General features: G+C 45.8%; 3 protein-coding genes across 3 annotated transcripts; 1 reads left to right on the top strand and 2 right to left on the bottom strand.

The window, feature by feature from the left end:
- Positions 1-18,099: 18,099 nt before the first annotated feature.
- stx (ubiquitin-like domain-containing protein stuxnet) lies at positions 18,100-50,457 on the bottom strand. The gene is made up of 5 exons (XM_037432444.2): positions 50,066-50,457; positions 26,194-26,281; positions 24,587-24,643; positions 22,597-22,767; positions 18,100-19,068 (listed from the first exon to the last, which is right to left on the bottom strand). The coding sequence occupies exons 1-5, from the start codon at positions 50,239-50,241 to the stop codon at positions 18,535-18,537; spliced, it is 1,026 nt and encodes a 341-aa protein (XP_037288341.2). The 5' UTR covers positions 50,242-50,457; the 3' UTR covers positions 18,100-18,534.
- A 22,149-nt stretch (positions 50,458-72,606) lies between these two features.
- Positions 72,607-109,385, bottom strand: Spt-I (serine palmitoyltransferase subunit I). Its single transcript, XM_037432408.2, has 12 exons — positions 109,139-109,385; positions 108,497-108,607; positions 99,424-99,518; positions 96,011-96,177; positions 93,870-94,002; positions 90,227-90,367; positions 88,835-89,021; positions 82,657-82,752; positions 77,198-77,294; positions 76,233-76,287; positions 75,075-75,189; positions 72,607-73,019 (listed from the first exon to the last, which is right to left on the bottom strand). Exons 1-12 carry the CDS (start codon positions 109,193-109,195, stop codon positions 72,852-72,854), a joined length of 1,422 nt encoding a protein of 473 aa, XP_037288305.2. The 5' UTR covers positions 109,196-109,385; the 3' UTR covers positions 72,607-72,851.
- Positions 109,386-110,758: 1,373 nt separating this feature from the next.
- On the top strand, positions 110,759-136,939 carry LOC119180675 (NSFL1 cofactor p47-like). Its single transcript, XM_037431797.2, has 9 exons — positions 110,759-110,915; positions 112,166-112,293; positions 116,380-116,466; positions 119,747-119,824; positions 123,283-123,555; positions 130,867-131,007; positions 133,754-133,891; positions 134,494-134,553; positions 136,572-136,939. Exons 1-9 carry the CDS (start codon positions 110,805-110,807, stop codon positions 136,702-136,704), a joined length of 1,149 nt encoding a protein of 382 aa, XP_037287694.2. The 5' UTR covers positions 110,759-110,804; the 3' UTR covers positions 136,705-136,939.
- Positions 136,940-144,179: the final 7,240 nt, after the last annotated feature.

Here is a 144,179-nt window from a genome sequence, read left to right as displayed (position 1 = left end):
TCGGTCCATCCGTCCGCTCCACCCCACTCGTCGTCGTTCACCTCGTGGTGATTTTTTTCTGTGACCGAGAATACAACCCTTGCTAGCTTTTTGTACACCTGTGCTTTTGAAATCATGAGCTCTCAACAACATTTCGACTTAACTAAATAAAGCAATAAAGTGCAAGCACTGCCAGACTGATAGTTGTATATACTTGCGTATTGCAGCAATGTGGACACGGTGATCGTCGAGTCGTTCATAGCGCCGACTGGTTCGGTGGGTTGCCGCGTGTTCCCGACCAGCGTCTACTCGAGCTTGACATACCAAGAGACCAACTTGCCCTCACTGGTGAGTCGCGGAATGCATCGCACGTATGGTCACGAGTGCGCCCCTCATCATGTTCCATCGGTGTTGAAGAAATCTTTACACCTTGGTATTCTTTTAAAATGTGCGGCAGGTTATTTATTTTATTTTCACATACTACCGTCCGGTTAAAGGGCTATCGCAGGAGTGGATACAGGACAATAAATAATATAAGAAAGAAACTAAGAATAAGTGAGATAAAACACAAACATTGAGAGGTCAAATAATTACAAAAAAGTACCATAAAGATAATTAGATGGGCATCGCAAAGATAGAAGTAAGGATTAGTGTATAGCGTCTCTTGATGTCTTAAGAAATTCATATTTTTTTAATGAACAAACGTGACCTGGTATGGTACTCCTCATTTAAATACATCGGGAGAAAAAGTAAATTCGAAGAAGTCTGTGCGATGAAGAAACACGGATACGTTGAGTGCATGACTGTTTCTGGTGAGTGTTGTTTTGACGGGCGTTATGGTTGCTGTGCGATGAATACCGAGGCGAATCGAAAAAGGAGTGTAAAAGTTTCAAAGACTCAATGTCGCACTTCTTTCAGAGAGTGGAGTTAAACCAAGGTTAGTTCGGTGGGATGACGGGGAAAAATTGCAGTCATAGTATCCGTATATGAAACGAATGACTTTTTTCTAATCGATTGATTGATTGATTGATTGATTGATTGATTGATTGATTGATTGATTGATATGTGGTGTGTAACATCTTAAAAGCAACATATGATTATGACAGACGCCGTAGTGGAGGGCTCCGGAAATTTCGACCACCTGGAGTTCTTTAACGTGCACCCAAATCTGAGCACACGGGCCTACAGCATTTGTTTTAATGGATTCAATGCGCTTTATATCACTGATTTTTATGGGTACTATATGGTGGCGCAATACTCAAATACTGGTCTCACGAGGGTTTTATATGCCAACAATTTTGTTTCATTTGGGGCTAAACGTAATGAACGGTTAATATACCCGAGCTTTTTTTAGAGCTTTCTCGCAAGTTATGTCGATATGATGAGGCCATGGTGCGGCGATGGCGTAGTGGTTAGAGCATCCGCCTCGCATGCAAGAGGTCCATAGTTCAAATCCCGGTGCTGCGCAGTTCCCAACCGGATTTTAAAAAAATTCGCGTGTTGATGGAACTGCATCAAGAGGCCTGGGGTGCGGCCTCACCGGTAACCACCGCCGGGAACGCACTCCCTCATCAGAGAAGGATTGGCCACCCTGGTGCAGTATCTGGCCACTACCTCCCACATGCATAGGTCAAATACCGGGTTAACTAGCGGAACATGGGAGAGGCCTTTGTCCTGCAGTGGACGTAGTCAGGCTGATGATGATGAGGCCATGGTACGTTTGTAGTGTATAGGAGGCCAAGGTTTCTATATTGTGGGACCCGCTGTACGTAGTTGTTGAACGAATAACTAAACGTTGATGGAGTTTTGTGGCCCCGCCGCGGTGGTCTAGTGGCTAAGGTACTCGGCTGCTGACCCGCATGTCGCGGGTTCGAATCCCGGCTGCGGCGGCTGCATTTCCGATGGAGGCGGAAATGTTGTAGGCCCGTGTACTCAGATTTGGGTGCACGTTAAAGAACCCCAGGTGGTCGAAATTTCCGGAGCCCTCCACTACGGCGTCTCTCATAATCAAATGGCGGTTTTGGGACGTTAAACCCCACAAATCAATCAATCAATGGAGTTTTGTGTCTGCTAAAACACACGGCAGCAGTCTTTTGAACATCAATGTCCATCTGCCAATTCTGATAACACTTGCAAAAGTTTAAGAATGAAGCGTTGAGTGTATGATGACTGTCAGGTGAATTGATTGCATGATACAGAACACAATCGTCAGCGTAAAGACGTATTTTAGTGGAAGCTATGCCAAGTAGGTCGTAAATATGCAGTAAGAAAAGTAAGGGCCTTAGCACGGATCCCTGAGGAACTCCTTAGCATACATGCGTTTCAGACAAATGTAAAGTTTTAAATGAAACGTATTGACGACGATTTTGAAGAAAACTACCAATTCAGTCAACTAGCAAGGAGTTGTTTAGCAAAAGATTGAGCTTATTTAGTAGTCCTGAGTGTATCTTAGAAGCAGCCTAAATTCAGAGGCTGGGGGACAAATGTGTATGCAGACCCTTCAATTCCCTCTCAAATAAGGAAATACGCTACCTACGGTGCATGCCTTTTCAATAGTTTCATTCCCTGCTTTACAGTGTTCTTATATTTCATTTTAGTTTTTAATGTTTTAGATTTTTTTTTATCTTTCGCATGTGTTTGCCTAGGCTTCTCTGGCTTTAACTTGTTTGCCCCGGTTGGTTTTAGGATTAAGTATATAATTTTTTTTTCACTTCTTTCACATCGGGAGCGTTCATTGGGGCGTAAGAATTTTAAGACGGCGTGGTTACCTTTGGTTGTTTGTCCTTTTGGCAAGCATTTGTCATGTGGTCCTTATCGCTCCTGTTTCCTCGGCATGTTTTTTTTTTTTCTGTTGCTTCAGCACGGGCCTACAAAAGGCCCTGCGTTCGAAATAATAAATCAGTTAATTGTGAGTTCAGCGCTGTGTGTATGTGTTTTCTTCCTGAATGTTCTGTCTTATAAACATGGTATTCTTTCTTGGACGCAAACATTTTGGCCTGCTTTCTGTCTGTCTGTTTGTTCGCCGTAGCGATACCCCAAACGGCCAACCCCATCCACAGAGTCCACTATTATTGATGAACTTTCGCATTCATACTTGTGCGATTGTCAATTAAAAAGCAATTATTGCGCATATCTGAGGCACCACAACAACATGTCAATAATAAATATACGTGTCCTTACACTAGAGAACGCATACATATTTCTAAGGACCGTAGCGTTTATCACGCTGCGCTGACAATGCAACGCTATGCCCAAAAAGGCAAGTGTTTCCAACGCTTTCGTAAGACGGCACGGTGGTGGCACCTGCCCGTCGCTATGCGTTCTGCACCTTATCGCCTCCGAGACAGGCGTGCACGCCTTCCTTCGTTTTCGAAGATAACTGCCAGATGGCGCTCGTGTCTAACGTGCCTCCATGCGCTCGTTCGCCTTCACTGCACGATAGAGGCACTCCACAGGCATTCTTACGCAGCGCCGCCAGAATACAGTTCACCCGTTTTCTCGCGCAGAACATCAAATATACGTTTTGTTCACTCTCTCCAAACGCAAGACTGTCGCCTTTCGACGACATTTACAGCAAAACATGTGAATACGGGGCTTTTTTTTTTGCGCAGGTAATTATACGTTAATCATAAACCAACCCGCCCGAGCAGCAGTTTTAGCCTGGGGGAGTAACTTCCGAATCATAAATGTCAGCGTGAAGCCAAGTTTTTGTGACACCAATAATGTGAGACCGATAAGTTGCAAGCAAATGTATAAAATCAGGAGGTTTATTATTGAGACTTCTGGCATTAATATTCAGTAGCAGATGTGATCTTGAGCATCATGATGTGATCATTTCGTACGATTAGATCGAAGAGTACAGCGCTTAATATACCGTTTCGAAGACTACTGTGTATACAGAGAATCGGAAATACAATCCCCGTCATACCGTTTGCTATCAACATATACATGATCATTCCTTATGTGTACAATGGAACCGTTATTCCTAAAGGGTGAAGTGGCGTCCCATCATTTTTGATGAATAATTATATACATGTTCAGAGAGGTCCTCAGTTATCCGCAGTTTGGAACCCTGTCGCTTCAAGCTATATTCTTCAACACCTTGGTCTTATCGCGGAAGTCAAGAAGCGTAAGAATGACGGGCGGGGTTTACTACCATGGTATGTCCCGATTCTGTGGAACCGTTCGATCTGCGGAAATTCATCCTTGGGAAGGTCCGAAATAAACTTGCTCACGCGGGCTTGTAAAGAATCGTTTTCATTTTCAGATTCCTCCAGACTGTGTATTATGTTCCTGCGCGATCTATTTTATAAATTATCATTTCTAAAGGAAAGCTTCTTGAATGTAGAAGTCGGGTTTTCAATTAGGCAGCGCAGGTTGTCGTCAGGTGTCGCGTTATGCAAAGACAGTGTTTGCTCGAGAACAGCCAAGCGCGATCCGTTAGCCTCGAACCAGGAGTTGACAGAGTTACGAAATTAAGCGACACATTGTTATATTTTCTTTAGACCAGATATGATTTGCGCAAATACTCTGAAACAGAGCATTGATTATCCGGATCGGTGCCATACGTATGAGTATACCTTCCGTTCGATTGGAATCTGGAGAAACTGTGCTCGACAAAAGGCTTGAGTTAGTCGTAATAGTGCGAGTGAACGTCACCTTTTATTATGCCCCAGGTTTAACTCCACATCACCGCTTAATCAGAGACTACACAAGCAATGAACAATGTCAGCATACGGAACAGTTAACACAAATGAGCATGAGTGGGGGCAAGGAACCAGCCGCAAACATCTATATTGTCTGAGCAGAAGCAGTAATTGTTATTGAGATAGCATACCTGCACGCGGAACAGACAGTGATTAAGCATGGCGCTTGTGCTCCTGCGACGTTCCTCACTGAAGCATAGAGAAACACGCCACGTGGTTAGAAATACAAGCAGGATGACTCGCCTCCATTCGTTCATCCCTCTACGATCAATCTCTTCATCCACAGCAGTTCTACATTGCCGTTTGAAGAAAAACAAGAACGGGAGCGCGCATGACTGAATCGATGAAGTTTCGGCGACGCTCTTATATCCTCGTCCGTTACGTCACATTGGTAGAAGTATTGAAAAGACCACCGTCATAGGTGATGTCACCGATAAAGCTTGTTTGCAGAATGGCCGGCATGCTGACGGACGAACCATGGCTATCCTCCGGATGAAGGACAGGGCAGACGGTGTGCACGCAAGCCGTAGGTTGCACCTGTAGATCAGCAGTCAGTGAGACACCAAGATCCATCGGGGATGCGGCTACCAAGAGAGCAGCCACACCAGCGCAAAACTGCACAAGGAACACACAGTGATTAAGCATGGTGCTAGTGCTGCTGCAACATTCCATATGCTCTGATTGTAGGTTATAATGTATTGCAAAGCCATGGAACATTCACGGATCGTTATTTCTGATATTATCAGAAATGACTGTTGGTGTCAAGCGTGCAATTGGCTCAAGAAAGTTTTTGAAGGCAGTATTTGAAAAATAACACGAATTAAGCAGAGAAAGAGTGTAGAAATCATTCATGTACGTTTTAGAAAAGCTGGCCATGTTGCCACCCATGTGGCTCTTATGCCGAGCCACCCTCTTTGGCAAAGAAAAGATTTTCGTAATATCCGTACTTCCAGTAGTCGCCCGCACTCGACTACATGAACTGAATTAAAAGGAAGGCAAAGCATAATAAATGTTTAAAGAGGTACTGGCAACGTTGCAACCTTTGGCCCCGCGTTTTTCTGCTGTAATGCGTTGCTGGGGACCTGTTAGTCGTGAGTCATGACACATCACATCGTTTGCTGTAACACGCGACAGATAATTAATTACAGACCAAAGTATAGTGTACCACAGTAGCCACAGTAGCCAAAGGCTACTGTGATACACCATTTTATGCAGACGCTTTCAGCGTGTTCATTCCAAGTAAAGTGTGAACAAAAAGGGGCGACTAATATACTTACCTCAACAATTTCATCAGTAAACCATCTGCTATTTCATCTTCTAAGATTATTGTACTAGCCATCGCCTCCCCTTAACCGACTCCAGAAAGCTTCCAGCAACCAACGTTGCAATGGAGCCCTTGCAAGCTCCCAGCACCTTAGCTGGTTTTGCATAGCCTCTGTTATCGACCCAGCTTTGACCGAGCGACGATGTCATGTTATGACGCCTTCATTTAGCATGACCTTATGTGGAGTCGTGATGACGTGTTAAGTTTTGGCTGCTTGTGACGGCATTTTCACGTGTTATAGTGAAGTCGTGTCTTTTTAGCGTTTCTCCGGTCGTCACCGACGGTTACATTTAGCGTATGGTGATCTATCTAAGGCTTTCGCCTTACAACACAGTTTGTATAGTGGGCGAGTCAAACATGCGAAAGCGTTGCGCTTCGCGCTCGCTCCTGTCTCGCTAGTCCAACACACTCGTAACAGCGCCAAACCGACGCAATGCCACAGCAATAAGTCGTCGTAGTACCTCGTTGCACCTCTTGAAGACGGCGCCACTGTCCCTGCCAAAGGGGAAAGCATATTCAACGCATTCACGGCAAGAAGCACGCTTGCGTTTGTGGTCTGATGGTCGGCCCTCAGGCTTCTATGCCCGTCGAGACAGACGTTTGGTTCACCGGTCGAGTAGTATGAAAGCAAGAACCTTAGTTGCTTCATCATCACTATCGATGAAATCATCCTCACGAGATGACGTCATCCTATGATGTCATTGAGACTATCGCTTCAAGACTTCAAGTGACGCAAAGACTAGGTGCATGAGGTGCGTAAAACTTGAAATTTCTCCAATCGTGCAGGCAGTGCAAAAGCACGTTAGATGCAGAAAGTTTTCGGAGAGGGGTGGGGCAGAACCGATACATTAAATGAAAGAAAAGATTATATGTAAGGTTTTTGCCTTCGAGTTCTCTTAGGCGAATACATGAAGGACCCAGTGAGTTTTGCGAATTTTGATTTGACGTACGACAGTTCCGTGACGGAAATGACGCAAGTCACGTCTCGAAGATTCCGGTAAGACACAAGAGCTAACTTTCAAGAGGTATTGTGTATAATTTGTTCAAAGCACCCATGGGGGTTTATCCTCTGTGTTGTCATCCGATTAAGTTATTTGCATCGTCACTAGGGAACTCGATGTTTATACAGCACGGTTGTATAGAACAAAGATGCGTACATAGGCGTGCTCAGTGCAAGCGTAGCCACCACTCCCGAAGGAGAATATACACGAGTACAGCGGCTCTCTCCACCTATTTCCTTTTTCACAGGAGGTCGCTGCGCACGCGGTGAACAGAAGCCGCGACGAAGGCGACGTCTACCGAATAGTGTTCGCCTCCACGTTGGCCACGGTAGTCTACATCAAGGGACCCCGGCAACGGAATTCCACAAACTTTGGAGACGAGTGCGGCACCAGCTTCCTCACGGACGCCGGAGCGGACTGCGACGTATTATCACGTATAAAGAGCGTACCTAAGAATAAAGGGGATATTTCAACGCATTATTCCGTAGACTACGGGAGACGGATGTACGTCTTCGAGACGGTCCTTAACCTTTTTACCAAGGTACGAATGCAAACTTATTTCACGAAGCCTTAATGGCGCACAGATTTTCGCTTCGTACACGAATATTTTCAGGCTGGCGTCAAGGAAGGAAATGATGGTGCGGGAGCATTTCGCAATGCGGTAGAAATGAAGCCACTGTTCATTGTTGCCTGGATATGTACGCACGACCGTCACTGTTGCCTGTCGCAATTGAAGCGTTGCGCTGCCAAGGACGTGAATGAAGGTTTCATTTCCGGCATGCATAGAATTGTTGAGAGGAACCATGCGCCATGCGTTAGAAAGAAAGCCACTTTTCATTGTTGCTTGAATATGAACGCATGACCGTCGTTCTTGCCCGTAGCAACTGACGTCTACACGCGTACCATAAACACACATGCACACAAGGTACAAGGGTGCCCACCACTGGGCTGAATAACACAAATGGGAAAAAAAAGTGCAGCAGATCACACGAACCTTGGGAATCGACGTTATGCGAAGCATGCGGAGAAAAGGTGGAGCTTGTGGCGATTTTTATTGAGCGACACGTCATGAAATGACGCTAAATATATGTACAATTGTCACACGCACAAACATATGATAAAGAGGTTCAGATGTTTATATAACCAGTTGTTTGCACTTGCGCAACGATGCCAACAGGGACATGCGTATTAGCAACACCAGAAGCCGTTATGAAGCGCTGACGCTCGCGGGGATGCTGGTCCTGGGCACTGGTATACATATATCAACTTCATCGCATGGCACCTGACCACGATTGACGTTAACTCGACGTGACGGCTGTATCAAAAGAGCACATATTTAATATTCATAAAATTGAATAGGCAGCACTGAAGCCACTATTGACGTTTCACGAAAATTAGCGTCTATTTTAAAAGTAGTTCCGAGACCTGGCGCTTAGCTTTGTGGTAGAATGCTTCGTTGCGACGCAGAATGCTTGGGTTCGATTGAGGCTGAGGCCGTGACATTTATTCTTTGCATTCGTCGGGTCGACGCTACCGATGTCTGGTATTTCTTAACGCTCACGCCTTAAAATTTCCCATGTGTGTCGTCGTTCCTCGGTAGATACTAAGTGTCAATCACCTGTGCACTACATACACGCATATCAGTGGCACATACTCGCTCGGGGGTATGTGCCACTGTCTGGCGGGAAGTTTTAGACGACGTATACGCGACGGGAATGTAACATTATCCATGTTTAGACCAGCGCGTCCTATTCGTCAAACCATCTTACCCTCCCGTGCTAATTTTGGTTCACGCCAAGTTTAGGTGGTGATCACGAGGGCACCCAAACGTAAGCGGATAGATAGATAGATAGATAGATAGATAGATAGATAGATAGATAGATAGATAGATAGATAGATAGATAGATAGATAGATAGATAGATAGATACGCTCAAAGTCACCGAAGATCGCTAAGAAATGCTTCGCATTTAATAATATCATGTATTGAACGTCTGGGTAACACGTTTATCTGCTGTACAAAATACTGAGTTTTTTTTTCTTTTTTCTTTGCTATCTCCGAGAAGGAGCCATGGCAGAGCTCCAATATCGTTTAGGAGCAACAACTCGTGTCCATCTTTCTAACATCGCGTTTTTTTTTTTCGTTGCCAGAATATAAACGCATGACCATCGCTGTTGCCTGTAGCAACCGAAGTCTTGCGCTACTGAGCATGTGTGCGATCTTCCCGCGAGGACAAGGGTGCACGTGGCGTGTCATTGTCAAAAAGGCGGATTGGTCGATATTGGGGTCCGAAGGTCGGTCCCTGCCGGTGGTTAGGTTGTCTTTTCAGGCTTTATTTTCATGTTTGAAAGTTCATTGTCCTCGTAGTCGTGACTGAGTCGCGCCTTCTGGTGGGCGAAACTAAACTACTCGCAAGATGGCGGCAGTGGGAAACCCACCCTAAACTCACGTTAAAACAAAGCGTTAACTTTCCTGCTTGATACGTGTTTGGTGAAGTTATCCTTGTATACCATCCCTCTCTTGCGCACGTACTTGACTCGCTTCGTTTTCCATGGTTGTTCTTTTCTAATAAACTTTCTGATTTGCGAGTCAGCACTCGTATTGTGAGTTCGCGCATTCTTTGTCGCGCGTGTCTTCAACGATAATGCCATTATGCTAGCTAGCCCACATTTCAATTCTATGACAGAGGGATAAACGATGACCACGTACGTTTGTTCCTCTTGCTTTGCTTCTGCAGTACAAGAAGTACATGCCGAAGTACTCGGACGGGTGGGCACTCTACGACGTGGACATGGACAAGCTAGATGAATGCGGCACCACGTTGAAGCCCTACTATCGGATCGAGAGGACCCGAGTCGTTGTCGCGGACCGGAGTAACGCTGACGTGCCCGTCAATCCTTAACTCTGCAATAAAGGAGAAAATGTTCATATATTGGCAAGCACTGCATGCCGCGCAGCAGTGATTCTGTCTGGCCCTCGGTGACTCTGGCGTTCGCCGGATAGCAAGCGCTGTCGTTCCAAACGTGCAGCTTTCTCGAGGAAAGATGCGTTTGTAATACAGCGACGCCATCTACACTTCTGCTTTCATCCCTCCTTACCCTTACTTACCTATTCCACTATGCACGGCTATTCTATTTTGTACACTCCCCCTCCTCTTTTAATTCCTCCTCACCCACATTATTCTTTTTCTCACGTCCGGAATATGCTGTACTACACTTGTGGTCATGCCCACGTAACGCCAATCGACATGAGGTGGCAGGAAACGATGACTACATATAACAGCCCGAGCCACCCTTAAAGTGCTCCACAGATAAAAAGAAAGAAGTCTTTCGCACGCGCTAGCGATTCAAGCCACCTAACTTTAGCTGCCGAGTTTTAAAGGTCGAAGTAAATAAAACGCTGGAATGGAATGAAAGAAAAAAACCTTATTTTAGTCCTGCAGGACGCGCTTAGCGGGTGTCTCCCACGTAGGGACCGACGGGGAGTACCTGGCGGCCGCTTCGTGGGCCTGCTGGACGGCCCATTGCTGGTCGGCGAGAAGTGAGCTCCTGAGGGACCTCTCCCATTTGCTTGAGTTAGATCTTCGCGAAAAAATCTCCGCGCCTAGTTATCCAGGCGTGGCACGAGCCAAGTGCGAGCGATGAAAGGACCGCGCTTCCACCGGGGCTGCCACAGCCAGGTTTGCACGTTAGTGCTTATTTACATTGCATAGCGTTTCTTGTATGATGCCGAAATGAATGCAACCAATTCAGCAGCAATTCAGCAGCCCTATCGGTAAAAATGGATGCAAGTAAAGCTTGGCGGGTACGTACCAGCTGGACGTACTGTTTTGTTCCTTAATCAAATCGTGGTTTTGCGACGTGAAACCCTACATTACTATTATTGCTTCTTTCCATCACATTGCATATTGCTCCCTTCCATTTGCTTCCCCAGGCCGGGAATATGGGACCATCACAGACGCGTTTAGCAGTGCGAAACTACAGTTGCTACAGGCAACAGCGAGCACCCCTAGCGGCCCTCTTGTACACGCGCGGATTCAACGTGAAAGCCACCCGACAGAAGTTTCATCAGATGCTGGATCTGGAGAACATGAGGTCCTTGGTTACAAAGCCCAGACCCGCTGGAGTCCCCGCAAACAGGTCTCTGAACCAAGCTATATATACACCAGACAGCTGGGAACGTGCACCGCCCATGCACGGCATCACAACGAGACTTCACGGTACCACTATTTTCACAAAGATCGACCTAGTCCGGGCATACCATCAGTTGAAACCCGTAGCCAGGAATTTTTTTTTCAGGAGGAGAAGGGAGGGGGGCGCTTGTTGAAGCTCGCAGAAATAACCCATTTTTACTTGTCCTCGGTAAAACTTCATCCGAATTTCGGGGAAGGCCCGGATCCCGACACCCCCCCCCCCTTTTTTTTTTCGCTTGGCTACAGGCCTGCATCAGATTCCCGTTGCCCCGGAGGATGTCCTAAGACCGCTAACGCGACTCCTTTCAAACTTTTCGAATTTCATCGAATGCCGTTCGGCCTCCGAAACGCGGGTTAGACGTTCCAGTCGTTCATGCATGTACTTCTGCCACGAATATCTTGATAACTTGCTAGTCACAAGCAGCACTTCAGAAGAGCACACGAATTATTTGCGCAGTCTTTTCAAGCGCTTAGTGGTGTGCGGGATGGTCGTGAACAAAGCGAAGTAAGTTTGAGGTATGGTAATCGTTCCTGGGGAACGTCATATCCGTCTCGGAAGTTAGCGGCGCATATGTATATATCAGAGTTCGTGATAGACATGCGCCACATGAAAGGCAGTGAGAACGAGATAGCGGACGCCTTCTCCCATATTTATATCAACGCCATCATGCCTACGCAGTAAGCTCACTTTTCCATTGTGGCAGTAGCTCAACGCGAACACGGCGGGAAAATATCTGTTGACCGCGACCACTTTTCTGAATATGAAGTAGTTTACCACCGCGTATCCGAGGACAAAATTTGCCGAGTTACAAGAAAACTGACGATGATGACGATGACAATGATGGTGATATGTGGCTGTACGATTTGAAACGGGTGGCCACAGATATTTGCTCTAAATTTGACCCAACATACAGCGCCTCACCTCGACAGTTCTGGAAACACTCCCAACGCCGGATTTCGGCGTTCTCGCTATGATCATGTCCACCTGGACGTCGTTGGCCCACTGCCACCCTGCCACGGACAAACTTGTCTGCTGACCTCCGAGGAAATGCGTCACCCGCTGGGTGAAGGTAATTTCTACCGTGGACATCACCACCGAACCGTTAACTAATGCGTTCTGTACCAATGGGTAGCCCACTTCGGAGTGCCCTCCACGATAACAACGAACCTTGGCCGACAGTTCCAATCCACCGTCTTCACTGCTATCTAGCTCATGGGAACCTCGCGCATACGTACGACGACGTGCCACACTATGAGAATTGGCACGGTGTAGAGTTTTCACCGTCAGCTAAAGGTCACGCTTACAGCAGACGAGGAACATAACTGAGTAGAAGCCCCCCCCCCCCCCCCAGTTCTTTTTGAACATAGGGTCCACTTCGAAAGAAGACATTAGCTGAAGCGCCTCAGAGTTGGTCTACGGCACGACACACAGGCTGCCGGGAGAGTTCTCTAAGCACGACTCAGAGAAGTCGTCCACAGTTACAGTAACTACGCGCTCCACTTACGCAGTATACCTCCAGGGTCCCGTGGTGAACGTCCACCCGCAGCTCGCATCATGCACACACGTGTTCGTATACGACACGATGCGGTTCGGCGACTTCTTCGGCCACCCTACGAAGTTGTGTCTCTGGACCACAGCAAACCAGAACACACAGACGGCGAGGACGTAGTGATGACTTCGCAAAGGGAATCTTCGCCAAGACCGCCAGCTTCGACGCCAGCTCAAGCTAACGAGTTGCCCGTTTGGCCTAAACACAGCTGATGGCAGCACCCCCTCGCCTGGACGTGTTTAACTACGTTAGCAGGAGGTGTTGCGGTGCCCGCGAAGAAGCGACAGTCCTCTCCTAACCGGTTTACCCTCGCCTGCTCAACTTCTTCAGCACGCGGAGAAGGGCGAAAAAAAATTGAAGAGAAACGACAGAAGACGTCAGTTACGACAATAGTTATAGCGTGAGAACAGAATGACGACAAAGGGACAAGAGACGAGCGCTCGTCTCCTTCTTGTCCCTTTGTCGTCGTTCTGTTCTCGCGCTATTATCGTCATGTCTTACCAACTAGCGTAAACCGCCACACTTCTAAGTTACGAGTCGGTATCCACGCCGTCCGGCTGTCATTTTTTAAAGGCCTCGCCACACCAAAGAAGTTTAAAAAAAAAACCTCCTTGGGCCACACATACACGTTGCAGCGTGTAAGCGCGTGGCTTTCTGACTCGGCTAGCTAGGCGGAGCTGCACGCCCTCTTCCTCCATGTGGAGAAAGCGCGCAGCCACGCGCCCAGAAGCAAGCAAAAAGCCACGCGCTGCGACAAATAGGTGTGCTCAGGCCTTCAGCGCGAACACGCTTCCCAACATTGGCGTCGTCTGCTGCAGTTAACAGCAAGATGAGAACCTTCCACGGGAATGCACTTTAGTTTGCGTCGTGCTGCGCAGTTAGGTTTAAAACATTTCAACCGCTTTTCGTTCATGTTCGGGCGAGATGACAAAAAAATATGACGGCTTTGCGATGCTTTTCACGGACCCTTGGCGAGATATTTGCTTCGGAACTCGCATGATCAGTTTGTGGTATTGCTGACACACGATAACTCGACGAGCACTTGCTCCGATTTGGCACTCTCAGAACTCCTGGTTAAGGCTACGTGTGCACACAATCAAATTTAGTTCCGTGGTTCTTAATACTATTGTACAGTCTTGCAGTTTTTTTATCAATATCACGCGAGCACTCATTGTGAGATGGGGTGATGTGCTCAGCACTCTTTAAAGGTAACGAGATCTGCAAATGCACGAGTGCACATTCCATTGAACCGAGCGCCATGTGGTACACTGTTACCGCGCCGTGCAATGGCAATCATCCACGAGAAGCATTTAAAAGTTAGGAAAATTTTAAGTAAAGGTTGGTTAACGCTACGAAAAATGAATCTATTTTGCACAGCCGAGGCCACTTGCACTTTACAGCACAATGCTTGCATGCGCATTACTCTTGACCATTTCTACAATGTGCTCCATTGTAGGGCGCTGTTTATGTTAAGATAAAGTAAACAATAGCAGACAGTGCGTACAGCTGTGTGCTTAGTGCGCTTGTGCATCGTCGGCAGATTTCATTACACTACCATATCCAGCGCTCGTGTGATACTGTTTAGAAATGCAAGAGACCTTTACACTCCACAAGTACGTGTGCGCGAACAAGATGCGGCGAGAGCACAAAGGAATGCAAGACTGCAGGCACCCAACGGCTAGGGGCGATGACACAAACCCTCCATTGTCCACCCTGCAGGAAAAAAGAAGGAGGAGGCCAGTACCTGCAATTGTCTAAGCAAGTGATCTTGTAAGCATTGGTCAACAAGTGTTTCCCGACATGCACTTCTGATAGAAAAGCGTGCTTCAGTGCGATCTTGGGCTGTGTCGTTGCAACTGCAACAAGCATAGTAACTTCTTTAATGTGCGTCTCCAACGTCACATGTGTGACTAGCTGGAAGGGCGACGGAATGTCATCTCTCGATGAAACCAAGTGACACCAAACAACTCATGTTGTTGACCAGGCGTACGTTCATTTATTTGCTATTGAATAACTCCCAAAATATGACAGGAAATCTGTGGAAGTGACGCTCATGTGCCGGCAGTTTTCAATCAGGGGTCAAAAACGAGAGAACACAAAACACAATACTGGTTGACAAGCAAGAATAACACAGGCTGTACATTCGTGGGCCACTGTGGCAAGGTTTTCTTTTTGCATGTGATCGTTGTTGATATTGCCAACTGTGCGGCAACAGTCCAGTGTGTTATCAGCATCCTAACATGCGCTCAGGTGCCACGCACAAGCTGCCGCATGAGGAAAAAAAGGCCAGCCACTTGACTACACATTGTGGCTTTCACACATCGCTCGCAAAGGCCATTTACGGAGCAAGCTGAACACTTCACAAAAATTCAGAAATTGTCTTTGAAAAACTAGGGCAAGGCAACACTGTTTGTTGGCCTAGTTGGTACTTGCTTAATGACTTACTTTAGCCATGAAATAACAAGCGAACTTAGTTGGAAGTGTCGCTTGTCCTTGTGTGTTTCTTTACTCTGTGTGTGTTATTTGGCGGCTAAAGTGTGTCATTAGGGTGGGCCAGCAGGTATGCGTGGCCATCTCCTCAAAGGGCAGCAAGGCGAGTTAACCCCCCGAAAAAAAATACTGAAACAGAAATCTCACTTTATTCTTGTCTCCTTCCCCCAGTGCAGGGTAGCAAACCAAGCATGCACCTGATTAACTTTCTTGCCATTTCTCTCATCTCCCCCACCCCCCTTGAAAAATGGCAGCAGCAACGTAATGCATGTACCGACAGGCTAAAACTTTAAATATAGCAAGGCAAATCACCAATATTGCCATATAAGTAACCACTTATATCAAAAACTGTATGCACCAGCATTGAATTTTCGCAAATCGCGCACAAGCTGCGTTTATGTAATAACCTCGTGGTGTTAGTATGCCCCCTTCTTACTTAAATACAGCACGAGTGTTACTCGCTGCTATGGACGCAAGTGTTATTTTCAGTCTCTTCCTCTTCCCTTTCTCACTTCTCCAGTAGGGTAGCAAGCCAGGTGCAATCTGCTTAATCTCCCTGCCTTTGCTTTTCTCTCTCTTCAGTCGTAATGATTACTCGGCGATTTCGACTAGTGGATGCAGAGTTGTTAGGGCTGTTCCAAGTACAACACAATGCGGCATGCGACAAGCGCATTATTGCATAATCTAGATCCAGGCTCCTTCATTGCCAACATGGCGGCCATGTGCGTGGCACCGTGGCTAAGCTCCTAAAACCAAAATACTGAGGTAGCAAAGATGACAAATGAATGCATTCATGGCCTTTCCCGACAAAAAATGTACACACGCACAGTCGTGGAAAGCTACCAACAGTGGCCAGAAATGGGATATGAGTGCGCAAAATACAGCATTTTTTATCAAGTTTATAATACTCAAGAAAGCAGTGTAGTCAAATATGTGGCGAAAAAGATAAAATACTATGCTTTATTTGAACCCCGTCATAACTGGCATCGTTGTACACATCATATCCGAAGTGCTGGCATGGTTTGCATGCAACACTGCTGGAAATAACGCTTGGTACCTCGCACTCATAATCATTCAGCATGACTCGGAGAGCAGGAAATATCCTGCAGTAAAAGAAGTTCTGCAATGATTGCACATTTTTACTTGTTACTTAAATACTGTATGTGAACATCTCGGTGGAAACATCACAAACTGTGGCATTCAACATAAACTGAAATTTGCAGACAAAAGCATAGAAACGACCAAGTTTGCTCAAATATTCTTGTTAACTGCACAAGCTTACTATAAATTGCCAAGAAAAACCTCGATATGCAGTGCACGAGGATAAAAAAAATTATTGAATATCACAAACTAAATCTAAAACTCACTACTCTTTATGTGGATGTCAGTGCATATGCTCAAATCTAATACAGAGGTATTGCTTGAATTGTTAGCAAAATACTGCCCAGGACATTGGCCAACTTTCTTCAAATGGTGCTGTGTAAGGTGCAAGCCCAATACAAAATAAGGAGAAATGAAATTTTAAAATTTAGGCACGTTGAAAGCCCTGGTGGTAGTCTTTGTAGTTGGCCATGACTTTGCTTCACTGCCCATGCCAACAGGCAAATATTAAATGTGTGCCGTCACTTCCCCTGCACTTCGTAATGACACCGCTTGCATGAACATACACAGCCATGTGAAGGGCGCGTCCCAAAACCCACAGCCCACTAGCGACGGCACAAGTGCCAAGCTATGACGGAGTTCACATTTAAAGTGATAGTGAACTTGGTAAAGTACCATGCATACTAATACTCTACAAGATTCCTTAGAGAATCTCGTCTTCCATCAACGCTAACCACAGCTGGACACATTCTGACTGGACTTGTGGATAGGTACGGTGCAGTTCTTGTAAGAAGTGAAGGCAAAAAAAAAAGAACAATCAAGCCGTAACGTTATACTCAAGTGTACATTTCAAGAAAACAAAAATAAATGTGTGTAAAGGGAGACAAGATTCTAATACTGAGACAAAAATAGAGCTCTCGAAGGGCCGTGACGCTTGCAAGCAGATATCGACAGAGTCGCCTGATCCCTTGGAGCAGTGTAGTTTGTTCGTGCGACACCACAGCCCTGCAAACTTTGGTTCAACGTGCTTGCATATCGAACATGCCGTCTGTTGTGCAACCAAAACAGGAGGCCGCTTGCAGTATTCCAAGGCACTGCCCAATAAGTGCCCTCACGAGGCAGTTCACGAATAGCCTGCTAAAACATTCTCTAAGTGGCACTAGTCCATTAGAGCTGTACCTAATACTGTGCATGTAACCGAACAGCTAAAACTTACATCTGCTAAAGATAGAATAAAACCAACAAGTTTCCGTGTTTGCTTTGTATATTTTTTTCTATATTCAAGCCATCAAAGCCAGCAGGTAACAAAACAATACTCTAAGAGCACATCCCGCTCATAAAACTAGTGGGAGTGCCCTGCAGATTAGGAGAAGTGGTTGCAGTGATCAACATCTGCACCAAGCTTAAAATACTTGGACTGAACAAAAAGGTTGCAGTTTCCTACAAGCTCAGAAAGGGTCAGTGCAAGCATGTTTTCCTGCAAGCCACCTATTGTTCAATCTGTAGTCACCATATAGTGCACATTCTCCGCCAAACGTACTGATCAACCAACTTGAATGATTCAACACATATTTTTTTAGACAACCAGTGACCTTCAGGAAGAAAGTGCTTAAATGTTGGCCCGCTTCAGCAGCACAACAGACCGCGCAAGCGACAGTGTACAGAGCATCGCTGGCTGTATTCTACCACCCGCTCCCCGAACTGCATTTCTTGCTTGCCCTTGTCATCAAAACATGGTAGCAGCCCTGCCCGATTGCCTCTACCATTGCTGGTGGACTGCTTAAGACTTTAGCTCGAGTGGTTTTTAAAGAAATTCCACCCAAAATGCCGCAATGCAAGATGAACATGCCAATGTGCAGCAGGAAGCCTGATCATAAACTCAAGCGCATTTGACATGTCCTTGAGGCAACGACACATTTTCCAGGCGGGCACGCCACAATGAATCGTAACAGCTGCAAGCAATCGTGCATTACAACGATGAACAGTGAATGGGGCTCTATTCCTGCTGACGGGACATCTCTGGAACGGCAAGCAGCGCTCCCCTCATCGTCACCGCATCTATATCACTCGCTCCAAAATGCCCACATCATCACAATCCACCGTTTGAGGAGAGGGGCAGGGAAGAGCTCGTCAGGCCGGGCCCCTGCGGCAAAGAAGTTTCCTGAAATCCTCACTGCAGGAAGGACACATCCTCACACCAGGACTGGTTCGTCTGACGATGCCGCCGGTGTCGAGGCGGTGGACGTCGTTGGATACGGCGATGCCCTCCGCCTGGCCCTTCGCCTCTCGCGGAGTGTCGCCCTGATTTGGTCCAGCTTTCCCCGCAGCACCCGGTGCTCTTCCTGGTGCAGACTTGTCGCGTCGCGGAGACACGGCGACGTCGGCGGAGTTGCGTCCCCACCCATCACTTCACTGCCCGAAGCTGAAGAGGACGAAGGGTGTTGGGCGCCGGCGGCCACACCTCCTAGCGTGCCCCCGTTATCACTGGCAGGTGCGGAAGGAGCCGTGGGTGACCGTGCCGACGCACTCGTTGGAGTGAGAGGACCGCGCCAGCCCTGGCTGGCACCAAGAAGGTCCCGGAGAATGTGCAGGATGGTGGCAACGTGGCGACGAGGTCGACCCTCGCCATCCTGCAGTTCAGGTCCCAGGGTGCCCGAGAAACTGCCAGAGTAGACGCCCTGACCCAAGTGGCGCAGTTGATCAATGACTGCTCCGCTACTGGGTGCCTGTTCATACAAAGTACAGAAGCACCGGGTTACGACTAGTCCGAAGCAGCCGCCAGGCGCGTATACCGCAAATAACATTCGGTTAGGTCGAGTCAAGAACACAAATACCTCGGTTTATTACTTAGATTGTACTCCCACGTTATCTTAGATTGTACTTAGAATCTTAGATTGTACTCCCACGTTAACAATCATTACATCAACCGCCTTTAAAAAGCTCTTCTTCCTCAGAAGACACCTCCGTATTGCGCCACCCGACATCAAGCCTTTAGCATAGAAAGCTTTTATCCGATCAGTTCTTGAGTATGCTAGCATTGCATGGTTCCCATACACTAAACATACATTGATGAACTCGAACGGATCCGAAGAAAAGCCATCAGATTTGTATTTAAGAAATATAAAACTTCAGGCTCGCCGACTGAATTACTGAAAAATGCAGGCCTTCTTAGCCTTGAAAATAGATCCAAACTAACTAGACTAAAATTCATGCATCACAACCAGGTAAACATTGACACCACTACATATATTTCAGTAACCTCATGTAGACCGACACGCAACACACACTCCATGACACTAACTGAATATACACACCATTCTAAGTGCTTTAAATACTCTTACTTCCCAAGAGCCTTAAGAGACTGGATTGAACTAGACCCATCAATTTCTAACACTCATTCACAAGAGAGCTTTACTAGGGCCATCGAGGTAGCTTTACCAACACTGAATGGGTTGAGTTAAGTTATTACTTCAATTATTAGGAACATAACTATCTTTACGTACAGTTTTCTTTTTTGTTACTCCTATGTTTTAGAGGAATGATGTTTATATTGTACAGCTTGTAGTTAACTTATGTCTGCATTTATGTATTTTAGTGCATTGTTGTACAACTTAGTGTAATTTGTTATGTATTCTGCTGTAACCACCCCCCTTTCCTGCCTTGATCTTGTTTGAGATTGGCAGTATTTCTAAATGAATGAATGATGAATGAAATGGCACTGTCTAGAGATCAATTCAACAGAAGTGCACCAGGATTACATCAGGGGGATGAGATACTGGCGATGTTGAGGAACACTAGAAACCATGAGCAAGCCATGAGTGATCTGCAGCACTACCAACCCTGGTGGATGCCTCACACTTAAACAGAGCATGCATGGGATGAGAAAAACATCAGCCCATCAGCACTGTAGGAAATGCACCAAGCATCTTAACACTTGCCGACAAGACATTCGTACAGGTGTTCTGTCCCACCTTATGAGGCATGCACCTGTGGCATAATGGCTAGAGCGCATGAGCTATAGTAATGGTATTGCGAAGCTTAGATCAACCCATGTGCGTTTGGTTATCTTAGCACTAACACCACCTCACCGTCACTACAGTCGAACCCCGCTACAACGAAACTGACGGGGTGCGGGAAAAATTTCGTTGAAGCGAAAATTTCGTTGTAGTGAAATAAAAAAAATTATAGCTGATCCGAGCTAGCCAAACAAACTAACTGTTCCCAAAACTCCGAAAGTGTTGGACGTTTCCTATTCTTTCCCAGGAGCGTCACAATGCGATTCTCACCCTTGAGCTACGACACCATGGTGGAAAGCACGCTGAAACAATGGCCACAATGGCTTTCATGAATGAACCTAACAGTTGCATTAACATGTTAACACCAGCAGCTGTCCGCCATCAAAGTGTATCCGACAACACTGAGATGGAGGCGGGGTTCGTGCAGCGGTGACTTTTGCCTTGATTTATGTTATTCTTATCATCGATCACTCGCGGCTGGCTGATTTTGCTGATAATGTGACCAAACAGCCACTCCAATTAGTTACCGCACTGGCCAAATGCAAACAGAACGACAAGCATCGGCATCGTTTCGTGATTGCACCCAGCAGCTGCGTGACGAAAACCATGAACTGGGAAACTAAGCTTCAGCTTCAGACTGCCTGCAGCTCAAAAGCAAGCCAGTGGCAAAAGCAGGGCAGTCTCATTGCCATCGCTATCAAGCAATGGTGGCACCCATGCTTGGTAAAAAGTGGTGGTTTCCGGTGGTGCCAACTATGTCGATATATTTTCATGTTCTGAAAATGCATCAAAATGTTAAGGATTGTGTTTACTGCACAGCATTAAATATCTGAGCCCGGAATTGCACCCTCAAATTTCATTGAAGCGGGATGGCAGAAGAAAAAGTGCTCGTTATGGCGAGAATATCTATGAATTCACTCTAATGGACTGCTGACGGAGAATCGAGAATTTTTCGTTGAAGCGGCGTTCATAGCAGCGGGGTTCGACTATACTACTTCCCCTTTTACTGCCCTTTTCGTCCAGCAACCACTTGCAGCTACGCATGAACCGCTGCCTTCAGATCATGCCAATCAACAACCTTTTCACGGTAACAATCATTTTTCTGACCCTCAACTCCACACTGGGTACTGATAATAGCATATAGGGAAGAAAAGGCAGTCATTGGCTTCTGACCTCGTTAGCTAATATGAGAGAAAGACCATTGTCTTACTGTCAGCCAGTTATATCTCTTTATAAGAAAGATGCACTGGGAACCAGCTCTCGTTCCCAATATAAGGCATCTCTAATAAGCAGGGTACCACGTTCTCACGTTCTGACAAACCCCTACTTCGATGTAGGCACACCGGTGTCTATTACACCCGACTGCCTGTTATATCAGTAACTCCTGTAAAGGGATTCCACCGTTGTATACAGGCGAAAGTTCAGCAAGTTCTTGTAGAAAGTCTGTATATGTTAGAAGTTCTTCAAAACGAGATTGGCTTCCGTAAGATGGCTGCAAGACTCTAGCTCTCCTTGCCCTGCTGTCAGTGTCCACTGTTGCTCTCAATCCCTTGACTGCTTCTCTCACTGGTTGAAGCAAACAGCGTAGCGTCAAATGAGGCTTGCTAGCAATTGTCAGAGACAAAGGTTTGTTATAGCAGGCACGAAACTGCTCCTGGTGGCCCTACTTAATGTGCTAAGTAGATGCTGAATGCATGTATCCTCGACATGTCTGATGGGATAAGCAACAGCTCAGTCGCAGACAGTTTGTCGCCTGCTGCGTACAGACTGGTGCCTTTCCAGCTAAGATTACCTTGTCGAGCAGCTACCAGAACTACAGTATCTCTTCATGAGTTTTCAACTAGACAATGTTTCCAAATAGCTTGTGGGTCAACGTCATTTTTTTAATTGAGAACTTGCTTCTTTGAATTGCTTCCCTTCAATACTGTTACCATACCCAGTTCGCACTGCAGTAAGCATGAAGAGCATAATAGTGCTGAAGCAGCACGAACTTGTGCACTTCTTGAGAAGAAAAAAAAAATATACACACCTGCGCACTGTGTAGTTGCAACTTGTACAGAACAAGACTTAATACATGTAGAACAAAGATGCCATGTCACTACTATCAGAAATCCTACAGTTCACTGTGCGAGCAGAGAATGCTATGATGAAACAGTAACTCGGCACATAAATATTCTTCAGTGGAGTTCACTGACCACCATCTCTCACGGTTAAAAAAAACAGGGAAGCAGCACGCACCGCCTCGGGAGGAGGTGCCACGGCGGCAGGGGGGGCGGGACAGTTGGGCGAAGTGGGCGTGGCCGGCGGTGTCTCAACTGGCGGGCACAGCTGCAGCTGAACAAACATGACGTGGTCGCCCAGTCGCATGGTCAGATGCAGCGGCGCACGGCCACACAGGAAGTTCTCCACCTGCACAAGGCAAATAAGGAGAGCTAATGCACAACTGATAACAAATGCGATTTTCACTTGAATAAACATTTTCCGACTGGTTTTTCGGCCACCATAAACCATGCTATTAGGACTTTCAAACAAATTCCCAGTACTAGTGTCTGTATCAGGGGCAGACATATTGCTGCTCTCTAAGTGCGCTGGAGTTCAGACGACAATAAGGTCACGCGGCTCATGATGATGTACAGATGAGAAAGCTGTACTATGGAAGATGACAATGTGATTCAGTCCGTTACATACAGATTAATAATGTAGCAGGACATATAAAACCACCAGAGTGCAGCTCAAATAAAAGTGCTCATTATCTGAACCAAAACGCTGTCACCTCCTTTATATCGTTGTTGACCTACACCCTCGTCTGCTGCGCCATCACTGTTGCAGCTTGGTGCAATACTCACGAAGAAAAATATGACCGTCTTTTTTTATAGATAATGAAAGGCACGAGCTCTTGCTCATGGTAAATAGCAATGTCAAGACACCACAAGCCTGGCAAACTAAAGGCAATGTCGACTCTGAAGTAAGTGTTGGAGGAAAAATGATGCCGATGTGACACTAACTGTACTTTAGCCCTAAATTGTTGTATTTAAATTTGTGAATCAGCAAGTTGCAAAAAGAATCCATTGCAGTGCCATCTGTACGTGCATACAGGTAGCAGCCAACACCTACAATTGTGCATGAGCAATCCCATTGAGTGCTGTTTGAAATGCATACCACCTGAATCCCTCAAAATGTTCACATCAAAATGAAACGTCTGTCTCACTTCTTTTCACTTGTACGCGCATGTGCTTGCACATTCTTCTTCATTTGTTTTCATCCACAATGGCGGCTTAGCCCGGAGTTGCTAGAGTAGTTTTTCTCTATTTACAGCATTGCTGGTATTTATGCAACTCGTCTAAACTGTGCACACATGCTGCGATATGGTTGCAGATTAAAAATTAAGTATTCCCACTTCGTTCTCACGGTAGTTACTTGACAAAAAACTCAACAGTACATCATCAAAAGTAGCAAATTGAGACCATATATAGAAACCATAAAGACAGTAATGAAGGGCGAATGGGACTGCTTTGTTGGACTTCGGAGTCTTACGTTTAGAAGCGCCATGAAGTACTTCATGTACCCAAAGGTAAGCACTTCACATACCCATAAGTACATGAAGTGCTTACGGTGTATACTCTCACAATACCAACACTGCCTGAATTAGCTAAATGTTGGCTGTCCGCTCTTACAGTGTGATAAGGATGTCTCGAGCTCTTTCCCTTGCACGTTTTGCGACAGACACCAACAGGTCGATGCCTATCAACCCACTCTGCTTTCTATCCTAATGAGGTTCCCACAAACTCCCACACTTTTAAAGAAATCATGCTACAGTGTGTAGTTTGCCTAGTTTATATAGCATGCGATACAGTCTGTGCTGAATTTTAGATCACTAGCTATTTTTGCTCAAATGAAAGCTGGGAGAACATTCCTTCCTGCAGTGGCCTGGAAACACCTGAAAGCCCAGTTACTCACAGAAGCTTTCTGCATTAAAATGAAGCGCGACACTGAACTTACTCTGTATGCGGAGTTTCAACACAGCGAGTCGGTGGCTGCTCACACCCCCTAAAAATTTCCCACGATCTTGCTTAAAATTCAAGACCCTAAAAGTGCCACACGCAAAAGCGCACCACACTACCAATACTCAGTTGCAAATGAATAGTCAAGCAATTCAACGCACTGAAAACTGTTTCCAAGCAATGAGGCAATTATATGTGAAGAATGCACATAACTGAACACAACTCACCTGAGCATCGGTCAATGATTCCAGTGCTTGCATGACACTCTGTTCGGGCTTAATGGCCTGTCGAAAAGAGAGATGATCAGTGCCGAAATAAGGGCATTTAGAAGACAGTGTTACAGCATTACTAAAGAACACTGAAAATATTCTTTACTTGCAGACAATGTTCTGTGCATAGGTCGCTGGATTAAACGATCAAACAGATGTGAAAGCATTTGCTGTTACTATTTCCTAAACAAGATAGTGAATCAATGTAGCTCTTTATTAGGGAGCTTAAACGAGCACTGATACAAAGTTGCAAAAGTGAGATAACTTGCAAAAAAGAAGAGTGTACTTTATACACATCAGCACACGCCCACTCAACAGAATGTCAGTGGTAATATAGCCTAAAGCATATTTACCTTAAGATTTATGTCAACATCCCTATTTCAGCTTGAACCTTGCTGCAGAAATTTAACATACGCTTTACAGTGTGTGGCGCACAACTGAGCACCTCATAAAATAAACATCAATTTGCTTTTATTGTAAACAACCACCTATCGCGAGTTTCTGTTGGCTACCATGCTCCTCAGATGTGCTACGCATTTGTCGACGTAATGTGCGCATGATGCTGCATGCACTATGTGTGCCGCTATTCTGTGTGCTTATACAATGAGATACTCAGGTTTGCAAGTTAACCACTGTAGTTCTGCTTTTGGTGGTCGCTCCACACATTATATATGATGATTAGGCAGCCATTAACTGCTTACCCCAACAGGAAAAATGAAATACAAAATTTTTGTGTCAGTACTCCTTTAAGGTGTTGCATCTCCTGGTTAGGCAGATGCTGCATCAATATACCAAGTTGTAGCGATGGCATTAAACTGAACACTGCCAATACTATGAATTATAAACAAGTCTTTATCAATAAATATTTGTTCTGCACTTAAGTGCCAGAAAGACTAGATAACAGTTGGGTTGGTTCGGTTTCTGGGGTTTGTTTCCCCAAAGCGACTCGGACTGAGAGATACCGTGGTAAAGGGGTCCAAGATAGCTTTGACCACCTGTGTTTCTATGATGTGCCTTGAAGTCACACAGAACACGGGCATCCACCATTTCATCTCCATGAAAATGTGACCACTTAGGCTGGGATTGAATCGGCGACACTTAAGTCAACAGCTAAGCACCATAACCAGTGGATTGCTGCAGCAGATTAGTCAAGTTAACTACAGCAATGACCATAGTCACTAGTCTTTAAACTCCATCAATGACCATACTCACTAGTCTTTGAACTCCATGATGATATTCGTGCACTTATGTAGATAAGTAATCAGCAAATAAGTAGTGCTAATGTATATTTGAGACTAACACAATTAGCTTTACATGTGGAATTCAATGCACTTGGCTTTTTCATTATTTTTCGTATTAAACAGAAGTTAACAATACTGAAGAGTTTTCAGATACAGCAAGCATCTCTGGCACGAAACTACAACTTGAGCACAATGACAGACCTGACGAGAAATGTACAGCTGTAACAAATTTACAAAATGACGTGAAAGAAAGAGTACGATGATACAGCAATGGACATCTAATGCAGCGCACAGCACATTAGTGCCTGGTTGCAATTAACTCACCTGTAGACCAGTTTCCACGCTAGGCAGCAGTGTAAGGCGTTCTCCATCGCGCACATTATTGGAGTCCAGGGTGCCCTCTTTTAGTTGCCTGCATAGCAGACGAGACAAAAAAACAAAACATTAAATAACCTCGCTGAAGTGGCGACAATCAGCGGAAAAAATACTCCCAAGTTCGAAATGCAACTGTTTCACATTTGGAGAGAATAATTTGAAAATAATCAGAGTACGGCAGTATATAAACAAATAAGTCCATCTGTCGTAGTAACAGAAATGCCAGATGCAAAAGCGGTTGCATACCACACTTTCAAGCATTCATCAGAATTCACCTGTCAGCCTTGATTGCAGCACCACTGTAAGAATAAATGCTACCATTACCTTTTATTAATTAGTGTGCCGAATGTCACATCGCAACACAGAGATGAGGCGATGTATTGTCCGGAAGTCTAGACGAATACCTGATGCCAGTACATGAGCATTCTGGCAATCTATGAACACAGTTAAAACTAGTGATCTCGCACTGTACAGGCCAATACTATCATTTGCAGTTGAATGTGGACAAAAAATATCAGTACAACAGTATTTAAGCACTGCCCTCTCTCTTATAGCCACCATGCTAGTGTTTTGGAATATAGTTGCCACAGCTGGGACATTCGGTAGCAAAGTGTGGCAGCCACTTTACCGCAACAGAGTAATTATGGTTTAAATTAAAATGCCGGAAACTGCTTAATGTAAAGCAGCGATGTACAGTGGCTACAATGTGCCAACTTGCTGGCTGTTGTACCCCATCATGGCTAGCAGCACACAATTGCCAATATGCCCAGATGAACCCACTAGATGACACAATAGATGTCCACCTAGTCATAACACAATACAGAAGAAAATTGAGCAGTCTGCAATTTTTTTTGTGTGTGTGTTAACAGTTTACTGAGCAAAAGAACATATATCGTATCCATCCACTGCCCTGCTGTATGCCTTGTAAGGGGGGCCCGAATCTCCGTCAAGTGAACGATGTTGCACATTTAGTTTGGGCCTCCTCCATTTCTTTTGGGGTTTATGGCAAGAAAAATGAAACAAACAATGAATTTAATTTAATTGAAAAAGTAAGCAGTGACACAGGCACAATATTGTTTGTTTGTCCCTGGATTCTTTTGGGGGTCAAAATGAATTGCTGTAGATTATCGACACATTCTTGTAAAATGAAAGTTTGCTTTCACGTTTACAATATATGAAGTGTTCTTTATTGCCGGGGTTAGAGTTTGAAAGAGACTGCAAGTTACATACATTCGGTGGTCAAATGGCACCTACAGATCGCTGGGGACGGGGAGGGATGCAGTGACGCTAACTATAGGGTCCAGCTTTAACTCTAAAAGTAGAGGTCCTTGCACTCATCCTCCCACATGTGCATTTTTGCGGAAGCTCGCGGATGGCCCGCGTCCTGTCTGGGGCGGTGGTAGATGCCAGTGTTTGCTTTAGCCAGGACGCGCTTGTTTCCGCCAACCAGAGTTCATTCCTCGCACCCCCGCCTTCCCTTCAACGCCCACCACTCCCTTGATCATCAAGCAGTTCCTGCGCCCAAAAGTGAGCCGGGGTTAGATAGACGGCGCCCCAAACTTCCCCTCCTACCCACTCCCCACAAAGACGTCAAGTGGAGTGCTCGAGCGCCCTCTGACATATCTTGATAGACGTCCGCGGGGAAGGGAAAAAAAGAGCAATAAAAGTTTCCTAACACCCACATCACGGCCGCTCAGGTGAACTATACGTGAGAAGTAAAGAAGGGAGGGTAACACCTAGAAATGCAATGCACGAGGACGCAGCTCGCAGGGGGAGAGGGAAACGCGATCGCCAGCGGCTGCCGGGTAGAGCGAACTGGCACGAGGAACCCGGGCACGAACCTTGGCCATCGATCCGCCCCGGCGTGACGTCAACGGTGACGTCAATGGTCGCAGCGGCGCGCCGCGGCCGAAGAGGGCAGACGGGTCAGGGCTGCTGGCGCGATGCAGGCGCAAATAGGCGCGCGCTCTTTCTTTTCTACCACTCGTCGGCACTGCACGCAACCGCCACAGCAGAGAAGATAAAAAAAAGAAGAGTGGGATGGAAACGAAGGCGGATTTGTCGCCGAACTCAGCGGCGCGTGGTAAGGTCAGGTGGCCGCAGTGCCGACAAGTTAAAGAAGCACTGGCGATCGACTGCGTCGCTTGACGTCATTCGGGGAAGAGGAGGTACGCGGGGGGCTCAGGAATCGAGTCGGGGCGGCGGAACAGCACGTGTAGCCACGTGTACTGAATGTTTATGCCATAATTAACACGCACATAAGCAAACAAATCTTTGCCGCTTCTGAGTTTCCACCTGCACTGGTTGATGCAGTCGCACACAATTGTAAACATTAAGTTACCACTGAAAACAAAACTTCTGCGTCCATTTTCGGCAGCAGCTCGTTTCAAAGAGAGTCCGGCATTCGTTTTGCAGAGTGTGCAGGAGGCTGTCGCATTCTCACATTACAGGAAGCGTAACATAATAGTTGTTTTTTTTTTCCTTTTTTGAGATGCGTCGGGCTAGTTGATAGCTCATCTTCAGTAAGTTTCCTTGTAGCACACGTAAACAGAAATAAATAAATGTCTGACTATGTGTGCCTTCATTTCTTTGTTAATTGTTTACGAGCGCTACAAGGAAACTGACTGAAAATTTCATTAGCGCACAGCAGGACAGAGACAGACTCTCTCTCTCTCTTTCACGCGCGCCTCTTAAATTTCAAATCCCCACAAACCTGGAGAAAAAGAACACGCGCGACTCCAAAATGGCCGCCCGTCCAAGAGACACCGCACCGCGAGCACTTGTGGTATAAGCAGGTACTCCCGACCCTCCCATCCCCCTCAACCCTCTTACAGTTTGGCCGAGAAATGAGGACCTTACCCCGGTCGAGAGAAAGCGGCGAAGGGGTCGGGCAGGAAGGAATCGATGCCGACTACGAGTGGGCGGCCATGGGGTGGGGGGCGCATTGACGTCATTCGGCAGCAGCCGCCCCCCCCCCCCCCCCCCGCACAAGAACGCGCCGGTGTCCGCCCACGCGCCACCGGGGGCCTACAAAACAGCAGCAGCTTCACGTCGCGCGATGAAGCGGGCCGATCACAAAAACAGGCAACAGATTCAAACATTGGCAGCGTTGCTGGGGCAGGTGAGGGCACCCGTGCGCGCAGAAATGGTGTTGTAAACTGAAATACGCCAACGTTAGAGGTATAGAATTAATCGTGATGCCGGAAATACGTACTGCGTAACGTGGCTACGGTGGCCTGCAACTAAGAGTAACTGAATTTTCCTACATACAAAATACAAACTGAAGTTCACATGTACTATCAAAGAATGCTATCCAGGCGTGGTGCCAGAAGGGGGGTTGGGGAAGGCACACAGGGGAGTCCCCCCCCCCCCCCCCCCACTTGCACCGTCAAAGCACAACACAACTGCGTCGAGGGAGCATTGCCTCCTTCCCTTTTCGTACGATCCCCCGGTTACAACGATCGCTATTGAGTGGAACTGCGCGATGTGTAGTGCATTTGGATTCTACACTTTCCCGGATAGTACGTTTCTTCCCACATATATATTTTTTTTCTTGAAAGCGCATAAACGAAGTTCCACTGTATACCACGCACAGTAGACCTCCTCCACCCCCCTAATGGGACTCATCGCACGTCTGTCAACGTAGCGAACGTGACAGTAGGCGCGCACGTGACAATCGACCCACGTGCTTTACGAACACCAACTATATAAACATTCACAGTTTGACAAAAAAAAAAAAAACCGACGGTGAATGTCAGTACTCACGTGAGTCCCGTCCCGTAAGTGCCGCAGCTTCTATAGCGTTCCATAAGCAAATTACGCAGAGAAGTGGTTCGACAGTGGAGCGAAGCGATTATGAAAGGGGTCGCGCTATTCGGGAGAATTTTTATGGTGTGCATTTACTAACACGAGTTCACGATTTGTGTCGTATTTTCCCTTTGACTGCACGTACATATGTCCCATTAACTAACTGATTAGCCGATTGATTGACTGAGTCGCACACGAAGACTGGTCAGGTTATCAGATATTGTCCACCGAAAGTCAAGCAGACTTGACTTTCGGTGATGCTTTGATGCTTTTTTTCGTATTTTCGCCAAAAAGACAAAGCAATGAATGCGATGGCAATATATTCGAATGTTTTACGAAGCAAGGCTATCATTTTTAGGAGCAGTATTAATTGTAGTAAACATTCGCCTGATAAGTAACCAAGTTTTTTGCGGCGCCGCCACAGCATATGACCGCAACAAGGCCCGTGTGTAGTGACGACGTTGATATACGAAGTAAGGCTGGCAGTCAAGTCATTAAGATCCCATCTCACGTAAATCTACAAAACGCTGGTGTAAGAGAACACGACCGCTACAGGTACACTTTTGGCACCGTTTTTTCGTGTTCATCGATCGAGATAGCAGCCCGTAGAAGCTCCCGCCTGCTGCGGGGGCACATGGCACGCGCTGACCGTTGCCGTGATAGCGCGGCAACCATAAGCTCCCCCCCCCCCCGCCTGTGGATAGATAGATTATACATACATATATATATATATATATATATATGTATATATATATATATATATATATACACACACGTGAACGACGGTGGTGGCGACGGCAAAAACGAGCGGAGACTGTCCATATAATTGCTATCGCAGTAAAAAGCACAAAAGCGTGACAAATGTCACGGTGGCTTCCAAAAAAAAAAAAAGGAACGAGGAAAGAAAAGTAAACTCGCCCGTAAATGTTCAAGCGAACGAGACGATTGCGCATGAACCTGGAGTCTCGCGTTTAAAACTCGCGCGTTTGTTCCTGCGTGCTTGCGTCCCATCGCAATGACCTTCAACAGCGTACGTACCGCGACAAGAATGCGATACCTCGCAAGTACGCAACACGTACGCAAGCGCTTCAATATTTGGTAAAGCTAGATTGGCAAAGCTAGATTATTAATTCTGACGTCATTACGATGCCCGAATACGCCATGAGCGAGAGAGAGGAATAGATGAAAAGGATTGATATGGGGGGTTTAACGTCACAATACCACCATATGATTATGAAAGGCGCCGTAGTAGACGGCTCCAAAAATTTCGACCACCTGGGGTTCTTTAACGTGCACCCAAATCTGGGCACACGGGCCTACAACATTTCCGCCTCCATCGGAAATGCAGCCGCCGCAGCCGGTATTCGATCCCGCGACCAGCGGGTCAGCAGCCGAGTACCTTAGCCACTAGACCACCGCAGCGGGGCTAGATGAAAAGGAAAAGGTGGGGAAGTTAGCCTGGTACCAGTAACCGGTGCGCTACCCTGCACAGGGACTGGCAAATAGGCGTTGGAAAGAAGACATCAGATTAGTATTATTATTATTATTATTATTATTATTATTATTATTATTATTATTATTATTATTATTACGTCTTAAAATCACGATAAGACATAGACGCCATAGTGGAGGTGTACTGAAATTTCGACTATCTGGTGTTGAAGAAAACGGCTATTTGGGCTAGTTGGTTGGAATTCATGATAATAAGGGCTGCAGCGCTCTTTGACGTGCACCGATATCGTACAGTACGCGGGCCTCTACCATCACGCCTCCGTCGAAATGCGACCGCCACGTACAGCCGGTGTCGAACCCGCGACCATTCTGGTCAGCAGCCGGGCACCCACTGTTCCACCACGGCAAACTAAGAGGGCATGAGAGAGAGAGAGGTAAAATCATTTTTAAAGAAGCGCGCAAGCAGGAACTTTCCAATGAAAGCCGTTCTGCAAAACTCTTTCAAATGTTAAAGCACTAAACCGCATGAGCGTACTGTTGCGCCTGGGAGTCCCGTGTTGGCGTCGCGCTTTCATAACAGTAGCGAGAGAGAGAGAGAACTCTTTATAGAAATGCAGAAAATTTAGCCGGCATATAAAATTCGCTGACTTGCTATACTCTGCGTGGGGAAGGGGATTGAAGATTAAAAGTACGAATAGAAAGAGAGAGAGAGAAGAAAAAAATGACTAATTGTAAATATAGATGATACGGATGGATGGATGAAAAACTTTTATTGGGGTCCTGAAGGATTCCACCCCCGTTTTATAGGGGTAGGATGGCGGGCCGCTCCCACGTTGGGACGGGGAGGCCCAGCTTCACCGCCGCATCGTGGGAGCCTTGTGGACAGCCTTGAGTTGTTGTAAGAGAACCGGACTCGTGAGCATTAATAGAATAAAAGAAAAGAAAGGAAAAACGCCACCTTTTTGACCATTGAATGAGGGCGTGCGTTAACAGTTTTTCTGCAGTGTCAAGCTACAGCTTGTCTAGCTGACCGATGCTGTCCAAATACGCAAACCCAAGTTTCATAGCACACCTATGTAAAGTGGGGCGGGCTAAAGGTCCCAATACACAGTCAAGGGAGAAAGTTCCGTGTGTATGTGTTTGTGTGACATTATTTAGAGTATCATTTTTTTTTTTCGTGGGAAATATCTGGCGTTCCATAGGCACTGACGCATGACGCCCGCACATACACAAAAAAAAGGCCCAAAACGAAAACACTGTCAGTCGAGCCGAGCCAAGCACTTGCGAAAGTCGTTCACGTGTATGCCCACGGCGGTGACTCACCGTCCGACCCCGCGGACAGGTCCAAATGTCAAGAGCGGTCGAAATATGTAGGGAACGCGGCCTTCGCCGACAACGAGAGAAACAGAAAATTCCATGGCGTGGCATCGAGAAATTAGTCTTTTTTTTATTTCTTTCTAAAATATAGGAAACACAGGACGCGGAGAATAAAAATCTTATGACAGTAAGGCTTCTATCGTTTTCGTGCACAAACTCGACGTAGAGACGGAAATACTCCACCGTAGTTAAAATGATGATGCTACTAACAGAAAATAACTCGATAATTACCTTCACCATGTCGCCTGCATCAGAGTGCGAGCAACCAGGCTGAGGTCAACCACGCGACTTTTGGAGGGGAGCATGCCTCTTCATAGGTCGGCGAACACACTCACTCAGACTCAAATCGGGCCATGAATTCATGAGTGAGTCTTGGTAAGGAATATTTTAGCGAGTTTGAGTCGAGTAAGTCCGGTTGAAGAAAATTTTAGCGAGTGCGACTATACGACTCAAGAAATTTTTCGGTAAGTGAGTCCGAGCGAGTTTCACTCGTGTTTACCGACTTACGGTCCAGTTTACTCATCTTCGGCGTAAGCGTTACCTGAACTCTTGTTTATACTCACGTCGACTGACGAAAATTCCAATACAGTATCGTTCATACAACAGTTCAATGTTTATTAATTAGAGGGGTGAATCCAGTGCCTTGTACTCCCCCTCCACCAATTCTTTCGGGAGCTTCTTGATAAAGACATCCTGTGTTGTCATGTCTCTCAATAAAAAAAAGTGCAAGCTGGTTCGCAACTACTCGTAACTCGCATTCGAGGGTACTGTATCAAAAGGCGCCAAGAAAAACACCGATTACGTGAGCTATTGGTGTTAAAGAGCACTGATTCCATGTTCTACAAAGATTAATCTTGACTTATGGACTCATTAGTCAATTCACTCGTACTCACTCAAACTCGAATCGAGCTGTGAGTCTGAGTAAGTCCGCATGAATAATTTTTCGGTTTGAGTCCGAATGAGTCCGGTTGAAGAAATTTTTCCGTGAACGTGAGTCCGAGTGAGTCCGCGGCTCAGGGAACGTTCGACGAGTCTGCATCCGAGTGTGTCCTATAAACGCAAAATATATTTCACGAGTGAGCTCCACAAATCTTGCCTACCGATATGTTTTTTCGCCTCCTATGTGCCTTTCGATGTGCCGATACGCCGACCGATGTGCCTATTTCGCCTCCATCTCAATGCAACCGACGCCGCCGGGGTCGCACCCGCGACATTTGCAAGTCAGCACTGCCAATCATTGTACCACCGATCGAGTTGAAGCGCGGGTCTTTCCATTCTACCGACCGCTACAGAAAACGGCATCCTCTATGACGTCACAGCGCAAGTTGCAGTAACTGCAAGTGGAATTGTACACGTCACACAGCGCATGCGCGCGCAACCTTCAAGCAAATCACGATTTTTTTTTTTTTTTTGCAGTCTTACCCCCGTATTCACAAACGCTCCTCGACTCGACTTCCACCCTTCACTCGACGGAGTTGAGCAGTGCGCCACCACTCGGCTGAAAATGACGCTGCGCTGCTCGAGAATAGCAGCAGGTTATTCCTGATATGCAGTGACTTGCCGTTCTTACAGATGGCGCTTCCATCGGCTTTCTGGGAGCGCCGTCTCTAGGCACGGCAAGTCACTGCATATCAGCAATAATCTGCTGCGATTCTTCAGCAGCGCAGCGTCATTTTCAGCCGAGCGGTGGCGCAGTGCTCAACTCCTGTCGAGTGAAGGGTGGAAGTCGAGTCGAGGAGCGTTTGTGAATACGGGGGTAAGTCTATAAGCAACCGGCCTTTATTCCGTCACCGTCAGGTTCGCCGGAGGGGCCACTGTAAACAAGACGTCGGTTTCATGACGTAACACACCTGTGCGCGCGTGACGCAACCGCCGCGGCCTTGCCAATTAGGGGGACGCGACCACGGTGACGTCAAACGGCCTCCGAGACACCTGCAACCCTCTGCCCACGTCGCTTCTTTTTCGGTAGCAAATTATGATCGACTGTCAACAGACGCACCCGCCTTACGTAATTTCGCTCCGGAATGCTCCGTACCCGCGTGAAAAAAATATATATATATACTAAGACTGCGTATGCACTCAGTGTAGGTCACAAGCTTGCAAATTATAATCTACCCACGTATAGTGAACGTAATCAATTCCTAAAGCAATCTCACCGAGTCTACATAAAAGGTTTGCTAGATATGACATTTTTTATTTATTCATTCATTTAAAAAGCATTATGAAAGGGAAACAACGTTAAAGAGTACTTACACGCAGCAAAATCGGATCATCGCGGTAAATTATCGTAGAAAATGATACAGTGTGATCAAGACTTTTTTTTTTCGTTTTCGGCGATTCATACAACTGCAGGCTGTTTGCTTCAGTTTTACGAAACACTTTAAAGGTCATATTTTATGAACAATTGAACGCAAAGCACTTGCTTTTTTTTTTTCGCACCTGCGTTCTTAAAGCTGCAGCGCCACCTTGCAGCGGTCATTGTGTACAGATGCGTCGGTGAAAACGTGAAGGTGACCGTCAAAACTTTCAGACAGGTGCGGCCAATTGAAATAGTGCCGAAACAGCCTGCTCAGACTTCTCGAGTATTAAATAACGCATTTACGGCTTGCAAGAACATTCAGCGATTTGCCCTCCATTTCATCGCATTCGGTAACATCCGCAAGAGTGAAAAATGCGGACGCCTTCGTCGCTCTTATGGCCCTTGTAACGAACATTAAACATTCCCGCATAATATATATATATATATATATATATATATATATATATATATATATATATATATATATATATATATATATATATATATATATATATATATCAAGAAACGAGCAAGCTGTCACGTGCCGATCCCGTGTGCATAATGACGTCGACGCCATGACCCATTTTTTCAAGAAAACGACACTGATATTGGCTACGGAAAAACTATCAAAGAAAACTACGTTAAGAACTCTCCGGATCCTGAGACGCTCTGCCAGCGCATTATCCTTTTCGTCCGGTCGCCGAGGTGTCTATAGGACGCTTCAGTTAAGCTCGAAAGAAAGTGTCGAATACATCGCGTCATCACTCTTCCTTTTTGTCCCCTTGAAGTCACATTTTTGACGACCCCGAACGGGGGGCGCTAAGAACGGACACGATCGGTCCATTCTTGAGCTCACAATTGCGCAGCAGAAGTCTCGGAAAAGCCCTGCTCTTCGTTGCTCAATCGGTGCTCAAAAGAAATTTCTATACATGCGCAGCCACCGAATTGCGCTAACCCATCTCGAAACGGGGCACGGGCTTTCGAAATATATACACGCGAAGGCAGCGGCGTGCAAAGATTTCGGAAGCCCAACGAACGATGCGCCGCCGTCGGGGCCAACTGGCGGAGGAGGAGCTCGGGCGGGGGTCGCGTGCACACAACAATGAGCGGCCGGGCTCCGAAAAGGTCATCGGACCAAATAAGTTCTCGCCCGCTCGCACAAGCAGGACGCCGCCAATGGTCCTCCATATCTCCTATTTTCATTTCGCCAGCCAGCGATACAAGGACCCTGCGCTGGTCTCCCCGAAAAGGCCAGAGTGCAACGGCGGCTACTGCACGTTTCGCTCCGCGCGTCGAGTAGAGGGCGCACGCAGCCAGCCCTCGCCACAAAACGCGGGGAGGACGTCGAAACAGGAACGCTGAAAAGATGTGGAAACGAAAAAGGCGAAAAAAAAAACACGATAAAACACGCTGCTACTGAAGGCGTGTTGCGCGACCTTTCACGGTGCAATCCCTCCGCCCCTTTCCCTTATTCCGATTCCCTTCCCTCACCCAGAGGTCGCGAGACCGTTTGACGGTCGGTCGCCCGCGCGTATCTATCTGCAGGTCTACAGAAGGGAAAGAGAAGCAAAGCTGCAGGGTGGGCGCGGGACAATGGAGAGCGACTTCAGCGTGGCGCCATAGCAAGGGTTGCAGACGATGACGTCAAACGTGCCATTTCACTCCAGAACCACATTCAGAAGTACCGAATAAGCACGCATGCGGTAAACCTCGACGCATTGCCTCCGTGATTGGAAGCGCCGAGGATCTCTGAGTCTCTCTTTGATTCACGCACATAGTTGCCCGGTTGGGGACGGCGCCGTGCTCCCCGCAAGGGTTGCAGAGAATCACGTCAGGCCTGTGATTTTTATTCTTTCTTACACAGCACGCGGGACCACGTTCAAAGACTATCGGAAACATATGGAGGGGAAACACACCGAAGCATTGCTTTCGAGATCGGGCACCGCAAGTATCTCGGGGTCGCTGCTCTGATTCACGTCCTTCATCATTCGCTGCGTGCGTTATTGTGCGCGCCACGAAGCAAAACAAAAAAAAGAGGCGATAAGAAATGAATTAATATAGATGTATATTTAAGTACTGTGAAGTAAACGACCTCAAAAAAGTTCAGACGAGTGTAACTAATCTGCAGCTTCGAAGCTGGAAGTTTTCTGCAGTATTCAACACGCAAAAGCATGTTTGTACAATTATTTTATTTTTTGGGGGGAAAATAACTTAGTGAATAAACACTGCGTAGTATAGTAACATAGTAACGCCACGGAGGCAACAGAACACAACAGTCAGGGCATTATGCTCCAAATTAGACGATCTGGAATGTAGACGGTTGGCGTGGTTGCTCTGGGCGCACTTTGATGGCTGATAGAAAACCTGTATAAGTCAGACGGAGCGATCGAACATGTACATGTATATTAGGAGAAGTACACAGGCGTATTGACAAAGAACCTTGAAAAAACGTGCGCGTCGATTAATCAAAACATAATGCGAAGGACCGTACACTTAAGTGCACATCAATTAATCAAAATATGCCAGTAGAAACCAAACACATTCATCGCGAGCCGGTGAACTCGAAGTCACTTGTTGGAATGGCATTTGAAGGCAACAATAGGAGCTACATGTGGGCTCCATAGTATACTTTCACAAAAAAAAGTGTTGAATGAGAAAACACCTTCACATAAGGGAGTTAAAGAAAGACTTCACTGAAGAGAGCGGAGATGGGCGCAAGGAAGCACCTCGACCAAAAGGGAGTTGGGCGCGAGAAAGCACCTTCGCCAAAAGAGAGTTGGGCGCAAGAGATCACACTGACCAAAGGGTGTTCGGCGCAAGAGACCACTTTGACCAAAGGGAGTTCGGCGCAAAAAAGCACCTTGACCAAAGGGAGTGCGGCGAAAAAAAAAGCACCTTGACCAAAGAGAGTTCGGCGCAAGAAAGCACCTTGACCAAAGAGTTCGGCGCAAGAAAGCACCTTGACCAAAGAGAGTTCGGCGCAAGGAAGCACCTTCACTAAAAAGAGTAGAGTGCGATGAAACACTCTAATGGAAGGGAGTTGAACGCAAACACCTTGACTGAAGGGAGTTGGGAGCAAGGAGGCACCTGCTGGACCGAAGTGAGTAACGTAAGAAAACCTACAAGGAGAGGGAGTGAAATGCAAATAAATACTTTGAAGGGAGTTTAACGCAAGAAAACATACCTCGACCAGAAGGAGTTGGACGCGAAGAAAACATCTTGACAGACAGGAAGTTTCGTCCTACCTTACCTCCCTTCAGACGGAGGAAGACACTAAAGGGGAAAAAAACAAACGGAGACGTGGCTTCAAGGACTTGATGATGGGAGAGTCGGTTAGCATAGCAATAGTCGCGTGACTTTGTGAATGCGAAGCACCTTAGGAACTAAGCTTGTCGGGGCCTCCCGTCGTCACGGTCCATCATAAAAACGGGTATACGCCACAATGTGCAAATCGCTACCAGTCCGCTGAGAATTAAGAAGGCAATAGATAGCGCAACGAATAGCCGACGACTTTGTGGAGCAGAAACGCCCTTCCTTGCATGCCGTGAGGAACTGAAAGCGAGCATAGAGGGAAGAATAAGCACCACCTTAAAGGGCCACCCACCAGGTTTGACAATTTTGAGCTGACAAGCGCAATGCGTAGACGAGGCGCACATGATCACGTCTGCCAAAATCTGCAACGCTACACGCCGCAGAAATGGATCAAATTTCAAGATGAACGCTGCTCTCCGTCCCTTCTGCCGGCGTGCGCCCAGAAAATGAGGGCATGACGTGCGCGTATGATTGGCCCTATGTACACGGCAATGCAATGACGTTGGTTCTCTACGTAGACGACTCTGTTCTGACGTTTCAAACAGAGGCACGTGACGTAGCGAAAATATATTTAACACGACATGCGTAGTTTATGTCATTTTTTGCTGATTGATTTGTAGGGTTTAACGTCCCAAAACCACCATATGATATGTCATTTTTTTGCTTGAAGAGATTAATAAAGCTCTAGATAAATAATGAAACGCTATAAGATAATGTGAGCGTCTTTTTTTTTTTCATTTTTCTCCCGTGAATTGCAACGAGATGTGGGGCTAATCTGTCGGCGTTTCGCATGCGTTCGTGTCCCTGTGGTCAGCGCATCGAGCAGACGACTGTCGTGGAACGCTCCTACGCGTTCGCGCACTCATTGTGCTGATCTATTCTACCACGTCTAAGCTAGCATTTCCAAACCATCCCGCGGAAACAGGCAGAAGACCACAAAATAACGCTGGTCAACAAAGCAACGCCGTTCGCGTGCTAGGGGGTTGGACTCGTTTGGGCACGTCATGCGCACGTGACCTCTTGGTCGGATGCCGGAGAGGGTGGGGAAAAGATTTGGCTTGCGAATGCTACGCGGAGGAGCAGCAAGGGTATCGAGCTCGACTGCTCTCATCCTCGTTTCGCGCCGCTTCAAAAAAAAAAAAAAAAAACCCGTTTTCTCCACTCGTGATGAACCGATTAAAAGAATTTTTTGAGGCAAAATGTTCCTTATCGCACACCCAACAACTTCCACTAACTAAAATTTGGTATGTGGCCTGGTGAGTGGCCCTTCAAAGTAATCTGCGCCCCGACGCAGTTTGCCGACAATAGAAGCACCCTTCCTTAATGCCCGGACTCTGACTTGGCACCCGCTAGTGCCTCGTTAAAGAAATCTTTCAAGAAACTTCGACTGGTAACCCTATAAGGTCGCGAGATCAAATCCCGGCTGCGGTGACTGCATTTTAGATGGAGGCCAAGATGTTTGAGACCAGTGTACTAAGATTTAGGAAGACGTTAAAGAACCCCTTGAGGCTATCAAAATTTCCGGAGCCCTCTACTACAGAATCTCGCGTGATTATATCATGGTTTTGGGAGTTGAAACCCCAGATACTATTATCTCTCAAAGCACTGCACGTTTCAGCCCTCCCCAGGCTTCACCATAGTGGGGCTGAATAAACAGCCACCCCTTCCCAGTTTCTGTCCATACAAGCACCACCCACAACTACCGAAGTAGTTAAACAGCGCCAGAGTCCGCGCCAGTAATCTGCTCCCATAGAAACTTTGCACTGTGCAGAAGCATCCAAGCTATAAAGAAGGAACGGACAAAGAAGTCATGCAGGGTATGCCCATATCTGACGATAACTAGACCAGATTGGAGTATACACATCTAGTTATCACATCCCCGTCTCTGTATCGAATCCGTGCACCATGCGGCCACGCTATATAGAAGGACTTGAAACGCACAATCTACCTATTACGCACGACTCGCACGGAATGCCGTCTACTTTCCATCTTCCCCCTCGCAATCGTAGTGTCAGGAGATGCATTAATTTTGCACCCGGCAAATACTGTTTTATTTCCGTCAAAGCCCCATGTAAGAGTTCGCGCGATGCTCATAAAAAATAGCAATACCGTAACAGCACCGCATATGACCGCAATATAAAACATTTACGACTAAATGACCATTGTTTCGCAACCTTTATGACATTAAAACACGGCGGAAAAAGGATTGTTCCTCAACAGAACGAAGTTTGCGAAGTTCGACCCTTTTTATAAATCATTAAATATAAAACTTATGTGATCCCTTCTGTCTAGTTATTCGTTTCTTGGCCAATCCCTTTAGGTGGGTGTGGGCATACCCACATATAGGCAATCATCATCGTCGAACCTTTCAGACATCGCTCCAGGGGCCGCGGCATCGAAACGTCAATGTTTCTGTTTTTACTTGGAGTTCTGCGTGCGAGAACTATAGGATATGCATGAATGTGAGGCAAGCCACCGAATTTCTAACTCGCATGAAAGCGTACACAGCAGCGGCACATGTACTATAGCCACTAAAACCTGTGCGAGGACATTCTGGCAGTCGAGACATAGCCATTACAGCTTAAATGTCAAACAGTTGCGCCTAGCATGGATTCTGATATAATTCTCAAAACTGAAAGCGGGACAGCCAACCGTCAAGTACAAAGCGCGTCAATAGAGAAAAAAAAAAGTTCCATTTGTGAGCTATAAAACTGCGCACGAGCAGGCGTCGTCAAAAACCCATGACGGCGCGAAAAGCTTTCGCGTATGTGCTCACGACGTGACGTCACCACTTGCCATTGGTTTCAGAGTCCTCTCAACAATCGAGTGAGCACGGATTCCTTTATCTATACGGTGTGCGTAAATTTTGCGAATGCTCCTGCAACTGCGCGCACGAGGGAGACATACGTCGTTGATTCTACAGCCGAACGTATGGTCCGACCTTTTTGGTAACAAACTCACCGTTGAAATGCCAGCCGTTACGTCATTATCGCCGATACGCTACCCTACCCCACTGTCCTCGTACCCTTAACTGTGAGGTGTCAGTGCTCAATGGTTATGTAGCCGAGAAATTGCACCACGTCAGTCATTGCTTAAGACCCGACTGTGCTCGTTATAATTTCGTAATTTTTTTCCTCTTTTATCTACGAGTGCGGTATTACACGCACAGAGAAAACATTGTTTTTCGAACATTTAATTCTTAACGTAAAGAAGCTATTCACCCTGATTACTTAAATATCATTGAGTAAGTATATGTAATATAAAGCAGGAGGAGGGAGTTACAACCCTTTATGAATTTTCGCGCTGTGTTTGTGTGAGCACGTCCATATACAGGGTGTCCCATGTAACAATAGCCAGAGCTTAAAAATATACAGGAACACATAATTACGACTCGACCAAATGCATGTTCATCACCGTTACCAGGAGTTAGACCATTTTTTGTGTTCTCAAATATTGTTTAATTAGATATGTCTAATTACCTACCTTTTGAAGTAACGAAGATGTATAACAATTTGCAATGAGAAAGTTGTAGATCGGTTTGCAAATTGTCCAAATAGATAGTTTTAAAATTTATATCTAAGTATTAGTGCTTTTCTGCCAATTACGAATTCCCGCGAAATACAAAAAAAAATACCACGTGACAAAACCGCTCGAGCGTCAGTGCGCACGATGATTCTAGTGCTCTCTAACGTTCCCTGTACGAACGACACCGGTTCATGACAGCGACAAGCAGTCAGCGCTTATCGTTTTTGTGGCCGATAGCAAAACGTGTTCATTGTAAAGCCACCACCATTCCCCGTCGAGACAGAACAATGGGGCAATGCTATGGTTGTTCGTACGCGGAAAGTTGGGGAGCACTAGAATCATTGCGCGCACTGGCGCACGAGCGGAATCCTGGCCGTCCAGTGTGCACGCGACAGGGCCGTCAGGCTAGACCTGCCGGTCCCCCCACGAGGGAGTAGCCTGGTGACGCGTGGCAGCCTAAGCGTCTGCACTGGACCATAATGAAGTTGTTTTCACTCACTCGCTCACATGGTATTTTTTTTTTGTATTTCGCGGGCATTTGTAATTAGCAGAAAGACACTAATACGTAACAGGTATAAAGTTAAAAACTATCTATTTCGACGTTTTGCAAAACCAATGTACAACTTTCTCATTTTAATTTATCCGCCTTCGTTTCTTGAAAAGTTAGTTAATTAAACATATCTAATTAAAGAATATTTGAGAACACAAAAAATAGTCTAACTCCAGACAACGGTGAGCAACATGCCTTCACGCCATCCCGATAAATCTCCGCCCTCCACCACCACCAGTAGAAAAGATTTACTGAGCGCCAAATAAAAACAACGGAATTCAAGCAACGGATATTGTTTGCAGACACTCATACAGGAAATGAAGTCTCGCGTGGTATCGGCAAACACTTCGATCGGTTTGGAGAACATATCGGCGTTGACCTCTCTCGTTGCCACCAAAATGGCGACACACTGATAAAGGGGGGGGGGGGGGCGAAGCTCGCGATAAGCGAGAGTGGCTGCCGCCCTGACGAGCGGAACATTTTTTTTTTAATTCTTGCTTGCGTTCCGGTGAGGCCTGCCCGCGAGCTCATATCGCCACGAGACGCCCTGTTTTTTTTTTTTTTTTTTTTTGCAGCGCTTCCGCAAACTTAATGGCCGCAAGGTTATAAAGATGTGGTCAAAAGGCGTTCTGGACGACGTTACGAGCTGTATAAATTGGACAGGCCGATGGCGCATTCGGCCGGTCGTTTGAGAGCGCCCCGACTGCCTTTGAAAGTGGTTAAACTCAACACGTTGAAAGCTCTAGCAGGAGAACAAGCAGTTGCGCGGTCCGCCTCGGTGTCGCCCCGCCGCGGTGGTCTAGTGGCTAAAGTACTCGGCTGCTGACCCGCAGGTCGCGGGTTCGAATCCCGGCTGCAGCGGCTGCATTTCCGATGGAGGCGGAAATGTTGTAGGCCCGTGTGCTCAGATTTAAAGAACCCCAGGTGGTCTACATTTCCGGAGCCCACCTCTACGGCGTCTCTCATAATCATATGGTGGTTTTGGGACGTTATACCCCACAAATCAATCAATCCGCCTCGGTGTATCAGCGGCAACGGGGCTCGGTTGGCGACCCGAAAGCCACGTGCTCAACCCCGGCTTCGGCCGTAGCTCATCGATGGAGGCAAAATGATAAGAGCCCCACGTTACTGTGCGATCTCATCGCACTTTAAAATAGCACGAGATAGTCAAAATTTCCAGAGTCCTGCACTACGGCATCCCTCAATCGTGTCGGGGCTATAGACGTTAAACTCAAGATATTGATAATATATCGTAGCCCTAACGTAGTGTGTACTCAGTACAAGGACGAGGCACCAAAGTCTAAGCGCCAAAGGGGCGAAGCGGTCGCCCGTTTCGCCCCCCTCACCTCCCCCCCCCCCCGGATTCGGTAATACGCACCCATCAAGTCAACGCTGCTAAGGATTTCCCAAAGCACCAGGTTTTTTTTTTTTTTCCCTAGAAATCCACCTCGTTCAGGCGCAGATGCCGCAGCCGGAAATTGAAACCACAACCTCAAACGCCACCGCGTGACTGAGATGAAGATAAGACGCGACTGTAAGTGATAATGACAGAGATGATACGAAAAAAGAAGAATGGACCTATAGGGGGCTTGCTTCCTGCTGTAAAGCGACCATATGAACCAGTAGACGGCAATATTATACCATTGTTGTGCTGGGCTTTTACGCCCCAAAACCGCTATATGAGTATGAGAGACTCCGTAGTGGAGAGCTCCGGAAATTTCGACCGCCAGGGGTTCTTTGACGTGCACCTAAGCACACGCATTCTCGCCTCCATCGAAAATGCGGCAGCCGCGGCCAGGATTCCATCCCGCGAACTACTTGTGTTTGTGTGTACTTCTGTCATCTCCGTCTTAATGTGCGTTGAAGGCTTTCATGATGCCTTTCGAAAAGTTAATTTTAGCGCGAAAACTTGACACGATCACTCACACACGCACACACCCATGCATCAAACACACAGCGCGTGTGTTTGATGCATGGGTGTGTGCGTGTGTGAGTGATCGTGTCAAGTTTTCGCGCTCGAATTAACTTTTCGAAATGCTCTACCAACTAGCCCAACAACAAGTTCTCTTAGAATTTCATGATGCCGCCTAGCCCACTAAGCAATCCTCGTGAAACTTCGAGTCAGCATTCCCGCACATTAAGACCAGTGTGGCGGGTAAGGGATATGACGTTTATCTGCTGGCTTCACATAGCTTTGTCTAAGCGACAAGTTAATACACTGGCGCCACGCTGATCGAATCACCGCTGAAAACGTTCGCACATTTACTGACACGCATTACTTAAACGGGCAGTAAATTGAAGGAAGTAATCGGTTCAAATTGATAAATTTTGTTCCGAGAACTTCAATGGCGGCGATTTTATTACCACATAGGTTAACTAACAGAACAGAAAATCAAGGTGAGAGTTTCATTTTCGAATTTCGCGCCGAAATCTCGAATGACGTCCAAAATTTGAGAGGTGTAATCCTCTTTTTTTTTTTTTTTTGCTCGACCAAGTCTCCCAAAAATTGGTAAGTTTACAGGCCCCCTCGGAGGCCAATGCAATTCACTTTTACTTATTAGCGACTACCTATACGGCCATGTCAACGTCATTAAAATCTATGACGTCACGGCGTCTGATGCGGCAACTTTAAGGTGGCGTCGCCACCAGCATTCTCATTCTTGCGCACTTTCGCGGCCAGCGTAATTATTTTGGAATTGTGAATTAGTAATCTCATATTAGAAAAATCGTTTTCCTCTCGAGTATACCTTTAAAATTTTCAAGGCACCACAGATGCAAATAGTGATGACAGAAAGCGTGTGGGGGGAGAGGAGCAGTACCGAGAGCGGGCCAAATAAGCGCGAGCCCAATTTTGCCGTCTGTACCACCAGCGAAGAAAAAACACACGACAAAAAGAGACACGCGCCTGCAGGGCTTCCCGCCGCCCCCACAGTCGGCGAGACGGGAGCGACCGCAGCGCCGCCCTCCCCGGCCGCTGCCTAGGCGACGGCCGCGTGCGTCAGCCCCGGGGTCTGAGCCCCGCGAAGGACGCCGTGGCCTCGTGACCCGCCCGTCGACCCGCGGCGGGCTACGAACAGCGCCCGGCCGCCAGCACAAACACAACAAAGAGCGTGGGACGCAACACAGCGGGGGCAATCGAAGGCGCGCTACACAGCGAAGTCCCACATGTTGCCAGGATCGGGATTGGCTAACAATCACTCTCTTATTATAATTTAACCTTTCTCTCTCTAGCGTCTACCAACGGTGACTAGCATTATCTACATGAATAAGAACTATGTAGACATGATGGGTTGTCACGGCACTGTTGCTGAAAAGGGACAAGTACTTTTTTTGTTGTTGTTCGTAATAATAATATCTGCGGTATCACGTCACAAAACCACGATATGGCTATGAGACACGTCGCAGAGGAAGGCTCTGGAAATCTCGACCATTCCGTGTTCTTTAACGTGCCCAGACACCGCACAGTACACGGGTCACAATTTCGCCACCATCAAAAAGCGACCACCGCAGTTAGGATCGAACCGGTCACCTTCGGATCAGCGGGCAAGCACACCACCACTTTGTTGTGTTAGTGTCCTCGTACGAAAGTGCATTATTTGTGAATACTTTGTATTCTGAATATGTTTTCTGTATACAATATTTTTTTTTAGTATTTCTGATACGTTTGCCATCGCAGCATGGCTTTTTATCTGCGGGACTATGAGAAGTTCCTCGAGTCTAAAGGCTCTTTTACCCGCAGTTTCCACCATCGTTGATTGAAACGAAAGAGTATTATATGCGCGGTATCCTGTAAGAGGACGTGTCATAGGTTCTTCGGTTGATATATAGTTCTGCACAATTAATTGAACGCTGCGAAGTCCGTCGCTTCACCGCGTACTCGACTGCCGTCGAACTTTCGCAAACACTAAACGCTAACGCACAGATACAAATCTAGATAGCCGCCATGTAAAAGCTTTTGTTTGCGTTAACTCGCTATAGCACCGTGTGTATAGGTGGAATCCATGACACCGACGTGGCAGGCAGAGCTTTACATGAACGACAATGACTATGGAAAAGCCACAGTTCAACCTCTGCAGGTTGTTTTTCCGCGCCGCCGTACCATAACCCTGTGTTTTGTGGCAAGAATCTTGTCTGATGATAGAGTGCATCTCAACAATCGGTGTTTAAGTCAGCCAAGAAAATGTTTTGTTTTTCCTACAGTGATGCCGCACTGAAGTCTGATATAAGATGTGCCTCGACCTTTGACCATACCTGCAGAGCATCCAGCGACGATAACGGCTAATACGTTTCCAATGATACAAGAAACACCACACTGAAGGAATTAAGCAACAGCCTCCGAAAGCCTCGACCATTCGAAACACACACAGGAAACACAGCAAATAAAATTTACGCTCTAGCAAACTTCTGTCGAAGTCTCTGCAAAACGGCCCACCGCACTTAGTATGCAGCCCACAGCTACAGTGGATTTACTTCATTAGGCAGTTTTAGAATGCGCAGAGATTAGGCAGTTTTAGAATGCGCAGAGATATATTCGTTGGGTACGATACGTTTTATGCGAAACCTAACGTGAGTACTCAAAGGATAACTTATGGCGAATGCGCAGTGACAACAAATACGAAGCTTTGTGCGGCCTATCCTTACTGTCTACAAACATCTTCACAAGACAGAACACCTTTCTTGACTGTGGCACAGAATTACAAGGCCCGACGTCACAGCCTAGGAAATGCATTTTCTGTGTGTCCCGAACATTTAACACAGTCCAGAAAAGATTATGGTGCCGCCCAGGGAGCCTTCATAAAGGGGCACTAAAGGCAACTATTGAGTCAACGTTGATTGTCGAAATAGCGGTTCAGAAACCTTGTAGTATTATTTTTGTGCCAAGGATCAAGGTGCTTAGTTTGAAATAACTGTCATTTTAGTGGTCCGCATAGGGTTAGCGCACTTCAAATTACCCGGCCCCCTCAAGCGAAACGTGTGACGTCACTGTTGATGTACACGACGTTGCCCGGCTTTAATGCGAGGTCGCCGACACAAGTAGCAGCAGAACGGAAGCAGTGGGAGCCACAGCAGCAACAGCGGCCATTGAACGATTTCCTGCCATTGGCTCCGAGATGGCAGACGTGCTTGTTTCAAGAGGTCTCCGCTAGATGGCCCGACTTGTCCAGTTTAACCAGGCTAAAATTGAACTTTTTAACCATTCGCAGCATTCCCCATAGTAGCGTCCGGCAGTTCTTTTTTCCGTGACTCAAACGGAAACGGACAGACAGACAATGAACTTTATTGGGGTTCTAAAGGGCGACTACGAAAGTGCCTTGATCGCAGTGACGTCGAAAACGAACAAGCAGCATTTTATTACGTATCTTGATGCACGGAAGGTTCTTCATTTAGTGCAGCTAGTTCGATTACTAGTGATAAATTGTAGGCTCTCACTCCGACGTCATCGGGATCATTTCGCGAATGTCCTACTGCGGCGCATGTATTCTCGTGCATTTACCTTAATTCCTTGGTAAGTAGGGCACTGCTGTTTATAATATCGTCGTTTTAGACGTTGTCATACATTGAGCTTTCACTCTCACGTATATTGTTATTTGCTCGTCCTCGACCGTCACTCGGACAGACGACCCCAGCGCGGCTACTTTAAAAGCGATCGACCATTGCGTAAAAAGTGCGACTGGAAGACAACGCAAAAAAAAACAGAACAGCAAAAGCGTGCACCGGCAAGCAAGGCCGAGTTGCCCCAGGAGGAAACGACGGCGGCTCGGCAGGCCAACACGCGCGTTTTTGGCTTTTTGATTATTCCGAAAGCGTGGGTGTCCCCCACACACGAACGGCCCTCCTCCGCTGCCGTGCACGCCGACGAAACGCTGGCGTCGACGCAGGTTGTTTCGCTCAAACAGCCTCGGCTGGCTGGGTTTCGCATGCACGTGCGTAAGCGGTGTGAGGAGGTCGCGTTTTTCCCAGGGGAGCCAGCCACCCACTCCGCAGCGACGCGCCAGATTTCTGGGAAGGCAAAGCCTCCGCGGTCGAGAGGCTGTCGTGGGCGTTTTGTTCGCACGAAGCCTGCAAAACCCCCGCCGGCGATGCCCGGCGCGCTTCCGTTTCGGTGCACCGACGGCCGGCCGCTCGATGAACAAACAAGAAAAACGGCCCCTCGATGCGTGCGCGCCTAGAGTGGGGTGTTTTTTGGAAAAGTGCGACTTGAGATAGAAAACCGGCAGATCATCAAGCCCACGAAGGTATGACGTTAACTGCACTGCTATAAGTATCGATCGTAGTGATGATGTGAAGTGGACGAAAAGTCAACTTACCACCGCGCGGGGTCGAACCTACAACCTGCGGACCAACGTTACTCTACCGACTCAGATACGTCGGCGGTCCTTCCCTTGTATACACGTTATCAATTACTTTAGCGCACTCACAAGAAGCGTCTTTGTCATAGCTGTAGTTATGTTCACCGCATTGCAAGTTCGCTAAATACCAGCGTGACTGACTTATCGAGAACGTAACGAAAACTACCGTTCTCGCTAAAGCATTGCGTTGCAACCCAGAGTGCAAAAAATAAGACTCCCCCCTCAAGAGAGTTTTTTGGGGAACTTGGCGACGAAGAAGTGGATGCGTTTGAGAATAAACACCCATTAACTCGGCATTCGCGTGTGCTGCAGCTTGCAAGGATGCATTGTGGAAAAGGCAAAAAAATCCTCGCGCTGCGCAAATATACGCACGACCTACGCTGCGCCTACGAACAAGGCCAAAGCCGCGTGAATCGGTCGAGTAGGCCACTCCTGATACACCACCCCCTCAAGCTTCAGATCCGTTTTCGGGTTCGGCGTCGGGAACTGACAAATAGAGGCCGCGGTGACGACATGCAGAGTGCGTCGATAGACCCACCACTACCGATCCGGGCTTGCCGTTGTTGAAGCTCCAACTAGCACAAACAAACCGGGCCGCAAAGCGCCGAACGAAAGAACGCAAGCGAGCGCCGGGGAGAGCTCCTGCATGCCAGCGGATGCGAAGCCTTCGTGCGTGGGCTACTCGAGCTATTCGGTGACGCCGCGCGCCGAGCTATTCGTCCCAAGCGTGGGCGACGGCGCTCTTTTGTTGCAATGGGAGCGGATACGTGCGTCGCAGCGATGCGTTGTTGTAACAGCTCGGCTACTCCGTATCGCAAAGAACAATCGCGTGGCCCCTTCGCCGAAATAACACGGTCGAAGTGGACATGGTAGTCGGAGTGGCGACTTACACATAACCGCAGTTGCAGACTGCTTCAGCGACGCACGAAAGCTGCTTTTCCCTGTGTCGCTGTACTTTTTGCACTGCTCCACAGCGCATTCCTACCACCTAGCTCGGTTTTCCTTACTGGTTCCCTTCGTCAAGGGATGCAGCACCGCCGAAGTGCGTAACGTCAGCTTTGTGACGAATGAAACTCGGACTTCATAGGCGGCACGCTTGCAACGCGAGTACGAAGCAGAGATCGCGGCGTTATCGCAGAGTGAGCTGACCTGTTGCGGTGTAGCAGCACCATCCGGTCCTTGGCGAGCCGCAGTCGTGCCGAGAGCGTCTTCTTGAGCGCGGCCACGGTGCACTGCGGTTGCAGCTGTAGTTGCATGCGACCTCCCGTTGTGGTGTGCACGCTGATGGTGATGCGCGACGACGACTCGCCGCCCTCGGTCGACATCGTGGACTCGCTGCTCTCGAAAGACGTGCTGCTACGACGACGTCCAGCGCGGCGGGCACCTGCTCTTCGGGGGCCGCGCCTGCGTTGGCCCCGACCGACGATGCTGCCCACGCTCGGGTGGTATTTTTTATCTGCGCTGCTTCCGCCGCACGCTCCTGCTTTGTCGGCCGCGTGGGCGCGCGCGTTTCGGAACCGTTGCGCGCCCTGGCGACATTCGCCTTTCGCGAAGCGAGACGTGCGTGGTCCGGCTTGGCGGAGGCGTTTTAGCGAAACTACGCCACCTCAACGCATGCAAGCCGTCGAGGCAACGTCAAACATACGCCCAGAGCGCGCAAGTTGAAATTTGTAGTGACATCTATTAGGAAATATATAAAGCTAATTTGTGTTATGTAAATGTATTGTGACGACAATTAAGTTATTCTTTTTAAGCAGTGGGCGATGCTGGCAACACGTGCAGCGTAACCTTTTTTCCCCGTTTTTTTGTTTCACTATTCTGCAGCATTCGTGTGGGACTCGCGACAGGAGCCGCACCTTCAGTGCCTTCATACAATCGTGACGATGAGTTCTGGTAGTTCTGGCAAGCCGCCTGTCTGCGCTGACGACGGCACTGACGAAGTGCGTGGTTTTCGCAGACGCAATGCGACCGGTCAGTGATCTCGCGTTCGGTTGAGTGCAGCTGGTGAGTCAACCGTGAGCCTTATCCGCGCGTCATGCGGCGCGCAAATGCGGGAAACCCGCGGCTTGACTGACAGCTATAGAGTCGTTCGCGCTCCAATATAATCCGGGCTTATCACCAAAACGGTTGGCGTTCGCGCATTTATAGCGTCTGCACTAGCTGATTTTTGCTTGATCACACCTAATTGTGACTAGAAAGGTATCGCGCCCTCCCAAGGCTGCTCGAGGCGCGCGCCGTTGAAACTAAAAATTCGCAATATCCCAGATAACGGATGGAGAGTCGTGGAAGCCATGCGCGTGCCGTATAACTGTCCGAATGATAGCAATGGATGAGATGTCTATTTATGTGTAGCTTATCAACGAAGGTGGGACAAAGAGAGAGCAGAGTGGATCAGGAAACAAACCGGGGTTAAGGATATCATAGTTGAAATCAAGAAGAGGAAATGGACATGAGTCGGGCACGTAGCGCGTAGGCAGGATAAACGCCGGTCATTAAGGGTAACTGACTAGATTCCCTGAGAAGGCAAGCGCGTGAAGAGGAGACGGAAAGTTAAGTGGACAGGTGAGATTAGGAAGCTTGCAGGTATAAAACGGCAGCAGCAAGCACAGGACCACCGAGTTAACTGGCGGAACATGGGAGAGGCCTTTGTCCTGCAGTGGACGTAGTCAGGCTGATGATGATGATCAACGAACGTGTCTCATGCGTCATTACAAGGGCTAACATCTGTGTACGTGCAGTTGCACATGAAGATTGAATGTGAATTTCTGAAGCGAATTACCGCTGAAAGGCAACACTACAAATACGTATACTTTGTTGTGTATCATCTCTCGTTTGCCTATGTACCGAGGCAAGCCCTGCAAGTTACGTTTCGGCTTTGACAGGCCTGTTATCAATGATGTATTATCAAATATGACAATAAAGATCATTATTATTGTAGTTTGATTTCTACAAACACGGAGGAAAGGCTGACTACTGCGTAGTTGCAGCCACTGATCTCCATTAGACCTCCTAGTAGAGATCAGTGGTTGCAGCAGTCAGCTTTTCCTGAAAAAGCCTACCCGCTCTTTCGGGAAAAGGTAAGAAATAGGGAAAATAAACAGAGTAGGATAGAAAGTGGGAAGAACATGGGAGAGTTAAAAAAAGGTATAATGTCGAAGACTTGGACAAAAATGAGTAAAAAACATGGAATTCACCAGATTGTTGTGAAAGAGTTTTCTTTGATGAGGCAGTATAGCGGTGTCAAGCCTGAAACCGGGACGGTAGGGAAGGGTGGTTCAGCTCCACATAACGTAGACGGAAGAATGTGTCGGAACGCAGTTTACCCTAAAGTGCTTCATCTCTACATACAATTCCCTATACGACATGTAGAAAAGGGTGTTCATCTTCTCTAGCATTGTCGACCTTTTGTTGAATTTTCAGTGGACCGGTAGAGCATCATCACTTTGCAGATATGTTTAAAGAAATGTTGTTTCAAATAGGTGACTTTTCCAACGAGATCCCCGTTTGTTTCTCTGGTTTTCAACTCGAGCACCTTGGCAAATTTCGTCGATAATTCTGAAGCCAAACAAAATGTCTTGGCAGTAACGGCGAACCTTTAACTCGATATAGGCATAGCATGGACTGGTGGCGAGCAGTGGTATTTAACCATTTTTTGTGGCACGTACTCGTTTATGATATACCACGACGATATGACAAGCCGACACTCTATGTGGTGTCTTGCCGCTAAAACGATTCTGCTCTATTTCGGGAGTATTTTCGTCTCACAATTAACACGTGTCTTGCTCAGCAATTTCATGATTCAGCTTCTCAGACTTTATATCACTTGATTGGGGTGTTAATTTTCTCTCCTGATGGCATCTCTTATCTTGGCCAAGTGAAGAGACGTCCAGTCTCATTGCACTGTCTGCGTGTGCAAATGTACGACAAAAAAAGAAGGATTTGCTTTTTTTTTTCATGAACACGTTGATACAGCAAGTATACCTTTTGTGAGCTGCATGAAAGTAACTGGCGCACTCATCAAAGGGTGCAAGCCTGGTACGCTGTGGCGTAAATCATGCGGGGTCATGGGTGTCCTGACCCCCCTAATGCCAAGGCTGGGGGGGGGGGGGGGGGCACCCCTTGCAGTGCCTCTCTTGAAATTTCTCTTTCAAACATCATATCTCTGAAATATCTGAATGGCTTGTCATAGTGCATCCAACTTTTTAAAAGCTTATCTTTTCGTATAATCACTGCCTCGCGCAAACCACCCGATGTCCGCCGTAGTTGTATAGCTGTTACGGTGCTCAGCTGCTCACCCAAAGGTCGCGGGTACGATTCCGGTCACGGCGGTCGTATTTCGATGGAGGCGAAGTGATAGGTCCGTGTACTCAGTACGCGTGACGTCACACCCGACGGAATTTCCGGAGTCCTCCGCTACGGCGCATCTCATAACCATATCGTGGCTTTGGGATGTTAAACAACAGATATTATCATTAAACCACACCCGAATGACTGGGAACCATGAAGATTGTTTCAGAATCCTCTAATAGGCTTGAGCGCACAAACATTGAACAGTTGAGTGTGTTCTACAACTAGCACGGCCACGAGCGAGTGGCTCGAATGTTCGATGCCGTGTGTGTATACAATGCCGTCGTGCCTTATCGCAGATCAGGATATCGCCAACCAGCGCTCTGTACAGTGTGTACTTTTCGTTTCCTGTGGTTTGCCGCTATCAGTGTACAGCGTGTATGATTGATTGTAGTTGGACCATAAAATGTGTTGGACTTTTCTTTTCCGGGCACAAGTTCGCCCGAACGAAGAGCTCCACCTTGAACACGACGACTGTTGTCTTCGTGAACGTCTATGACAATAGCAGCGCTGGTCCTGCCTCCAAAGGTCTTCCTTCTAGAAGTTCTTCCTACAGCTACGGGCAACAACGTTCGGTCAGGCGTGAAACAGCGAAACGCAGTTAAGAAGGCAGCGATGAAATGTGACAACGTAAATTACAAGTGGCGTGGATAAGAAATCGAATTTCGAATTAGAAAGGCTGATCGACGACAGGTCAAGCATCAAGGTATTGGAAAATGGTGCATCGAAATGCACATGCGACCAGGGGCGTAGCCAGGGGGTCGCACACCAGCCCCGTGTCCCCGCCCCGATTTTTTTTTCACCATGGTACACTGGCTAGAACATAGAGAGCTACAAATTACCATTTTTCAGAGCCCTCCCCCCCCCCCCCCATACCCGAAAACAATTTCTGGTTACGACATAATTTCTCGTTACGCGTCTGCATGTGACTGGCGAGCCTTGGAGGATCGATTCTATGCACGTCACCACCACCGATATCTGTAACTCGACAGTGACGTAGCCAGAGGATGGCACGCCCAGTCCATACCCACACTCCCGAAATGTCTTTGCCATGGCACACAGAGCACAAAATGGCAACGCCCGTCCAGTTCACGCGTTTCTTTCGTTTGCAGTGTCAGTGTGGTCGTAATTTTGGCACGAAATGTTCTGTTGAATTCAGACATGGATCAACTAGCCCAACAGCGAGTACTGCTAGACTGCAATTGTCTACGCGCCCGGTCCTCGCCTCAGATGAAGATAGTGCCCCCGCCCCCCCACACACACATATACTCGGATATTTTTTTTCTTGTTTTGTTCTGCCCCTGCTCGCAGAACCTTCACGTGAAAAGAAAGGCCGCATTCGAGGCGTCTTCGCCCACATTCATCACTACCAGCGAGCGCCGAGTTTTCTACGAAGGTGGTGGTAGTGGTTAGAAGGTAAGGCACCTAATTTCTGCAGCCCGGTAGGAAGCACGGCGCAGTGCCTACGAATGAAACGCAAGCAAACTCTAAGCAAGTTCTCTATACGAAGGAAACGCGAGCAAACTCTCAAAGTCCACCGCATATTCTCCTCAAACGCGGATGCACACAATGCCTGCACCAATGGGCACGCACTCCAGAGTGACGTCACCATTCTATGATGTCGCGAGCTGGCCTGCCGCTGACTCCACCTTTGGCGTATCACGCAGGGCGGGACTATTTCTTCAGTCGCGGAGGTGATGGGCTGCCGCGCTTCGGTCGTCTGGGACTGTCTGGGACGGGCCACTTCGGACTATTTTCGTAGGACAAAAACACACCCCAAAGGAAGCAGTTTTTGGGAGTGAAAAGTATCGCACCCTTTGTGGCTTTTCCTTGTTCCTTCGTTTTAGAGTCACCGGAAAAAAATTTTTCAATTTTTTTTCTCCAGTGACTCTACTTCGTTTTGATTTGTCGCGCCATCTGGCGCGCAAGGGCAATGGCAAAGCGTTCCGCCTTGGCGATCGAGGACGTGTACAGTGATGCACGTCACCATGCTGCTCTCGCTGTGATGTAACTGACCGTTTAAAATTATACATGGAAGCATCCACATACAAAAAAAATGATTTGTTTTTAATGTTTTTCAGGGCCATCGCACTCTCCTTTCTGCGCTTTTTGTTTGTTTTGACGTCCATGTTCTTGGGCAGCGGTGAGATCGAGACCTTGCTGCGGACGCGATCCAGGATTTCTACAAGGATCTTTCCTAGCGTTATACCACCGTTATCTTGGCATGGCGTGGGCGCTATTAGACTAATACAGTATTCGCGATATGAAAATGCCGAGAAACGGGTTTTAAAGGAAAGGAAAGGCGAGCAAGCTGAATGGCGATTAATGTGGGGCAGATGCTAATACCCAATTTTTTTGAGGAGGCAGATACGGAGGCACACGCACTAACTAGCCGCGGGTCTCTGTCAACGCATTCCTCAGAGTCGCAACGACCCGATGCCGAATACCGAGAGTATTTTATCACAACCTACGCCGACGTTCTGCAGTGGTACAGAACGAGCAGACGCCTCTACCCACCGCCTAACCGAGACCTACAACGCAGAGAAGCAGCCACACTACGGCAGTTGCAAGTACAAGCCGTATGGACCCCCGTCTGGGCAAAGCACGTTTGCCCGGAGGTTTACACCACTGATGTATGCCAACACTAAAAGAAGGCGCGAGCCATCCAGAGACGCCTTTTCTGGGACTGTGCACCACCGCCGGGTAACCAAGAAGTAATGCCAACTGCCGTAAGCAGCAAAATCATCAGCCGAGAGCCAGGCAATCAAAGAGACGTGGTCCAGCACGTGCTTAGCATCCTGGAACGCCAGCGGCCGAAAGCGGCGCCCCCACGGGTTTGACGCGAGTAGGTTGCTGCTCCGGGACGTCCGAGCACGCAAGTGTCTCGCTTTAATCCCCCTACCCCTTTCCCCTTTATGCCGGATCGTCAATAAAGTTGTTTCACTCACTCACTCTTGGAGTGTATATGAAGGATTTACACCCTATTTAGCGCATCTTCTCTCTGCTTTCCTGCGTGTCAATGATGTTATGCCATGTTTATGACGCCCTTTATATGAGCATATACCGTTTTTTTAGAGTTTAAGGCGACAACACTTATCGTCGTCTCAATGACGGTACTAAAGTACGATGCAGCTTAGGTCTATTGTTAAATACCTTGGTGACATAGGCGTATCAGTCGGGGGAAGGGGGCAAGGAGGGCGCGAGGCCCTCTCTTCCACTAAGTCAGTCAGTCAATGAACTTTATTTACAAATTGTCCTGAGGAGCCGATTCCCCTCAAGAGGGAGGGTCGGCTACGGGCCGCACCCACGTGGGGACAGGAAGAGCGAGCCCCTCCGCCAAATTGCGGGCCCTCTGGACAGCCCGGATTTGGACCTCTCGGTCCGAGCTGGTAATTGCCGTCCTCTAGGCAGCTTCTGTGCTGAGAGGCTCGCCATCGCGCAGCGCCGCGCATTGCCAGAGCATGTGGGGTAACGTGCAACGTCTCTCTTCGCAATGAGGGCATTGCGGCTTTATGCTGTCGATAAACTTGCTGTACACTAAAGGCGACGGGTAAGTACCCGTTTGCAGCATTCTTAAAGTGACTGACTGGGCCCTAGAGAGTTGCGGGTGCGGGAGCGGAAAGCTACGCCTGGCCAATTGATAATTTTTGCAAATTTCGTTAAAGGTGAGGAGCGAATCAAGCTACCGGATGCCATTCCCAAAATTAGATGCCGATTGCCCGTCACGGTGGGACAGTTCGCGTGCTCGGGCATGGACAAGCTCATTGGCATTGGGGATAACAGGGTGGACATCCTTGCCCATGTGGGCAGGAAACCAGGTGATGTGGCCGTCGATTTCCGTGCAATGTGGTCTTTTGGTAAGAAGATGGGCCGCCTGCTCACAGACTGACCCGGTCATGAACGCTCGTGCAGCAGTTCGAGAATCAGTGAAAATGCGCGTGCGCATGGGAATCGCCACGGCCAGTGCTATAGCAGCCTGCTCTGCCCTAGCCGGCGTGGTATCTCGAAGAGATGCTGCTGTGAGGATTTTACCGTGAAGGTCAGTGACCACAGCCACGAAATTGGATGTGCCGGGATACTGTGCTGCGTCAACGAACGCCACAAGTTCAGGGGTGGCAGCGGCGGAACTGAGGAGCGACCTAGCCCTAGCGGCCCGGCGGCCGACATTGTAGAGAGGGTGAACATTTCTAGGAATTTGTGAGACCGTAATCTGCTCCCTCAATTTGGGTGGAAGCTGTATCTTTTTGTCTGCTACCATAGTTGGTTCGCAGCCCAGAAACTCCAGGACGCGTCTCCCAGCTTTGGAAGAGGACAGTCGTGCAGCTTGTGCTGTTTGTTGCGCTTCTGCAATCTCACTAAATGTATTATGCATACCAAGAGCCTTGAGCTTTTCCTCATTTGTGTTGTTTGGAAGGCCCAAGACCCTCTTAATGCACTTTCGAATAATCGCATCCAGTTTCCCTTGTTCTTTCCTTTCCCACCTATGCGCTGCGGCAATGTAATTAATGTGACTCATAAGAAAGGCATGGAAAAGCCTCATGAGGTTGGCCTCACAAAGCCCTCCACGCCTGTTAGACACCCGAAGTATAAGCTTGACCATGCTCTCCGCCTTTGCCGCAATACGAGTCAGAGTATGAGAGTTACTTCCGTGCTCCTCCAGGAACATGCCTAATATCCGAATTTTATCGACACGGGGATGGCCTGCCCTGACCGTGTGTGAATTTCGATCCTGATCTCTTCCGGCGGAAATGGAATAGTGGTGAACTTGCGTTTCTCCGGCTGTGTGTACAGGAGGAGCTCCGACTTGGTGGTCGACAAATGCAGCCCCGTGCTATCCAAAAACTCCTCCGTGCACCTGAGGGCCTGCTGGAGGGACTCCTCAACGTCTCCTTCCCTACCCCCAGTGCACCATATAGTAATATCATCCGCATACAGCGCATGTCCGATGCGGTCGATACGAGAGAGTTCGAGCGAGAGTTTCCTCATCGCGATATTAAAAATTAGCGGCGAAATGACCGATCCTTGAGGGGTTCCCCTAGGTCCAAGGTGAAATTCCTTGGAGCAGAGTTCCCCGAGCCGAATGGTGGCAACGCGATACCTGAGAAAAGAGCGGACGAACCCGTAAAAGCGGGCCCCCAATCTCAACTCAGAGATCGAATCCAGTATGTGAGGATGTGAGATATTATCGAAAGCTTTCTCCAGATCGAGTGCAAGAATCCCTCGGACATCTCTGGTGTCTATGTCGAGAATTTGATGTTTAATCATTTTCATAACGTCCTGCGTAGAGAGCACGGGACGAAAGCCAATGAGATTGAAAGGGAAGAGCTCGTTTTGTTCAATTTGATGGGAGGTTCGGTTAAGGATTGCATGTTCCGCGACCTTACCCACGCAAGACGTGAGCGAGATCGGTCGGAGCGTGCCGAGCCCGAGAGGTTTACCAGGCTTGGGAATGAGGACGACAGAGGCCGTTCGCCACTCCTTCGGCACCTGCCCCGACTCCCAAACCCGGTTGACCTCGTCAGTTAGTAGCTCAATGGATCTATCGTCCAGATTTTTAAGTAGCCTGTTAGTGATACCATCCGGCCCGGGAGCCGATTTTCCATTGAGATCAAAAAGGACCGCCCTGATCTCTGCCGTGTTGAAGGGGGAGTCCAGCTCCGCATCCTCCAGACCAGAGAAATCCGGGTAGTCTGCATCCGTGGTAGCCACCAGGGGGAGGTACCTATCCGCCAGCTGTTGTAAGATTTGATCATTGGAGAGCCCAGCAGACCTCTCCTTGTGAATGAGCCGATCAACAGTGTGTTTCTGATTAGCTTTAGTTTGCTTATCTCCCAGGAGGTGCTTGAGAATGTTCCAATTCGCCCCTGACCGCATCTGCCCATCGACAGCGTTACAGACCTCATCCCATTGTTGTCTGGCCAGGGTTTGGCTGTACGATTCAATCTCCTGTTTGAGCAGAGCAATTTTCTTTCTGAGCTGCCTGTTGAGTCGCTGCGTACGCCATCTGTTAAGTAAGGAGTTTTTGGCTTCAAGGAGCCTCGCTAGGCGGCTGTCCATGCGTTCCGTTTTAAGATCCATCTCCACCACCTTAGTGGCATCTTTAACATCTGCCTTAAGACGCTCAAGTAGCTGGCCAAGGTCATCGTACTCTTTTTCATCGCTTTGTCTGAGTTCCCGAAAGGCATCCCAATCAACAATTTTGAATACCCGCGGCGGCGGTGCTTTAACATCGAGGGAGATAGACGCGATGAAATGGTCGCTCCCCAAGTTCTCATGCAAGTTCTGCCAGAAAGGGCACTCGACGTTCCTGACAAAAGCCAGGTCCGGCGTGGTGTCCCTTGCTACAGAATTGCCGAGACGTGTGGGAAAGTTGTGATCAGTAACTAGTAACATATTAAGATTGGTAGTATGCTGCAGAAGCGCCCGCCCCTTAGCCGTATTATTGATATAGCCCCATGTCTGATGTTGCGCATTGAAGTCGCCAGCAACTGTCAATGGAGCCGAGCCCGCGATTTTGGAGGCTTTGCAGAGAAGCGCATTAAAAGTCTCCCGAGTATCAGATGGTGAGCTATAAACGTTGAGAATGAATAGGGGCTCCTTAAGCCGAGAGTTTGGGATTAACTCAATGAGTATGTGTTCCACCTTTAGGTCTGGACGTACATCGCGAACCTCAAAGGAGAACTCTTTGGATATGAGGGTGGCGACCCCGCGTTTTCCTTCCCCCCAGCAGGCCACGGAGCGATAACCCCGGAAGGCCACCTCTCCTTTAAGGGTCTCCTGGAGGAGTATTACGGCTGGCTTATTCTCCTGTGAGCTGTTATGCCAGCGAGTCCTCGTCAAACGTCCGTGCCTCTGAAACAGGCAATCTGGGTCAAGGCCAGCCCGCAGCCCGCCGGGCGCGAACAACTCCACGGCGTGAACACGCGCGGCGCATCTGTGGCCCACGTGCATTGAGTCAGCGTCGCACGTGACAGCGAGCCGGCGTCCTCATGTCTGGTGGCCTGACGCATCGCGCGGCGAACCCCATTGGAGGAGCCTGCTCTGAAGACCAGCGGCGCTTCTGATTGGACATTTTAGTTGGGCCCGGTGTAAATAAAAGAAGCCCTGCGGCGTGTCGCGATCAGCGGTTTTAGGCGAAAGGCTGACCTATGTGTTAGAGAGAGGAGCTCGGCTCTTCGAGTCTCTGCCGGCCCCAGTGCCGAAATTGTAACGCCTCTGTATATATGCTGTACATAAACCTTGTTTAACTCACCGTCGTCTCGTCCGCTCGTCTCCTCAGCTCTGCGCAGAAGCAGTCGCGAGCTGAGAAACATACGCTACCAAACGGCTGGTGACCTTCCCGGCGGGGTCGAAAGCAGTGGCGCCTCCGGGACCGCGTCGGCGTCGCCGTCTTTCGCAACAGTGGTGGCTTCGGTGGGATCGGTCCGTCGTTCTCAACAGTGGAGGTCAGCGGCGGGATTCGGAGGTGGCTTCGCAACAGAGCTGACGAACTGCTGCAAGACTGCCTTCTTCCTGTGGAAGCTCGCGCAATTCCATTGCCAAATGACAAATGCTTTATTTAGCTTCGCCATGATTACTACTTAGGTTTTGCTCCACCACCACCACCCTTGCAGAAAGGGACTGGATGACAGAGCTGACACCAGCGATGGCCTCCTTAATTTCATGGACCACCCCCATAATTTCCTGTTTAAAGTCACTGAACTCCTTCTCGATATCTACCGGAGGGTCAGCGGCTTTTCGCTTACCGCCTCTAGGTTGTGCCTCGGCCTGCTGCACTTTCACCGCCCCTTCCGGCGTGCGTTCGCGCTGCCTAAGCTCCTCAACTAATGCTTTAATCCCCTGAAGCTCACTCCTCAGAGTTGCATTCTCACGCTCTAGCTGCTTTATTCTAGCCGTAGCTTGCTCTGGCAACTGGCGCTGCACGATAGTGCGAGACTCACGTTTTGGGCCCACTCGTTCAGCCCAGCTAGGTTCCTGCTGAATCCGGGCACAGGAGGCAGACCTATTCCTCGAGCGAGAGCGGTGACCCGCACCCCGCCCAGGGTTATCAAGGCCACCCCCCTGGTTGAACCCAAGCCCGGGAGCTTGCTGTGGCACGAACTCCGCGCGCTGCTTGTTTGCTTTTCTCCGTCGTCGCCTTCTACGCCGAACGATGTAGGGAACCTGGTACCTGCTTTGGCAGGCCCGATCCGCCGTCGGATGCGCTTCTCCACAGATGGAGCACTTCGGCTGGCACGTATGATTCTCAGGGGGCGATGAGACCCCACAGTCCGGGCAGGTGATGACTGTAGGAGTGGGACAAACGTCCGAGCGATGTCCCAGCTTTCCGCAGGTTCGACAGGCGTCGATTTGTCGTCGGTAGAGCGTGCACCGGATCAGGTTCGTCCCACACATGACGTAGTTTGGAACTTTCATACCGTCAAACAGGACGATCACCGTGGGCGTTTTCTTGATGCGCCGTACTCCAAGAACCTTCGGATTTCTCGCGCGCACGAAGAGCTCACCAAGCCGGTCATCAGAGAGCTCAGGGTCGATACCGCGAACAACTCCTCTGCACGTATCCCCGGGCGGCGTCACGTAAGTAGAGACTTCATGGAGCGTTTCGCCCACTCGAATTTGCTTTACTTTAGCGTAGGCTTCTGCGTTCCTAGCGTGTGGCGTGCTGATCACAAAAATGTTCTGCATTTCATTGGCACAAACAATATCTTCCTCAGCCTGCGGCGGGCCGAGACAAGCAGCCATCACCAAAGCTTGGGTAACCTTGATTCCACTGACCTTGCGCACATCCATGCCTCCCTTGGGACGTACGACAACCCGGTAGTGATCTTTAGGCAATCGCGGCAGGCGCGACGCGGCGATGAGCTTGTTTATCGGCCCCTTCGGGTGCGCTGGACGGGCGGCACGATGACCGGTACTGGGGCCAGGGCTGTCGCCGGGCGTAAAATCCTGACGCTGCTTCTTCCGAGAGTGGGCAACAATCCATGCGGAGGCTTCATCCTCCTGCCTGGAGATTTCTTCGCCGAAGACCATCTCCTCGAGCGGCATCCTCGAAGCGTCTCGCTCGGCAGGCCGAGCTGAGCGCCAACGTGGCACAGGGTGAAACACCCAAATAAAAGTTCGAAAGCTTGACCTACCCGCAAAAGTCGGGTATCCACTCGATCCTTGAAAGAAACTGGATCAGATGAGTCGAAAAACCGAGGTCGATCGGCAAATTTGCGGACAAAAACATTTAAAAAAGCAGGAGCCGATGCGAGCGCGTCCGGCTCGCGTCTAGCAAGCGGCGTCGCCTCTCTTCCACTAAAAAAAGTTAAGGGCACTGAGCCCTCCCCCAACTTTCGACAGTGGTCACTCTTGGTTGCACGCCGGCGAACTTCAACAACTACGGCGAAGTTTTCTGTCACAGAAAGCATCGCGTGTAATACTAATACATTGCGTGTCGCGCGTATATGTGTTGCTTCAGTGGAAGCTGCTTACAACCGACTGCCCTTTTTTTACGCTATCGAACAAGTGCTCTGTGTATGAAAATTCATATTAAAGTGCGATCACGTCGATGAACTTATATATATATATCCCGGCTGACGAGTGAAATCAGTTTGCCCCCCCCCCCCCCCCCACTAGCGAAGAAGTTGGTACGTCACAGCGTGGGTCTAGTTAGTGCACAGCCACAATATCCAAGCGAATACCAGGAGCTGATCATTTCCGGAAAAGAATACCCAGCCATCCAACGATGCGATTGTTTAACAATTTTCTCTACTTGATGCTGTCAGATGCCGATACGCAGACGTTAATCAGTCACGAAATGCCTAAAGATCTATGAGGGCGTATATAGAAGTCGGCTTACGTTACCCAGCTGTGCTTTGCAGCTCTGACCTGTGCAGGAAAATTAAAACCTGCACATTTTCATCATGCCACCAGATATACAATCGGCGTGTTTGACAAAAGACTCAGCTTGTTCTCTGACGTGAGGTAACTCTATCTCCATGTGACCAACAAAATGGTGCATGTTAGTTTCGGAACTTTTGACACAGAGTTATCGGCGTAAATTATGAGGGGAGTCAGGAGGGTCTAGACACCCCGTGTTCAAGCAGGGGGGCATCCCTTAGAGGTGTACCATCTTGAGATTACTTAGGAAGTTATATATTTGAGTCAATTGACACGTACATTAAACTACTTTTACAAGCTGATTATTTGTGTGACCTGTGTACACCCCCCCCCCCCCCCGAGCTGTATAGGATATGTGAATCGCAAAAGCTGCTAAACCTGTTTTGAAGTAGACTGAATACAATGCAATTATTAAATGTGATGCATTTCTTTGCATACTGTAGGCACTTTGAAAGTGTGTCTGCCTATCTATAAATCTAGAAACGGCGAGAACACACATGTGTAATTTTAACGCTTGAGCATTAAAAAAAAAAACGGACATTGGCAGCGTTGACCGTACGAATGCAAAGAATACATGTCGTTGTTCCAGCAGGAGTCAAATCTAGCATTCTGCGTGGCAATCAAATCAATCAATAGACCCTAATATTCATGAAACACCAATGTGGTTGCAGTGCTGGCTTTCAAATTTTATAAATATTACATATGTACTCCTACGATACAGCCGTCACGTTGGGTTAACATCAATTGTAGTCGGGTATCATCCATTTAGGTTTATTCATGTAGCAGTGTTCAGGGCTACGATCCTTGTAAGCAGCTGTTTACCACTGCTTGTGTTGCTAATATCTATGTTGCTGTGGGCATCGTTATGCAACTGTAAACAATTGGTGATATAAAACATAGGCAGCTGTTTAACATATTTCTGTGCATGCATTTGTACATATCTTGAGCTCAACTTCATAACGTTTCGCTCAATAAAAAAATGACTACATAGTCAGCTTCGATTCCCACCGAAGCTGAATGATAACATCGATTCTCAAGGTACGCGAGATGTGCTAAATTATTCGAGCTCGGACACCATGCTGGATTCGTAAGCTCAATTTCAAAATACGATTTAATTCTTCTGTATTAAATATACAACCCATAGTAAAGAAAAAAAATTGGCCACCATAGACTGATGTGCGCCCATCTTGTAATTTTTCTGGATTTACGCCACTGAACAAAATGTTATTGAGGCGAAAATGATTGATTTGTGGGGTTTAACGTCCCAAAACCACCATATGATTATGAGAGACGCCGTAGTGGAGGGCTCCGGTAATTTCAACCACCTGATTAAGGCAAAAAACTCATATGGTTCGTAAAATGGGAGTTAACATAAGTACAGAAGTCATCGACACGAATTGCACCAAAGGACACCATCATGATGAAAGATAATGACGGATGACAAGGCAATGACTGAATAGCCACACTGTGTTCCCTTTACATTCAAGGTGTCTTAGATGATGGCATAGACAACCCTCAAGTTACTTTTTCTTTAACTCCTGCCTTAAGTGAATGCTATTCACAAGCACGATTCGTCCGATATGATGTGAAAGCAATTGTGCTATAGAGAGCTCAAGTGTGACATCATGTGTAATCTCATCGTCATGTGTACCATGTTAGTCATGGCCTAGCTGAGGTCAGACATGACCAGGTATGGCTGGCTATAAGATTCAGACCTACAGGCTGGCACCGCAATGTCGCATTAGTGCCTAGAAACTACAACAATTCTAAATTTCTGCCAAATGTGCCATGCATTTGGAATGTTTTCCCATTCTATTCACTTAAAAAATAACCCAGATGTCTTGAAAAGTACTTGACATATATGATATATGTGTTTACACCAAGACTTGTCAAGTTATAAAACATGGCTGAAATAATTTTAAAGAAATTGTGCTGCTGCAGTGATTACAATGGAGCTTTCATAGCCATCTTACCCGAATGATGGCATTACATCAGCCGCATCATGAAGTTGACAAAAAACTAAGTGCCGTTTGTAGAAACTGCAGTGCACCACAACAGTCCTTGTCGAGGCTTATAAAGTTTAGACAATGACGTGACCTCGAGATGGCCTACACAGACTCTGCCAGAACACAGATAGTGCGAGTGCTGCAGCATTCTCCTACAACACCAAAAAGTCTAAACCTTTCATATCTGCTTTGATACCCAGAGATGCACAATTTGGTTATCTAGGGCCTTCTATTCTACTCGTCCATGTTCTGACAAAAGCACTGTAAGGCATTTTGATGTCAGAGCTTTCTAAAAAAAACTTTAAACAGGCGCTTCCAAGTTCACTTTGGCAGCCAGATAACATTTCTTAGGCTATCTCGTTCAACATTGCACTTAGTATCATTACTTCTCTCAAAAGCGTAAAAAAAAAAAAGACTTCATAAACTTCCTTCGTTAACTCCTTCGTTAGTAGTGTTCTAAATGTGGCAACATCGCTCTGTTGGCTTCAGGATTTATATTTGTATATATTTATATATACAAACATACACAACTACAGCAAAAGTTCGTTGATTAGAATGTCCTAAAAAAGTGTTCGAATCAACAAAATGCTCATTTATCAAAAGTATTAACAACAATAAAAAGTGTGTGTTACATTGATACATTTCAATTTTTTGGTGAATACATAAATCCTAAACTTATTCGGCACAAGAGCAGTGTAAAAGCCACAACTTTTATCATCTTGTGAGTTTCTTCTCCATGCAACGATAACACCAGACTTCAATGTTTAATTGACCCAAAAAGTGCTCTGCAATTTTCCCTTACTATGACCCACCACCGCTACCATCACCATATGCATGTGACGATAGTTATTTTGGACTGGCAGCTGATTATTCCAACGTCACAATGTAGCAAACAAGCTCTGCTCCAGCATACGGATTGTGGCTGAAAGCTCTTAATTCTTAACAGCTTCCATCACGTTTGAATTTTTTGACATTGTACATATCGCATCAAGTTGAAAAAAAACTTCCTCATTTCGATTGTCTACGAACACCGTTTTCACTCTTTTGACTTTCAAATTTGTGGCGCTTTGCTCTCTACGTGCTCCAAAGATCGTCTTAATTGACCGTTTTGCGGCAAATGTGACCAAATTACAAGAGTTTGGCGCCATTAAACAATGCATACGCTGACTGAAAACAGGAAACATGTCCGAATTAAACAATTTTCCAAACTAACGAGCTAAGGGCCAACACGGCATTTGCACATATTTTGCATTTACTTAGTCACTGAAACAATCTCGATATTTCATCTGCGATGCCACAAAGCGGGGCCTTAGAGATGCTTCCTCTCGCTAGCTGTTTGAGGGATTTATGACATCACGCGAAAAACATTTAAAAAAAAGTTCTGCAGTTTTTTTTTTTTTAACCTATGAGGTAAGCATGACCATTCAAAGCGATTCATCTAACAACCACAGCATTTGATCACGTTGTGAAGTTTGTTACAGGTTTGTTACAGCAGGGAGTGTAGAATGTCTTCACAAAGCTGTAGAAGCAAGTGAACTAAAGAACACACATCACTGCACACGCACAAGAAGAAGCCACTGCATCTTGCCACAGTGCGTGCAGGAGCAACAGTCATACTCAGACATTCATGACAGCACCTTCTAGCAAATAACCAGCTTTATTTACCGCGTTCAAATTAAGTGTCGCACGAGCCCCGCATAGGCACATATACAAATGGGCTTGACCCGCAAGAGAAAAAGTAACACTTCCTCGTCAATTTCACGAACTCCAAGGAATATACACAAAAACAAATTGAATGACACTACATAACATACATCTCCCCACACTATTACTCTAAAATCAATACAGAAGGTCCCAGCAGTAATAGAAGCTGTGAATCCTTCAACACAGGCAAACGAGCCTGTCTTGTGAGACTAACCTTAATGTCACATCACCAGGGGGCCCGTACCATACCAGGAAATACGGAATAGGATTCCGTGTTTCTCCTTTCTAATTGGCCGTTTTGAAATACGCCAAGCATCGCCACATGGGAAGTGCTTGTGGCAAGAAGCACGACGACCCGATTCAAACAGAATAGTGTTCCACATTCCGCTGTACGGTACGTGCCCGCAAATCACTGTTGCAGAACAGAATACACTGTCCAGTAGTAATGTGAAATAAATGATTCAGTGTCATTCCTACGTGAGACAATACTGTGCACAAGAAAGAACACACTTAGGTCCCTGCTTTCAAAATCAGAACAAATTTGCACACAGTTGTGAGAAAAAATGTTTCATTAAGGACGAAGAAAGGTAGGAAGCCTGGTCCGCTACCTGAGTGTGGTAAAGTGATGCCTAGCAGATACGGCGATTCACTGAAAGTGTGACCGATCACAAACAGAAATATACACTCCCGTATGTCATACAAGGACACTTAAGTGTTGTCCACCTACACTTTTCTTCCCTAGGAGACAAAAAGTTAACACTTTTTAAAGAGGAGTAAGAAGGAAACATACAAAACACCATCTGCTTCACATCTAGTGAGAGCACATCCAGTTTCTTGTGACGAGTTGTTCTAGTACAGGGTGTAAGAAAAATAATTTAGCTCTTGACAGTCCTAGTCTTTTGCGACAGATAGTGTGTTCAGATGATGCTCGGCTTTAGTACATGCGTTGGCCGCATTTTCTTGGGAGGTGTTGCAACCTGGAGACCTAAATGAACCAATTGTGACGAGGCAGATGCACAGCTTTACATTTTTTTCCCATGTATTTTTTCTCAAAGCATCATATGCTTGCTAGCAACTAAAGCTAGAAATGTATGCCGAGCGTTTCGCGACCACAGTGTGGTTCTCATGGATGTAAAGTTGTTATGAACGCTACAGACGTTGTCCGTCGTCCCTAGTACATACACTGGCCACAGTTTCACGAGAGCGACACGGGAGTGGGGGGGGGGGGGGGGGGGGGGGTGCAATATGGGAGCCTAGAGGGACCGATAGCGCCAAACACTATCTGGACGCACTGAGGAACGCAGTGTCAGCACGTAAACTATTTTTCTCACGCCATGTTCTGGTACTAATCATTTTCTTGTTTTGAAACAGTATAATGTGACCAATGTCAACTACAGCTTTAGATTAACGAAAAGCAATTAGAAGAAAAGAGAGATAAAAAGAAAGCAGAACCATACTACAGCTCTTCCTGTCTACATCAAAACAATTGCTCTTCACCAACAAAGAAAGCTTTTCTAGCCAGAAATCAAGCAGTTCTGATATATATCCTTTCCAGAATATTTCATGCTTCTTTTTGCAGCGTACTCAACACTTCCTGCTTTTCTAATCCAAATGTACCAAAGGGTCATCCTAATTGGTGGACTACCGAAGGAACAATCTTTTGGTTATCGGAAGGATTAATTTAAAAGCAGAGGTCCGAGTCAGTACATTTTATGACGTGACAGCACAAAAGCATAAAGGCAGCAGAGCCTTCCACTTTTCATCTTTGCACCTTTTATTGCTTTACAAGCCTTTTTTTCCAAGACACGAGTCACTTTTCCTGGCAATTTGTAAGGCTAATTTACTAGTAAAGTTCAGTGGCTACACGTTCTACACTGTAATCAGTCAAAATGTAAATAGTTAGCATTAATTAGCATATTTGAATATGAGCTTATTCTGCGAGACCGTTCTTTTGTCAGGACTGTGCTTTCTGTATGGTTGCCTTTTGACAATCAAGTTGGTGTCGAAGAAAGAAACTGGAGCACATCACGTAATTATGCCGACCATAACACACGAAATACATTAAAGCATGTGAGCTACTAAAGCAATACATTCAATGCTCGTTATTTGTTGAGCAATGCATCTGTTAAAATCTCGTAACTCTACTGGGCTAGCTCCATTCTGTAAATCCCTGTCTAAACTGAAACTATGCTTGTCGTTTATTTAATTACGAAAACATAATTTGTATCGTATTCATAGCATTGATCCTAAAATTAAATTACACAATTGATTGAACAAGCACTCTCACACACACATGTACACATGCACACACAAAATAAGTGTTGCCCTATACAATCATAAACACACCATGCATGGTTCTTCTACACTAAAGAATGGCTGACGTGGGAATTACTGACGAGATATGGTGCTTCATTACACAGCATTCACAGTCTCCATGCTGCTGTAAGTCAAGACATGGCTGAGAAATGGACGCAAGTCCTGGTCAAGCAGACGCCCACCCATGTCTGCATTTTTGAACTAAATGTGAACTTTTCCCAAAAGAGAGAGAGAGAGAGAGAAATAAAAATCAAAGACCACTGTAAGTAAGGCTGAAGTGAAAGTACACACTGACTTCAGTACCTGAATATGCTTTGGCAGGCTGGAAAAATAACCAAAAAAGAAGTATTAAGCAACAAATGAACTAAGGCAGCAAGAAAATTTGGTCCCTAGCAAGAATAAGCCAAGAGTGAGAAAGAGTGGACCACCACTTGGCCTAGAAATTGTAGCCCCTAAGACAACTGATGATCAAGCATGTCCCGATATTGTGGAATATTATATTGAAGGCAAGTTGAAACAGACAGATGACAAAAGTACACTTGACAAGAGAGACGCAATGTCTTAGACTAACGGTGAATTCCAATGACAGATTATGAGTGGCTAATAACCTCTACGATAGAGTACTCCATTCTCGCTACTGAGGAAGAAACATTGAAGAGGTGTGGCGACCAAATAAAGTCCCATTTCTGGAAAGCCAATTCATGCTGGCAGCATCTTGCAGCAGAAAAGAGAATTGCGGCCATTTTGACTTCCGAGCAAACCGGTCACGCATTGCTCGCGTCCCACCGCAATCATGGAGCGAGAATGTAGAGCGCTTTCGGCTGCACTCTGCCGGTAGTGTCTCCATTTCTTTTTCTTTTTTTTTCATGGTTGCGGCCTTGCACCGCACGGCGTTGCCAACTGAAATGTCATTGCCAGATAGTATTATTTTTGCATTTATGCGACGTTACCTGGACACCTGCGGATGCCCATTCTGACAGGAGTTTCACATCCTAAACATTTCTTTCTCCGTGATTCCAGCAGAGCACAATCGAAATAAATCTACCAATGGAACAGAGGTGCTCCTGCCAGCGCAAATGGCAGGGGGCACTAGCATACATCCACTTCTCAAAGTGTCTAGCATTACTCGAGTTTCGTGCCATTTTTGCCAACATGAGCACACATGGAGAGAACAGGGCCCACTTGGGCATTGCATTACAATGATCACACGGTACTCCACACTCCGTGCATGCATGGGACACTAGCAACTTCCAAGTTGAATCCGCCACTTTTCCCAAAATAGAGATCTGCCCTGTGAAGCGGATCTGGAAGCCGCTCCAGATCTACCAATAAAACATACACCGAGCACTCTCAATCTTCTAAGTGAACAGACTAGCTCGACGTGGAGCAACAACACTGCTACCGGAAGTGCTCCGAATCTGAAACAGAAATTCATTATAGCAGCTGTTGTTAGGAAGTCTTATTAAAATTACTGCACTGAGAGCCCGAAGACATTGTTGTACCTCTTCAGAAGTAAACCTCGTCTCATACACATGTACCCTCTTCGCTTGTTATGCCTGTTACAACTGTATGTCCCTTATACACCCGTATTTCGTATTTGAAGATTTCATCCCAGCAATTTTCCAGCCTGTTCTGTTCAACTTCATTTTTTCTTTCTTTTGACCCAATATAACAAAGCCAAAGCCATCAAAAGGTTAAACTAAGACTCTACACATACCACTGCGATGTGAGCTTCCCTCTACTAGGGAGAATTAATAATAACAGTACAAAAGCAGACAGAACCACAACAATAAGTCCCATGGTTACCAAAGAGTCACTTGTGTCTTCCTTTATTTATTATATTTATTATATAATAAATTATATTTTTATATAATTATTATATTTATGTGCAGAGATAGAGAAGCAACACCATGCTACATCTTCCTTAGACAATAGCTGCTACAGTGCTGCACATAACTTGAAACAAATGCGTCTTAAGGTCATCATTAAGCCACAACAGCAACGAGTACGACAAGGTGACGCGTCAATATTAATTGGATTGGCTGATAAAGCCGTCATTCTATTACTAAATTTGAATTGACATGCCAGAGCCAATTCAGTTATAAGTGCTAGTTGCAAGGAAAGTTGGGAAAGCTTTGTGCGATTTACACTGCTACGATAACAACAGTTGTGCCGATTTTCCCAAAACCCGTGTGTTCTAGATGCTTTGAGTACCGTGAAACAGCCACGCTAATATCATGCAAGGAATTTCTGACCGTGCCAATCTTGTGTCGAGAAGTGTAATGTCCGTACTCGCACCGATGTCTTATAAGACGGTTTTTCGGCGACGACGTTTAGAGACCTGCTCAAACAAGAGCTACCATCTCACTGAATGTTCAATGCTGACCTGACTATAGTGTCGGCATTAATACAACGCCCACCGTTCCAAACAGCAACGAAAAAAAAAAGCGCCTACATGGAGTCGGTGTAATTAGGGTAATCAAAAAATGTTCACGCATTTCATGCCTCTATTTACATATGCAAAGACTGTGCAACCCCATCAGAAAGCACTCTAAGACTGATGGGAAGTGAAAGGCCTGGGATAGAAAACAAGAAAAAAGCTGGCCCAGGCTTTCTTGTTCTTGTGTAGAATTTCTAGTATACAAAGGGACATCTGAATGACTTTCTATGAAACAAATATCGCCATGCGTTACCATAAGAACAATGTAATAAGCTCCTCCTTAAGGAATTGTTGCAGCTCAAGGCCCAGCAACAAGCACAAAAAAAAAAAAAAAAAAAACAGAAAGAGAATGCTTGCACCAGAACACATGCCAAGTACCTGTCTGTGTTGAAAAAGCAATGCCAGCCATCGTTGAACGCATCAAAAGCGACCTAAATGGAAGAACATCTTTCAGAAATATTGACTCCTGATGAGGTTAAATGACAGCCGTATGTATGCAGCATGCCAAAAACATTGGTACTTTCGGTATGAAGTTTGGGATTAAAAAGAAAATGAAGAAACGAAAAGAATAAAAAGCGCTCATGACACAGCATTATGAAACTCTAATGACGACATTGAGAAATATCCAATCTTGTGCTTTCTCTCCACGTTTACTGAGCTGGTCAGTGGATGTACCTTCAAAGCCTTCCGAACATTTAGAGAACACCAATTTATGTGACGTTACCTGGACACCAGCGGATACCCATTCCAATAAGAGTTTCATATCCTAAACATTTCTCCCTCCGTGATTCCAGCGGAGCACAGTCAAAATAAATCGCTCCGACACTCCACCCCCAACTAAACGCTCTGCCACTCCACCCCCAACGAAACAGCGGCTTCACAGCCAAGCTCTCTTAGCCCACCATAACACTCGTCTAGCAAGGTTCTGCAATTAGCAAACCGTATGGCCAGTCACATGATAAACAAAAAAAAAGAACAGCAGTCTTGCAACTGTCCTTGAAACACATTGCACAATGTCCACTTGACAGAATTCGTTCAGTAAGCTGCCGCGCTGGAGCCCGGCACTCCAGCCCGGCAGCTTCATACGTGCCTCAAATTCCCAGTTGCCGGACCTGTAAACTGGGTCCCACGGCAGCAGCAGCGTTGGGAGCTGGCCAGTCTGGTACGAAATGCGAACACGAAAACCTTGAAGATGAAAACAAAAACCGAGCAAACAAAGAAACTTCTGCCCCTTTTGTGGTCACACGAGCACAGCTTCAGCCACTTGTCGAATGATGGTGCAGGCACGGTCAATGTCCTCCTCGGTCAGAGAGGCTGAAACTGCAATGCGGATGCTCGCTTCTTTGGGGGTGTGCTCTCGGTCTTCAAGGTACCGGGCGCGCGTCAGCGCTACACCTGCCTCCCATGCCTGCAGACAGGTTGAAAGAACAGAAGTGATGCAACAAGTTACAGATAAAACTGGGATGAGGGGGTGAATATTCGAGTTTCAAATTCGTATAGTATAATAGACAACTGAATAACTGATTCGACTTTCAAATAGGTAGTACTTTAAGAAGTTTCAACCAATTTTACAGGACGAATATCTAAAACATAACAAAGACTAATGGTCGATCTCAGTTGGGATGAGTTGGCTAACACTAGGGCTAACGCTAAGGCTAACGTTGTTAGAGTAAGCCATTCATTAAATCTTCCACCGATATTCTAGTTCAAAAGCAAGCACATATTTATTTTACAGGAAATTATCTCATCTCCACGCGTCATGGCTCCAGCAAAGACTGTCAAAGTACTAGTGCCAAAAATTATCGGTACACTGAGCTCCGACCTTAAAGTCAAGAGGTTCAAAAATATTTCAGTGAGCCCCTGATCCCAAGAAGGGATGACCTTTATTATACTGAAAAAAGCTGCACTTTATCCAGGTATTTCCTAAATTCCTTCACGACACGTTCCCATCCCTGCTACTCGAGTGCCCAGTGAGTGCATGTCTTCAAATGCAGGAAAGACTGTGACATCACAGAGGGATAGCCTGAAGCCCTGTCATATAGATCAACTCGTGTTTTTGCGTAAAAATCTGTAGTCTTTTGGAAGCTGTCCCTCATGGCATTATGTGCTCGAGGACATGTGCATATTTCATATCTGTGTTTTTTCAATATTGAATAAAATGTTTAGTATTCAATATGCGATGTTCTTGGTCAATATTCAGAAATATTTGACTGAAATTCGATTCAAGATAAAATTTCACTGTTCGCACGCCCCGGAAAAGTTCTCCACTACTTCACTTCAGGAAAGTAAGCCAGTCAAACTTGTGTGCCGACTTAACACAATACAGACAAGATGAGAAATGGGAACACAACACAGGTACAGATGATGAGGTGCAGTGGTACGCATTTGAAATCACGATCTTTTATCTTTCCCCTATTTCGCTGGCACAAGAAGCCCCCATCGTATCAACACGCGCGCTTTCTTGCGTTTTCCAAGTGATCTTTTTTTTTCTCACCTGATAACAAATGTCAGAAAGTTATTGCTAAATGTAAAATGCACATTATTGTGAATCAGGAGCTCCTTGAACGTTATGACCAATTTCAAGCAAACTGCATGCATGACAGAAAAAGGAGCGTGAATTTTCCAACTTAAGTGACTACCAACGATTCTGTTGAAATGTACATTTGAACCTGTATTAGAAGTCAATACATTTCACCCACAGACTGGATTATGGCTATCGACTACTGTTATACTTCATGCACGGGATTTCGAAGGGATGTTACACAAGTTATCAATCTAGGCATTTACGAAGACACATATACTATGGGGCCTCACTGTGGAGAGAACGCCACACTCTTAGTGTGAACAGACACAGTAGACACGGCCGGAACGAACCAAACAGTAAACATTTATTTAACTACCTTTAGAACGACGATATCGTCAGCCGAATAAATATAACATCAATTGTGATTCGTACGCTGAAAAACCTTACACATAATTATGCAACACTCAACACAATAACACACGGAAGGCGGCTTCGCCAACGCTTGACTCACCACGTGGGCCCACCGCAGACGGCTCGCGGTGCCATTTATGGCAGACCCACCGCTGGAGGCAACCGTTCACAACAACCGCCACCCGCAAAAGAGCAACTCGCTCAACTCTCTCTGCCGCCACCAAGGCTTGCTGCTAGGAGTCACCGCCGGCGCTACCGATCTAACAACCATGATGATGATGATAGTGGTGATCTTCGCTCGCGAACACAATGCCACCTACCGCTTAATAGTTGTGATTCCGCAGTACATATTCTGTGCGAGAAACGTGCACCACGCGACGCAAACAACTTTACAGGGGGTGTCAGCACCCTCACATCATGTACATTTGCAACTGCATGGAGCTTTCGCAACTACTTTAAAACTTGTTGCATCTAAGTAGTGTTGCATCTAAAGCTAGACAGGTGAATAGGGTGACTCTCACTCTTCACCTTATGAACAATATCGTCGAGAAGCTTTGCACATTCCTCCTTTGAGCGGCTGCCAGCAACGTACAGGTGCTTGACAGGTGACTCAGCATCACCACCTAGACGCAACTGTGCAATCCTGTTTTCAAAGAAATAAAAAAAGGAACATGTTGATATACAGTATAAGCAAACCATATCGACCAGGTTACAATATGGAGGCACTAAATATCATATAAAACAACAGTTTTCCATAGATGGGTACCATAAAGCTCTGCAAGTGAATACCATAGATGACTGCCACCACCAGCGACTCATGGTAAATAAAACCATTCTCAGTATCGAGCGCACAGTGTTGAGTTGAGCGTTTTTTGGGAACACACAACTCAACGCTGCGCTTTCGGGAACTTCATCAATAACCTTAAACTCTCCTCTTGTTTTTGGTGGTCAGCTGAGAAAAGGCCAAGTGGCCTCTCTGTAAAAGCAAAGGTGCTAGTTTCAAATGTTTAACCACGATGAATTTTTCGTCAAGTGGGAAGTCTTCTCTCCGTATTGACCCATACGCATAGACATCTAAATTAACATAGATCCACGCATATCTGTGTGGACCTATAGGGATCAATTTGCATGGAACCGAATATAGACGAATCCGGATAGAGCCAATCGTAACTAGCTGTAAAGCATGAAAAAGTGTAAAACAATTGGCACATTTTTCTCTCAACAGAAATGACAGCATATGAACTTAAAAAACTTGCCTAAGCTTGCAGCTCTTTCAGAGTTCAGTTACAATAGCAGCAAACCACGACATAACAGACATAAGTATAATAAAATACGTCAAGAAGTATTTCTTTACCATTACAATGCAAACTGTACAGGTTTATATCAAACAGTATCAGATAATATTGAGGCCAATTTGCGGCCAGAATGTATGGTTTGCGCCAGTCAAGCAGCTTGATCCGGCAATGCCTCTCATGCCAACAACAGCATGATGTGAAGGAATACACCCAAGAAAAAGCAGGCCACTGTGGTAACCAATTACGCACCATGTTTTTGGCACGAGATGACTGAAGTGTTCTGTAGACACAAGTAAAAAGTAAACGTTCATAGTAGAGCCATCGATGAACATGGACGAATGTGCGAGCAGCAGTGTAAATGCGGACGCTTTGTATGAAAACAGTCACTCACCTTTGCAGCTTTTCGTGAACTCGTAGGCAGTTCTGCCTCAGCTGGCTCAACAGCTCTGTAAAATGCAAAACAAAGAAGCATACAGTTAGAAAAAAAAGGTCCAGTGTGTATACCACTGGTGGGTCATAGTGCAAATACAAGTGCCCCACCAGGTCGCCACAGTGCATGTAAATCGAGTGCTGAAAAAGTTGCGCCACACTGAAGGTGCTTTTTTTTTTTTTTAATCCCGGTTTCACCACAAGAGCAAAGTGTATCACATATTATCAGTTTCTTCAATGAAACTTTCAGTAGGCAATCGGCACCCGTCTTTGCGTCACCTTCCCTTATCTTGTCATTGCAGTGTTACTGCACTGATTTGTTTTTAACTTTTGAGGTGAAACAATGAAAGCGATAGCAACAAATTGTAATTACATACGAAGCAAGGCTGGCAGCGAACACTTTTTGATCACAAAAATCTGCAGAACACTAGCAAAAGAGAATACGGCCGCTCCAGAAAGGTTTGCGGTTTTCCCAGCGTCTCTTCATGTTGAAAGCACATGCAAGCAGTTTGCTGATCCCAGAAAGATAGCACACGTGCCTGTGATCGCGCCCTTCTGATCAAAGTTCGCAGTTACTTTTCAAGCGACCCCCACCCCCCTCCCCTCCCTGCTCGAAGATGGGCGAGACGTTTCCGTTGCCTCTCTGCCAGAGTGGCAATCAATGGCAGGCTTCGCTTGCAGGCCGATGTTGTCGCAAGCTCCCCCAGTGCAACGGAGATGGGTTGGCTCGTTTCGTCTCAGGTTCAGCCACGCTCGTCGCACCTATTCATGCGCTTTTTACCCGCGAGTAGATCATACGATGCGCAAAGGAACCTTATCGATTCGCACTTCATGCTGAACACGCTGGCAACAGCAAAACCAGTCGAAAGGGTCCGTGTAATTTCTACTGCAATAAGATCATCACAAATGCCTCAGTGGGGCACTCACCTGGATGGGACGCCAGGTGATTGATGGCCTGTAGAGACACAGATGCTTGCAGGGGTGGCAGAGATGCTGAGAAGCAGTAGCCCAGACCAGACAGACGCTGGTGCATTGGATGGAGAAAGGTAACAGGGGGATGAGAACAGAACGCAGCATCCTCTGCACATTCCATTGCATATTCAATATCTTGTCCTTATCAAATAAGTCTGCAACAATTCAATAAGATGTGGTGGCTCTAACCTGACAGGAAAACTCACAGGGTCCCTTAAGCATTCAGGACTCGAAGCCAAAAGCCGTGGTCTTTCTCCTCTGAGTCAATGTATGTTGATCCTGCCCGGCCCGCCTTCAAGAGCATTCTGCACCTAATGTGGTTGTGCACTGCCTCCGAGATTGGAGGAACCTTGCCCCATCTTGCAATGCCTCCGCGATTAGAGTAATTTTGACCAAGCTATGATGCCACGTCATGCCGTTATCAAGCAATGTGATGTCACGGTGAAGTCACAAACTTTGGCGATCCAAGATGTCACCATGACATCATACAGTGATGTCATCACACAATGTTGATTTTTGTATCATTCGAAGCTGCAAGACATAAACAGCCACTGATGTGGGAAGCCGACGGTCAAATTTTGCATTTGATGAGGCATCTAAGACTTTCCCCTTAATAAGTTTTTAAATTAATAATACAATGTATCGTTTCCTCAAATGCCAAAAAAAATTAAGGACACTTGGCAAACTCATTGCTGGGTTCGTTGGTCAAAGACCAAGGGATGCATAGCAAGCATGACGATAAAAAAAGGATTTAAGAAAAAGAGATCAAGATGGAAAGAATATATCGGGCGCTGAACTTTAACTGCTCATGCTACAGTGGAGTAAAAAAAACAAATCCACCTGCATGTGGCAGTCATATTTAAGGATGATTGCAAAGTGTCATACAGAGGGACCCCATCTGTCCCCCCCCCCCCCCCCCCAAAAGAAATGGACTGCTTGCTAATGCCGTTTGCACTACTTTTTGCAAAACAAGAAAGACCTACAACAACTCTCGTGCAAATTCTTGTGTAGGAGTAGCTACACAAAAACTCCTGCAGCTTATCTTGATCTCACAAAGCAGCAGTTGTGCGTAGCAAACTGACCTCTTTTTACTCCTTGTTTTTTCTTTCACATTGATACCAATCACAGCATTTGCAAGTAACAATTAGAATGTCTTATATCAAGCCAGGAATTCGGAGGCTTATAAAGAAAGGTTAAACTAAAACAGGAGACCACACAACAAGTCATGGAGAAGAAAATAATAGATGCAACCTCAAAGATGTACTGACACAAACTTTTAGTATTTTTGGATGGTTGCTCTAAATAAGGTATCGTAATTAAACTGAATAAAAGATACAAAATGAAGGCAGTACAGGCTTACGCGCCTACATCCAGCCATGATGACGCTTCAGTTGAAAGCTTCTATGAAGACGTGGAATCGGCAATGAGTAAGGTAAAAACACAGTATACTATGGTGATGGGCGACTTTAATGCAAAGGTAGGGAAGAAGCAGGCTGGAGACCAGGCAGTAGGAGATTATGGCATCGGTACTAGAAACGCCAGAGGAGAGCTACTAGTAGAATTCGCAGAACGCAATAATTTACGGATTTTGAATACCTTCTACCGAAAACGAGAAAACCGCAAGTGGACATGGAGGAGCCCTAATGGCGAAAATAAGAACGAAATAGACTTTATAATGAGTGCACACCCTGGAATCGTTAAGGATGTGGAAGTGATTGGCAAGGTACGATGCAGTGACCATAGAATGGTACGGTCTCGAATTCGCCTAGACTTGAAGAAGGAACGACAGAAACTGATACGCAAGAAGCCAATCAATCAGCTAGCACTGAGAGGGAAAGTACAGGAATTCAGAGTGTCGCTGCAGAACAGGTATTCGGCTCTTAGTGAGGAAACCAACCTTAGCGTAGATACAATGAATGATAATCTGACGAGTATCATTACGGAGTGTGCAGTAGAAGTTGGAGGCCGGGTAGTTAGACAGGACACTGGCAAGCTTTCCCAAGAAACGAAGAACCTAATTAGGAAGCGTCAAATCATGAAAGTGTCAAGTACAACAGACAAAATAGAACTGGCAGAGTTTTCGAAGTTGATTAATAGACGTAAGGTATGCGATGTAAGAAGGTATAACATGGAGAGAATTGAACACGCTCTGAAAAACGGAGGAAGTGTCAAAGCATTGAAAAGGAAACTTGGGATAGGCAAAAGTCGGATGTATGCACTAAGGGACAAAGAAGGCAAAATAACTACCAATATGGATAGGATAGTTAAAATAGCGGAGGAGTTTTACAGAGATCTGTACAGTAGCCGAGACAACCACGACCTTAATACTATAAGAACTAGCAGTAACCCAGATGACACCCCACCAGTAATGATAGAGGAAGTCAGAAAAGCTTTGGAGAGCATGCAAAGGGGCAAAGCTGCTGGTGAGGATCAGGTAACATCAGATTTGCTGAAAGATGGAGGACAGATTGTGTTAGAAAAACTAGCCACCCTGTTTACGAGGTGTCTCCTGATGGGAAGAGTACCAGAGTCTTGGAAGAACGCTAACATCATCTTAATACATAAGAAAGGAGATGACAAGGACTTGAAGAATTACAGGCCGATCAGCTTGCTCTCTGTAGTATACAAGCTATTTACAAAGGTAATTGCTAACAGAGTAAAGAAAACATTAGAATTCAATCAACCAAAGGAACAAGCAGGATTTCGAACAGGCTACTCAACAATTGACCACATTCATACTATCAATCAGGTAATAGAGAAATGCTCAGAGTATAACCAACCACTATACATAGCCTTCATAGATTACGAGAAGGCGTTTGATTCAGTAGAAATATCAGCCGTCATGCAAACACTGCGGAATCAGGGCGTAGATGAAGTATATATAAACATTCTAGAAGAAATCTACAGGGGACCAACTGCTACCATAGTGCTTCATAAAGAAAGCAACAGAATACCAATCAAGAAGGGTGTAAGGCAGGGGGACACAATTTCCCCAATGCTATTTACCGCGTGCTTACACGAGGTTTTCAGAAGCCTAGAATGGGAGCAGTTAGGGATAAGAGTCAATGGAGAATACCTTAGTAACCTGCGCTTCGCCGATGACATTGCATTGCTGAGTAACTCGGGGGACGAATTGCAACTCATGATTACGGAGTTAGACAAGGAGAGCAGAAAGGTGGGTCTTAAAATTAATCTGCAGAAAACGAAAGTAATGTACAACAACCTCGGCAAGGAGCAGCGCTTCGAGATAGGTAATAGTGCACTTGAAGTTGTAAAAGACTATGTCTACTTAGGACAGGTAATAACCGCAGAGCCGAACCACGAGATTGAAGTAACTAGAAGAATAAGAATGGGGTGGAGCACATTCGGCAAGCACTCTCAAATTATGACAGGTAGATTGCCACTATCCCTCAAGAGGAAGGTATATAACAGCTGTATCTTGCCGGTACTTAGCTACGGAGCAGAAACCTGGAGACTTACAAAGAGGGTTCAGCTTAAATTGAGGACGACGCAGCGAGCAATGGAAAGAAAAATGGTAGGTGTAACCTTAAGAGACAAGAAGAGAGCAGAGTGGATTAGGGAACAAACGGGGGTTAAGGATATCATAGCTGAAATCAAGATGAAGAAATGGACATGGGCAGGGCATGTAGCGCGTAGACAGGATAACCGCTGGTCATTAAGGGTAACTGACTGGATTCCCAGAGAAGGGAAGCGGGTTAGGGGGAGACAGAAGGTTAGGTGGGCAGATGAGATTAAGAAGTTTGCGGGTATAAATTGGCAGCAGCAAGCACAGGACCGGGTTAACTGGCGGAACATGGGAGAGGCCTTTGTCCTGCAGTGGACGTAGTCAGGCTGATGATGATGATGATGATGATGATGCTCTAAATAAAAATGCTATTATCTAGAACTATGAGAAGAGTATTGCAATGCTTGAGGATGCATCAAATGTATTTTTAATCCGCTACCATAAAGACATTTTTGGTTTTAGGGGTGGCTTCTCATAGTGAATATCCATTGGTAAATTTGGAGCGGCCGACAAACTCTGCGCCAGAGCCTTCCACTCCGGCTGAGGGCAACCGAAGAGAGTCTACCAATAAAACACAGGTGCTCCTAGTGGAGCAAAGGGCATTGGCGCACACCCGCTTAAGATGAAAGCGCAAGTTGATGCTGCAACGTGCCAGTCATTCTTTTTTTCCCTCCAAAATGTGACCCGCCTTCACGCTTGAGAAGCGTGAAGGTCGCATGGTGGCTCGAGAGGGAGGTGTCAGCATAGCATAGGCGAAATGACACATCGGTTCGTTTGATTCACACGGGTGCACGTTTATTGTGCGTCTGCACAAATGCATTCCCGGGCCGTTTGTGCGAACATGCGTCTCTTCACCACTGAGCTGGCCGTGTTTTGCGCTGAACAGTGTGGGGCGCTTGCGACTTCAAGTCGAATCCACCACTTCTTGCGGAGTAGAAAGAGTTGATTCGAGGAGTAGATCTTGTAATAAAACCGCTCTGTGTCTGCCAATGAAACATACAGGAGCACTCTCAATCTGCCAATGAAACAGACTCGCTCTGCACGGAGCAGAAAAGGCTACCGAAAGTGTTATTAATCTGCCAATGAATGACGCCATCGGTGATGCGTGACTGCAGCGTGACTTCACACGCAGACAGCGACTTGTGACGTACTAGCAGAAGATTTGTCATCTACTCGTGGCATATGCCAAGAACTATAAGTGAATTGCCGTCCAGCGGCTGCCACAGTGATTTCTGCAGTTTAAGCTGCATGCAAGACTCGGAATTCGTGAACTCAGTGGAACTGTTTTGACTCGTTAGGACAATGCACAATGTGGTGGAGTTGACTCGCAGATGCTCAGCAATGAAGACTTTAAAAACAAAGAAAAATATTTCATGTGCGTTGGTTGACTCTGGTGTGTGGAGACCGTTAACGCTGCATACCAAGGAAGCATAAAATGTCCCTTTTGCGGTGTCTCGAAATCGTATCAGTACTCCTTTAAGAAACAACAAGATATCAAAGCAGGTCAGCGAAAAAATGCCTCTTAGCCGAAATCAAGCAGAAGAAATGGGCTTGGGCAGGGTTTGTCAACAAAGGGAAGATAACAGCTGGTCATTAAATGTAACAGACTGGATTTCAAGAGAATACAGAAACTCAGGTAAGCAGAAGAGATTAAAAAATTTTTAGCAATAACATGGCTGCAGCAAGCACAGGACTGGGTTAATTGGCAAAACAGGGAAAAGAGCTTTGCCCTGCAATCGGCATAGTCATGGCATTGATGATGATGATAACATCCAGTAGATGTGCAGCTTATTCCCTCATACGACAACACATAAACAGTGAAGGCCAATGCTGCACATACTAATTAAGGAGGTTCAGCAGGCAAGCCGAGTGCTGCAAATTTTCTCACCTGATGATCGACGACAAAGCTAGTGCCGCAGCAGAAGCCCCCGTACGAGCCCACAGCATGCTCAAGGGTTGCGCACATCAGGTCAATCTCGTTGCTCTGTAACCATTTAAAGATAACAACATGCAAACATCCACCAAAGACAGTACTGCCACAACCACAAAATTACACATTATTAAATTTGCGCCTCAGAATTTGGACAAATTTTGCCACACGCCGCTGGTCCACTAAAATAAAAGAAGGCGACATATGGGTAATAAAAAAGTAAGATTTCTATCCTGATGTAACGAGTAATTGAGCAAAGCTAAGTAAATGAAGCAAGCACCAATTAAGATTTCTGGACAGATCTAAGATTTCCAGACAGATGTAACCAATAATTGAGCACAGTTTTAATAAAGCATTATAACTAGCCCTGTGATAAACATTGTGGCCGTATAATTCAGCTTCCATGGTACGTAGAATCAAAGAACATTAGGGGAAAGAAAAGGCAATGGCAGCTCCAACAAGACCCCAAAGCGATGAAAGCCCTTTGAGAATTACGACATGCCCTTAGATGCATGGGACGTGTGAAGGCTTGGTTTGAGCACGTGTTTCTGTTTCTGGAGTTTAAACATACGTGCTGTGTCTAAGCGTATACAATTAAACTGCCACCTTTAAAAATGTTTAACTTTTAAAAAAGCCTACATGGCACGAGTATACGTTTTCAAGGCCATCTGGCATATCATCAAAATGCAACATTATACGGTTGAGTGAGATCAACAGCTACCAAGGGTATTTCCATAAGAGAGACAGATATGACAAATCAAGTCAGGCAACCAAAAAAACAAGAAAAGAAGCGAAAGGCTAATTTGTGTGACAACTATAAGAAACATAGCTGATAATTAAATTACTCAGTATATCTATTTTTTGAACAAATGATGTAATAAACTTGTTTTTCCTTTTTAAATCTCGATGCTCCAAGGGCAATTTTTTTCTTACATTTGCCCAATTATAAAAGCAACTTGACAAAATAGAAACCCAATTTTTTTTTTACCAGAATAAATGAAACATCGATACAAATTAGCTGAACTAGAATGGCGCATGTATGCGGAATAGTTGTCATCTTTCGAGCAGTTTCTTTTATACAACACAACAATGACAAAAATTGCTTGCATTACTAAAGAATGCAAAAATGTCGATAATTAAAATATATTTGGAGTTCTAGTTCCATTAAAAGAAGAGATGCCCACGAATAATTGATTGATTGATATGTGGGGTTTAATGTCCCAAAACCACAATATGATTACGAGAGACGCCGTAGTGGAGGGCTCCGGAAATTTCGACCACCTGGGGTTCTTTAACGTGCACCCAAATCTGAGCATACGGACCTACAACATTTCCGCCTCCAAGATTCCGACGAATAAGATGAATCAAACCTGAAAGCTATACATCTAGCAGTTTCAGAAAAAACGGGTCTTAAAGAAGCCGTAAATACGAAGCTTGTGTGAATATCCAAATAGATAGTACAGTATTTGAATTCGCTTCAAATTTATATTACTGAAAATTTCCATGTATGCGAAATAAATTAATAGATGTACATTAATCTGCATGTAATCACTGCAAAAGTTGTTTCACTGCACTGCACCAATGCTAAACCACGAAAGCACCTATCCAAGAGAAATCCACATTGATGTGAAGTCCCACTTCAAGGTTAAATGAACATATTATCCTCACATTGATTGATTATGCCTGTTTCACCGGTTTAAAATCTTTTTTTACCAACTTACATGCTCCAAGTATAATAAATTTTACAGCATAACATATTTCACAGGTTATCAGTAACATTATACCAAAAGCCAAATCCTGGAACTATTAAAAGTTGTTTCCACTTGCTTTAAGCCAAAAAGAATGGCAATACCACAGACCCGGTTATTTGATTTTTAAAAATATACTTTGCAGGTTAGTAGGGTAATGATAAATATTTCGATTTTTCCTACGTGGAAGCGGCCCGCGGTGCTGCCCTAAAAGGTGGCACTTCTCTGAATATGTAAAGTTGTTCGTACTTCATAAGGGTTAAACCTAAATATAACAAAATTGACAAATTCCTGGAAAACTTCGTCATAAAGAAAATTTTGTCATATGCAGGTTTCGTACGAAAACTCTAAAAATAAACGCACAAGTAAATAAAACTGGAACTGAAGGCAAAGCTAACCCGCAACAGTTATTTAGCAGTAAAAGACAGCGTTATTATTATGATAGCAATTATATGGACACTCTCGATGGGTTTCTGCCGTTGCCGCCATGTTCTGTAACAAGTCCAGATGGTGAACATGCCCCTGGGCATAATAACTTTTACGAGCGGGTAAAAGCACGTGCTAAAGCAGAGATCGAATGAGCCAGCTCATTTATATCGTCAGGAAGGCGCATATGATAACATCCCCCCACATTTTTAAACTGCCATTGATTGCACAAACAGAAAAGAAGCCATCCGTCTTGAAGAAGCGTGAAAAAACGTGCGGAGAGGTGGGGAGGTCACTTGAGTAGCAACGGTGAACTTTGATTTTTCGAACAAGCATGAAAAAACGCTGGCACGTGTGCTATCTCGGCAAGCATCAGTGCGCTTTCAACACGAAGAGAATGTGAAAAAAGCACTTCTCACTGGAGCAGCCATATTTGCTTACACCAGCATTATGAAGGACTTCCAAGAGTAGGCTGCCAGCCTTACTTCATATAAGATTACAATTTGTTGCTACCGCAATCATTGCATTGCATTCAATGCACTGTCGTGTTGTTGCCAGAGCTAATCAGCTAATCTTGAAGACCGCAGTTCTCGCGGCGCAGCACAAGACGGAATTAAGCGCGTTTCCATCAGTGCCTCATCTGACATCCGCTCGGTAGTGACGACACGGTTGTCCGCATTAAAAAAAATCACAGTGTATTCACGAAGTAAATGATAATGAGTGGGGCAAAACGTCCATCTGTTTGTCTGTTTGTTGGTCTAGCGACGAGCACAAGCCACTGCGACTCGTGAAATACTGCGGGTTACGCCCAAAGCAGGACAAAAACTACAAGGAGCTTCACTCCTAAATAAAAAAGTGAAACTGAACGTCATTGGGGACCACTCCATGCACGCGCAGTGAAACCATTCACCCGCGCACCGCGTCAAAGACAAAGAGCGAAAGACACCGATACCATGGAAAACTATTCAGTAAAGCAAGCACCCTCCATATACAACGCGACCCCACATTTGTGACGCCAACTAAAAGCATGGCACCGTGGCCTCCGAGATGAGCCAGCAGTGCACCGTTCCTCCGGCCGTCCCATTCACACGTGGAGTGCGTAATCGGAGAAAGCTAGATAACTACTGCCGCTGCACCGCGACTCTCTTCTGCCGATGCGGACACGCGTGGCAGAAGAGAGTCACCCACAGAGGACACGCATTCGCAGCCTCTGTGCGTAATATAAAACTGCGGCACACATGGGCCAACTAAAGGCAAAATGTTACTTACTGGTGCAATTGAGCCATTGCCTTTTCGATTCTGACGCGTGCTTAGGCCTGCGGGGACAGGCACATCGCCAAAAGACCGTTCACTGATGCCATATGTTATGTTTCGCTACACGCTGGTAATTTTCCCTTGGGGATGATTCGTAGAAAAAAGCACACAAGCCATCCAGACTTCATGTCTATTCTGTTTGAGTTTCTCACTCTACAAACTGCACCTGATGCCCGATTTGCTACAATCCTTATTTTATTTAACTGGGTAGTGATGCATTGTTAAAAAAAAAGGGGGGGAACGTGATTTTTGTTAGCAGGTTCGCACTGTGGCTTATTTCCATTCTGCAATAGACCTCTCCTTGTGTGCAAACAGTGTGACGTCACTACGAGCACACCGCCCACCATCCTCTCCCTCGGAGCACACACTGGCTGGCAAGAAGTTCCGCAGGCACGATCTTTTCGCATAGCAGAGCTGCGTGTGTAGACATTCATTTGACACAAAATTCAGTTAATTGCTATTTCCTAAAGGCGCAGCTTTAAAAGGTTAAGGTAACTGCCTATAATGCATGATTCTGTTTGGTTAACATGTGGCGATTTGCTCGTCGTACACAGCATACACGAAAAATCCAGATCGTTAGTTTTATGAAGGAGTTTCCGTGACTGAGCTTGACGGTGCTTTTCGCTATTAAGTGTGTGTGTTATTGGGAAATGCTTCCACGGGAATGTGATCCCGCATTTGTGTGAGTATGACCGTCTCGTCACCACAATACTGATGGGTGAAAGGGTACCCAGCCTCTGCAGCAGTTATTTTCTCTGGTGTGTGGTGGTCAGCTGGTCTCCCTGCGTGATTAGCGTGACTGACGGCTGCCAGTTATTCATACGTATTACGCATGCCGACTGCCATGAGTTTTTCTGCGCTCCTGCTGTTCAGAGGTAGCGGCACATTCTTACACGAAATTCTCACGAGCTTGTCAACCTGACCTATTTCAGTCTTGCGGGTTGCTTTGAAAGGGAAGAGCGAAGGCGACTTAGTTGAAAACGAAGGCATGTACAAGGCGTAATGTGTCAACCTCTGGCATCTCATCATTACTTCTCGCAATTCCACTTATGAGTGTAGTAATGTTCCCGACGCTGTGTTTGCCTTTTGCAGTCTTCACGCTGTTGCTTTCAATGTATGTGCATGCCCAGTATACTGGCTACTGGGATCCTGATTACCACGCACTCAGTCCAACTGTGCGCGGGTACCCGGTTGAACTGAGTGCATGGTAATCTTATTTGCAGCCATTCCAATTTGTAGGGCATGCAAGTCGTCACTGCAACCCTGACATTGCTTTGAATTTTGTTTGTTGCTGTTTGCAGCGTATCTTGCCAGACTACACAAGAGCCATTCGCCCTAGCACAATGTCATCCATGTAAACGGCACAGCTCAGGTTTGGCATGGCCTCCAGTTGTTGGATTAGTTTCTGTAGGCGGATATTGAATGAACATACAAGGCAGCATCGAGCGCTGCCTTTCAGTGGGAGGTCGTGGGGTGGTTGGTCACTGAGAACCGACCATGCCAATCTACGCACTTACGAATTCCAAGGAAATCAGGTGCATAATTGAATATGCGCTCTTTCCGCCCTACGACTGTAAGACCGCCTCGTATTGCAGAGTGCGAGATGTTGTCGAATGCTCTTTCAATGCCCAGCGCAACAAGTAAGTTGTTAAAACTACCTGGTGCAAATAAGTATTTTCTCTTCGAGCAAAAAGGCTCCTCGCCTAAATCCACAGGAAGACTGAGAACCTTAGGTATCTGCAGCTGCGACAAGCAGCACCGCTCGCTGAGCTCTGTCGTTTGGTTTCTAAATTATAATGCAAACTCTGGGATCTGGCGACACTGACTCTGGCATTGTCTCCTTCTCTAGACCAACAAAAGGCTGAAATTGGAAGTAGATTTCTCGCAAACAACTTTACAGGGGGTGTCAGCACCCTCCACACGTTGTATACAAAAGCCCTGGTGGAACTAACATCCATGAGCATGGATGAAGCGTATGGTTGTGCTCCAGTTGGTAAATGGACTCGCCTACGCTCTGAAAGTTTACATGTTGAGAAATTGCGACCAAGATGAGTTTTCGTAACCACTGAACTTCCTGGACAAGTGACATGTAGTCACCGCTGTGCTAATGTTTGCCCAATCCACTAAATTAGATAATACAGGTGCTACTAATTCAAGCCATCTTTTGCGTGCCGGTTTACAGCAAACCACTTTTCACCTTGTAGGAACTTAATGCTTTAAACTAGGCACTATGGCAAGGCTAACAGCCCGAGGAAACCTAATCTCATCAAAAATGCAAAGCCTTAGAAGTGCCACACTTAAAACGCAAGTGTAATACTAGTTCCATCACAACAGATGGAGATGAATAATATGGAACAAACTCCAACATATCATGTTTCCAGAGAAAATGGGCCTCAAAGTAGCTTTAATATACATGGGAGGTATAAGGCCTACCCAGTACCTCTAAAAGTGTGCAGACACAAGAATTTTTGTAGTTGTACACTCAAACCTCTATATAATGAACCTGGATATAATGAATAATCAATTATAACACAGTAAATGAGAAATAGTTGTCATAGGTACAGTCTCCGTCCTTTGACACAGTCCGGGGAATGCTTGTCACTTGAGCACAAACAAGAACAAAGCACTACGCATTGTTGCCTACTCACAGGAATGTCAAAGTGCTCGCGCAGGCCACGCCCCGTACGGCCTAGCACAGCAAACGAGCAAGTCTCATCAAGGAAAAGCCGCAGCTCAAAGCGCCTCCGCAGCTTGACCAGCTCCGGCAGAGGGCAGATGTCGCCTGTGCTGGCATAGATGCCCTCAACAACGATGAATCGACGTGTGACACTCGCCCTAACACAGAAGAAAAATGAGCACGTCTCAGAGACTGATGCAAAAAGTGTCTTCATTGACAGCAAAGACAAACATTGAACACCATACTGATCACATTCTATGTAGTTGTGTAGTGAATGCACTCTTCTAACCTGCATTTCTGCTTCTTTTTCTTTGCGTGATGATAGCAGCTACCGTTATTGCCGTCGACGATAAAATTTTGCGCGGTGAGAAAATAAACAAGGTCCTTTCCATAACTTGACCCGTATTTGAACTCATTCATATTTTGTCGGGCACAATTTATTGTGAAAGCTGATTTCTATAGATGCTGATGCTGTTAACCAAGGCAACAGAGGGAACAAAAGATTACTCAAGATATTGAAAGATCACTCTTCATAATGATTGCACTAAAATGCATTCTTCGACTACTTGTTGCATGGTCAGACAAAAACTTTTTTGGGGGGAAGGCCTAAAGTTACCCGAAATTTCCAATAAATCAGTCACTAGTTGGCACCAGTTTTCTCTTTTCTTGTCCTCGTTTTTTACTAAACATGTTAATTGTGCTGCAAAGCTCAAAACATAAAGACCAAAAAAAGGAGAGACAGATGAACGCCCAATAACATGTTCAGTAAACCTACGGGCTAACTCATTCAGGATAAAAGTTCTTATCCTTGTTTAATTTGTGCCTCCAAATTTTTGTAAGATAATAGATGTGCCCACTCCGTCAGCTATAACTTTCAAGGTATATATTTACGAGAGCGGGTAGGATATTTGTGCAGCTCGCGGGAATTCATGTCAACGCAAGTAGCGCAAAGGCAGGTAGCACAACACGAGCGAGGAATGAGTACGTGAGACGAACACTAACTTCAAACTAACTGACTTAGTTAATTTGAAGTTAGCACTCATCTTGTGCACTTGTTCCTCGCTCGTGTTGCTGCTCCTTGGCACTACCTGCTTTAACAATATGTATACATTTGCAATATATGTGCGTTCAGTATGCGAGTAAACCGAGTAACGCGAATTCGAAACAAAAGCTGTTCTAATGTGTTTGTAATTATTGCTGTTTCCCGCTTGTTTATGTCATGACCAGAAATCGAGATCATCAGCTGACTAGATCACCAACAGAGCAAAGCATTTCGACACCCTCCAGCGAAAAAGCGAAACTGACTCTCAAGATGGGGCGGGGCAAGAACCACCTCACAGCAGGCATGCCAATCTTCACTCACTTCTTGGGGTCGGCCATGTCCCGCTCCTGCTGCTCTAGAAGGAGACGCTCCAGGTCGCCCATGTCGTTGTGTTGGAAGTAGTAGATCTTGCTGCGTGACGCCAACAGGCCCATCTGAATGGCATAGTTCACCTCCTCGTCCCTGCAACAGGTGCATTCATGCATCCACAGAGCTTCGAACTAGGAATGGGCGAATATTTGGGCACTTCAAATATTTGAACAAGCAATACAGTAATTGGCTTCGATGCAAATTTAGATTATTCGAAATGAATGAATATAAATACTCTTGAATACATGAGCCCTAGTGAAGGTGGCTTCACTGCCGTGTAGAGATGCTATGCCACGAAACCACATAAAAAAAAAAACAATTTCTCACTACAGCAAAATTACACTTTAATGTTAATAAATGTACGGGGAGGGGGGGGGGAGAGGAGGAAGGTGTCAAAAGTTCTCAGGCCACTATCCCGTGTGTATAGCATGGGTCACTATCCCATGCTATACCAGGGGTGAGACGGCTGAAACTAAATTGGGAGCAGTTTTTGGAGCAGCAAAATTTTAATTTTGGAGCAGAATAACCTTGCTTCAGAGCAGTTAGCGGCATTTATTATGTTGTCTTGGGAGCTTAAAAATAGCAATATTTAGCAACATGGGGGCACCACTGCATATTTTAATGGGCTTATAATACACATAACAATGAAACAGATTTTGAAGGAATTTTTTTCCAAGAGGATATCACCAGATATGAACTGCACTACCTTTTTACATACCACATGACCTATGTGGCCTTCGCAACATGTTAAATAATGTTTAAAGAAGGTTTCGTTGAAAGCTATGTTCTCCGGAAACATAAAAAAAAAATGCATCACACTCAAAAACAAATTTAAAAATTGTTATTGCACAAGAATCTTGGTTACATAACAGTGGTCCTTGGCTGAAAGAAAAACCTTTTAAAAGGCAAGAAAAGCACGCTGCACTGCCATTCGCGGCCACCTCGTGCGGGACAATTTCCAAGAGTGCAGTGCGAGAGCCGAGACACCTCGCTGTATCGACCATCTCGTAAAGTACGTGCGTATGACACTAAAGATAAGAAAATGATACTAATAACCCCTCTACACGCAAGCAACCATGCATTATTAATACGGCACAAGTTGGCCAGTTCTATATATATAATATCTATAGGTCATCACCGTCGATGTAGAACTCTTGACAATACATCAACTTGCAATTGCCACTCGCGCCAAGCACTTGCGCAGTGCAGGTAAGAAAATCTGTGTCCACGCAAACAAGCGCCAAACGTGGAGAGTCAAGTTTTATTGCAAAAAAAGAAGAAAAGAAAGAAAACAAAGTCACACTGCAGCCGACTGAAACACCGATCGAGATAAGCCTAAAGCTCATGCAGCCCAGGGCCGGCACGCATGCAGCGATGCCTCTTAAAGCGCTCGTTGCAAGTTTCGATTACAAAACAGAGCAGCGGCAAATCCCCACTCAAGAAAACTGTGCCAAGTGATCGCCGACGTGCCATGAGTCACGAATAAAGTGCTGAGGTGCTTGTTAATATCATTTACAGTGATTTGAATGCACGTTCTGTCAGCACGGTCTCGCATGTAACGAAGTGTTTCTCTCTACCTGCAGATACCCATGTACAAATTTCGCGTGCGATGGCTTGTTTAAATGCAAAGTGCTATGAAAACTCATTTGTGTCTAAATAAAATAGGAGCTAATGGGCATGAACAGAGAATAGGTGGCACACCTTCTGCCGCTTAAAAATACTCTTATTTAGAACCCCTGTGCATGCACCAGAGCATCCAAGAGACCCATCGGATGCAGAGAAATGACTACGCATTCACAGTTACTCACTATCGGAAAACGCGTACCCGAAGGTGACCACACGCAGCAGCGTCGACATGAAAACCACAGCGACCGGATGAACGCGCTACGCACAACAAAAAAACCGGAGGGTCAAACCCGCTACGCCTGCCACTCAACTCGGTGGTTTTCGCTAGCTGACAGTGGCACCTGAACACACAGCTTAGCCAGTAGAAGCAGCACGCTCGATGCACGGCACCCAATATTTATGGGGTCACGCATATTTGCAAAAGTCTAGAGGATATTTTGGCAGCCCCATGAGACAAAAAAGGTGCAAAGCGAAAAAAAAAAAAGAAAGAAACAGACACACACACAACCAGGTGCGTCTTATTTGTCAAACTCGGCCTTTTTTTTCCCACTGAAACTGAGGTTGGCATAAAATTTTAGTTTTCGAGGCTGTTTTGGAGCAGTTCGCCGCAATTTTCTCGATTTTTATGCTTTTTGAGCAGCTTGGCTCAAGAAAACAAAAATGTATCAAAAATTCGCAATATGCGCAGCTGTCTAACCTCTGCTATACACATCTTGCTACTATTCAAAGTGTAATCCAAAGAAGTGACATTCATACATGCCTAGTTCCAATACTAAAAATATTGTGCAAGTTAGTTGGGTCATGATAGAAATGTCAATTTTTCTTAATAATATGTGGTATATATTACTGAAACTATTCGATACATAATTATCCAACAAAATCACTATTTATTTAGAACGTCAAACTTGCTATTTTTGCCCATCCTTCTGAAAATGTGGGCTTTGTTTACGTTTGTAGCCTGTTACATCTTCATCTACATTTGTCTCCATACTCGTTATTATACAGGTTGTTTCGAGAAGTGTCCATTCGATGCCTTCACAGTTACTTCTGTTGATCTTAAGATGGCTAAAGAGATCACTTCGGACATTAATTAAGAAAGTTAATTACCTCTTCAATTAGGATATTTAGGCAGTGATGCCAAATTGGAAAGTTGAAGTCCATCATGCGCAGAGCCCATAGCAGCTTCGAGATTTCAAAAAAAAAAAGTGGATCTGGTAATAACAGCAAAGCAAACGAATTCACGCCAATTCAGTGATGAACTCAAGACTGCAACGTGGAAAACCAGACTACCATATTCTTCTGAGATGCCCAGAATGAGTGAGTGTCGTGATATCAAACATCCACAGACTTCACTGGGTGGGTGAATGGGCTGCACCTGCAATTACAGCCCGCATGATGCACATATGTTGACAAATGCAGGAGGACTGCAACACCTCTGTAACCGCTGTCTCGAACAGTGACGTCATTTTGGTCGTCCACTTGTTGCGCTCATCGGAAGTTCAGTTTCAGCCTGGCCACCGAGCTAGGTTGAATTTCATTGCACCACAATAATTACTAGAAGCCACTTTTTAAGTAATGGGTTTTTCGCATGACGAACTTCAATTCTACCATTTGATATAACCACTTGACTCCCCTGAATAAGAAGTTCATTTCTCCTTTTGAATTACTGTCTCAAATTATTACATAATCTTAAGATGCCTGCTGCTACAGAATTAATTCTGAAGGCAACGAGCACCCTTAGTTTTGAGAATTTTGCACTCATTTTTAGCAACACCAGCTATATCTAAATTAGCAAAAATAAGCATCTAGTTCTGGCCCAACAAAACGATAGTGACTGAGCACGGACTTTCCTGCACCAAGCTGTACCGACACAGCACAGTCACCTTAATGCTCCTGGGTTCACATCAAGCACTGACAGTTCACATGTAACAAAGGGGCAGGCATAATGCTTCTACAAATTGAGACTCACGCAAATATAACGTCCCCCTGCTTTGCGTACGATGGGATGGCACTCGAGATGGTCGAAAAACCGTACGAGTAGAGGCACGCTTCCTCAACGCCCATGAACTCGGCCAAGCGGCTCTCCAGCTCCAGGTGAATGTCTGCACAGCACAGAAAAGGCCTTAGCTGTGCAGGGCCCTCGACGATCGAAGGCCCAGTCGTTTCAACTGCCCTTTGTGAACAAGTTTGCGATGGCAATGAACTTCGGAATTCATTACACCAGTTAAACGAGGCGGTATTGATACCGCGGCATTCGTTAAGAAAAAAAAAAAAGAGTAGCCGTCGTGCAAGTCCGTTTCACGAATTCCCTGCACCTGTGCCTGCGAGAGTGCCGAGTCCAAGCAGCTCGAAAACCGCATTAGACGACGCAGACGAAGCATTCGTGGCTATCTTGACGGTGCTCAACCGATACATCAGTGAACAGTTTCTGGCTGCTGCAAACTCCATGCAACGAGCGGCGCTGATTTTCAAGAATCGGAACTTTCATGTCCTGCGAGATAAGTACCTGCTGCATGACATCTGCACTTCTGTATTCGTTTCGGAACCTCGCCGCTGCTGCACTTGCTGAAACATTCCCTGCGTGACTACGGCACCCAGACCGCGCCACCACAAACCAGTTCAGGTAGTGCAAGATGAATCAAACGGACCTATAGCAGAGTGCACACTCACCCAATTACAATGAGCCCCTAATTTTAAAACAGGCGCTAAAAAGAACAAGATGTTTCGATGTACTACACTTGAACCCCACAACAGCAGAAAATTGAGACGACTTTGTTGCCACAACTAAACACTCACTAATTTCTGGTTAACACGCACAGCACAAAATGAGTTCCGGATCTCTCAACCTAGAAATGTGGTGACACAACTTTGCATCAACCAAACTTCCGAGACAGTTAGACCCCGTATCATCTAGACGTTGCAGCAATTGAAAAAATAAGCCTCGGAGGACAATGGAGGTGCACCTTCAAGAGTAGATTGCGATAGCGTACCGGGGCCCTGTCCGCGTCACCTTACCCACTGGCAGCTGAGCTTCAGCTCCTGGGGGCATGCCTTAAGTGTGCCGTAGTGAAACGTACGACTAAGCACGTAAAATTAGCCATTTTAAACTATCCTACAACACCTACTTAAAGTACAGTAGTTAAGAACCCACTACGTCACACTTATTTCTTTTGAGAATCATTTAAGGGCCCACTATGCGTCCGTGAAGAAACACGCGAGCCTTCGCAGGTGCTCACCTTGTTGATGCTTTTGCGGCTGATGATGATTAAATATGCCTTGAGTGCTCTGTAGAGGTTGGGATTCTAAAACACCCACTTGTGAAATTCAGATGCCCTGACGCCTGGCGCGATTTTGAGCTTCTGTCATGCCATATTACATGTGTTACAGAGACTCCATCTACTATGTGGCATTCATATAGTGTTTTTTTTTTTCTTTTTCCTAAAGCAGTTCCAAGCAATATGGTGAATCTGTGGTAGATCACCTGCTTGCCACATGCACAGCCCGCATTCTATTCTCACTAAAACCAAGCATCTGGTTGCTTACTTTATATGCATCTTTCTCGATTTTCCAGTCGTTGACAAGATGAAAGTTTCTGCGAAATGAGTTCTTTAAAGCTATTGAGTTAAATGTGCTCAAATGAACTTTCTGCCCACTCGAACAGCACAATGTAACGCCATAGCACAGTCGAACAGAATCAAATTGCAGGATACAAACAATGCAAGCAAGTGCAGGTGCCAACGAACCGTGTTGCAAGCCACTGCCAACAGCACTGCAGGAGCCGCATTACCGGAACTATGCAAGACCTTAGTCGTGACGTGAGGTGAAAAGTGATAGTAACTACGAGGACTACAAGCTGAAGCAAGGTGTTTTCAATGACTTGAATGAATGTGTTCCGAGCACGCATTTTGACCAGCAACACAGCGACGTGCATACCCAGAACACTGTGTAGGGCTCGAAAACTACAAGCTGAATATGCTGTATGTTATACTTACTTGCTATAAGTTATATTTTCCTAGTTGTTAACACCCTATGAAATCGTGAATCGCAACCCTGGCTCGCAAGCTCATGCTCTTGGAAACGTTACTGTGTGCTAAAGCACCTCCCACTCACCAACAGTGCCAAAGAAGCCCCGGGGCCCGCACGAACCCACACCGTAGCGCCGCAGGCCACCGATGGCAGCCTCCTGGGTGCCCTCTAGCTCAGTCAGGCCCAGGTAGTTGTGACTGGCCAGGTTCAGGCACGACCGACCATCCACCACCACAGTCCGGCCAACTTTGCTGCAGCACGTGTGGTCGCACGACCATCAGCACCCATAAGTTCTGTCCAAACTACGCACCTGGTTGGCAAACAGTAAAACTGCCCTCTACTGAACACCGAGTCTTATAGAAGTCTCGCGAAAACTAAAATACAATCATGGATCGGGACATGTAACCGGCGAAATTCACTTAACAGCTTTTGTAGCTTGGGCTGTACCATGCAAATTTTCCTTTGGGCTAGCAAGAAATATCAGTGGACCAATCACAAACATTGTCTTGAAAGAGAGCATTTCACGATAAAATTCCAACACCTAATTAACAGCTGTGGGAGTGCTATCACCCCCTAAAAAGCTATTTGGGCCTCATGGCGCACAGGTGTCTAAGGGATAGGTCACATTTAGGTTCAAAAGCCCCCGAGTGGTAGGTGGTGCGGCGCTTGCGCGGGTTTCCCATCATCACCATGGTTAGCGCAGTAGCGCCAGCAGAGCTGCCTGGTGGCAAGGCTAGATAACCACACAGAAGGCATGGGCAGGTCTCTTTTGCGTTGGGGCGGCGATCGGGACGGTTGTCTCCTGCAGGGGTTCGCGGGATACGGCGACTGAGCGTTGTGTCCTGTGGATCCCCTCGTGGTGAGTCGAACGTTGGCAGCATCCCCTTCGCATTAGTATTTTTCTGTTATGTTGACTGAGTGTGTTAGAGCATCGTATAAGGTTGTTTAGCACGTCACTAGTTACACATTTGATTCGGCTGGCGATTTAGTCATTTGTAAATTTAGTTGAATAAATCTACACGACGTTGGTTAGGTTTGACTACATCTGCTGAGTCTGTGTGTTCCAAGAGCGGTGCTTTCATTCGAGACCACACACAGCTTATATGCATACACTTTTTTTACAAACGCTCCAAATGTCTCATCAAAGAATCGCGCATGATTTACTTTTGCTAATACCAGTAGCAACAAGCTGTGATTGATAACGACTCTTTCCTTTTTTGTGGTCTGCCATGGTAGAGCAGCAGTCATGGTGCTGCTCAACTGCCGGCCTGAAGATTGCAGGTTTCATCCTGGTTGTTGAGGTCACATTTTGATGGAGACTAAATTCCAGAAGCCCGCATACTGTGCGATGTCGGCGCAACTTAAAGAACACCAGACCATCAAAATTTCCGAAACCCTCCACTAGGGCGTCTCTCATAATCACATCACGATTTTGGGACATAAAAACCCTCGCTATTATTACTATTCCATCTTTTGTGAGGCATCAACATTGCTTATTTGCAGGAAAAAAAATTCCCTGCAGGTGGCATCAGCTGACAATGCATAGGTAATGTAGAGCATATGCTATTGGGCATTTTTTTTTTGCTTGTGGCCGACTGTTCTTAAATGTCACTGCCTACACGACAAGGCCAACAGATTGCAGCAGCTTTCTGTTATGCACAAGCCACGTTTTTCTGCTTTTCTTTGTTTTTCAGGTTGACCATTGTTAAAAACAATGGAGAGTTCGAGACAATCAAATGCTGTGGTATTGTGTTGTCTCTCTGCTGCTGTCTTTCATAGAGGAGGCAGAAAGAGCCCCGCAACCGTCTTTGAACTTCATTTCCTCTCAGTCTGTTGTTGCAATGTACTGTGACAAATCAAATACGGGAACCAATCAACCACTTGGTGCGAGACACACCCCACCGAGATTTCTTGAATGTTGTCGGCAATTATTAAACAAATGGGGTCTTTTGCAATTTGGACTGCACGTGCAAGCACCAGCGATTAGTCTAGTATATACTTTCAGTGTCAAATGAAACATGAACAGCGGCAAACACAAGTGATGGTATAGAGCGCCGTCCAATCATCGCCATGAACGGGTGCGCATATGAACACAGCTACCAAACCAGACATGCGTGCCCGTCTATTGTGATTACTGGATGATGCACACCACGCTGTTGCGAATGCTTCTCACTGTTTCATTTGATGCAGACTCAAGGATTGAAACAGGACAATTAGGCGCTAAGTAACTCACATACTTTAGTTTCCACCGTGTTCAAGCCATACCACTGTAGATTCGACTTGAACGTCCCATTCACAGCCAACATCATCTTTAGAGACTGAATTCATCGCGACATGAGGCGGTTATCTCGAGCAATCGCACATGCAGTTGTTATACTCAAAAATTTGATGCCCCATTTGAATCCACGAGCAATGTAGATAGAGAGAACATATGGAGAAAGGCAGGAAGGTTAACCAGGGCTTAGCTCCGGTAGGCTACCCTGTACTGGGGAAAGGGAAGGAAAGTAATGTACATTCATGAATGCGCACTTGGCAAACTTGACTGTGAACTCGGATTTCGGCTACTAGTTGAAATCACTAAGGTGAACTCTCTATGCCACCCTGGCTCTCCTGCAAAAGGTATCCCAATTTGAAAATTTACCTCTCATAATTATGTCACATGTAAAGTGACAAACAATGCTTCTCTTTCAAGAAAAATATGGAAATGCCAAGTGACGATGTGTAACGGACCTCATTATCCCAACTGTAAGTTCCAGAAAAGGGTTCCTTTAAAAGGGTACTGACACCAAGTTTCGCAGCTGATTTTACTGTGCCATAAAAATCTTCTGTATACAGAGATGGCTCTGAGCTAGTGTGAAGCTGGGATTCGAACCCGCGACCTGCGGGTCAGCAGCCGAGTACCTTAGCCACTAGACCACCGTGGCGGGGCCTTAGAGAAAGAGGTTATGGGAGGAAAATAATAAATAAAATGAGGATACCTGGGGTTTCATATGCCAAAATCACAATCTGATAATGAGGTGTACTGTAGTGAAGGGCTTCTAAAGTTTCAACTACCTGGTGTTTTTAACATGCACTGACAATGCATCGGCCTCTGGCAATTCGCCCCCACAAAAATGTTACCAGCGTGGACGGCATCGAACCCATGACTATCACCACTCTACCACTGAGGCAGACAGGAATGAAGGCTGCAGGGATCAAGGTGCTACCAGGATTGAGCACGTGTTATTTGAAGCAACGGTTATGTGCATAGAAATGGTGTCAAACAATTTCAACTGAATGCTGCACGATTTAAGCCCACGTTTCTGACACGTGGCTGTAATAATGGCCAGACTTGTGTGCAATTAACCTTGTGATATAAAATTAATTAGATACCGATTCTTCAACAAAGTGAATACTTTCGAAACGATGTGGTGCACGCAGTTTTAACACACAATGCACATGATTCAAACCAGAAAATGTGGACTCACATCTCCTTCGAGAGTCACTACGCAACATACCTGGAGATTATCCTCGGATTGACTACATAATCGCTTGGTGGGGTGCTCGATACGAGTGGCTCCGGCCGCCATTCAGCAATGAGCTCCTCCTTTTCCTGTTAACATGACAAAAACAAAAAGCCCTGGTTGATGCTGGGAAGACTGTGTCACTTCTTATTGTCTTCATAACAATCCTTCACCAATCTTTTTATTTTACTCTGATTTCCAGCAAATCTGTTCAATCTAGCCATAATTTTTGTAGCCTACAGGTACATGGCACAGAAATTGAGTTGATCCGCGTACTCGCCCCTGCTCCAATAAAGATAAGGAAGGCAGAAGTTAGCCCAACAAATGGATGCAAAGCGTGGGCACCAAGCCAAAGACCTCTCGAGTACATATGAGAAGAGGAGACCCCTAAGCAAGGAGACACCTACAATGCAGAAGCGTGCGCTTTCTTTCAGTGCAAGGTTCTGTCTCTGAAGTTTGAACATTAGCAGTCAAGTTGCGTGTTTGGGTTGTGCTTGTGATAATATGTTGTGCACGGAACAGAAACCACAACCCGAACACCTCGATAAAGCTTCATGCAGTGGCACAGCAGGTTTGTATGTGCACGTATGTGCCGTGTGCTGATGAAGAATAAACCAACAGCCTGTGAAGTGCGGCCTCGTGAGTGGGAGACCTGTGCCTTCAGCGGCTCACAACGGTCGCGTTTGAGGTCAACCAGCGTTTGTGGCTGAGCAGGAGTTCGGCTAGGTGACTGGCCCAAGGACCAGGTGATGCATGGTTGTTCCGGCTGCTGTTCCTGAGGGCTGGGTAACAGACGAACGAGGCTAACCAACGTACCAGCTGGGCGACTAGCTCAGGGAGTAGGGGAGGTCTGCTGTTAGCGGCGCCGTCCACAGCAGTGGATTGAGTCCTCGCGGTGGGCAACGAACGAGGCCAACTGACGTTCCGGCTGGACGCCTGGTCTAGGGAGCAATGTGAGGCTGCTCCCTGGGCCATCACAATGCTGCTGGGACGAGATAAGGTGGCCGAGATCTGCAACTGCTGTGGCAAAGGGCCGGATCAAAGAGAGGACGAACCAACGTCGAATACAGCAAATAAGCCAGGCGGCGCATCATCCTCAAACGCCCGGCGTCCACGTGACTGACACAGCGAGACAACATATAGCATAAAGACTATTGCTTGGATACCTCGTGTGCCCTATGTAAATGCATGTTTGTCCATGTGTGGTATGAAGAGTTAATATAAGTGTGAGCATGTCTTTGTGCACTGGTGTACTGTCTGGTCCTTCCTGGAGTGGTCCTGCCTCAATAACATCACAGTGCTCTCCTTGAAGTAGATTTAAGTCCTGTCAAGAAGATAGATTATCGGCGTTGATGAAGCAGAAGGCAGGTTAGAGGTAATGAAAACTCCAGGATACATTGCAGTGAAACATTTGCAGTGAGATATTTACAGCATGCTGAAGCACACTGACGACGCATAGACATAGACAGAGTATTACTCTTCTACTTAACATTCTTAATTAAGTACGGGCCAAAAGCTTTGTTGCTACATACGAATAACCGAGTCTGAGTGATCGACCACCAACTTGGTGGTCGATCACTCAGATCGACCACCAGCCAAAAGTTGCATTGTACAGAGTACTACTGTACTATCCATTAAGTAATTGCAGCCTAGACTGAAGGAAAGCGAATTCCATCCAGCTTTTATCATGTTACGGCAGACAAAGAAAATTGGAGGTGACCACTGCTGGGCCACCTCAACATTCTTTTAGCCAATTTGTTTACCGTTAACTCACTCCTTACAGGGCTGCACCTAATCTTGATACTAGTGCTTTCACAGTTTCGACATGCATTTTGGCACTCTTTTTCATCATGGCCCTCTCTCTCCCTTCCTTGCACGTTTTCAGCGATTCCGCGCTGTGTGGATACATTTTACAGTTGTTTGCACATTTTTGTGCAATGTGTCCACGGGCCCATTCTCAATGAACACCCGAAGTGATAGCAAGTTTGCATCTCATGCCCGAGATATCTATGTCGAAGCCCTGGTGCCTCCACACATTGATTGATTTGTCGGGTTAACGTCCCAAAACCACCATATGATTATGAGAGACGCCGTAGTGGAGGGCTCCGGAAATTTCTACCACCTGGGGTTCTTTAACGTGCACCCAAATCTGAGCACACGGGCCTACAACATTTCCGCCTCCATCGGAGATGCCGCCGCAGCTGGGATTCGATCCCGCGACTTAGGGGTCAGCAGCCGAGCACAGCCACTAGACCACCGCGGCGGGGCCGGTGCCTCCACACCATCTCCCCACACTCAGCAAGCCAGAACCACGGTGCCGGTCATTAAAATAATGAAGAACAAGCCACCACCGTCCTTTCAAGCAGTTACGTGAAGCAAGAGGTGTTTGCCTCTCACCCATCCCCTTGCATTCAGACTGCACATTACCGTGCCACGATCTTCAACCCAAGCTTGCCACAGAAAGCAGTAGTGAAGTAACCAAAGCCACTGAGTGCTCGCACTTGGCCGTGCCCGAGACGAGCTGTTCAAGAGAAACAGTTTGCGTTCCTGAGACAAGCGCACAGTCGAAGACCGTGTGGAGAGAGAGCCGGGAAAGTAGCTGTATAGCGTACAGTGCCACTCTGCCTATTCTGCACGATTGACATACGAGCGACAGAAACTAACATCAGTGTTGTGTCTGTGGCTTAACTGGAACCTCTCAGCAATGACAATCAATATAGAAGCAACCTAGCGTCCCCTAGCTAAAGCCTAGCGATGACCCGGAAGCAACCTAGGAAGAAACTATAGCATCACCTCGCCAAGGCTTACAGACAACCTAGAACCAACCGGTATAGAGTCTTCAGAATCATCCAGATTTGCTGTTCAAGGCCTGCATGGTAAGTGCGAGCTTTGCCAATCTTGTCTCCTACGGCAGAGTAGCAGGTCGCATGTACCTGACTACATATATCTGAGCATAAGTATCTAACTTTCAGAACGATACCCAACTGCGTCCAGTATAAACCTAGAAAATGGGCATGTGCATGCATTTGACATTGAAGATCAGCCAATGCCAATTTCCTGCGCGCAGGTGTGTCGTCATACCAAGGAACATGCACAGCCTCGGTTTGTTCTCCCATTCTATGCACCCCTGTCTGTCAGTTAGCTTTCGCCAACCAACGGTGGGCAGGCCTGCCTCAAGCTTTTGTCTCATGACTCCGGTGCTGGCAAGACGAAGAGAAATGCACACGGTGCGCCACTGCTTGCTGCACGTAGGGCCAACCCCAAAGACATTGTCACGGCACACTTTCTGGGGGCAGTTGGAGCTATTACTCAAAAACCTCAATTTAACCGCGTTCAACTCCTACAAAGTCTATTTTTTTTCTAATAAATTCTCTCTTTCGTGTTTTCTTCACTCTCCAGCACATTGAGAAAGTGGACCTTTAAGATTGACACCTTGCAAAGCTCAATTGCAACAAAGAAGCGTTAAACGAACAAGCATCAAGGTTCATTAACAACCACAGCTTCTTATTGTGTAGTCAAACTGAAAGACTGCACACATGTGCAGATGCTATCGCTCGGGAGTACTTGTGGCTATTAAAGAGTGTCTAACAGCTGGCATCTACGACCTAGCATTCTGGCCGAGAGGTCAGACATCTAGAATATGGAATGCAAAAAACTTGGCTGCATCTTCAAACATATCAAATAATTTAGTGTGAGAAATTTCAAGGGCTTACTTTTATTTCTTAGATGGAATTAGACTAAATCAAATCATTAATTTAACTCAAATTACATTAATTAGAACCTATGGACAAGTAAGCCAGGGAAAGGGGATGTTACTTCAAGTAAATATAGTGTAAACATAAAGAAAGTTGAGTGGACGATAAGATAACTTGCCGCTGCTTGGGGCAAGTCATCTTGTCGTCCTCTTCACCTTTTTTTTTATGTTTACTAGAACTAACCTCCCCTGTACTTTCCCTGGCTTACTTGTCTGTCAGTTCTAATCAATGTAATTTTAAATAGTTAATAATCTTGCTAGGTAAATTTTGCCTTAAAAAGTGTAGATATTCTATGTACTCTTTTTATGTCCTCCAGAAAGATGCTAAAATTCCTGGTTGAGTAGACATAGTGTCACTAGCTACTCGTTTGTTGCCTGCCCTTTTGCGCAGCACTAGAATGAGAGAGAGAGAAAGGATAAAAAAGGAAGGAAGGGAGGTTAATGAGAAATACCAATTATGCTGTGTGCCTGACCACCTTGTCACTAATTTGTGACAGTTGCACAGGCCACTAGGAGACGCTCCACAAACTTTGCGTGAGAACTAATTTATGAACTTGGCCACTGCACAAACTGCTGGCATCACCACTCAAGTACAATTCTGCGCAGTTGTTGCTCACCTCCGCGCCCTGCGGAATTATGCAAAGCAAAATTTGCAGAACAGTTTCATTTCTGTGAAACGTGGGTTTGCGTGCTGGAATTCTTAAATGTTCACGTGTTCTCCCTGTTTATGGTTACACACAAAACACAGTCATGCAGGTCCAATAGGACGCAGCTTAATCCTTTCAAAAAAGGACATCATGCAGTTGCTCTTTAGGTATTTTTTATCAAGGTGAGGTTTGGAATTTGCATAGGTATGAAGACTCAAATGAAAAAAAATTTTTTTTTGGCTGCATAAAATGCCTCACTTCATGTAGAGTAGACAAAGTAAAGCCTCCGCATGTAACTTTTCATTCTGAGTTACAAACAAATGCATAATATAAAGCTGGCTGAAACAAGTGATTCATATTCCAATAAAACAAAGATGTATTAAATCCACTATTATTGATTTCTGGAAGTCAAACATAATTGAGAACGGACAGTTTTTTGACATGGGCTTACAGGAACGGTTGTGGCCCCAGCATATAGAAAAGTCTCGAAGTCAAAGGGCCGAAACCAAGCAAGTCAGATTTGCTGGTTAAACAATGGTGCCATGTTGGGGGCATGCAAAATGTTTAACCCAATTGTATGCAAATTGAATAGCAATGATGAATCGAATACTGTTCTAAAAGCAAGCATACCATTTTTCAGGCAGCTCACGTACATTAGTGCGACCATTTTTTAAACAACCCAAAAACTACCTAACATTCCACAGTTATGTAAACTGGGGCAAACTTGTATACAGCAGGAAGTAGAGTTTTAGGTACATTACGTAATGTAACTGCAGGTTTAAATAGAGGGTTAAGTATATTATTCAAAGTGACACTGAGTCAACAGCTCTTAAATATGCCGGCACGTCAATACTGAACAATATTCATGAGTCAACATCATCATGATTGTCATGATGGAGATAGTAGACTGATGATTCTTGTCATTCTGGCAACACTGCGGTTTTAACAAAGCATACCTGTGATGAGTCTAACATCGATAGTCTCGTTTACAAAAACCTGGGCTGCATCCATCTGCAAGCAGCCCATCTGGATATACCAATAATAAGTTAAGCGGTGATAGTAGCCACTATCTGAGCACGGAAGCATAGCCCTTTCCTTTCGACACGCCAGCACATGATGTAGCTGATGAGCCCCACATTGATCTCCTCAATGCTCAATATTGCACGCGCTTACTGTAAGACTCGCTGTCATTGATGACTAACACACTATGCAGCTAACAAAACTGAACTGTGCTCACATCGCCACTGCCACGTGAAAAAAAGTGCGCCCTGCATCTGTCTGCTGAACGAGGTGGGGTTGGAAAAGTGTAAGCACATTATATCACGCACAGAGGGTAGCCCACGTTTTATAAGTGCATGATTCCAGAATTGACTACCAACCTTTAACATTCGTTTTCCGAAAAACTAAATGACGCACAGTTGTACAATCTGGCACATATCATCAGGGTACCAAATAGAATATATGTTGGAAGTTTTAGTAAAATTGAATATAAAAAAAAATTGCTGGAGTTCCCCTTTAAAAAGTCATCTGATGGAAGAAAATTATTCCTGAAAGCACCGATCCAACGAAAACTTTCTGATATGAGACTTTTTTTTCTCGAAAGCTAGCTCATGTTACGTTGCTCCCTATTCATACTTCTGTTGCTTCTGCACTGAATACTTTAAAAGTACCTACAACTGACAAAACATGAAATGAGATGACTGCACAGATGGAAATATTGTCCCTCATAATGACTAAAACCAACCCTATTGTTTTTCATGAGAAGTGGAGCTATATTTTTATTTCTTAATTGAAAATTACAAAAATAGCTTGTGCCGCCCCGTGGTAGCTGAAGCTTCAATTATCCAAGCTGCTCTGTCACATGACCGTAAATTAGTGTAAACAGTCAACGATTTCCTTCAGATTATGAGACTGACAGGCTGCCTACTGCGCTGCCGAGGCGGACGGTCAACAATTATCTGTTAGTATTTAAATATTATTTGCTTCTTTCTAGTAAAAGGTATTACTTCATGAAAATGTACTGATAGGCCTGCGTTAGTAGTGAACAATAATGTGGCGCTGCCTTCGCATCGCGTAATGATCCCATGCTTGTCAGCACGTCTTGGGCAACTTTTCTACATGCTCATAAAACCGTGCACGCAGTTTCCGAGTCACTAAAATTTTGGAGTGACGTGGCTTTTTTACCAACACTTTGCTTCAGAAATGATGCGCAGTGACGTTTTTGGTGATTTGACTTGTATCGTGCATCAAGAGAGTAACGACGACGAGACAAGCCATGCACGACATAGGTACATCAACCTTGGGTGCAGGCGCAGGCAAAGCGGTACAAGTAAAGGGAAGCTGTATTAAGCCACATCGTCTCATTGTAATGGCTTGTTATTTTTTAAAATAGTTGTAAAGCTCAAAATAAATGTGGTTAAGCATAGGTACAGGAACTCCTGTGAAATCAGAACAGCAGCAGCATGCACAAGTCACCAGAAAGGTTACCGGCATCGCTATAAATTCTCAGCGTTGCTGGATGAAAGGGCAGGTCTGTGTTCCAAGTCTTTCAGATCGAAAAATACTACTTATAAAATATCTAGGTGTTTTTGGGAGTAACAACTGCAGCTACAAAAAGTATGCTTTCGGTCATGCCGGAAAAAACTGGGTTGAAAAAAATCATTTGTCGGTCCCTTTAAGCAAGATTTTTCACACAGCCAGAATCAAAGTGTGTGTATTCGCAGACCAGATAATGAATTAGCCTTACTGTCATGGTTTTCAAAATGTATGAAGGCTGTATATGATGACCTTCTACGCAAATGTCAGATATGAGCCCCCTAAAGTATGTCACATAAAGAGTATTTTGAAAGCACCTGTCCATCTGCATGAATGATGTGTTTGCCGCAAAACAGTATGAAAAACGCTAAAAGTGATCTTGCTATTCCGTGACACAGAACAAAACACCGTTGTCTACTTTTGATTTCACTCTGATGAAATTAACTTAGTGCATTTATGAAATTTTCATAATTACTGCACAGCATAACATAAGTGAAGAAACTCTTGCACACCGGATGCAGCTGGGGCCTCCCCTCCTGATTCGTTTGGGGGATAGCGTACAAAACATACACATGTATGCGCAAAGGTGGGCTGCTGCTACGTAAATCAAACAAAACCTTTTGTAACATTGGCTCCTGCAACAGCTCGCGGTCAAAAACTTTTCATTTCATCAAGCTCCCATCTTTCCCTGAAGTCATTAACTAGCGCAACAGGAACAAGACACGGAAACAGTGAGCAGTTTAGGATCGACCTGCACACGGCATGAACCTACAAAGAAGGCCACACTGTTTCGCAAAGAATGTTTTCGCAGTTCAAGAAAAAAAAAGGGGAAGCTTGCACCACGCCCCGCAAGGCTTGAAAACAGTAAAACTGAATGGTTCTGATGAATAATCTGGTTGCTTCTAAGATGCTAGGTTTAGCTAAATGAAACCAGGTTGTTTCTACGTCGATTCGCGATGCATAGAGATTAGAGTTAAACTACAGCAGACAGTCACTGACACAACACGTATCAACAAACTCCAAGAAAAACCTGTGCCGAAGCTAAGCATTTGCATGATTACTTGAAAGACGTGATGCAAGGTTACAACTGAGACGGAACAAGAAGAGGAAACTTCTCGGTTGTAGACGTGCGCCACGGCCACGTACAAGTAACGATGCACCAACTGGCCCAACATAACGTACTCTTAAGCATTTGCACCTCTCGTAGATCTACAGGCACATTGTTGTAGGTGCAGGCTTGCCATCATGTCTGGGCCTTGTCGTAGCAGCCGTTGCCTTTCCTTGTTACCTAGTATTCGTTCATTGTACGTACTCGGGGGGGAGGGATCTTTGGCTATCCACCGTCGCTTCACAGCTATTTGTCGTGGGCTAACCATTGTCTGCTTCATTCTTGGGGAACAAGTAGTGGGCAGTGGGATTTATTCAATTTCTGTGACACAAACTCGCTTATGATCCTGTTTTTTGGTTTGTCTGGCAAGGACGATTTGCTGAACAGCTTTGGTGTTCGAACTCGGTGCCTGTGGACAGATTCAACTCAGCACTATTTAATTCACCTTGCGCAAGTCGTGATATGTATGGCTGGCTTGAAATACCAGATATGCCAGCCACATACCCACGTTTTAAACGACCGCTCAACTGTCGCACAGCCTCGACACTTCAGTGTGCTACCCCAAAGAAAGGTCAGACAAGTCCCGGCATTACCGAGTAATGAAATCTGCGACCCACAATCGCATTGCTCGGTCACACTTGCAGTGACAGATCTGGGCCGGCCGCACACTTCACAATCTGGAGCGGCTCATCGCGCGGACATTTTGAAGGCAGTGACCTTTAACTTTCTGTCACGTTACGTACGACACGAAAGGAAAAAAAGAAACAACGAACATAACCGGGTCACGCACGAAGCGATGCGGCCACGGCCCCACACGTCAAATCGAGGTGCAGCTTCGCAGGGGATCAGCATTCATAGCGACCTGCTCCCGAAGACTTAGTTGCTCGATTATCCGATTAACCCGGCGCTTTTGCGCAGCCGATCGAAATTGTACATCGAGAGAGGTGTTAACAGACTGTCCAGCGCGCAATGTCGCTTCTGTTTGCGTGGATTGCCGGCGGCATATCGCAGGTATACGCTCACCTTTTCGGTGAGTTTCGATTTGCCGGCGTCGGCGGGCGCGCTTTTACGCAGCAGCAACCAGAGGACCCACACGAACAAGAGAGCTTCCAGCGCCAGGTGATATGCGGGAGCCTGCGAAAAACACAAAAGAAACGCGCCAGGTTTCAATCCTAAACAGTCGACTAGCAAAAGAATGATTCATCGATCAGAGATAAACAGAGTCCGGCGCCGTAACATCCGCTGAATCAACAAAAAGTGCTCGGCAGCTTTCGTTCCGCCCAAACTGGAGAAGTGCTCTGCATTAGCACACTCTACCCAAACATCGCAGACGCAATCGGCACGGGCTGTTCACACACACAAAAGTGCTCAAAGAGCGACGAAATGATCGGGGCTTTCGTTTTACCACGGATCACACACATCACGCCTACGCCGCTGACCACGCTGAATGCGTGAGCCGCACGTGTCCTTTTAAACACGAGCGCCGCCGATTCATATTATAATTCTTTTCCCCTTCCCGCCGACGTCTTGATCGCAAGACGACGTCAGAGATCGCGGGGTAACGCTGCAGAGACGAGCACGTTTTCTTTTTTCGTCGAGCGAGCTCAAGAAACGGCACAACGCAGCACGAAAAACACCGGCGCGGGGCCTGCCGTTTTCACTTACCCGCAGGAAGGCTTCGAACATTTCGTAAAGTTCCCAAGACACCGCTGCCACGGCCATCCTGTCACGATTTCTTCGAGGTTAGCCCGTGGGACGTTTTCGCCTCTGACGATGGGTTGACGGCCGGTCGTTCTTGACGAGCGCACTACGGCGGGTGTTGGTTCACGCAGCAGGCACGTCGTCGAGGCGAGGCCCGTTCACGATGGCTGGGTGCGTCGCAAATGCAGCGGCGCAGTTTTTACGACATCGGCGGCAAGCGATTTTTGGCGCTGACCTTCCGTACTATGGAAACCCCGAGATGCGGGACCGCGTGCCGAACACAGACGCCTGCCACACCGACGCCGGAGTGACGACTGGGCGAGGAGGAAAGAGGCGTGGTGGAAAGAGGGGGAAGGGTGGTGTGCGATATGGATGCGATTGGGAGCGCGTCATTTGATCCTGGTTATCGCGTGACATTCTTGCTACAGAACACCTAGAGATTCAAAGAACTCGGGCCCTCGGAAAGTTACTTTCCGCGCCATAAAGTTTTGCTCCTTTCCTTGGCAAGAACGAGCTCGCGGTTTAGATAGGTAGTACGTAGTGTTAATTGTGTACATTTTTTATAAACTCGTGTCATTTTTCTGGAGTGCACTCCAGAAAAATGTCACGGGCATAGGATTTCTCGTGTGCACCATGGCAAAGTGCACTATGTAAAAACTTACTTTCAGTTAAAATACCATGGTTAGACTGACTGCAACCACGTGTTTACTTGTATGACAATAGAACAACTGAAAATGGTTTGATTTTAGTTTATCCGCCTGAATCAAGCGGCATGCAGCAATGCAACAGTGCCCAACAAATTTTGCGTTTCAGCAGCTTGCTGAAAAAAAAAAAAACGCGTCACGCTGTGAGGCATTTCAGTTATCCTGATCATACCACTAAACGAAATAAATAGTGTCTAACTTCAAAGGTAAGAAAGGACGCCTGTAGAACAGCTTCAACTTCACACGTCATGTAACACGACCATAGAGCTTCCTGAAACTCGACTCATACGCCTTTTAAATTTTCCTGCCGCACCACATCGCAGCGTATCTAGTGACTACAGTGGCTAACATAAACTAGTGTAGCTAGAACGCAGAACACCTATACACTAGAATTCTAGCCACTGTACAGGCGGCGACGATAGCGCTCAATCAACGCCTCCTAGATTTCCTGAGCCAGGCGGATTATCAGCGGTCACCAGTAGGTGTTCTGTGCGGTCACTTGGGTAGCGGCGATCGTCTGAACTACGGTGGTGGCGTCACTCAAGTAGGGGTGTCTTCAAATAGATTTTTACGTTTTTAGAGTTTATATGCAGCAAAAATAACGTAAAGAAGTTTTTAAAAGGCGTAAAAGTAATTATAATTAACCCTACGTAAGTGACATTGTCATTCAGCAAGCAACTTCTTTAATACAAGGCATCCTTTGAAATTAGTAGCAAACGTTAAAATTGCCAATCTCAAAGACCAAGTACAAAAACCCTTATTCCTACGTAGGCAGCGCCGTCATAGGTGACCGGCGTTTCGTGCTCATCCGGCAGGCACAAGAAATCTAGGAGGCGTTGGCTCAATTAGCATTCACGCATGGGGTAGTTTCGTACCGCGTGTTTTGTTAGTTGCGTATTCCCGTCATCGTCAAAATTGGAAGCAGCATGGCGGACAGCAACGAGCATTCGGGTATGATCGCCCAATTTTGTGGCGTTACCGGCGCCGACAGCTCGCGGGCCAAGCTTTTCCTCGAGTCGGCGGCGTGGAACCTTCAGGTGATTACCTGTCAAAGCCAAGACCGAGCAGTCTTGCCTCGTGCCCATTATAAGCTAGTGGCCTGTGGTTTCGTGTCGCGTTCGTAATGCCGGTGCAGCCCCGTCATTTCGTGACAGTTTTAGATAACAACCATCAATTATTCGTTCGCCAATGGCCGATCGTAAACATAGTCCGGCCTGAGGGTCTTCCTATTTTGCGCTACGTTTGCCCTTGTACCACGGTCAAGAAGAAAAAAAGAACGCTGCGTTGCTGGCATGACGGGAGCGTTTTGCGTCACTGGTAGCCTCTGCACTCTACGTCTGCCTAGTGTCATTACGGAAAGTGCTTGCGTGACTTTGCGCTTTGTACCGCTCGAAGTTACCGCTGCTTTGGCCTCGTTGTTGAGCTGATTTACGTGTTCGTTGAAAACCTAACAGAAAGCCTTGATATTTTGGAGCGAACAAGCTGACAACGTTTTGATATCAGCTGCGCAGGTTACAATTAGCAAGCCGTTTTAAACGCGTTGGTAACTTGCTGCGCTTTTCGGTCGTAACTATATTCGACTGTCCTGGCCTTCAACTGAGAAAAGCCACCTCTGAATGAGTCAGTGTGTTGCTAAACGGGAAAGGTATTGCCGCCTGTCGGTAATTAAAAGAAACTTCCCTCGCGGTTTATGTGAACACTCTCTCCTCGACTGAAAAACAGCCTGACAGTTGGCTGGTTGGTTAAACGTGATTGACTTTATGATCAAAATGAGACAACAATGATCAAAAACATGATAAAAAAAACTGAGACAACAATGTAGAAAGGGCATTATTATTCTGGAGTGGAACTAAACATTGACCAGCAAGTAGTGATAACATTAATTACTGGTGCTTGAAGCGACGTAAATTGAGGAGGGTTTACTTTAAATAACTGCGTACTTTCAACGCTGTGACAAAGCTTTCTGTGCAAAGCTAGAAACATCTCGCCCCCTGTATATTATAAACAAATGCTAATGTTTTGTTTGCCAGAAACACAATGTGATTCTGAGCATTCCATAGCATGAGAGACTGATTTAAATCTGACCACTTGGGGCTCTTTTTGAAGTGCACCTAAATCTGGGCGAGATGTTTTAGCGTTTCGGCTGCCATTAAAAATGTAGTTTGAACCCACCATCTTGAGTTCAGCAGTGCAATGCCGTGGCTGCGAAACGGCCGCGGTATGTCTGCATTGACTGCCGAACTGCCAAGTACTTACTCATCCAAGAACTGTAACGATGTCCCCGCAGCTGGCGCTTGCATCATTCTATGAAGATCCTGACGACGGTAGGGACCACCAGAGCTCTCCAGAGCTGCCACCTGAGCGGCCCAAAAGTCCTGTTCCGGCCAGCAAGCCACCGTCCAGACCACCGGCCAGGTGAGCGCACCCCTGCTAACGTGGACGCATCACCGAGTGTCCAACTTTGGCACCCTAAACGTGGTTGCGTGAAGAATGTAAGGTGTGTGCGGAACACTCGGCACAGGCGTAGTGAACGCTCGAGGAGCTGCCTCTATTCGCAAGTTTTATAGACTGTCACGCTGCTCCACGGCCGCCAGCTTAATTTTTTCAGACAGTATTGGAGTAGCGGTGGGGCAGCGGCGTTCATAGCATGTGCATGTACGTCTTGGCTGGCGTTGGGCTTTCACTAGAACATTTATGTTGTAGTTACTAGACGCACAAAGGTCACTGTAGTCATTGCACAGTCATCGTTTGCGAAAAGACACAGCGGAGTAACAACTGAGACCCTTAGTCGCGTTCATCTGTATTTGTGAGTACGTTTCGCGCCTCATTTTGCGTGAGAAACTCGGGGCACGTTTTGATCTGCTTGCGATTCGGCACGGACCTTCCGATTTGATGCTATCGCGTTCATTGCTTCACCTTTGCAGCAAAGCTGTGACGTTTTTCAAAAATGCGTCAAAAATATCGGCTACAGACCTTCATGCCACATGTGATGTGTTTGGAATTCAGGGCCTCTTTGAGGCATCGTATTCGAGTTTCTGAAGCGTCTAAGTTGCGCATAATATGGCACTGCAAGAAAGGTATAAGCCATAGCAAAACAACAACAAAAAAAACAGCGCAGGTTGCATATGTGCTGAGCGACTCCGACCTTAACCGATACTCTCTGTGGGCGCCATATTGAACCACCCTGTGCGCCCCTTATTGGCGATGAAACTTGCGAATAGAGCTCGTCATAGACTATCTTGGGCAGCCAATACAAGTACACTTGCGAGGTGCCCCTACACCATCAGTAATGATTTTGGCTAGTAGGAAAGTACTCACATGCCATTATTCGTCATTCTGTGGAGAAGTGAGGTACTCACTACTTACTGTCTGTGAGGCGTTATGTGCACTTTGTCGGTGCTGTGGCTCAGGATGAAGAATTATGGCCGAACTTCTGGTAAGGGGTAGGAAGCTTTAAACGATTGGCTAGTTCCACAATTCCCGCAGCATGATGCCTGGTGTTACTTTAAGCTTCGGACATGTTATATTACATCTGCTCTCTTTATTCCTTGCCCGACAAGATCCTGCATGGTGTCTTTTTGCAAAAGAGTATCAAGCACTAGCGTGGCTTCGTAGTAGGGTGCTCGACTGCCATACAGAAGGCCTGAGTTTGAATCCCGCTCGATTCTGGATTTTTAATTCTTCTTACCTGATGGGGGTGTGCAATAGCGATTGCAAGCACTAGTGGTGGGCAGCAGTGCTAGCTAAGGGCTGTTTTATGTGTTAGCCACTCAGCTGCAATGCACGTGCCAGGACCCCTGCTGCACCCAAGTCGAGGGTGGAAGAGCATCGCCGATTTGCTCATTTGCCCCCCACTTTGGTGCAGCAAGTGTACCGACACGTGCATTGCCGCTTGGCGGGGAGCGCTTGGAAAGGCCCTCAGTCAGCTGTTGCTCCGGCCTCGTAACAGATTTTACTGTAAAACCTTGTGGCTTTGTGCCAGTCAGGGATGATGATAATTTTTATTCATGACTTGGGGCTTCTACTAGCTTAAAGGGGCCCTGCAACGCTTTTTTCTTTGCATTCTGCAGCCCAGGAGTGGGTTTAAGGCTGAATACTACGATAAACACAAAATTGGTGCACGGTAACAGAAGTTATTAGTCTTCAAAACCCCATCAGACAAGAAAAAAGAAAAGCTTCCTTTCGCATTTCACTCTCCCACTGGCGTCAAAGGCCGCTTCCAATCGCTTGGGCCTCTTGCAGAGACATACCGGACGGCTTGCCTAGTGGTGCCATTGTGCAACGCACCTACCGTCGTTTCGAAGTTCTTACGTTTTCATATTTAAAAACAGAAATCCTATTGTATTTGAGGCAGTGCAAACAATGCTTTTATAATTTTTAGCGCACAATAATGTGGCCTACCTAGGATCATATGCATATTACACGCAGCTTGTCTTGTCAAACCAATCAAACTGGCCGGCCAATCTTGTCACTCGCACGTGGCTGTCACTTCTGATCACAAAAATGTCCTCCGTATATCGTCCTAGTCTTAAACCAATGCGGTTTTTTCATAGAAATAAAATTAAACGGCTTTGTTTTTGGCCCTGCCATTCATGCAACGATATAGTAAGTGTCTTTCATATCTCAAAAAAAAGCGATTAGCAACACGACACGCTTAAGTTGCGTTGCGGGCCCGTTTAAACAGCTCTGCTCTTGAGCAAGAACAAAAAAAAAGTTCGCATTCAAAAAAGCTGCAAAAACAGCATTAACGATCATTGTGGCCTGCAGCGCAAATCCTCGCATTCCAAGAAACGAAGCTCCCTTTCATAAAGAGCAACTTACAGTTTTCTTTTGCACCTGATCCTCGTTCGCACCATCTCAGCTGCCGCACTCATTAGACAGGCTTGCTCATCTTTCATCTTGTTGACAACTATGGTTCATTAAAACTGTGGAGTGCACCCACGCCCGCTCACATGCATTGCCAGAACGCCTTCATTGCCATCGCGTACAGCCGCGGCCACGCCTGTGTGGAGCGCGCGAGCAGCCGGTTTTCGCTCTGCGGCGCGAAACCTTGAGGCAGTTTCGGGCTCTGGCGTGGTGTGTCAAAATCATGCACGGCCAAGTTGTTGGGCTGACCACTGTCAGAGCTCAATACTGCCTTAATGTTTCGCGCTGCAGAGCAAAAAACGGCTGCTCGCGCGCTCCACACACACGTGTTCGCGGCTGTACCTACATTTATTTGTGTGCTCATGTAAGCGCTCGTTTGGTCATCTGCCCGTCTGGTCCACTTAACACGCCCTGTGTGCTTGCTTCTCATAGCCGTGCTTTTTTGTGCTGTTCATTTTCAGTCATGACCTACTAGCTGAGTCGGTCGCCTTGTCTTAGTACAGTAGACTCTTCTTAAACAAAACGTGAAGAGACCGGGAAAATATGTTTCCTTTAAGAGGAGTTTCGTTTACTGGGAGATAAACAGGGGTATATATTTAAGTACGAAACCAAGTATATTAGTGGAGGTTGTTCTATTTAAGCAGCAATTTCATTTAAGAGAGTTTCGTTTAATAGGAGTCTACCGTACTTCCTTTTTAACAACAGTGCCAGACTCCTGAAGTCCGTCTGAGAATTAGTTCTCAGTAAGGCGCAAAAATTTGCGTGTTCGACTTGCTGTGCAACGATATCGGGTGAATTCTTTGCTCATTTTGGACACACATCGGTGCCTAGCTCACTTGCGAGCGCAGTGTCGTGAATGAAAATTCCTCCGCGCTACTTTGTTTGCCCAAGCCTGGAGGGCTGCAATCAGATTTCGCAATTGGTGAAAGCCAAGCTGTCGGCTTCTGCCTCTGGAACAGCCTACTAATACAGTTGTGGAGTACTGTGGGCCAGCGTGCCAACTGAGCAGGCTGCAGAACCGGAAGCGATTGTCAACGCGCAAATCTTCTTTGTTGTGGACTGCCAGGAAATTTTTGAAAATATGGTTGAAGCAAAACCAAAACTAAAAAAAAACTGCAAAAAAAGTTTGCGGTAGACGCCCTCTGTAGCTGATCAGAGGCGAAATGCTAGAGGCCCGTGTGCTGTGTCATGTCAGTGCACGTTAACGAACACCGTATGCTGAAAATTTCCAGAGCCTTCCAGAATGGTGCCCCTCATAGTAATGTCGTGGTTTTGGGATGTAAAACCTCAGATGTTAATATTTTCTCTAACTGACTGAAATATATGGCCAACTGAACAGTCTACACGAACTAGAGAACTCGTACAGACATTTACTCGCCTCCACACGTGGTTAGAACATAAAAATGGGTCACTTGTCGTCTTCTTCGAACGAGCTCGCTTCCCTGCAGTTTTTCTTCGTCTCGTGCAACGACCGCGGGATCCTCCATGGTCGGTTGTGCCAGGTCAATCAATCTTGCGGACGCTAATAAACGTCTGTCCGAGTTGTTTAGTCCATGTAGACTATTATGTCTGCCATATATTTTGCAGGATTATGCTTTGTCATCTTTCTTTTGTTTTTCTACACCATCTTTGCAGGATTCGGGGCCTAGCAGATCTGAATAACGATGACAGCGCCAATGAAGAAGAGGGCCAGGCGTTCTACGCAGGTGGCTCGGAGCACAGGTGGGTTGGTCTAGCTCTTCAGCCTCTTGGTTCTGTGTTTTCATTTACAAATTCCGTAGGCCTATACTTAGACCAATGCAGGAGAAGCAACGAAAAATACAAAGTTGTACAATGTCACAGTGCTCGATCTCATGAATGGTGGAGTATTTGATCAACAGTGCCGCGGGACATAATTAGTAAACAGAAAACATTCATAGGCTGCAGAAGTTCATGAATAATTCACCCGGGCACTGCCAACACATGCCATATATAGATACATCATACAGAGCTAAACTAAACAAAAAAAGGTAGTATCAAGTTGATTTTCAATATCTTCGGACTGAAAAACATTTCTTGGCTAGGAGTTCCAGTCAGCAGTAGTCCTGGGAAGAAAGCTATTATTAAAAGTTGTCGAGCTAAAATAGGCACCAATGAACATTGACGGCTATGTCTTGGTTATGTATATGGTTATGGATGACTAAAAAGCAGTAGCCAGAGTTACAGCCGCTGTACAATTGCGTTTAATACGTACAGGAAAGTGTAAATTTTAGGGTTCGTTGTCCTTTGTTAGACACAATAATAATTGGAACTAACAGACAATAGTGCCAGGGAAAGTATAAGGGATGTTATTAGAAGTAATTGTAACGTAAATGTGAAGAAAAAGAAGTGGACAAAAATATAACTTGCCAGTGGCAGGATCCGAATCTGCGACTTTCGGATAACACGTCCACCGCTCTACCACTGAGCTACGGTAACGGTCATCTTCCCGTCCACTTTTTAGGTCAGCTCCATAATATTAAATACTTCAGTCATGGAAGATGGAAACTAGGTAGTACCTGCAGCTACAGAGTTAACTTCAGTTTGCTTTTGACAAACATTAACATTAATGCGCTTTTGAAAGTGACCGCAAAACTCTTTCGCTGCTGAGAAAGACAGTGTCAAATTGCTCTTTGTGTACATGGAAAGGAGAAGGCTGGGCTCAAAACCTGTCCTAAAAACTTTGTTTTTGTGCATACATATGTGTGTATATATGCACACACACGTGAATATATGAGGCTTGGACTGTTCTTGGAATAAAATGCTGGCTACGCCTCTGTGAACTGCTGTGAATGTGCTAGCACAGAAGCTTGGAAGCTTTTGAACACTTTCACCATTAACAACCAATTGTAGATCGGCGTTGCTGTAAGTCCCATGGAAAAAATTGGCCCCGTATCTGCATGTTACACTGCAAATGTCGTCGAAAGGCGATGGTCTTGTGTCTGGAGAGAGTGATCAAAATGTTTATTTGATCGTTCTGCGCAAGAACATCGGTGAATGGTATTTTGGGGCTGCATCAGAGTGCCTCAAGCGTGCAGCGGAGACAAACTAGTGCATCGAGTCCCGTCATACTTGAGACATGAGCCCTATCTGGCAGTTACTTTGAAAAAGGAAGCGCGCGGTGTGCGTGCCCGTTTTGGAGGCGATATGGTGTAGAACGCAAGGCGACGGGTAGGTGCTGCCACTGTATCGTTTTAGCAAAGCGTTGGAAACACTTGCCTTTTCGTGCAAGCGTTGCATTATCAGCGCAGCATGATGAACGCTACGGTCCTTGGAATTACTGATGTAGGCCTTTTCTAGTATAAAGGCACACATACAGAAAACTGACGTGTTGTTATAGAGTCTCAGATATGCACAATAACGGCTTTTTAATCGACAATCGCACAAGTACAAACGCTAAAACTTTAGCAATATTGGTGGGTGCTGCGAATGGGGTCCGCTGTTTAGGGTATCGTTTGGTGTTGTTTGAGGTACCGTTAAGGGCAGACAAACACACAATTGTACAGACCAACACACCAAAATTTTTGCGTCGAAGGTCCCCAAAAAAGACTATCGTCGTTAATAATATACGCGTGTATTTGCACTTTGGGCATGTGGTGCACCACTTTTATTCGAAAGCTTAAGGTAGTTGGCACTTCTTGTATGTTAAAACCTACTTTAATATCTTGAGTTTCTTTTTCTTCAATTGGATCAATAGAACTTGAGGATACGGTAAGTTTCTTTCTTCAATTACGAGCCTGTTGGTGTTATAGTGTTCACAGCTTGTGGGGGCACCTACAAATTGTAATGGCAGCAACAAAAATAAATGAGCTAGTTCTTAGAATATTGTGATATAGCAGTTGACACGCCTTGAAAGACATGGGGAGACCAATCGCATCAGAGGGCCAGAACAATCTCGAGGTGTGTCCCCGCAAGCAATTATGATGGTTACCACCACGTGATGATGATCGTGTACAGATGATCGAGAAGGGTCTGATAAACATATGCGGGCGAATCACTCACGGGTCACTCACTCCGACCCTGATCAGGCCGTGAGTCTGAGTCTGAGCTAGTTCGGGTGATTAAAACTTGGGTAAGTTGAGTCGAAATGAGTCCAGTTGAAGCAAATTTTCGTCAGTAGGAGTCTAAGCGAGCCCGGCTCGGGAAAATGTTGGCGAGTCTCCGAGTGAGCTCTGAGCACAAGGCATCACGAGCGAGTTGAGTGAGCTCCACACATTTGGCTGACAAATGCCCACAATGTGTCATGACTTACGGAAGTCATTTGGCAATGGCTGCTTTCAAGCAGGTTGTGCAAGTGTTACATCGCTCTCAATTCACTTCTGGAACTAAAGAACACTCTGTCATAATTGTTATTTGTTCACACAAGGAGAACTTTTTTTTTTCCAAAAGAGTTTGGCATTGGATTCTTGTTTGAGGCGGCACACCTGATGAGTGTTGAGCAGTTCTAAAAAATAGCGGCACAGTGCAATAGATTTATTGCTGCATGACAGGAAACCTTGCCATGTCATGATGTTGGTGTAACGCCCGTGACACCAGCTGATGCATTTTGGGACGAACGTCGCCGGTAATTAAAACGCTTGTTTTAATGGATATGCAACCTTCATGCTTGGCGTGAACGTCATTCTACAGAAAGTGCATTGTCTGAGTTGAAAATCTGTGTCTCTAATTGTATCAACATTTTGATAATTTCTACCATTTTAGCCACAGGGCTGTTGTGTTTCACGAGCACTCCGATGCATCGGCAAACGTGCATTTTTCTTGCGGAAAGTTTACGTTATCGCAATCAGAATTGCTGTGATTTGATAGATGACATGATGTTATTCTTGTTGAGGGGCAATTCAGAGTGGGACTGGCATGCACGCTATAAGGAGACGATAAAGTACTTCAAGATGTGTTTCCTCTTATCTCTGTGCTAATGTGCTCAACGAATTCACAAACACCAACCAACCAGTGCAACTGACTGTCCTGTTATTCTTGACTTCAGTGGCCAACAGGTGCTGGGGCCTGGCAAGAAACCGGACAAGGAGCACTTCGTGGCCGAGATGTTCAAGGCGGCGAAGATGTTAGTATGACATGCTTGCCTCGGCCTGCGCCCCTCTGGCCTGCATGCGGTTCGCTAATGACTTAGTGTTAAGGTGCATGTGGTTACTCCGCATAAGAAGAGCTTGTCACTTGGAAAGCATCATACGTATAAAACGGTTGCCCTACTCTCATAGCATGAAACGAGGTACTGTAGAATATCGTCGTTGGGGTCCTTCACAAGTATGAAAAAATAAAAGCGTATCACCTGAAAATACTCCAAAGGAATCCTCAAAATGTATGAAAATAGGCATTATTTAGTGAAAAGCTCCGTGACTTGAAGTGTCCGTGGTTTTTGAGTGCTACTACTCTGCTTAATGCATTATGCAAAGTAGCACCGTTTCGTATCAAAACGTTTTTACAGCCTGCTCGAAATCTGCACAGCAGTGGCCGCAGAACACGTTTCTCATGGGTGATCGCAATGGTATTCAAAGGAGTTGTGTGAACAGCAAAATGTTGTGTGCCAGGCAAATTCCGATATTAAAGATAGGGCCAAATTGATTTGTATAATATTATTACGCTTCTAAGCAAGATTACGGACAGGAGTTGCAGAGGACCTGTAAGTGAATCCTTATGCAACATTAATGACAACTAACAGACAATAATGCCAAGAAAAGGATAGGGGATGTTAGTAGTAAATGGAATGTACATGTTTTCTCATATAGATTACTACTGATAGCATCCCCCATACTCTCCTTAGGATTATTGTTTGTCTTCATTAATACAGTGTCTAACAAAGACAAAAAAAAAAGCCTTAAAATTTCCACTTTTTTTTTCACATGCAATAAGAACATGAAAGTGCTTCTCTCTCTCTCTATTCTTGCAAGGTTGGTGAAGTGCTGGAGGGGTGCTGTGACTAGATAGTGCTTTCTAGTTGTCTTGTGAAGAATGTGGCAATGCAGAGACTGAATTGTGTTTATTCACGTTATAGTATCTAGAGCTGTGCTAATACACTTAAACCTCTATATAATTAACACAGATACTGTCATACCTCTTTATTAGAGACACTGATATAAAAGACAAATGGGTATAAAAGACACCAGTGTGCCTTTAGTAAAATAAGGATTGATAAAAAAATGTATACGTGGTACCGTGCTTATAAGACACATTTTATATAAGAGACAAGAATTGCTGTCCAGAGCATGCCTCTTATAAAGTGGTTTAAGTGTATAACGAAATTTCAGTCATAACGAAGTTAATGAGAAATAGTCTTGTAGTAGACACAGTGTTAGGAATAACCTTTATAACAAATTTCCGAGATATAATGAACTTATTTTCATGTAAGACACAACTTTTGTTTTAATGAGGTATGAGTGTAGCAAAATTTTGGTTGCAAAGTTAATTTGAATAAGAATTTGGCTTGTCAATGTAACGGCTCTTGAAACGTTGTGCGATCAAGGGATATCCTGAAGCGGCTTGCAGAAATTGATGAGTGAAGGAAAGGAACTGCCAGCAGAATAAATTTCACGTTCTATCACAGTGCATTGTGCTTTCACTCTTTTTTGCCTCTCTTCTGATAGTCAGCATAGCAGCCTAACATAGTTTTAAAAGGTCATATAACATTATGCAATGATTCATTTTTTTTTTATTTAGAACTCTAAACAATTGGATGAGTTAAAGTAGCTGAAGTGTAAAAGCAATTGCTGTGCTTCGCACTTTTATGCTGCACTTTAATCTATGTGCAGTGATCAAACGACCTTGTCTAATATAGTGTCAAGTTGTGGCGACAGCCGTTAATGTCTCGGTAGTTAAGAGTTCGCGAGGAAAATGTGGTTTTTGTGCATCATTTAGAAGTGGTGGTTTGGATTTAGGTGAATGAAACCATGCTATTTACTTTCAGGAAGTTCAAGTATTTCCAACAGTGAAATTGAGTGCAAATTAAATAGCAAATGCTATTAGAAAAATGTTTTGAACTTTGAATATTTGCACGCCCCTAGTATTCGAGCTTGCCCACTGGAGTATAAATTCACGAACTTTAGAAAAATAAACAGAGGCTCACTTCTGCAGTCATGTTGTCTAATTTCAAAACCCTGTTGTATGGTACAAACTGTTACCATGCAGAAAAGAAGTAGATGTCAGAATATAGCATGAACTGTGGTAGGCACAAGATCAACAGGAAAGCGGTTCCATTCGCTAGATGTGTTCCGAGTGAAGTTGCCCTATAGCAAAGGAAAAATCAACTTAGGGCGCTAGTGGCACAGGGTACCTACGCAATCCTGGCTCTCTCGTGTGTTACAGAAGCGAAAATTGGTGTAGTTGGCAAGGTAGCATGACCAGCACAGAGCGAAACAGTGTAGTTTGTTCCATGCTGTTTTGGTGCGTTTTATGTTTTAATAATTTTTTTTCAAGCGAGGCTTGTACTGATCGACCTGTGTAACGAGTGATGGTGTTGCAAAAAACCCTCTTTGCCCACAGCTGATGTACACCAAATGAATAATAAATATAATGAAACAAACTTTCTTTCCGGGGCTGGGGTATGAACACCGAACCTCTGGTATAAAAGCAAGTGCCTTGATGCATAAAGCTTGAAAATGCTTTCTGCTGACAATCCGAAACACGATTAGGGGAGCATTATGGCTGCTTTGTTGAAGTATGTTGTGCTGGTGGACTAGAAGTGATCTGCTGTACACTGCGTGAGGTCAATATACAGTTGATCCTCTCTATAAGAGACACTGATATATCAGACAATTGATTGTAAGAGGCACCAGTGTGCCTACAGCAAAATGCAATTTCGTAAGAAGATGCATATGAGGCACCCTGCTTATACGAGACATCATATAGAAGACAAGATTTGCTGCCCGCAGCATGCCTCTCAAAAAGGCGTCGAACTGTGTCGGAAATGGCGCATTCCAGAAAAATGCTGACATTAGGAAAATTGAATTCCTATCCCACATTTCCATGATTGCGTGATGGTCCTTTTGTTGGGCTGTTCCGCAGGCCAATGAATGCTGGAAAGAACATGAAAGATGCCACACTGATTCAGCCCGAAAACGATGTTCCTGGGCTGGGCATGGCTGCTACCCATTAAGAAATAAAGAAAGCATGAAGCAAAATAATATGTTCGCGCGCACAAGGTAATTTTTGCTGCCCCCCCCCCCCCCCCATTGTCCTGATTGGTGAAGTCAGGGCCATACCCAGTAATTTTTTTTTTTTTTTCGGGAGGTATTTCAGTGTAGAAAGAGTGGTAGATGCAAAGGCGTCTCAGCTGTTACCCAAGATGCTAAAGCATGAAAAAAGGTTGTCAGAACCCACTGAGCCCCCCCCTTCCCCCCTAGTTTCATTACAGTCCTGGCGGAAGTGCTGCTGAATATTTCTCTTATCTCCATGCAATGTTTCAAATAAATGCTCAGTTGCTAGTCGGAATTGGTGTTGTCCCCTCTGTTTTCCTAGGTCTTCATTGTTACGCACTGCACTTGACACGCTCTTGCATGTATTCCGCAGGCATGGTGCCCAGGTAGTGGATCCATCAATGGACGACGGGTCACGTCTGGACCGGGGCGCAGGTGCCAGCGCGTTCCAAGGCATCGGTCACCGGCTGGGCGACACCCCGACGAGCAGCAGCGAGCCCGTGGCCGCGACGGGGGTGTTGCGCCGCCCCCCGTCAGTCTCGCGGGTGTTGAAGATGTGGCAGGACGGCTTCAGCATTGACGACGGGCCGCTGCACACCTATGACGACCCAGGCAGCCAGGCGTTTCTGCAAGCCATTCGTCGAGGGTGAGAAATCGGCAGACACAGCTATGAAAGTTTACTGCGAAACAAGTATGTCGCGCTTATGGCCTGTTTTTCATGGGCTGCAAGTTTAAGATAGTTGGTCAGCGAGTTTCAATGTGTTGGGTGATGACATACTTACCCCTAAGCAATCTGAAACCGTTTCTTGCCATCTTTTCGTTCTGGCCAAAAATTTAAAGGGACACTAAGGGACATTAAGTCAACATTGATTGCCACTGGGGCTGGAATGGCAGCTCCCCTGGTGGTTTCATATCTTTGTTGGTAGAATTCACCTCTGCAAGAAATATATTCATGATGAAACAAGCGCAAAAATACACACACTCAGAGAGGACACAGACAAGCGCTTACTAGCAACTGAAAATTTTATTTCGAAACGAACACTAATAAATACATCACACGCATGTACGTCATTCACGACTTCCTCTGTCATCATCAACAATGTGATATAACAAAATATGCACGTGGCCACAACAGGAAACAAACACGCGTCAAGAACTAAGAAAAGAAAATATGGAAAGAAAAAACAAAAAACGAAAAACAAAAAAAACCAAAGAAACAAAAAAAACGTAACACAAAGAAAAATGCTGGGTTATTTGACGTCCAAAAAAGCAAATTCCGATGTGACGTCTAAAAAAGCAAATTCTGCATCTGTTAGTAGAACTGACGCTTGGCTGACACAACTGTTCCCTCCTTTCCTTATTCTATACGCTTCCATTATTTCTCTCCTCGTCCGCTTGTTGTGCCTGTCAATTATTCGTGTGTCGGAAAATTTCGGTTGGAAGGTGCACTCCTTGCAGTGCATCGCTAAGTGTGAGTAAGGGGCCCCCTTTAGTGAACTCTCAGGTTCACGAAGGCGCACATTTATGCACCGACCCGTATGGCCAACGTATTCTTTTCCACATGTGAAAGGAGTTCCGTATACATCTTTTTTGCACTCAACGTATTTCCTGTCATGCTTTCTGCTACATCTGTTCGATTCTCCAGTTCCTTTCTTGTTGACTAGCCTTTCTACTGCTGGACAAATCTTTGATAACTTATTTTCAGCTGAAAAAACAACTCACATGCCATACCTTAATGCAACTTTTTTCAACCTATGTGAAATATTGTGCAGATACGGGACGACCACTGTCCGCTCTCTTTCACCCTCAACTTGTCTCCTCTCTTCGCTTGTGCCAATGATTGCATTTTTTACTTCCCGACGATTCTTCTCACATGCCAAAAGGATACATTCATCCTGGTAACCAGCTCTCCTCAAGCGCTTAATCTGCGCAGAAACAGTCTCATTCATTGAGTGTACGTACGATTTCATGAGGGCAGCTTTGATGCAAGAAGTTGCAATCCCATTCTTTACTATCTTCGAATGTGCCGAATGATAGCTCAGCAATGGTTTTTCAGATCTAGGGTGATACATCCAACATGTATGAAAAGGAGACAAATTATTTAGATCGGAAAAACCATTGCTGAGCTATCATTCGGCACATTCGAAGGTAGTAAAGAATGGGATTGCAACTTCTTGCATCAAAGCTGCCCTCATGAAATCGTGCGTACACTCAATGAATGAGAGTGTTTCCGTGCAGATCAAGCGCTTGAGGGGAGCTGGTTACCAGGATGAATGTATCCTTTTGGCATGTGAGAAGAATCGTCGGGAAGTAAAAAATGCAATCATTGGCACAAGCGAAGAGAGGAGACAAGTTGAGGGTGAAAGAGAGCGGACAGTGGTCGTCCCGTATCTGCACAATATTTCACATAGGTTGAAAAAAGTTGCATTAAGGTATGGCATGCGGGTTGTTTTTTCAGCTGAAAATAAGTTATCAAAGATTTGTCCAGCAGTAGAAAGGCTAGTCAACAAGAAAGGAACTGGAGAATCAAGCAGATGTAGCATAAAGCATGGCAGGAGGTACGTTGAATGCAAGAAAGATGTATACGGAACTCCTTTCACATGTGGATAGGAATATGTTGGTCAGACGGGTCGGTACATAAATGTGCGCCTTCGTGACCATGAGAGTTCACTAAAGGCGGCCCCTTACTCACACTTAGCGATGCACTGCAAGGAGTGCACCTGCCAACAGAAATTTTCCAACACACGAATAATTGACAGGCACAACAAGCGGACGACGAGAGAAATAATGGAAGCGTATAGAATAAGGAAAGGAGGGGACAGTTGCGTCAGCCAAGCGTCAGTTCTACTAACAGATGCGGAATTTGCTTTTTTAGACGTCACATCGGAATTTGCTTTTTTGGATGTCACATAACCCAGTGTTTTTCTCTGTGTTACGTTTTTGTTTTTTTGTTTCGTTGGTTTTTTCTGGTTTTTTTTTTTTCACATTTTCTTTTCTTAGTTCTTGACGCATGTTTGTTTCCGGTTGTGGGAGCGTGCATATTTTGTTATATCACGTTGTTGATGATGACAGGAGAAGTCGAGAATGACGTACATGCGTGTGATGTATTTATTAGTGTTCGCTTCGAAATAAAATTTTCAGTTGCTAGTAAGCGCTTGTCTGTGTCCTCTCTGAGTGTGTGTATTTTTGCGCTTGTTTTATCATGAACTTTTATCAACACGCCCAACTGACAGTCATCCTAAAAAGAAATATATGTTGCGTTGAGGCAGAACTCCATCAGACAGCACAGTTCGTCTGTGCTGAGGTTCGTCCTTTCGCTGAGGGTGTTCCCTCTCCAGGGCGTTTCGGGTAACACAGAGCGCAAGAGGCACTCGTGAACAGAGAAACTGCATCGAATGACACCAGGCTCTCGTCCCTGCGGATTGTCGCCTCCGACATACGCTGAACAAAATGGGTGGCATTTCTCACGTGTGTGTGTCCCTGGTGGTGACAGGATCCTGTGGCGATGTTCCAAAGTCAACTATCTGACGTAGCAGGTATCCCCGGTTTGAAGATCTTTGGAAGGCCATATAATTCCAGTGCAGAACTGTTTCCACATATAAGGCATCAGGAAAGCATTCTTGATTCTGGGTGGTTTTTGAAAAATCCAGTTTGTTTAGCTTCTGTTAAATCCTGGGTGTCGGGCCTTTCGTGAGTTTCACGTATTCAGGGTTGTTCAGAATGTTTTTTTTTTTTTGATCAAGTAATAACGGTTTAATTACCTTAGTCTGCTGGCAGGATGGTTACTATTGAGTCTTTTCGGACTTCTTGAACTCCAGCCTTTTCAGGTTCTGTTAGGTTCTCGTGTGGTCGTTCTGGTAGCTTGGAGAGGATTCCAATGGCTTTGAGTCTTACGTTGTCTCTCGCCTCGCTGTCTAGGTGCCTTATGCCATCTTTAAAGCAGCTGTTATGATATGTGGAAGAGATTGCGGAGTTGTTGTATTGCAATTGTGCCCTTTGGACAGAATGCTTGCCTTGTGCTCTGTCGAATATGTTGATTGATCAATATGTGGGGTTTAACGTCCAGAAACCACCATATGATTATAAGAGACGCTGTGGTGGAGGGCTCCGGAAATTTTGATCACCTGGGGTTCTTTAACGTGCACCAAAATCTGAGCACACGGGCCTACAACATTTCCGCCCCCATCGGAAATGCAGCTGCCGCAACCGGGATTTGATCCCACGACCTGCGGGTCAGCGGCCGAGTACCTTAGCCACTAAACCACCACGGCGGGGCCTGTTGAATATGTTCACCTTCAAACTATATTTATTTATTCAGATATGACTGAATCAATACAGTAGCAAAGTTATATAGTTTTTAGTGTGTACCGTATCACGGCATACGTAAATGGTTGCAACAATGCAGGGTTACCTGGCGGTGATGTAGACGTCTTGTCACTTTGTGCAATAACAGTCGTGGACACGTTGTAGTGTACTCGTATCCCGAAGGATTGCGGCCACTAGCGTGGGTTCGGTCTCGGCGAGCCGCAGGGCACACGTTAACCATCGCCATGGCGAGAACACGATACTGCTCAAGGTCGCAACACTTTGTCTGCGGCAACACCAAAAACGCAGTACAGAGCCCATTGCAAAGGCGCGGCGGGAAGGCAAATGGGCTTATCCACGCCATGGGCGAGAAGTACTGCACAGGGTGGCGCGAGCACATCTCCGTGGTAAAATTGATTCATGGAGACACCGGGGCAAAGGCTCGGTTGCTTGAGTAAGGGGCAAAGACGCTTGCATTGGCTTCAGAGAGATACGGGTCGGCACAGCCTGGCCACGCACTAGGACACCGCTCCGCTCCTCGTCCAAGCGTTCGGAGGTGGGGGGGGGGGCATAAGGTAAGCGTTCGCCGCGAGTGCAAGGCGCCGTTGGCGAAGTCCAAACGAGCCCCAAAGGGAGCCGACGGAGGAAAATGAAAAGCGTGCTTACCCCCATGTCGTCTCCAAAAAGGTCTCTCTCATTCCCAACGCGCGCGCAAAACGTCCGGAGAGACTCCGCGCATGGTGCCACAGTTGACATCTTCTACCGGGTGAGAGGGGTTAATCGTCCCTCTCCGCTCTCCCAGTGCGGCAGACCAGGGAGGAGGGGAGTCATGTTGAGACGTGACAACAGAGAAAGAGGCGGCAAAACCTGCGCAAAGGCAGCGGGCTAGCCTCGATTCCTACAACGTTTCTGTTTGCATAGCTCTTTGTGGGAAAAATTTATTAAAAAGGCAATTCATTCGGAATCACGCCTCTGCCAGGCAATCGCACCGGAAGTATTATGCCCGATATTTCTGCAATAAAAATTTTGTCTTTGCCTGGTTCAACTGGGCACCCCTTGATGGCACCACCTGTCCAGCTTCTCGTCACACCGTACCAGCTTGGTATGCATAAACTTAACAAGCCGTTCGCCAGAGCACCAGGACAATGTTGTAGATCATGTGGTTCATGACGTGCAGGTTATTATTTTTATGCTATGCCATATCATTACTGGTATACATCTCATTAAAAATGTGGCAATGGTAAAGGTAAAATTAGTCAAAATTATGAATTTTTCAATTATTTTTTTCTGCAATCTCAAAACCATTTGTTTAATTATGGTAAAATATTAGAACAAAATAAGCTGTGGAAGTAAAGAAGAAAAAAAGCACACTGTCATCAAAAACTATGAAAAAATTGGGCTTAGAAAATGCCAATTTGCAGCTGTCCCTTGGCATTGTGCCACAACATTGGCATCATCATAAAGAAGACAAATCGGAGCTTAGGATGGCTACAAAGCTGCATTTTTCCAATGAGAAATCAAGCCAGCTTCCTTCAGAGTTCAGTTTTCTTACATTTGAGCTTGTTAGAGCTCTATTTGCCCAGGTCCATCCCCCCACCCGCTTTTTTTTTTTTTTTTTTTTTTTTTGAGCTGGTACTGTCAGTCATCCCTGTGCCATTTCACAACATATCAAGATACACTTAAACCTCATTATAACAAAGTTGAATCTTACACAAAAATAAGTTCGTTATATCTGAAAATTTGTTATAAATATATTCATAACACTGTATCTATTGCAAGACTTTTTTTCATTTACTTCTTTATAACCAGTAATTCATTATATTGTCAGATATATCGAGGTTTGAGTGTATTTTGTGTACTTCGAGCAAAGAATACAAACAGGCCAAGTGTCGGACAACAAAGAACAAGGTTGCTGTACATGTGCAGCTATTTATACGATTAAGATATAAAAGGAACGCATTCGAGATGGTCTTCCGAAAGTGCGTTTGCTGCTTGTATCGTTAATATGCGTGTGCAGTGCCGCTGAATTGGAAGCATGGTAGCGTAAGGCACTTGTCTGTATTAAGCATGATACAGGTATAACCGTTACATTTCCTGCCCTTGTAATGTGAGATATGATTGAGTGCCGTACAGCTGTCCATATTCGTGCGGAGGCCATATATATTTTTATAATAAGCCTTTCCTAAACGTTGTTAGTGAGACAAAATGTGCAGGAAATTTCAAAAAACAACTTAGTTTGCTCATTTGATTATGTAAAAAATATGAAAAAAGTAAAACCAACAGCTTTATGGCACAGAATGGGCTTTTGTGAATATCTTTGTGCAAAAACTATTGACAAAATTGTGCCTCAATAGGTCATTTTCGGGGTGACAATAAGAGTCTATAAAGGGCCATAACTCGAAAGCTACAACAGATAGCTCAATAACTGTTTCAGGTATGACATTGGCACAACAAATCACGTCTGCATGCCAAATTTTATTGCTATATCTCCATAAATGATTTAAGTTTTCGGTGCCACGTCTCCCTTTAGCGAAATGGCCAGCAGAACACAAAATCGCAGGCAGGGCAGGCAGGAAAGAATGCTGTAATACGAATTATATAGTATTAGAATTTCGCTTCAGCACAAATTTAGGTTATTTGAAATTGTTGGAAATTTCTAAGTACATTCGAAATGAGCGAATATATCTGTACACTCAAACCTCATTATAACAAAGTTGCACCTTACATCAAAGTTCATTATATTCGAAAATGTGTTATAAATGTTTATTCCTAGCACCATATCTATTGCAAGGGTAGTATTCAGTTACTTCGTTATACATAACTGATGTTTCATTATATCCGGGTTGGTTTATTGTAGTATGAGTGTGTTTAAAATCTAGTAATGAGCCTCTAAATGTGGTTTCACTGCAGCATATGGCTGTTACGTTGTGAAACGAGCCATCAAAGTGAAAGGGAAACCACACGTCAACGTTATATGTAAATAATAAGCTTCACCTCAATTATTTTTTGTCAAGTTCGAAAGTGTGTTACATGGGCTTATATGTGCTAGGCAAAGTAATTTTTAAAACAATGTAGTTTACCAGTTACTTGCACATTACTGCTTCACAGATCAGCTGCTATGTAAAGTTGCTTCCACTTTTTAACAAACTGAAAAAGTGATATTCACACACCTAGTTCAAATTCTGAAATATGTGCTAGTTATAGTTGTTGACACGTGGCAAAGATGCTAACTTTTCTTCATAATGTAAAATACATACTACTTGTGCTGTTAGATTCAAAATTATTTAACCGAATCACTATTTTCTTCAATTGTCAAACTTGCTATTCGCTGAACCCTGATATTTTTGGGTGCACGATTCTGGAAATGCTGACCGTGGAGCACCACTCATGGCCACGGTAGCGAGTGCGTAACATTCTTCTTATTGCCATGTTGTGGTCATAGCACATGATATGTTTGGTGAGCGGTACCCAACCCATAAACCCTCATGTGCTACCAGACCTGCCATGGTCATAGCCCATGGTCGTAGCTCATGGTCATGGCCCATGGTCATGGCCCATGGTCATGGCCATGGTCATGCCATGGTCAGAGGTACTTTCAAAAGTTCACCAGTGCTCCAAGGCGTGCTGACATTTCCCCGAACTCTGTATGCAGGGAGATCCCAAGAGAGCTGCTGCAGGAAGCAAGTGGTGCAGAGGTGAACCTTAACATGGAAGACCATCGGCTTGAACAGTACGTGGGGCCCCCACGACCCAAGGTGACGGCCTTCGAGGGCACGGGACACCGGCTTGGCACGTGAGTCTCACGAGGACGAGAGACTGTGGGATGGGTCACACGATGGACTGAGGTGGCGAAAATTATTGTTTTGCATTCTTCAAAATTTTATAGATTCACAACGATGCAACTGGGCACGGTCATCTTGGGCTCGTCAGAAAGAGCATTTCTTCATCTTGAAGTTTCCCGCCTAAATTGGCTTCTCTCTTTAGAAATAAGTGTACAGAAAGCCAAATATTTCAAGGTTGTTTTGAGGCCTCTGATGGGCTGCAGCCACCATGATGCTCCAGCACACCCCATCATTTGTTCAATTGTCGACTCCGGGGGTGCGTTCTCCACGTCGCGAGGTCAAGGCTGTGGTGTGCATGAAAATCGCTCTACTCAGGTGTTCACTCTCGTTCTGTGTTAGTGACCGGTGATCATTGAGCATATAATTAGTGCAGCAGCTTGGAAGCTCAATCACGAGACAGCAGTAGGGCAACTCGCTTGTTGCGGACATCTCTCAAGTGCATCTTAGACCTGTATTGCATTCACTCATCGGAGCCATGGTGCCCACCGTTATTCAGGATCTTGTGATTAAAGTCACTGAGAGGTGACTGTTTGTACTTGTGAGGAAAAAACATGGCGTACTTTGAAACATCAGGCACAGCAGTCGCGTACGTTGCAACTGAACCTGCCATATTTGCACGATTCTAAGTCAACTCAAGTGTAGGTCGGCTCCATAGAATCGTACGAGAATAATAGGAGTGCAAGTGCATTTCATTTTTTTTAAAATAAAGCTATTTACTAAGCCATTTACTGTGCCTGCAAAGGAAACCGAATCTCATTTCGGTGTACGAAGGAAGCTTCACGGCAGTTCGTTAAAGCTGTGCACGAAAGCTAGCTTCGCGAGAATACGCGGGAATCATTTTCAGAAAGACTGTACAACCGAAGCTAGTTTTTCTACTCTTGGTCGACCCCCCAAATACGGATTTCATGTTAGACAAAACGGGTCTGGTACTGCTCGAAGTCGTGGCTAGGCCTGACGCCACTTGCTGTACCGATGTATGAGACAAATGTGAATTTGGCAGGCAAGACACACAAATGCGAACAGCGGACATGTGAAAGCGAACCAGCCAGTGGGCTTTGTCACAAGCAACAAATCGCATAGTCCGCTGGCTCCTTGGGACCGCAGATCGGCATTTTGCGCATTGGCAGTGGACCTCACGGCACCGGAGCAAGTGCCCACGACCAAGCTCGAAGCAGAGCAACAATTTCGCATGTTGGTGCTCCAAAGTGCGAGGCCGAGCACATTGCACACTGATGTTTCGTCACCGCTGCTAGGCATATCGTATTGCACGTTACCATTGAATGCCGCCACCCAGCATATTGGGCACCGATATTTCAGAGCGCGTGGTCGGGCACGTTGTGGGGGAATAAGCACTATGTGGTGATGCAATTTAGGTGAATTAAACCATGCTTGTTAAAGTGTCATGCTTTTCTGAATATTCTAAAATAATAAAAGGCTTTCCCACTACTGTTTCCACAAACGAGTGAATGATTAGGCCTAATACAGTCGATGGCAACAAGTGAACTCGTCTGAAGTAGATGTTGAATCTTTGTTTGGCCTAGTGGCATCATTTGGTGAACTGCTCAGAAGTTACACTGCCACCGTCTGGGCCATAACTGCCATGGCAGGCTTCAACTTTTATGGCTTCGCTGAAATATGCAAGACTGTGGCCACCAAACTTGGTAGCGTCGCCCTTCAGAGATGCGAGGAAAATTAACAACTCAAAAAAAGAACACAGTGCCGAAAAAAAACGAAAGGGCAAAGGCATAAGATAATCCCTGTTAGCAAATATACTATATATTACAGCACCAAGACATTCTTATAGACATGTATTGATAGCACATGTTTAAAGCCAGTTTTCTGAGAAGTGCATTTTGATCAAGCTGTCATGTTTCTGAAGCGTGGCACGATCATGGCTTGATGGATTTTCATGAGGTCAGTTGCATTGTGTTTGTTTCCTTAGTAAGTTCGCTGTTCAGTGGCATTCATATTTTTTAATTACTATCTCATTTTTTCACTCTTTCATTGTTAATCTGGTGGAATGATAAAGATAGCCTTGAACAAGGATGTGGTCCCTGTAAAAAGAATTCTGGCATTAAAAAATATTTGAAGAATTTCACAGCGCAAATCATTCCTAGGGCTAAAATTTATAGGTGCAGCTTCGAGCTTCTACCGTGTCTCTGTCTCTTCCCCCTCCCCCCCCCTCGTCGGGCTTTGTGGAAGCTTGGTACAGCAATGATGCTAGCAAAGCTACTGAAGGTATCATAATTAAACTTCATTATTAATCATTCAGCCCACTTCTCAATTAGCTTGCCAGCCTTCATTGCTCCAGTATTAAGAAAATAAAGAATTTAGCCTTCTATCCCGCAACACGGTATGAATGTACCGTCGCATGCACACGCAAGATATCTGAACGTTTCCATGGCCGCTCCACACCGTAGCTACGTTTGTGATGCACAATCAGCCATCTTGGAAGTTTCGGTACCTGACGTCATCACAACTTCTGTGTGAAGTCTCTAGAGTCAGTGCTGTAGCTTGATGTCAAGCTTGTGTAGATATCGAATGATATGCCATGGCAAAATTGACTATCAACATTTGCTGAGCATCACACTTGTTCACAGCCGTCTCTGTATATAGGAGATATGTTTGACAGTGTTCACTCACCTTTGAAAAATTGTGTTGGTGCCCTCTTAAATCGCGAGACATCCTTTCATGCAGTATGACCCCAACACTGACTCGGCCAGCAAATTCAAACTTGCCTCCGGAACAAGCGGAGGCGAATGCGAAGGCGGGGATCGGCCTCGACGAATCCAAGCCCACGACCAACATCCAGATTCGTCTATCAGATGGCTCGAGGTATGGTGCGCTGGAGTTGTCAAACTTCTTTTTTTGCCCAAGCTATGCTGTGGCCATTAAGTGCTGTTTAAGGTTCGATTCCCGGCTGCGGCGGCTGCATTTCCGATGGAGGCGGAAATGTTGTAGGCCCGTGTGCTCAGATTTGGGCGCACGTTAAAGAACCCCAGGTGGTCGAAATTTCCGGAGCCCTCCACTACGGCGTCTCTCATAATCATATGGTGGTTTTGGGACGTTAAACCCCACAAATCAATCATAAGTGCTTTTTTAAATTTGTTTGAAGTGTTGGAAATTTGTTTTGGTGCCTCGCAGCAAAACAACCGGTGCAGAACTCATCGTTTGTTTATCTGCGGCGTTTTTTTTTTCTTTTCAAGAACGTATTAATGAGGTTTTACTTATAACTGTCATAAATAATGGAAAGAAGTGATAACTTAAGGGCTCGTTGTTGTTTCGTGGGCACAGCATTAATGAGAAATAACAGATAACTAAGTGTTCCTTTCCATTACTATTCTCTCTTGAGCTGTTTTACTGTTCTTGTTGATAGCTATTCTGTTTATGTCGTGATGCGTAGATCTGTCGTTTATTTTGCCTTGCCCTCCTTGCAGGCTGGTGGCCCTAATGAACCACACCCACACTGTCGGAGACATATTCAAGTACATCGTGGTGTATCCTTTCTTGTCAGCTGGCCTGGCGTAGTAGACCAGAGGTGCTCGCTTATTAACGTGCTCCACAAATAGGCAACGTGCGGAGCCTCGGCAAACCTAGTTAGGCCTTGAAAATCGAAATGGCGGACTTTGGGCAAGAAACTCGGCAGAGCCGAACCAACTATCCGAGATGTAACGATCTATCGGCTATATCAACCCTATTTCAGACCACTCAAGGTTTTCCTGTGCTACCCATTGAAACAGCATCCACATTTAGCAAGCATTTTTCAAAGCCTCCTGCTTTTATTTTGATGAGGAGGCTTTTGCACCTCGTCATCCTTTCCCTGTGTAGTTTCAAGCAGCCTGTCAAAATGAAAAAAAAAGAAAGAAAGGAAGAAAGCATTTGTAGCTTGTGACAGACCTGTTACTTCGCTTATACTTGCAAAAAAAAGAAGCCCTGACCACGCTAAGAACACGTCTTCTTTTGGTATCCCCCTCCCGGCAAAGTGGGATTCTGTGAAATCCTGGATTTCATCAGTTGTTTAATGAATTCAAGAAATTTTGGGAAACTATATCTGTGCAATAGAAAAGCTCATGTTAGGTCATTCAAGATTGCCTACTTGTTGTAGACCCCTCTGAAGAAACATATAGCAAAACACTGGCATTGGCCGTTATTAACTCTCAAAGCTTGTGCTAGCTGACATTATATGCAATGCTGCCAACATAAGCAATTACAGTAAAACCCCATTACTTTGAACGTGGTTATTTTCAAATTCTGTTTAATTTGAAATATTTCCACGGTCCCGTATTTTGCAATGTAAGTCTAAGTGGATAATTTGAAGTGGCGGTCAGCACCATTCCGGTTAATTCGAAGACTTCGGGTGCTATGTGCCAATTCCCAGTCTCGATCTAGCAGCAAATCCGTGGAAAGGACGGCCTGTAAGAGACGCAAGGCAATGCAACGTAGCGATACTAATGAGTGGCAGCTGAAGCACCCCAGCCCCGCGACTTCCAGCGCAAAAAATAAACTGTCTTGTGGTCAACTTAAATGTGCGCCTGCAGAAAGCAAAACATGCTTCACTGCAGCACAGCGGGGACGCTCGGGCAGCGTATTGCATCTTTCTTGCTACGTCAACGCGTCATGATTTGACAGTTCTATCTGGGATTGTAAAAAAATTTAATAAAGGTGAGTTTGCCGGAATTCGCGATGTATGCAAACCTCTGATTGTCCATGGTTCCAGCAATTTGCACACTTGCACTGCTGGCAGAATCCTTGCCTGCAAAGCCTACTTTGAAAAGTAAGTTCGAAAGTTTCAATAATTATGTTTTCCAGCCAACAGATATCGCGCAATTCGGCATACTGTTAATAAATTTTTTTGTTTTGCCAGATAGAATGGAGGAATGGTCACATCATGGCATGCTGACACAGTGAGGAGCAGGCGACATGCTGCTTGCGTGTCACTACTGTGTTGCAGTTAAGCATGACTTGTTTTCCGCATCTCAGTTGATCACGACAGCATTTTTTTTTTCCGGTTGCAGCAGCGAGGTCCACCGTTCCTTTGTTTTTGCGGCAAAATTGAGACGAGGTATTGCGGAAACACGCAATCTTTGGAGCCGCAAACTAGTTGGCACAACAAACGATCAGCCCTAATTACTTCGAATAATTGCAAGTTCCTTGCCTCTCACTTCTTGTATGTTTTGTTTATTTGAAAACCCGCTTTATTCAAACATTTCTCGCTGCCGCAGTGACTTGGAGTTAACGAGGTTTTACTGTACTTACTGGACATTTGCAAACATTAAGCAGTGCTGCTAGTTCGGAATATCTGAATATGGTGTGCCAGGACCCTGATATTGCATCAACTGTAGTGGCCTACCTTTTTTGTGCATTGACTTTTTTTTTAACACTGTCGTACGGTTGTGTGGACCACCCATTCTTTTTGGTGGACACCTCGCCATAGAGCGCCTGCTCATTTCTTCTTTAAGGAGGAGTGCCATAACGTCGCAAGCTGTTTCCCCTTGACAAAGCAATCTCAACCCAGCGCTCGGCCCGAGTACGAAGCAGCCACCTTCCTGCTGCTGACAACGTTCCCGCACAAGGAACTAACGGATGAGAACGTTACGCTGAAAGACGCAAACCTGCTCAACGCAGTCATCGTGCAGCGCTTGAAGTGACGGCCGAGTCCGATGTCGCAAACCCAAGCATATGTACAGCTAGGCTTCAGGTCACCGCACGGTGGCCACGAGGAAGACAACAAAGATTGAAAGTTTGGCCCAGGCAGCCACCGGCTTTTGGTTGCCTTATTAAAGGTCGCGTCTCTACATGTTTCTAAACTCGTTGCTACGTTTGAGCAGAAGTTGACTTCTGTAATGTACAATAAAGACAAGGTTTCATTTGTGTTTCTGAAAAGTCCTTTTTTGAAAAGAACAGTAGTGGTGAGAAGCCCTGCATCACTGCTTTTGCAAAGAATCGCAAAGTAGTCGCACTTTTGTTTTGAGCAAATAGCTTTAGTTTTGCTTCACTTTTTTGTCTCTCTTTTCTCATGCGTAAAGCTTCTCGAAGAGCTCTAAGTGTCTCAGATTGCCAGCTGCATAACTTGAACACTTCACTTTGGCTGTAGTGCAGTTCTCGTTAGAAAGCTTGGAGATGATGTCAACAATTTTTGACCTTGGGGTGGTGATGTGCACGTGAAGAAAAATTTCGCATAGACTGTTTTGCCTGCCTTAACAACTATTGCACAAAATACGAAAACAACTTAAAAACTATTGCACAAAATACGAAAACAACTTAAAAACACCAAAAACGTAACAACTATTGCACAAAATACGAAAACATAGGATTTGAACCAGGGTCCACTGTGTGCCAGCCAGTTATTCTACAGCTGAGCCATGGTCGTGCTTGAGACTCATTTGCAAACTTGCCTTAGGCAAGCTTGATGTCGGGAAAGGAATCGCGCTAATATGTTTAATGAAGCATTTTAGAACAGTAAAGAAACAACCAGGCATCACGCTATGCGAATTGCATAACGAGTGGGTTGCCCAATGCTCCAACACATTACAAAAGCTTGTTATTCTTGCCCTATTAACTGTGGCACATACCCACTTCAAGCGTACTCCTTCGTTGTGATCAGCCACTGAATGCAACACAAAATTCGCACAAAATTTGTTGGAAGTGTTTCGCAAACATCGCGCTTTTCCGAAAACTGACAAAGGATAGCATAGTGAATGTTGGCCTACTTCACAGACATGATTATTTATGGCATAGTGGGTACCCTGGAAGTGTGCTTCTAGCATTTACACAAAGAGTTTTTAGAAAAGGATCTGAAAGGCTGCTCTTCATGCTATAGCTGTGACTGATCTGTGCAGGCCTGGTGATTTTTCTTTTTTTTTAATAGTGCTTTCCACAATTTATGTCATATGCAGTGGTGGGCCAATTACACCAATTGCGCCATCTTTCTACATTTCTGTATCCCTGCACCTTAGTGTGCATGTTCGAGTTTACATGGCGTCTGGCCGTTTATGGCAATAAACTTCGTGGTCACAAAAACACAACTTATACAACTTTGCATAATGACGCCGATGTCCTCTGCCCACTTCAATCGAAAGATTTTTTTTTTTTCATTATGTACAGCCTAACCAACGTCTGCACAGCTGCGTGTGCCACTGTTTTGAAAATTTAGCATCCATTGATAGTTGCTCCTTGTTAGGGAACACGTAGAAAAGTTTTTTTTTTTTTTTACTTGCTATTCACTCCGCCGACTATTCAGCCACTGCGGCTAAGCGGCAACATCCATCGGCACTGCGCGCTGCGAAGGGTGGCCTCACGAAAATATGAGTCCGGCCGTGCGAAGGTTTGATATTTCGCAAAACACATACATGACTCCTAATCACGCTGTGCAGCGGTCCTGTAAGCTTACATCAAAGCTAAGCCTAAATGCTGGCATTGAGCACGCGTCTGACACGATGTGCAACTGCTGCTCGCGCGCGTCCAAGCGCTCGTCGCGCGTCTTGGTTGGAAACTGATGTCATGTGGTTGCAAGGCAGCGCGCGGAGAAAGTGAGCTGTGTAGCCAGCCACAAATAAAGACCAAGTGATCTCACGCGTCCTTCTGTTAGAGCAATCAGCGTCGTCAATCAACAAGAAAGGTAAAAAAAAAAAGACTCCTCAGCTAGTAAATCTCGCCTCGCACTTTTTGAAAACTACGCTTGCGAACGTGCTCTGCGTGGCCACCATTTTTAGATGCGAAGCAACTCTGACTAGCCTGTGTAACGCTGTCCCTCCGTGCGAACGCGCTTCCCTCGCCACAGGCGTTGTAGCGGCGTCAAATAGGTCACACCGCAGCTCTCTCGTTGTGACGTCACTCTCTCGTTGACGTCACACCGCGCGCTCGCCGCAGCTGCCACCTCGTCCGTTCAACCGCAACACCTGCTGCTTACCGCGACCGCTGACTCGTCGGTTCACGCGCAATAAAGCTGACGCGCGCGTACAGCCTAACGTACGCGTTGAAACATGTCTGTACGTGTCACCTAGCTATTTCTCGCTTCACCCTCTCCACCGCTCGCAACGGTCGAGCGCACACCAGTGTTAACACTCTGTTGGCTCGTTTATCTGCGATAGAGAGGAACATCGCTTCAAACTAATGTTCCAGCACTCGCCGCAGCACCCGCGTTAACGCCGTTCAACCCGTGACACCACCCGAGCGCAACGCTGCTGCTTCGCATCCAATCAGGGTTCACTTTGGGAAGATGGTCTGAATTTTCGCGAATCGCACACCGACGAACACATGCAGTGGTGCTGCCGCGGGGACTTATCGCTATTCACAGACTACCTGACTGCGTATGTCGTGCAGTGGCATTCGTTAAGGCCAAAGTGAAACGCTAAACTAATATGAGGAAAGAAAGCGGATGTGATCGCATTATTGGTCTTCAGCACTTAGCGAACACTACAACGTCTTTCGCGATTCCCGTCTATGGCGTATCCGAGCAGTTGTAATGCCGAAGCAGAGGGGATGAGGGAGAGAGTGCGGCCGTCTGTTTACGCCTCCCCCCTCCTAAAAAACGGGGTCACTTTTTTGGGGAGGATGACCTGTCATGCACAGGAAGCGTATGTGCCATGCTTGCCTTGTCATTAATACTAAATTTAGCACACATCTTGGGCATTCCAGCCGGAATGTCACACTATTTCGCTCTCAAAACTTCATGAATTACTGCTCTTGTGATGTCGGCCTTGTCTGCTTTGCAGCAGCAATTCCTGTATGCACACTCATAACAATATTCGTCGAATATTTAGGCATGTTCTGCTCCAAGTGATTCTAAATTCCGTCTTGGCTGCTCCAAAACAGAGTTATGGTTGCTCCTTTCTTTGCGCTGGTAAATCTATCCTAATCGTGAACCAGCTCGCCTAAGCAGCAATTTTGGATGCTCCAGATCTGCTCCAAAACAGAGTTTTTTTCTGCTCCGAGAATTGCTCCAAATCGTAATCTGGCTGGATCACCACTGCGTATGTATTGACAAAAGAGGCGCGAGCCAGCAATTCAACTTCATAAAAACAGCCTACCGTGGCCGCATACAATTGATTCTGTCCAGAGTGGGCACCATACACGCCAGTGATTCAGCAGTTGTAAATCCAAAGGGGCTCTATTTGTGAACACTTGGCAGCACGCAGTAATTGATTGTGACCTGAACAACCAGTCTTCACCCGCGAAAGCATTTTTCGAGCAGGTTGGCGAAAGCACGCACACCGCTGGCGTTCGCAAAAGCCGCGTCCGTAAAACACGTGATCTCTTGCCGAAAGTGATGCCGGCGCCACCAGGCGTCACAGCAACCAACAGCGGGCGCGGCTGCGTTTCGTGCTAGGTGTGTTCTGTGGCTAGGTCGGCTGCAGCCGCATCGTAGAAGAAAGGAATCGCTGTAGCAGACTTCATCACACCTCCATAACGATAGTCTAGCTAAAAGAAACGCATTCGTGCAATGGAAGGCCGGGAGCGAGAGAGCCTCCGCTGGCGTGTCGTAGGTCTCGGAAGCCACGCTCTAGTTTGTTTGTTGGATCAATGCACAGCCAGATGCCGCCACAACACTACATTACTCGCATTTGCCCATCGGTTGTTGCACAAGTGCTATTATTGCAGAACGTATAAGGTGCGCCTGAAAAATAGGTGGGATGCACTGCGCCGTGCTCCCGACCGGGTTGCAGAAATTAGGTGCCTTTTCTCATCTTCTGACCACTATCACCAAAATAGGTGGGGTGGCGCGGAAGTTTAAATCCTTATGATAATTACACAGTTCACATAGACCACTTCATTAAATTTTAACGGGTATGTTAATTACTCGAAGGATCCAACGCTACAGGATAAAACTGGAGTGTATAAAGTATCGCCAAAACAGCTTCAATGCCCCTGTGTTCAAGAGCAGGCGTAACCGGGATTTTAGAATTTTAAGCCTCTCCAGTCTAGCCGACTAGAAATGGGCCGTCCAGCAAGCGCACAATGCGGCTTGCTGGACTCCCAACGTGGGAGCCCTGAGCGCTTTCGCGTGCTCCTTGCAGACATTAATAAAGTGATTCTGTTCTTAATTTTGTGGTGTGTTCCGATGCATAATTTAATACAAGGAGGTGGCAAATTCTTTGCGGGAGGCACGGCCAAAGCCGTGTATTGCAATAATTATAATGCGAAATTATAATGTTTATATATCGCACACACGTGAAAAAAAAAAAAAACGAACGGGCAAAGGACGCATATATCCAGTCAAATTTATCTTCTGGAGTGCTGCCCTTATAAGCAACACTTACGAAAATGTTAAAGACAGACAGACAGACAGACAGACAGACAGACAGACAGACAGACAGACAGACAGACAGACAGACAGACAGACAGACAGACAGACAGACAGACAGAGATAGATAGAAACACAGACAGAGACAGATAGATAGACAGACAGACAGACAGACAGACAGACAGACAGACAGACAGACAGACAGACGACAAACACAGACAGATTAGATAGATAGATAGATAGATAGATAGATAGATAGATAGATAGATAGATAGATAGATAGATAGATAGATAGATAGATAGATAGATAAATAGATAAATAGATAGATAGATCGATCGATAGATAGATAGATAGATAGATAGATAGATAGATAGATAGATAGATAGATAGATACGCGCGATAATGCTCAAAGAGCGTGCTCGGAGGCACTTTCTGTTGTGCACGGGCAAGACCCACGCAGCGCAGTGAACCTTCAAACGAGTCACGCCATGGCGTCTCCTTTTGGTTTTTTTTATTTGTCCGTGTCTCGGCACAACAGAGCAAGCTAGCTCCTTGTGCCGCTGTCCTCGACAACCCTAGCAATGTGCTATCACGCGATGACCACAGGCGCTCGACGCTGGCCGCGACCGATCGGTGGGGGTGGTCACGACAGCGAGCTGACGTGCACTGTTCCTCCTGGGTTCGCGTCGCATTCGTTTCGCATTTAGTCTTTTATGTGCTAGTGTATCTTTTTTCTTGTTTGTATGCTTTCGGAAAGAAAGCAAAAAAAAAAACATTTGAATATCGCAAGGAGAAGTTTTTTTCTTTCTGTACCATCCGAGAACATTTAAATGTATATTTCAAGTCAAGTCAAGTTTATTAAATAGTTCAGTTGAATTACATGGTTAGCGTTATTACAGCAGGAGGTCCCAAAGTTTCAGAGAAACTGACAAATGGACCTCCTATGGCTACATGGATGGGGTAATTACAAAAAATACAGCAATAGTATACGGACTTGTGAGTAATAATGAATAATCTTGATTAACAATAAAAATACGATCCAATACACAACATAATGGTAATACTCACTATTGAAAAATAACAAGGAAACAATCAAAAGCAAGTGAAGACAAAAAACAATATTAATGAACTCTACGTGACAAATGTAACACGTTTTAGTATCAGTGTTATCAATTATACAAAGGCAAATTGAAGTAGTAAAATAGCACAGAACTGTGGAGAGCTATTAACAGTTAATTACACAAATCGGATGAGTTGATTAATTCCTGAACGTAATATTTCTTACTATGCGAAGTGAAAATATGGATGTTATGCGATGATTTCAATTCGAAAGGCAATGAATTCCAAATATCTATGCTAGTAAATAAGGTTGAGAACTTGCCGTAGTTCGTCCTTACGGCCGGCAAAAGAAGATTATTGCATTGAGAAAACCGGGTGATGTTACCATTAGTTAAGTGATGATGATCAATGCATGCAATAAAAATGTCATGCGGGATGAGTCTAAAGGCGACAATGGACATTCTATGACAAAATAATTGTCTCAATGGGAGTATGTTAAGCTGAGGAAACAACGAGCTGCAGGAGAAGTAAAATGGGCTGAAAGTCATTAATCTAACTGCTTGATTCTGAAGTCGCTGCAAACGTTCGATGTGCGTGAAATCTGTGTTGGCCCAAGATGATACGCAATACCAAATATGGCTATGAATATAAGCAAAATACAAAGTACGTATGATGTGAGGCGAAAAATAAGTTCGTGTCTTGATGATAACGTGAACACCAAATGCAATCTTTTGAACGAGTGATGCTGCATGTTTATGAAATTTTAGTTCGCTATCTAAGATGACGCCAAGAAACCGTCTAAGGTTTCTTGCTCTCGTCTAAGGCATAGGCGCGCAGGGTGTTCCGTTACAAAGGGTGAAGTCTCACCGCAGACCAGACCCATCACCATTCCCCTAAACTGGTCGAGTTCGAAAGATAACAAGTTTCAGCTGATCGCAGTGGATGCACAAGTAAATAAAAACTAAACAATGTTGTGCCACGGCCGGTCTGGAGGCGCACGCTCGCTCCTTTCGCTCCTGGGAGCGCGCGCCTCCATACCGGCCGTGGTTGTGCACTCTAAAAAAAAGATCGATTGAAAAGGGTGTCTTTTTCTTCCACAAAAATAATCATGCGGCTTGCTTGCACTCACTTTCTCGAAAACTCGGCCCCGGCCACTTTCCTACCAAGAAAGCTATGTCACGCTGACAACACGCATGTCGTTCGTGACCTGAAAGTTCCAGGTGCGAAGCGATATGTGCAAGGAAGGGCACGCAAGATAGACGACGATTATTGTTGCAGGACAAGAAGACACTCTTTTTTACCCGATACTTTTCTCTTCGGGTGTGCCTTTCATAACGGCCTTACTTTGGCCTCCGGCTTCCCAGGGGTGAAAATGGGTATTCAGCATCTCTTGAAATGCAACATTCCCAAGCCGGTATATTACTGCGTCACGCCCGGGCTGTATCCCTGGATATCAATAAAGTCATTCATAACATACCACTAACGCCACGCTTCTGGCAAAAAAAAAAACACGTTAGGTAAGCGAAAAACACGCGAAGAGAACACGCGAGTAAACGACTCCACCTTGAAATTCCCGCACCAGTCACCACGATGTCGAAAATTTTGACGGAGTCAACAATCTACTATAGGGCGTGCGCAGTTCCTAATCGGTAGTAAATGAAGACCATATATTGTCCTCCAAGTGAATCGGAGACTTGGCACATACCAAGTTTCAGGCAATGTCGCAGAACCAATGTCGCCAAAGTATGAAAAATGCACAATAAAATCCGTGACGTCCCGCGCGAAGAGTTTGGCGCGAAATATAAAAAATGAAACTGACG

This window comes from Rhipicephalus microplus, chromosome 10, assembly GCF_043290135.1.
Source record: "Rhipicephalus microplus isolate Deutch F79 chromosome 10, USDA_Rmic, whole genome shotgun sequence".
NCBI classification, from domain to species: domain Eukaryota; kingdom Metazoa; phylum Arthropoda; class Arachnida; order Ixodida; family Ixodidae; genus Rhipicephalus; species Rhipicephalus microplus.
This window is presented reverse-complemented; position numbering and strand designations above follow the sequence as displayed.

What these genes read in the sequence shown, in the direction of transcription:
- Spt-I (XM_037432408.2), bottom strand. Translation starts at nt 109,195, where the DNA reads ATGGCCGTGGCAGCGGTGTCTTGGGAACTTTACGAAATGTTCGAAGCC. An exon ending in GCGAGCACTTTGACATTCCT is followed by an intron (nt 82,753 to 88,834) that starts GTGAGTAGGCAA and finishes AAATGGTTACAG; the next exon opens with AGCAACGAGATTGACCTGAT. An exon ending in TCACCTGGCGTCCCATCCAG is followed by an intron (nt 76,288 to 77,197) that starts GTGAGTGCCCCA and finishes TGCATTTTACAG; the next exon opens with AGCTGTTGAGCCAGCTGAGG.
- LOC119180675 (XM_037431797.2), top strand. Translation starts at nt 110,805, where the DNA reads ATGGCGGACAGCAACGAGCATTCGGGTATGATCGCCCAATTTTGTGGC. An exon ending in CCGTCCAGACCACCGGCCAG is followed by an intron (nt 112,294 to 116,379) that starts GTGAGCGCACCC and finishes CCATCTTTGCAG; the next exon opens with GATTCGGGGCCTAGCAGATC. An exon ending in GCAGGTGGCTCGGAGCACAG is followed by an intron (nt 116,467 to 119,746) that starts GTGGGTTGGTCT and finishes TCTTGACTTCAG; the next exon opens with TGGCCAACAGGTGCTGGGGC.
- stx (XM_037432444.2), bottom strand. Translation starts at nt 50,241, where the DNA reads ATGTCGACCGAGGGCGGCGAGTCGTCGTCGCGCATCACCATCAGCGTG. An exon ending in GCGTGGAAACTGGTCTACAG is followed by an intron (nt 24,644 to 26,193) that starts GTGAGTTAATTG and finishes TCTTTTCGACAG; the next exon opens with GCCATTAAGCCCGAACAGAG. An exon ending in TGGCACCTCCTCCCGAGGCG is followed by an intron (nt 19,069 to 22,596) that starts GTGCGTGCTGCT and finishes TTGTATGAACAG; the next exon opens with GCACCCAGTAGCGGAGCAGT.